The sequence below is a fragment of the Paroedura picta genome, chromosome 1, assembly GCF_049243985.1.
Source record: "Paroedura picta isolate Pp20150507F chromosome 1, Ppicta_v3.0, whole genome shotgun sequence".
Classification (NCBI taxonomy): domain Eukaryota; kingdom Metazoa; phylum Chordata; class Lepidosauria; order Squamata; family Gekkonidae; genus Paroedura; species Paroedura picta.
In genome coordinates, this window is record NC_135369.1 from 24,549,606 (window position 1) to 24,690,478 (window position 140,873).

The 140,873-nt window shown below is 47.4% G+C and overlaps 6 protein-coding genes across 17 annotated transcripts in view; 4 read left to right on the forward strand and 2 right to left on the reverse strand.

Annotated features, from left to right (window-relative positions):
• The first annotated feature begins 1,233 nt into the window (after nucleotides 1-1,233).
• FOSL1 (FOS like 1, AP-1 transcription factor subunit) lies at nucleotides 1,234-17,369 on the forward strand. Its single transcript, XM_077328415.1, has 7 exons — nucleotides 1,234-1,281; nucleotides 1,547-1,662; nucleotides 2,089-2,236; nucleotides 3,261-3,976; nucleotides 11,497-11,748; nucleotides 14,417-14,524; nucleotides 15,130-17,369. The coding sequence occupies exons 4-7, from the start codon at nucleotides 3,878-3,880 to the stop codon at nucleotides 15,616-15,618; spliced, it is 948 nt and encodes a 315-aa protein (XP_077184530.1). The 5' UTR covers nucleotides 1,234-1,281; nucleotides 1,547-1,662; nucleotides 2,089-2,236; nucleotides 3,261-3,877; the 3' UTR covers nucleotides 15,619-17,369.
• Nucleotides 17,370-21,760: 4,391 nt separating this feature from the next.
• CCDC85B (coiled-coil domain containing 85B) lies at nucleotides 21,761-24,427 on the reverse strand. The gene has a single exon (XM_077328426.1). It carries the CDS (start codon nucleotides 24,013-24,015, stop codon nucleotides 23,353-23,355), a length of 663 nt encoding a protein of 220 aa, XP_077184541.1. The 5' UTR covers nucleotides 24,016-24,427; the 3' UTR covers nucleotides 21,761-23,352.
• Nucleotides 24,428-32,414: 7,987 nt separating this feature from the next.
• On the forward strand, nucleotides 32,415-47,158 carry FIBP (FGF1 intracellular binding protein). Of its 6 annotated transcripts, XM_077328395.1 has the most exons (12): nucleotides 32,479-32,495; nucleotides 32,748-32,843; nucleotides 33,412-33,589; nucleotides 34,561-34,759; nucleotides 36,094-36,220; nucleotides 37,374-37,474; nucleotides 37,868-38,001; nucleotides 42,740-42,848; nucleotides 44,023-44,086; nucleotides 44,387-44,473; nucleotides 46,481-46,578; nucleotides 46,802-47,158. In XM_077328395.1, the coding sequence occupies exons 3-12, from the start codon at nucleotides 33,505-33,507 to the stop codon at nucleotides 46,869-46,871; spliced, it is 1,074 nt and encodes a 357-aa protein (XP_077184510.1). In that variant the 5' UTR covers nucleotides 32,479-32,495; nucleotides 32,748-32,843; nucleotides 33,412-33,504; the 3' UTR covers nucleotides 46,872-47,158. The 6 variants fall into 6 exon arrangements, with proteins under 6 accessions (XP_077184485.1, XP_077184492.1, XP_077184510.1 ...); XM_077328370.1 differs by lacking the exon at nucleotides 32,748-32,843 and having other exon boundaries at nucleotides 32,415-32,495; nucleotides 33,409-33,589; XM_077328377.1 differs by lacking the exon at nucleotides 32,748-32,843 and having other exon boundaries at nucleotides 32,425-32,495.
• Nucleotides 47,159-50,669: 3,511 nt separating this feature from the next.
• Nucleotides 50,670-89,818, forward strand: EFEMP2 (EGF-like fibulin extracellular matrix protein 2). Of its 5 annotated transcripts, none has more exons than XM_077328471.1 (12): nucleotides 50,670-50,798; nucleotides 58,188-58,279; nucleotides 59,356-59,437; nucleotides 61,424-61,660; nucleotides 75,315-75,437; nucleotides 78,272-78,388; nucleotides 80,763-80,882; nucleotides 83,259-83,378; nucleotides 85,659-85,785; nucleotides 86,322-86,517; nucleotides 87,610-87,811; nucleotides 89,442-89,818. In XM_077328471.1, the coding sequence occupies exons 2-11, from the start codon at nucleotides 58,196-58,198 to the stop codon at nucleotides 87,769-87,771; spliced, it is 1,368 nt and encodes a 455-aa protein (XP_077184586.1). In that variant the 5' UTR covers nucleotides 50,670-50,798; nucleotides 58,188-58,195; the 3' UTR covers nucleotides 87,772-87,811; nucleotides 89,442-89,818. The 5 variants fall into 5 exon arrangements, with proteins under 5 accessions (XP_077184586.1, XP_077184575.1, XP_077184595.1 ...); XM_077328460.1 differs by lacking the exon at nucleotides 50,670-50,798 and adding an exon at nucleotides 52,837-52,999; XM_077328480.1 differs by lacking the exon at nucleotides 50,670-50,798 and adding an exon at nucleotides 52,838-52,999 and having other exon boundaries at nucleotides 59,356-59,404.
• Nucleotides 89,819-92,989: 3,171 nt separating this feature from the next.
• On the reverse strand, nucleotides 92,990-107,661 carry MUS81 (MUS81 structure-specific endonuclease subunit). 3 transcript variants are annotated; one of them, XM_077328541.1, is made up of 16 exons: nucleotides 107,461-107,661; nucleotides 106,570-106,702; nucleotides 104,646-104,791; nucleotides 102,319-102,417; nucleotides 101,980-102,060; nucleotides 101,215-101,303; nucleotides 100,555-100,725; nucleotides 100,127-100,234; nucleotides 98,595-98,716; nucleotides 96,535-96,647; nucleotides 95,864-95,980; nucleotides 95,559-95,654; nucleotides 94,696-94,818; nucleotides 94,298-94,401; nucleotides 93,734-93,817; nucleotides 92,990-93,431 (listed from the first exon to the last, which is right to left on the reverse strand). In XM_077328541.1, the coding sequence occupies exons 1-16, from the start codon at nucleotides 107,644-107,646 to the stop codon at nucleotides 93,365-93,367; spliced, it is 1,839 nt and encodes a 612-aa protein (XP_077184656.1). In that variant the 5' UTR covers nucleotides 107,647-107,661; the 3' UTR covers nucleotides 92,990-93,364. The 3 variants fall into 3 exon arrangements, with proteins under 3 accessions (XP_077184656.1, XP_077184665.1, XP_077184674.1); XM_077328550.1 differs by lacking the exon at nucleotides 102,319-102,417; XM_077328559.1 differs by lacking the exon at nucleotides 100,555-100,725.
• Nucleotides 107,662-140,538: 32,877 nt separating this feature from the next.
• Nucleotides 140,539-140,873, forward strand: part of CFL1 (cofilin 1) — a 5,963-nt gene continuing 5,628 nt past the window's right edge. Inside the window, exon 1 of the mRNA XM_077328492.1 lies at nucleotides 140,539-140,752. Coding sequence (XP_077184607.1) covers nucleotides 140,750-140,752 — 3 coding nt within the window. The 5' untranslated portion in view covers nucleotides 140,539-140,749. The remainder of the gene's footprint in view (nucleotides 140,753-140,873) is intronic.

Here is a 140,873-nt window from a genome sequence, read left to right on the forward strand (position 1 = left end):
TGGACTCCATAACATTCTACTCAATTGAAGTCCTTTCCTGCTCCAAATCCCACTCATTTCCAGTTCCACCTCCAAAGTCTCCAGGTATCTCCCATCCTTGAGCTGGTAACCTTATTTGTTCTGCTCCTCCAGACCAACAAGGCCACCCCCTTAGATCTGGTACTGGGAGTTCCCTCTCCATGAGATTCCCATTCCTGTTGCATGATAGATTTCCAGCTGAGAATATCATATATCCCAGGGGGTGGTTATTTTACACGCAGACACACGTTTCTATATTCTAAGGGATCATGACCTTGTCATAGTTTTTGTCATTTTCTGGACGACCACCTTCCTTCCTTTCCTTTCCTTTCCCCCACCCAATCTTAAGGCATGTAGTGCTACCCTCTTGCTAAAGCGAAACTGTATTTTGCTGAGGCCCGGGGGGGGGGGGGAGTAGTCTTTTGCCAAGGGATGCCTGAGCCCCTGCTCCGTTTGCTTTCCCGCCGGCACCCCTGACTTCCCGCCATCCACTGCGGGGCGCTGCCAGCAGCAGCTGCGCAGTGCCACGCCAAGGGGGAGCCCAGCCATGGCAGCCGCTGGAGAGCACCAAAGGTGAGCCGGCGGCAGAGTGGCAGGGCAGCCCCCGAGGCAGCAGCTGGGAAGGAGGACGAGGAGGAGCCCGGTACCAATTGATCCACGGACCGGTACTGGTTGGGGACAGCTGCCTTAGAAGGTATAGGTGTCTCCAAGAGTAGTGCAGGATTTGGGGACAAGCTACGGCCAGGCAGGCTTAACCCCCCTTTCCTCCAAAGTGAGTCACCAGAATCTTTTTTGTGTGTCTCACATCCTGCCGGATCTTGGATGCTTATTAACCCCTGACATTCCAAAAGAATTTTAGGGAGTTCCCTCTACCCTACCCTGGGGATTTTCAGAGAAATTCAGTCCATAATAATTATGAGGGGCAACGTTAAACAGTATTCTTGGCTTCTACTTCTTTTTTTTTGGGGGGGGGGTATATTAGGCTTTCATAATGGTTATAACTGGCACAGGTGTTGGGTGGGATTATAATCACTCTATTGGCGTCTCTCCATTTCTTCTTACCCTCAGTCAGCCTGTTTCCCCAGTCTGTAAAATGGGAATAAGGGTAGCATGCCTTTCAGACCAGGCAAAATTGCTGAGAATGTTATGCAAGCAGTAAGAATTGTTGTACATTGTGATTAAGTTCTACAACGGAGGTTCTGAGAATCAGGGATTTCTGAGAAACCTGCACTCTGGGCCAGAAGACCCCTATGCCCCATGATGGTAAGCTATAATTATTCAGGGATGTGAGAAAGGCTCTCCACACATGCTCAGAAGTATTCTTTTCCTCTTTGGTAGATATTTTCTAGGCATGGGAAAGCAGTTTGAAGGAACTGACTCTCAGCAGCCTTCATTAAACAGGAGGCATTTCTTTCATGCACATTTGCAGGATGCTGTGTTGACTTTCTCTGATCTTGCTGTGTTGACTTTCTCTGAACAGAGAACAATCGGTTTCCTTTTGAATCACTTTCTGTTCCTGATTCTTCAGGCCAAAGGACAAGAAAAAGAAAATAAAATCCTGAAACCTGACAGCCATCCACCTCTCTATGCTTTTTCCTTCAAGACGTTCGGAGGATAAATGAAACATGACATTTGTCACACAGGGTAAGAAAGTAAGAATTGCACTCTTGTGAACTCTGTAGGTCAGGGGTAGTCAAACTGCGGCCCTCCAGATGTCCATGGACTATAATTCCCAGGAGCCCCTGCCAGCATTCGCTGGCAGGGGCTCCTGGGAATTGTAGTCCACGGACATCTGGAGGGCCGCAGTTTGACTACCCCTGCTGTAGGTGGTCTCAAAAACACCCGTGGCCCTCAACCTTGGCCCCCACCCCCACCTGCAACATGGGGAACATCCTCCTGGCCTACCTTATAAGATCCTTGTAAGGTTTACTGAGAACATACGTGAAATGCTTTGAACCTTGTTAGGCATTAAAACAATCATTAAGGTTTTAAATTTCCCTGTCACATTTTCTCATTGCTTAGTGCTGTCATTGGCTCGTCACTTTCAGATTTGTCTGGCTCTGCATTCAGGTTAGACTTTTCCCCAGAGATGGAGAAGATACCCAGATTTCCAGCCCCCCTCCCTCCTCCATTGGTGGCAAACACTGACTTTCCCCATAGGAAGTAGGAAACTGGACTCCAGCAGCTCCCAACTCAACAAACCCCCACCCCCAAAAAGGTAAAGGGTTTTGCCAACTTTATTTTACCACTCTTGCGTTTATTTTATGCCAGTCTCAGACACAGACTTAGCCCATGAAGGTTTTTCACACCACAACCATACTAGGAAAAGCTTCACCTGTTGAACTGCTGGTCGGTCGTTGTTTGTTGAAGATTTAGGAGCTGAGCTAAAGGAATGATGAAGAGCTAGGGGTCTTCTTACCTCATTTATCCCTACCCAAAGAAGTCCCAGAGTGGTTTACCCTGATGGGGCTTACAAACACTTTTCCCTTCTCCTCACAACAGACACCCCGTGAGGTAGGCGAGTGTCTTGCATTACATGGGGAGTGGGGGGTGGACTAGATGACCCAGGAGGTGCCTTCCAACTCTATGATTCTATGATTCTAGGTGGGGCTGAGAGAGCTCTGTGAGAACTGCTCCAAGTGAACCATGACTGGCTCAAGGTCACCCAGCTGGCTCCATCTAGAGGAGTGGGGAATCAAACCCCATTCTCCTCTACACCAAGCAGGCAGCAACCCTCCCGAAGAACTTGGGGGCTCCCCCCTACAATCACCAGAGGAAACCACTTTGCATTTGGTGATCCCAAAGGATTTGGTTCATAGCTATCCTATTGAACCCCCCCCCCCCCCTCTTCATCAGACAGGGCAAGGGACACAGGAATCCGGATTCTCCTTTCGGGTGTTTAATAGACCTCAGGAACGGAGCTTCACCCCTTTGCAGCTTTGGGAAATGACACCCCCGGCCCACTGGCATCAGGCCAGGAACGTGGCTCTATCTAGGTTTACAACTGGGGAACAGTCGGGGATTTCCCTGCTTCTGGCCACGAGAGCGTGAGTCACCCCCGTGAAGAATATGGGACGCCATCTGGGCCGGTCTGAACCGGTAGAAGGAGCACGTGCTCGAGAAGTCACTCGCGGGGGGTGGGGACTATCGGTTTCCTCCTAATGCTTCCCCCCTATCTTCACCGGCTCTCTCTCTCTCTCCCCCCCCCCCGCCCGGCACCTGTTTTTCAACATCCCTACAAGCGCTCCAGAGCATGTGCAGAGTGCCTTGTCCTCGACGCCGCAGAGGAAGCGCACCAAGCCCCGCCCCGGAGGAAGGTCTTCGGAGAAGCAGAGAGTCCTGGTCAAAAGTCCCCTCGACACCTTTTTGTTACCGCCGTTTTATTCCCAGCCGCTTTCGGGGTGGAAATCGGGTTTCTATCACGCAGGCGAAACCCTAAAGCGGACGGGGAATCCTCCTCTCGGCGGCGCGAACGGGAATCAGTCATGCCATTTAAGGGCATCTACGTCATAGCCCCGTGACTCAGCCGGGGACTGGACCAAGCGCGGCTTGCGTGGGGGAAGTCAGCGGCTCCTATGAGCGCGGCGTCCTGCTTAAAAGCTCCGCGGGTGCTTCTATGTCTGTGGGCGGGGGGGGGCATATTTTATAGGCCAGCTTGCGCGACGGAGTCTTGGGGGCGGGGTTTCCCATTCAAAGCCGCTCGCTGAGTGGCAGCGTGGAAAAAGCTCCCCCCCCCGTTTCCCTGAAGCAAAAGTCCTAGCCAACGTGCTTGGGAGTTCCCATTCATAAACTCGAGGCACACCGAAAGCGCCGCTCCAGACCGCGGGGAGGCAGCTGTCGGGGCTGAGCCCGGGCAGAGATGTTCAAGGAGTACGGAGTGGGAAGGCCACCCGCTCCCGGAGCCCCTCGGCCGCACTTGCAGAACCCCGCACCCGCCTTCCGCCCCGCGTCGCAGCAGGTAAACGTCCCGCTTTCTCTCCCCCCCCCCCCAAGAAGAGGTGCTGAAGATCAAAGGCTGCTTAGGAGCCCAGTCCGCCCCGCCGGGCTGCTTTTTCCTCAGCCGCTCTCTGCACATGCTCAGGCTCGCTGTCGTCTGCCTCCTCTTTACGCATGACCCCCCCCCGCGTGTTCTCCCGAGATGCTAGCTGTGGTGCTGAATAGACGTCCTTGGGGGTGCTGCCGCTTCGACCCCGCTCTGCTCCTTTTTCGAATGAAGGTTGACAGTGGAATAAATGAGTATTCCCACAGTTAGGTATCTAAGGTGTTTTTTTTTAAATCTCAGAGGGACTGGTTAACTTTTAAACAGGTTTTTGGGGCTAACTGGAAGCCCCATAATTTCCTCTAAGTGCCCTTCTCTCTACGTGGAGGTCGGGGGTGGGGAGGGGGAGAATGAATCAGCAGGGTAGGAAATGTGTAATCTATTTACAACTGAATTTTAAACGAGGCTGCTGTTGAATGCCATCTGGATTTCTGTAAAACTCTATGACTCTACATGTCTGTGATACGCACTGACCTATCTAGGCATGCCAGGCACCCCGTGTCCCTGTTCTGTCTTTTATTGACCTGCCCTTTTACATCATTACCTCTCAGTACAGAGACACTTTTGGATTACAGTACAGCAGCACTGAAAAATATTCTGTACATGCTCAGAGGCTGTGTGCCCTGGTTTTGGAAAGAGGTTTCCCCTGCCAGACTAAATGGAGGCAGGGGAAGCTACACAGTGACTAAAACCAGGCTATAGTGGGGGCCTATAGCGCACTTTGCAGGTAGAAAGTTTTTCCTTGGGAGGCAAGCTATTATAACAATTCCAGTGCTGGCCAGTAGGAGGCAACAATATTCCAGGTCTGACTTGTGTAGGTGTGCACCAGTGAAGGTAGAAAGTTTGGAGCCCTAGTGCACAGCTGGACACTGGACTGTGAGCCCTGGGAAGGGGGCAAAGTGCAGGGATGGACAAACTGTGGCCCACCAGATGTCCATGGACTACAATTCCCATAAGCCCCTGCCAGCAAATGCTGGGAGGGGCTCCTGGGAATTGTAGTCCATGGACATCTGGAGGGCCACAGTTTGCCCACCCCTGGTCTAATGGTTAGAAGCCATGTGTGTTCTTTGGTAGCCATCCCACCAAAATCCTTTGGAAGTGGAGGCATGGGGGAAGTGTCAAGAGAGCTCGCATCCGTTTGCCCCTGATTATAAACCCACTTGAATATGTAATGTTATGTCTCACCTAGTGCACTGAGGCAGAAGAGAGATGTCAATGTGCTCAGTTAACTCTAGGGTGTTTTCAGATATGTGTAAAAAAAACCCAAGAGGCTCCGGATTCAAGAAGAAGGGAATTAGTGGCAGGAGAATCAGGGCAGCTGGGCTCTCTGGAGGCTGACTCCCCCTGGTTTTTTAATAAGGGGGAGGAGCTGGAGGACCCTCTAGACCAGGGGTAGTCAACCTGTGGTCCTCCAGATGTTCATGGACGACAATTCCCATGAGCCCCTGCCAGCATTTTCTGGCAGGGGCTCATGGGAATTGTAGTCCATGGACATCTGGAGGACCACAGGTTGACTCCCCCTGCTCTAGAGCTGCCCTTTACTTCTCCAGGGAAGGGGTGTCTAGTTGTTTCGTCTCAGTGGTGAAAACCAGAATCTCTGTACACAGGCTGGTATTGGAAGGGGTCTTGGTCAATGTATGGTATAAGTGAATGGGATGTTTGACCCAAGCTGTGGGAGAGATTACATCAGCCAGAACACCCTGCCCCTGCTTCTTTGTACCCCTGGAGTGATCTTGCAGCAGGACAAATGGGGAGCATTTGGGGATCTTCTGGCTGCCAGAGCTGTTTAAGCTGCTCACCCCATCAAGAAGACAAAATGCTAGATTACTCCCAGTGGCCGTTAAAGTGGCTCATGGCGAACAAGAATCAAAGGTAGACTTTTTCCTTGTGAGACAAGCTATTAGAATAATACCAATGTTGGCCAGTAGGAGGCAATAGCTTGTTGTAATGGTGGCAGCCTCCAGTCTGGTGAACTGGGTTTGATTCCTCCACGTGCTGCCAGCTGGGAGACCTTGGGCCAGGCACAGTTCTCTCTGAGCTCTCTCTGTACCACCTACCTCACAAGACATCTGTTGTGGGAGGGAGGACAGGTCAACAACTTTGGGTAGTAAAAAGTGGAGTGCAAAAAATCCTGATTCTTCTTGAACTTATGGAGTCAGCTGGTGGCCAGCAAGTTCAAGGCTCCCCTTGAAAGTATGCCTGAGATCTTATGCATATATAATAAGGGTACCTATAGAAATAAAATTGGCTTGTCTGGGGTGCTGCTTTCATGTTGTGATGTTTAAAATGTGTCACTTGGAGAACAGTTGGTGGCGTTGTGTATTTGCTGGTGGGTGGAAGTGGGTTAAAAGGTGAAGCACCTCCGTTCTAACTGCTATGCAACATTACGATTCGGTTCTTTCTCCTCTCAAAAGCTATATAGAATATTGAAGGCCTGGAGATACTACAGGCATAGAAAGACAGGTGTGTTTTTCTCTCTCCAGTTTGGTGTAGTGGTTAGGAGTGCGGACCTCTAATATGGCGAGCCGGGTTCGATTCTGCACTCCCCCCACATGCAGCCAGCTGGGTGACCTTGGGCTCGCCATGGCACTGATAAAACTGTTCTGACCAGGCAGTGATATCAGGGCTCCCTCAGCCTCACCCACCTCACAGGGGGTCTGTTGTGGTGAAACAAAAGGGAAGGCGAATGAAAGCCACTTTGAGACTCCTTCGGGTAGAGAAAAGTGGCATATAAGAACCAACTCTTCTTCTTCTCCTTCTCCTTCTCCTTCTCCCCCTCCCTCTGAAGAATTAAGAACCAGAAGAGCCCTGCTGGAATAAAGCCATGGTGCCACTAGTCCAGCGTGTTCTTATCATTGGTGGTCAGCCAGATGCTTCTGGGAAACCCCCCCCCCCTTGTGTGGTGTCTCTGACCATGGGGGTTCCATTTTGATGTGATAGATAATAGCTGTTCCTCAATGAATGCTGTCCAATCTCATTTTTTAAAAGGTCTAAACCAGTGGCTAACTCACCTTGTGGCAGTGAGTTCCATAAGTTACCTGAACATCCAGAAATAAACTTGGTTGCTACAGAAGACCATGTGCTGGTGGGAGGAGAGGGCCCTTTGGGACTTTCTGCCTGAATAGGGGGTGGGGGAAAAATAAAACTGGCTCATATGCTCTGCTTCTTATCTTCTCAACCCCCCCCCCCAAAAAAAAATCAGTTTTATCTGGGTGACTGGAATTTTAAAAATAGACTTGGGCATGTTTCCATTTTCTGTGCCTTTTCAGTTGCAGCAATTTTTTCAAGAAACAAACTTACCCCTCCATTCGTTTTTTCCAAGAGACGGTCCCATAATCTGTCAAAACTCCATATGAAGGGGGGAGAATTCCCTGCTGTGTGAACCCCCCCCCCCCTTTTCACCTGGGTCATCTGCTGGGGCAGGATGGGAGGGGCTATGACTTTTGTGCTGTGTCACCTTCTGCTGTGTCATAACAAGGTGAGTCATCAGAACAGTCGTCAGTCCGAAGAAGAGAGTCACGCTCTCCGCAGACAGAGAGGGCGCGGTGCCCCTCCCCTTCCCCACAGATTCAGTTTCTATGCCAGCTTGGATTTCTCATCCTCCGTCTTCCTGTGAAGCAACCCTGGGAACCCAGCCTTACCCTGCAGGGCTGTTGTGAGAATGAATGAGATGCATGTCAAGTGCTTTGAATACTTAATAATGATAAAGACTTGGCACTTAAAAGGCGGGTTTCAAATATTCAAAGTATTTCCGTTCTTGCAACAGACCAGTAAGGGAGGCTTCCGTATTGTTATGGGGTGGGCAAATCAATCCTTAATGGCCCTCTATGAAATTCATGGATGAGATTAGAATTAAACCTGGGTCTTATTTGCTCAACCACCAGATTACACTCCCTGTACTGGCATTATACTTTTTGCTTCCCCTACAGAAACCTGCATTATACTTTTTGCTTCCCCTATAAGCCTGGGTCAAGCCTTCAGAACAGCAGAACTACTAAATTCTACGCAGAATTTCCTGCATTCTGCAGGGGGTTGGACTAGATGACCCTGGAGATCCCTTCGAATTCTTTGATACTATGATTCAGTGCTGGATCAGGGTTACCTTGTCTGACTGGGCACGGCTTGAAATGCCCATGCAAGTCTATGGGCAGCGGCCATCTCCCCGTCATGCCCCCAGACAAGGCAGAGGGGTCTTCAAGTCGCTTCATGGCTTATGGGGGTAGTAGAAGGCCACTCAGGTCACAGCTGACCTTTGGCGACCTCTCATGGGGTTTCTAAGACAAGGGAGGACCTAAGGGGGTTTGCTGTGGCCAACCTTGGGCTTCTTCAGTGGTCTCCCTTCCATGTAAAAACCAGGGCTGACCCTGCTTAGTTTCTGAGGTCTGCCAAGATCGGTGTCTAAGCTCAAAGCCAACCCTCCCCCTCTTGGGGCAAGGAATCCTGTTTGTGGAGGAGACGCTTCACAAAATCGTACTACTGAAAAAGAGTCCTGAGAACCACTGAGAATACTCTCCATTCCATTCACTCTTCCCAGACCCTTCCTAATTGAACGTGGATCTCGGTCAGCTATTGAGCCTAGAGCCCTGCCTCACCCCCAAATAAACTTTCCCGGAGAAGCTCGTGTCGCCTGCATGGGAACCTGGGTTGGCTGGGTGGCAATTCTGACTATTTCCCTCTCCCCCGTGGCTCCATGCTAGATCCCACATGCTCTGGAGCAGCGGGATCTGCCAACCTGCTCTAATCTCTGTGTTGCCCTGGCATGAGAGCCCAGGGGTTTGAGTTGCCATTCCACCTCAGTCCATGCTGGACAGTGCAAAGGGCTGGAATGGGTGTGTGTGTGTGATTGGAGCTGCCTCCCTCCTACCTGGCCGGGGGCATCTGTAAATCTCTCCCAGGCAGCCGGTCAATTCTGTGCTTGTTTGAACGCCTCGCCCAGCGGGTAGGTTAGTGACGCAAGTGCCCACGCAGCTGGCAGCTGGGTGTGACTCTCCCCAGGTGTGCCAGGATGCTCGGGGCAAGGCAGAGGCTACCAGAGAATTAGGTCAAGGGTGCAAAGAGGGCACTGAGTGTGTAACACAGCCAGGCAGCTGCTTTTCATCTCTCCTGTGAGCGACAGCTTCAGCTCTGGGTTGAGCCACGGAGGAAAGGTGGGGTAGAAAGGTTTGAATAAGCCCATTATCCAGTGTGCTGAGTTCATTGCCAGATCTCTGCCCCAGAACTGACGGTGTTTCTGAGGATGTCAAGAGTGTTCTTTCCGACCACAGGCAGGCTTGGTCCAAGACAGATTTGGTGCTTGAGATGGAAAATCTAAACGACCCCTTCCTCTTTCACCCATCAGTGTAGGTCCCAGTGCACAAAGCTCTCGTGCTCAAGCCTTATTGAAATGGCTGATGGCTAAGTGGAACCTCCAAGTACAGAAGCAGTGTACCATGAATACAGATGTTGGAGTGGGAAGCAACAGGAGATGGCTTGTGCCTCCTTGCCCCAAGGGTGGGCTCCCAAATACAGGAGACTGGATTGGGCAGACCTATGGTTTCATCTAAGACAGCTTTTTGGAGGTTCTGAAACGTATGGGAGGGGCGTAGCAGATTTCCCACAGTATTGCATAGCTCTCCTGCATTTGAATGTCACTTTCTCAGGGGAATTTCCCATGACAATTTGAAGGGTGGAGTATGCAGAAAATTGCAGGTTCAGTCCTTGGCATCTCCAGCTATAACTATCAAGTTTTTTGGGGGAAGACCTCACCCCTGCCCAGGCTGCCTGAGGAGCCACTGCCCTTCAGAGGGGAAGATGCTGAGCTCAAGGGACCCAGGCTCTGACTCTGTTCAAAGCAGCTTCCCGTTCAGTTCATGGGTCACTTCCATTTGGTGGCCCCTGGGCGGCATCTGCAGGCAAGGCCACTGCTGGGGCTTCCAGGCTCCAGGATTTAGTCTCAGGGTGTGGGCGGAGGGGGTCAGCAAAGAGGGACTCAGTGCAAGGAGCCAGCCCTGTTACCTGTCTGCTTCTTGAGATGATCAACCTGCCTCCAAACTGGGCAGGATTTTTCCTTCACACAAGGGGAAGCTCCCCATGTGTAGAAGCTTAGCATGCCATTGGCCAGTTCCAATTTGAATGCCTGTTTTTTACCTACAAGGAACTGGTTTGTGTGTGCATGTGTTTGTGTATATGTGTGTATATATATATATATATATATATATATATATATATATATATATATATATATATATTTTAAAAGAACCAGTGTGATGTAGTGCTTAAGAGTGCCAGACTAGGATGGTTCAGGTTCCAATCCCCAAAGTGGGAGCTACTTTGAGACTCCTTTGGGTAGTAAAAAGCAGAGTATAAATACCAATTATTCTAAAAGAATTAAATCAGGCTTTAGCAACCATGGTTTTGTGAAACTCTGGGATTTCCTGATGGCTCTGGAAGGGATTCCCGAATGGATTGGAGTTAATTAATTTTTAATATATATTTTAAATTTGTTAAACATTTATCAGGTGATATGACCACATATGGCCATGTTGACCTGCCCCCCCTCCCAAAACAGCCAATGATGGGCCTGGAGGGGACGAGAAGGGGAGGGGTCCCGGGTGGGCCTGCACACAGCCATGGTTCCCAACCATATTCTGCACGGTTGTGCCACTTCTGGGGTTTCTCAAAGCCTGAAAAATGTGTCAGAGGTTTCTCAATGGTAAAAAAAAAAACTGAGAAAGGCTGAATTCAATAAATTAAGATGAATGAATAAATAAAATGTGCCCCCCCTGGTTGAAGTGGTACAATTCAGCCACAGGTCAATTTAGGCAGTGATTATGGCCCCCCACCAGTTGTGCTTAAATGTTGCCTTTTTGCAACCATCAGAAGATCAAATATTCCTTGGAGGGGTGCTGGGGAAACCTGAGAGTCAGGGTGCTTCAGCAAAACTGTTTCAAAGACTGCTTTGATGAAAGAAGTGTGAAGTAATCTGGAGATGCTCTGTGCTCCTCCAGCCTCCCAGGCCTTGGCACTCCTGGTGCAGAATTGGCCAAAGCTGCTGCATTATTTCCTGGAGCAATTCTGGAGAATCCGCCCTGGTGTTTTTCATTCTGTCTTCCTCAGAAGAAACCTGTTAATTTCCTTCCTTTATACCCCACCTTTCCACTCACTGGGGACCCAAAGTAGCTTTCCAACCTTCATTTGTCTCTCCATTTTATCCACAGAGGCAAGGCCTCTTCCTTTAAGTAAAAGCATGAGAGTTCAAAAATCCAGGGAGGAGCTAAGAATATTGACCAGGGAGCAGCCTTACTCATTGCAACCCTGGTTAAGAGAACATGTCAAGAGTCCCTTTTTCTTGACCCAGGCAGGGATTAGGAGTCTTGGCTTCCAGGCAGCCCTAGATGTTTGCATGGTCTCTGCTCGGACACAAGAACACTGCTGCTCACTCTCTGCCTCTCCTCCTGCAGAAGTACCCATCCGATCCAGGGGCAGGACCCAGTAGCAGCAGTGGCTTGGTCCCGAGCCTCAACACGGTCACCACCAGCCACGATCTCCAGTGGATGATCCAGCCCACACTGATGGGTGCCTCTCCGGGAATCCCCCCCTACCCACGGCCCTACCGTTGTGCACGTAACTTTGCTGCTTTGGCTGGAATTCGGCCTGGCGTGATCCGTACCGCAGGCCCCATCTTAACACCCCGGAGGCGACATTCGGAGTATGTAAGTATCTGGGGAGAAGGAAGGGAATTATTTCACTCCAGGGAAGGCTCTTGAAGAATGTTTATTTTCTTTCTGTGCACGTGTTTTGTTTTTCAAAGGTTACTACTTTTTTTCTGCTGCTCAGGCAGATAAAATTTCAGCCAGTGTAGTGTAATGGTTAAGAGCGGCAGCTTCTAATCTGGCGAGCCAGTTTTGATTCCCCACTCCTCCTCCGCATGCAGCCAGCTGGGTGACCTTGGGCTCGCCACGACACTGATAAAGCTGTTCTGACCGAGCAGTAATCACAGGGCTCTCTCAGCCTCACCCATCTCTCAAGGTGTCTGTTGCAGGGAGAGGAAAGGGAAGGCAATTGGAAGCCGCTTTGAGACTCCTTATGGTAGAGAAAAGTGGCATATAAGAACTTTCTTCTAATAAATACAAGCATACAAAATACAGAATATGGTGATAAGAAAATGTTCCCAATCCTCCATATCATGTAGAATATTTAAAATATTTACTACAAAAACAATACATATAGGTGCAAAAATTTGCCACTTTTCTCATTGTATGAAAGTCTTCAAATGATAACATTTGTTCTAAAGCTGATCAAAAGTAATTGTTAATATGCAGTGCTTTGCTTCACCTGTTTTTGGATCTCTCATTGGTTTCATATTTCTAGAAGTCTAATCCATTGTCTATTGGATGTCCCACTCTGTTGATTGTGTTGACTTATTTTGCACAAGCCGCTTTGAATCCCAGTGGGAAAGGCAGACTATAAATATAGCCTTTGTCTGAGCCAGGCCTCCAAATCTCTGAAATGTGCAGAGCAATGAGGAGAGACTCTGAGCATGCACAGAGTTTCTTTGCAGTACCATTGCAATCAAGAGTGATTTCTGAAGTGATTTGGCGTGCCAGAGGAACTATACCGCCTTGGATGTAGCAGTTGCCAACTTTCTTGCTAGCAAGTTGGGCTGTCTGAAAAAGACTCCTCTTTTTGGTGGCACGGAGATGGCAGCATTTGAAAAGCAATGCTTGCACTGCAGGTAATTGTGCTGTTAAAAGTATCAGAGCTCTGCCAGGAGAACAAGCAGCCGCCAGAATAGAAGTCTGTTTGGATCCCCCCCACCTGCCCTCCAGCCTTCCCAAACCTGTTTTCAGTTCAAATGAGTAGTCATGTTGTTCTGAAACAGCAGAAGAATGTTGGAGTCCCAAGACCAATACAATTTTGTTCAAGTTATAGGCCATTGTGTGCATGCCTTATATATCTTTCTGTGGACATGTGCATGGACACAAAAGCTTATCCCTTAGAAAACTTTTAACTTAGCTGTTTTCTGTTGAGAGGCTCTTCTGTGTGGTAACGGCACCCTCTAGTGTCCATCAGCGACATTGTTTGGTCCTCCAGCACCAGGCAGGTGGCTTCTCGGATAAAATACAATAGACTGCTTTAGAACTACTAGCGCCAGCTTTGCAATTAGGCCTACACTCCTAAAATGGAAAGCATTCTGCCTCAAAGACCTCTTGGGAGAAACTAAGAATGTAAGGACTGTTGCTGTAGTGGTTCGGCACTTGTATTTAACTCCAGAATGCGCACTGGGCAGGACATAAAGGAAAGAGCCCTCCCCTTATTTATTCCCTCGCAAATGGTATTCTGAAGTAGATTGCTTCTGGACTTGGAGGTTCCATGTAGCTGTGGGTGAACCTGTCATCCTTAAGTCTGAGCTTTAAAAACAAATCTCAGTTCAGTTTGGGTGGGTAGCTGTGTTTGTCTGCAATAGAAGAACGCAATCCGAGTCCAGGAGCACCATGAAAACCAGAGAGATTTCCAGGATGTAATCTTTAGAGGGCCAAAGTTCCTCTTCTCATATATTTCACATATTTGACAAGGGGAGCATTGACTTATCTCCCGTATCTCACATATTGTTGGCCTTTAAGGTGCTCCAGGACTTGAATCTAAGCCAGTGTCCCATACTACAAGGGGCCAGTGAGTTCCACAGATTAACTGTGCATTGTAAAAAATATTGAGATCTGTACCTACTGAAGTCATACCTTCAGACCTAGAATCTCAGGCCTAAAGGCTCTGCCATCTATTCCCTAAAAGGATGCTGCTGACATGCTTTTGCATTGCTATATCTTTGAACACCGGGCTCTGGCCTTGAAAGAGGAGTCAAACTCTGGCTCCCAGAAGACCTTCCTTTTTTTTTTTTTAATTATTATTATAATTCGATTTATTGCCCGCCACTCCCTTGCGGCTCGTGGCGGGTTACAACATTTTAAACCCCAATAAAATCCATTAAAATCCACTAAACGCAACTACAGTTCAACATTATTAGTTAGCAAGCTAACATGGCAAGATCGGCTAATCGACTTCCCCCTCCTCCTACTAGCAGGTGGAGAGGGGATACTGATGGTACCAATCCCCAATCCTAATCCCAGGTCCCGGGGGGCATAGCCTTGGCCTCAACCATAAACCTGGCGGAAGAGCTCCGTCTTGCAGGCCCTGTGGAACGATGGAAGATCTCGCTTGGTACCCTCTACACCCCAGTTCCCATCTCAGGCTCCTCTTCTGAGCTCAAAATATTCCCCTGAGTCCCATGGAAAGGGCCTTGAATCTCACGCTGAGAGGGCCAAGGGGTGCAGAGAATACTGCTTTGAGCCATCTTGGCTGACTGATGCTCTTGTCTCTTTCTAGCTGACACCGGAAGAGGAAGAGCGCCGTCGATTGCGGCGGGAGAGGAACAAGCTGGCAGCTGCCAAATGCCGGAACCGCCGGAAAGAGCTGACGGACTCCTTGCAAGCAGTAAGTGATTATCTGGAACTCGCAGGGCAGCAGAGGACACCACCAGTGGCCATGATCCGTGTCACACAGGCAGGGCCTCGGACAATGCTCAGGGCACCCTGGGGACATCAGGCGGAAAGTCTGGTCTCTGCCCCACAAAGCTTACAGTGCACATCGTTTTGACAGAGGAGTCTGGGCAGGAGCAGAGCCAAAGGCTCAGTGGAAGAAAAGGATGGGGGAGAGTATCTGTGGCAATGCTCTTCCATGCTCCTGCTTTTGCGTTTGCAATATTAATAGAAAGCCCACATCGCAGTCTGCACTGCATTTTTCTTGTTTCGCACATGGCCTCCATAGCTTTCTTAAAAAAATAAATCAATAATTGGTTACCACTCCAGCACTAGGTCAACTGCCAGTTTGTGAAAAGCACAGATCAACCAGTAGGTTCACTAAAGAGGCAGATTTATTTCAATTGAAGGTGTATCCCCCCCCCCAAAAAAAATAGAAGTCCTTCAGCCAGTGAATATCTTAACAGCCCCTAGAACCCAGGCTCCTAAGCTAAGCGCTGGGCTCCCCGCTCTCCAGCCATTAATCCGAATGTCCCGTTTTTTCTATCCCTTTCTCCAAAGGAGACAGACCAGCTGGAGTCGGAGCAGTCCGGGCTGCGGAAGGAAATAGCGGAGCTGCAGAAGCAAAAGGAGCGCCTGGAGCTGGTCCTGGAGGCCCACCGCCCTGTCTGCAAAGTCCCGGAGGAGTCCTCAAGGGACGATGAAGAGGGGAGAAGCCAGCCAGCTGCCTCTGCCCCCCTCCCGGCCAAGCCAGAGCCCCCGCCGGGCCCCAGCCCGCCCCGGCGAGCTGCACCAGTGCCCCCCTGCATCACTTTGCCCCCCACAGGTATCCTGGAACCAGAGGCCCTGCACACCCCCACCCTGATAGCCACGCCTTCTCTCACCCCCTTCACCCCCAGCCTGGTCTTCACCTACCCCGCTCCGGGGGACCTTGATGCGCCTTCCAGCTCTGGCTTCTCTCAGGAGGCCTGTTCGTCCGCCCACCGACGCAGCAGCAGTGGGGAGCACTCCTCTGACTCACTCAATTCCCCAACCTTGCTGGCGCTCTGAGGGACTAGGCCCACCTCCCTTCCTCCTCGGGGTCTGGGTTGCTCCTCTTCTGCTCTGGATGGCTTCTGCTGGGTTCCAGCGTTCCTCTGGCTGCCCACACCCTACTTCAAGGCCTTCCCGGCCAATTCCAGGCCTCGGCCGGCTTCTTGCATCCTGTTCTACATATAGGCAGTAGACAAGTTGCCTGACCCCAGGACTGACCAGGCCGCTGCTTACGTTGAAGAGGGGAAAGCATTCTGTCCAGAGCAGAACTCTTATCACACATTCACTTTTTGATGCATTTTGTCACCCCTTGCCTTCGGAAACCACCATTTCAAAGCAGATCCCATGAGATCACTCCTCTTCCCTCACCAGCCTAGCCCCTCCACCTCTGACTGCTCTGTTCAGAGTTTCACAGCCAAAATTGCCTGCGGCGTCCCGGATGACGTGGAATATCTGTTACTTGTCAAGAACTTCTCCGACGTGTGGAGCTCGTTGAATGTAGAGGAATATTTTTTTATTGTAAACTTTTAATTTTTTTTTATTGTCAATGATTGTAAAACACCCATCCCCCTCACCATCTTATTTCTTGTGGAAATAATTATATGACGAGTTACCTCCTCACGTGCTGTTGCGGGTCTTCTGCGGATCTGAAAGAGCATGGTCGCCATTTTGAGTGGGCAGCATGCAGGCCTTTGTTGACAAAGCTACCCGAGAAATGGGTTAATAAAAATAGCACACTGAAGACAGAAACTTTGTTCTCAAAAATCCAACCCCTGTCAGGGTCTCAAACAGCTGTGGAACAGCTGTTAATTGTGTGGGAGGGGAAAAGGTTAGAAGAGGGATCTTCTGAATTTGTAAACCTTGTTGAATTGCTCGAATGAAGGAGGATCGCTCAGAACTAACACTAGCAACATGAATTTTATGGAAGAGATCATCACATGGGGGAGGAGAAAATGCCATTTATGTGAAAAACTGAATACTTTTTTAGAGCTTAGCTATCTAAAATAAAAATCTTGGTTTTCATTTAACAAAATTAAGTATATAATCTAACTATAAATAAATGACTGGGGGATGGAAGGGTGGGTCAGACTGTGGGGAAAAGCTCTGGGACATGGCAGGAAGATTTCCTTGAGAATGGTCCAAAAGCTAGGGTTGGTGCAGAATGCAGATTGGAGTTGGTCACAGTGAAACTGTCACTCCTGTCTTGTTCCATACACACCAGCTCCCAGTTTGCTTCTGGGCCAATTCAATGTGCTGATATTGGCCTTTAAAGCCCTATGTGGCTTGAGAGCCAGCTTGGTGTGGTGGTGAATGGTGGTGGCCTCTGATCTGGAGAGCTGGGTCTGATTCCCCACTCCTCCATCCAGCCAGCTGAGCGACCTTGGGCCAGTCACAGTTCTCCCAGAACTCTCTCAGCCTCACCTACCTGACAGGGTGTCTGTTATGGGGAGAGGAAGGGAAAGCGATTGTAAGCTGCTTTAAGACTTTTGGGGAGTAAAAAGTGGGGTACAAACACCTTCTCAGTTGTGGCACCAAAACTTTACCTGCCCCATCAGTGTCTTCTGTTAGCAGCTGAAGACTTTGTTTTGTTTGGCATATCCCCAGTAACTGTTCTTGCCCTCCTCTCTGGTTTTGATATTTTATTTGTGTGTTTATGTGTTTTTACATATATTTTTTTATTTTAAATGCTGGAATGTTTCAATGTTTGCACCTCGGGGACCCTATTTGGGTAGAAAAATGGCAGAGAAATGTTTAAAATAAATAATAGTTGTGTAGCCCAAACTATTCTCCATGCTTCAGTACATTAGAATCATAGAATCGTAGAGATGGAAGGGATCTCCAGGGTCATGTTGTCTAACCTCCTGCACAATGCAGGAACTCACAGCTACCTGCCCATCCATAATAAAATCAGCATTTCTGCCAGACGGCTAACTAGCACCTGCTTAAAAACTTCCAAAGGAGAACTCACCACCTCCCGAGGAAGCCTGTTCCACTGAGGAACTGCTCTGTCAGGAAATTCTTCTGGATGTTTAGCCGAAAATTCTTTTGAATTAATTGGTTCTGGTCTGACCCTTTAGGGCAACAGAAAACAACTCTGCTCCTTCTTCTATAAGACAGCCCTTCAAGTATTTGAAGATGTTTATCATATCACATCTTAGTTGACTGCTCTCCAGGCTAAACAGACCAAGCTCCCGCTCCCTCAACCTTTCTTCATACGACTTGGTCTCCAAACCTCTCACCATGTTTGTAGCCCTCCTCTGGACACCCTCGTGTTTCTCTACATCTTTCTTCAGTTGTAGTACCCAAAACTGAATACAATACCCCAAGTGAGGTCTAACCAGAATGGAATAAAATGTTAACATCACCTTGCGTGATCTGGACACTATACTTCTTTTAATACAGCCCAGAATCCCGTTTGCCTTTTTAGCCACCGAATCACACTGCTGACTCACATTCAATGTATGGTCTACCAAGGCCCCCAGATCCTTTTCACACATGCTACTGCCAAGACAGGTCTCACCCATCCTATAGTAATGCATTTGATTTTTCCAACCTAAATGCAGAACTTTACATTTATCACTATTGAAATTCATTTTATTCATTTTATTCATTTTAGCCCAGTTTTCCAGCCTGTCAAGATCATCCTGAATCCTGAATCTGTCTTCCTGTGTGTTTGCTACTCCTCCCAGTTTAGTGTCATCTGAAAATTTAATAAGCGCCCCCTGTATTCCTTCATCCAAATCATTTATGAATATGTTGACCAACACATGGATCAGGACAGATCCCTGAGGCACCCCATTCATCACTCCTCTCCAAGATGACAAACCATTCACAAGCACCCTTTGGGAGGGTTGCTCTATACAACCAATTCCCAATCTATCTATCTACCATTGGGTGCATCCCAATCTACCTATCAGTAATAGGATCCATGCCACATTTTACTAACTTGCCAATAAGAATATCATGCAGAAACTTATCAAAAGCTTTATGGAAATCAAGGTAAACAATGTCCACAGCATTCCAGCAAGGTAGTAACTTTCTAAAAAAAGAGATAAGGTTAGAGAGCCAGCTTGGTGTACTGATTTGGAGCGCCGACTTCTAATCTGGAAAGCCGAGTTTGATTCCTCGCTCCTCCCTCACATGCAGCTTGCCGCATCACTGATAAAGTTGTTCTGATCAAGCAGGAATATCAGGGCTCTCTCAGCCTCACCTACCTCACAGGGTGTCTGTTGTGGGGAGAGGGAAGGAAAAGAGAATGTAAGCCACTTTGAGACTCCTTTGGGGAGAGAAAAGCAGCATATAAGAACTAAGTCTTCTTCTTAGTCTAACATGGTTTGTTCTTGAGAAAGCCATGCTGATTCTTAGTAATTACAGCCATCCGCTCTAGCTGCTCAAGGACTGACTGATGATTTGTTAAATTTATTTTACTTTATTCATTCCCCGCCTTCCTCCACGATGGGGACCTCAAGTAGCTTAACGTCTTTCTCCTCTTCTGTTTTATCCTCACAACAACTCTGTGATATAATTTAAGCTGAGAATAGGTGACTGGCCTACGATCACCCAGCAGCTTCCATGGCAGAGTGGGGATTTGAACCTAGATCTCTCATATCCTTCTCCAACATTCTGAGGTGTGGGCCAGGGTATTTCTCAGAGGAGCAGGCTGTTTTTAAGACTTGACTCTAAAATATGGAAGTGTCTTGAGCATGTATAGAGCAACCCTTCCTTGCTATCAACAGAAATCAAGCTGGACATAATGGCCACCTCCTCCCAGTTTTAGATCATCAGTAGTCCTTCCCAGGGCAATGGCAAACTAGTCAGAGCTCCAAAGCTAAGCAGGCTTGGCCCTGGTTACTACATGGTTGGGGGACCACCAAGGAAGTCCATAGGAAACCACCGCTGCTCACCTCTTCCTTAGAAAACTCCTGTGGGGGTGCAACTTGGCAGCACTCTATTAATGACTGCAAAGCAGGAAAACTCTGGATTATGGGTCACTATGACCCCCCCACACACACACTTCCTTTTCAGTCATGGGGAGGCCAGCTTCTAGTAAGCCAGGGTAGAGAGCTCACGGCCAGGTTTTGTTGATTTTGGCTGCCTCTTATCAGGGAACCTGGATCCGGACACCTGCTTCCTGGCCTGGAGCCCTTTTGTCTGCAATTTGGCTAGGGCCGGAAGAAGCCCGAGAGGCTTGCCTTACACTCGATTTTGCCGTAGGTTCTACATTCCGGTTCTCAGCTGGGCACGCTGGTAGGAATGAAGAGGGGCCCGCTGGCCAAGTCGGAAGCTGCGGTTTTGCCACGGCAAATCTGCTCCAATCCACACAACCACTGAGCTATCAGTAAGACCTGCCCTTTAAGCCGTACTTTCCCCTACTCACACACAGAACACCCTCAAAACAGTTCCAATTTGGGTGCTATATTTGAACACAACTCTTTGTTTGCTGAGGGCCTACACTTGATTTGCAAGGATGCCTGCCTAGCAGTTCCCAGCTCACAACCGGTGACATATGAGTAGAAAAGTTTTTACATTGCAGGTTCTATGTATCTTTACTTCAGTGTAAGGCCTACGGAACTCAGCACGCTAAGGGACCCTGAATAAGGCTGTGAAGTCCATGTTTTTTAATCCATTTTATCTGCATACAGGCAAGACAAGAATTAGGGAGAGGGCGAAGCTTTTGACAATGATGCATGGGGGGAGGGGGGCTGCACAGGGTGTATTCCATCGATTTAATTTACAATTTATTTGGGCAAATAGTTATATATATAATTTTTAAAAATCTGCTGCCTAATTTTAACAGCATGGGGAATTCACCTCATATAATCAGCAAAAGTTATTCTCACATAAATTGCATTGGAAGAATGGAGCAAAAAACGACACCTTTTTATCTCCCTCATCCTGTACCCCACCCCATCTGGCTGCCTCTTCACCTCAATGTCAATATAAGTTTAGAATAGGAATAAAAAGAGTCTCAGCATCCATTTCTTTCCTTGTCCCTCCCTGAGTAACTGCAAGAATATGAATTCCGCAGTTGATAAAAAAAAATATGTAATTTTTCCTTCTCTAGGACATTTCTCAACATTTAAACGGATTAATCACATGGAATTCTTCCCACCACTGTTCTTCAAACCAAAGAAAAACTACTTTTAGGTTTTGCAACAGTGCCCCTGAGCATATACAGAATGCACAATCCCCACAGAGCAAGCTCAGTATGCCCAGTTTCCAGTCCCTGCACTTCCCAGTTTGGAAATGAATGATCACCTAGTGCTAAAGTGTTAATCAGATTGGAGAAAATGGAGGGTAAATAAGAAGCTTGCTGATAACTGTAGAGGTTAAGGCACCTACCCACTCCAGAAGCAAAACATTTTCCTGATAAGATGAAAGTGATCCCTCCCAAACACAATTTAAAACATTTATCAGAGTCCCAAAGAGGTTTCTTGAACCTACACTTCTTGGGGACTGTTTGCGACCCTTCTGGTTTTGGAGCAGCAAACATCAATAGAGTCAGGCACTGCAGCCCCCAACATGCAAGTCGACAGGATATTGCCTTTGCCCCAGATCTGGCTGTATCCTGGAAGAAAGATCTTGGAGTCCTTGAGGGGGGGAGAGGAAGCCGGTTGCCAGGCCTCCATTTCCTGCTATCCAAGGCTGTCTCTAGAAAACAATGCAATGACTGAGTCACTGGACTTCCAAGCATGTTTCATTAACCACAAGAAGGGTTCAGTGCAGGCCAAAATCTTACTACTTTCACCAACAGCAGTCTATCTGATAAAAGGCATCCTTCCACCAGTTTGCATCCTCTGTGTATGTGACTGATGCAGGAACCTCCCAAGATCATCAATTTTATACTTTATAAGTACACAAATTCAGTTCTGGCAAATATCCAACCATATACCCTGCAGTTCAAGTAAACAGGGAGGAGGAGGTTCCTAGGAATGCCATCTTTGACAATCTCAGTCCAAACAGAACTGTTGGACAGCTGCTGTTAACCTGAGCAGCAGGGAGAAAGTTGTCTGGTCTCTGTATTGCAGAGTTGGGGGGGGGAATTCAGAAGAGGGCAGCCAGGTTTATATAATTATGCATGGGATCAAGAGCACCTTTCCTCCCTCACCGATAACAACAGGCTGTGGGGGCACTCAATAATGGACAGCAGATTCAGGGCTGACAACAGAGAGCATTTCTTTACTTAACAAGTAATTAAACTGTGGAATTCACTGCCAGGGGATACAGTGAGGGCCAGGAGCACAGATGGCTTTGAGAGAGTCATGAGGAGAGATCTCTCAATGGCTGCAAGCCAAGGTGAGCAATAAACATCTGAAACCCAGAGCTAGGAGGTAACATAAGAGGGGGAAGGCCCTGGACTCTCTAGTGATGGACAACCACTCCAGCAGGGTTCTTCTTATGTTTGCTTCCACTTATTCGTTACGGGGGAGGAGGAGGAGGAGGAGTAATGGGGGACCATTCTTCTGGAGGTCCATACACCATACAAGCTCCTTCAAGAATGGTCAGAGGGGCAGTGGTTGCATCTAGGTGTCTCTACTCACAGGAGATTTTGCAAGCCGTTTGGCTGCAGCTATTTGACAGCAACCTGTCTGGATCTCCCATCCCATCCATGCATCTTTTGTCCCTAGGTAAGGCTCCATCCAGGGTGGGTGGGGGGTCTTTCTACGTGGTATAAAAACCAGAGCATGGGTAGGAAAAAAGAGCACAACTGAGGTCTGAAAGAAGCTCTCTATGCAGTCAAGTCTCTTGTCCCCTCCCCAAATCCAGTTGAAAATCAACAGCAAAAATCAGCCCCCGGCATAGTATCAATCATACAAGATTCAAAATTCCTGCTTTTTCTTTACTCGGTACTCCGACGGATATATAATTGCTTCCCAAACAGCTGTAGTCATGGATGCTGCTTTCCCCACCCCTCTTCCCTCCCACAATCCAGGGCATTAAAAAAAAGAATCTTGTGGTACCTTAAAGGCCTGCAGATTTATTACAGCAGAAACTTTTTGTAAGTCTTTAAGATGGCCAAAGACACTTTTTTTTTTTTTGGACCCTTAACAGAATAACACTGCCACCCCTCCGTAATCGGTGTGGGGAATGTTCAGTCTTTTTGTGGTGGGGGGAGAACTGCACTCCCTTTGGGAGCCTTCATCACTGAAGTCAGCAAGGGGGAGTTCTGGTCCCAAGGGTTCCCGAAGTCTAGCCATGGCAACTGCACTGGCAGAGAAGACCTCTGTGAAATCCCAAAGCTTGCTACCTTAAACGATAGACATTTGCTGCTGCAAAAATGCCTCTCTCCGATTCTGGAGGACATTCCCGAAATATCTGAATATGCCAGAGGCATTATGGGGCAAGTTCCCCTTCCCATTAGAATGGCTGGGCAGAAATGCCCCTAGTCCAAAGCTTGGGAGCAGCTGAAGATCAAGAAGCATCTTCCATTTTGATCCACAGGAATGTCCCACAGGGCCCCCTGCCACGTCTCTGTTACCTTATCAGCACTTTGCTTCCCACGCTGCATTATGGCTTTACAAAACGAGCTCAATGGAAAGTCAAAGGCTTGCTGCATTGGGCAGACCACGGTTCGTGTGGCCCTGTGTCCCATTGCCGACAACACTGTCCTTGGACGGGGGGAGTGGGGGGCTTTCGGGAAGACGGCGGCGGAGAGAGGGTCCGGGGTCCGCTTTCCCGGGCGAGGCTGGGCCAGCCCGCGCCTCCCCCTGGGGCCTCCCGCGGCCGCCGCTGGGGCGGGGAGGCTGCCCCTCAGTCGTCGGGGGAGCAGGCGGGGTGCAGCTGGTCCGGGCTGCCGACGCTGCCGGTGCTGGAGCTGCCGTCGCCCAGGTCGCGGGGCCCGCAGGGCAGGCTGAGCTCCGAAGAGCCGCCGCCGGGGCTGGGGGTGGCGTCGGGCCGGGCGGAGGCGCACTCCTCCTCGAGGGCCAGGCAGAGCTCCTTGAGCTCCAGGTTGTCCTTGGCCAGGCGCTCCTGCAGGCCCTCCAGGCCGGCCAACTTGCGCAGGCAGGCGGCCACCTCGTCGCGCAGCACCTGCGCCGCGTGGTGGCCGAAGAGCTGCCAGTGGCGCGCCAGCCGCTTGGCCTTGAGGCGGTCCTCGTCGAGGAAGCAGCACAGGTCGCGCAGCTCGCGGTTCTCGGCCTGCAGCCGCCCGTTGACGGCCTTCAGCTCGCGGATCTCGCGGAGGTGCTCCTGGAGCTGCCGGTTGACGCCCTGGATGAGGCGGCCGCGCTGCACCAGCGCCGCCAGCTTCTCGGCCTCCTCGTGGCGCAGGCGGCGCACCAGCTCCTCTTTGCTGCAGCCGCCCAGCTCGGCGTCGCTCAGCTCGGCCGCGGGCGCCGGCGCGGGCGGCGGCGGAGGGGCCTCCGGGCTCGGCGGGGCTCCCCCCGGCTGCGCGGCCTCGCGGGCCGGGAACATCGCCGGGGCGCACGGAGGGGCGCGCGCTCACCTCCAGCCGGGCCGCCGCGGCATCTCCGCCTCGCCTCTCTCAGCCGCCGCCGCCGCAGCCGCAGGACATCCTGCCGCGGGATAACGGGACTGGCGGCTCCGCAGAGCGAGGCGAGCGCGCCGGCCGCTGCAAATGCGCGGGCGAGACGGTAGGGGAGCAGGTGCAGACTCGCAGAGGGCGCCTGCGCCGAAGGAGAGAGCGAGCGAGAGAGCGGGGGCGACGGGGAAAGCGCCCGAGCCCCCCGCCCCGAGGGAAGGCTGCGAGAGGCGCGGCGGGCGCGGGGCGAGCGAAGCTGTGCGCGGAAGACATGGGTGGGTGGAGGGAAGGGGAAAGAAGAGAGGTTGCCAAGGGCTGCAGGCGCCTCGGGGAGCGGCCGTGGCGGCGGCTTGAACGCCGTCCAGTGTGCGATTAGGAGAGCCGCCCGCTGCGGGCAAAATGAGAATTTAATCCGGATCAATGAAAATGCACTAAACGCTGATTCTTTTACTCTTTTTGGTTGGTTGGTTTGTTTTAAACACCCTAGGGTTAAGGAAGGCAACCCGAAATCATAGGAATCGCAGCAGTATTTCTCTTTTACTTCCAGGGAGAATAAACGCAGGCCTGCTGGTGCAAGGACTCGGGGAGTGCAATCCCAGGCAAAATCCCCCCGGTTTAATACCGCCGCTTTCAGAGGCCTGAGACGTGGATAGGTAGGCATGGGATTGCGCCCTGTTGTTTATTTTCAATGATGGAATCCTCGCAGCCCCCTCCAGGACATTTAAGAGGCTGAGGTTACTGAAAGGTCAGTAGAAGAAAAATAGGTATTGCAACAGGAGAATTCTCAAGGACTTTCTGTGTTTCCAGGGAGCTAAAGGGTAGACATGCAACCCCACCCTATGTGCTCTGCTTTATTTCACTACGAACGACTAACACGGCTTGCTTGAGTAATAACCCAAGACTCAGAATCCAGGGCCCAGGACACACTGGGCTGCTTCTGCCCATGAGCTATCAGAACACCCCTCCCCTCCCAGGCCCCCTTCTGCAGTCATCTGTCTGGATGCTCATAATGCTCTGTGGGACCTGCAGATCTGACAACTACAAGAGGTTGCAGAGCTATCTGACAGATGATGAGGGAACAGAAAGGAACCGGAAATCTTTTAACAATTCCAAATACTTCATTGTTGACCTTAAAGTTGCATAATTCCCCAGTAGTCATTCGGAGCCCCTATTTTGCATCCCACACTTTTTCCCCATTAAAATTTTTAAAGTGTTCTGCCACTTATAGCCACAAACAGAAGCAGAATTGTTCTTTATCATAAACCTTAAAATGGTGTAAATCCACCATCCATCATCTTGATGTTCAGCTGTAATCCATGGAGCAGAATTGTTCTCTCTTGCCCCAGAGGGACTGACCAGAACAAATGGGATGAAATTAATTCAAAGGAAATTCTGTCTAAACATCCAGAAGAAGTTCCTGACAGTGAGAGCAGTTTCTCAGTGGAACAGGCTTCCTCAGGAGGTGGTGGGTTCTCCATCTTTGGGAATTTTTAAACAGAGGCTGGATAGCCATCTGACAGAGAGCCTGATTCTGTGAAGGCTCAAGGGGGTGGCAGGTTACAGTGGATGAGTCATATAGTCTGTTGTGAGTGTCCTGCATGGTGCGGGGGGGTTGGAGTAGATGACCCATCAGGTCCCTTCCAACTCTATTTTTCTATGATTCTATGAAACAAAACCCTGTGTAACCTTATCACCCACCCTCTTCCCCAGTATTGCCCATCGAAAGAATTGTACACACAGGCAGCTAAGAGGATTTTCTTAAAGGAGACTGAGAATTCGGAGGAGCACTTTGTTGTTGTTATGTACGAAGTCGTGTCCGACCCATCGCGACCCCATGGACAATGATCCTCCAGGCCTTCCTGTCCTCTACCATTCCCCGGAGTCCATTTAAGTTTGCACCTACTGCTTCAGTGACTCCATCCATCCACCTCATGCTCTGTCATCCCCTTCTTCTTTTGCCCTTGATCGTTCCTAGCATTAGGCTCTTCTCCAGGGAGTCCTTCCTTCTCATGAGGTGGCCAAAGTATTTGAGTTTCATCTTCAGGATCTGGCCTTCTAAAGAGCAGTCAGGGCTAATCTCCTCTAGGACTGACCGGTTTGTTCGCCTTGCAGTCCAAGGGACTCGCAGGAGTCTTCTCCAGCACCAGAGTTCAAAAGCCTAAATTCTTTGACGCTCGGCCTTCCTTATGGTCCAACTTTCGCAGCCATACATTGCAACTGGGAAGACCATAGCCTTGACTAAACGCACTTTTGTTGGCAGGGTGATGTCTCTGCTTTTTAGGATGCTGTCTAGATTTGCCATAGCTTTCCTCCCCAGGAGCAAGCGTTTTTTAATTTCTTTACTGCAGTCCCCATCTGCAGTGATCTTGGAGCCCAGGAAAATAAAATCTGTCACTAGGGAGGAGCACTAAGAGGCCATAATATGACTCCAGCTGAACAAGGAATGGAGAAGGTGAAGCATCACTGCTCAAAGAGATACAAGACGTCTTGGAGTGAAAATGATTGGAAGGACCATTAACAATTTGAGATAGGCAGATGATACCACATTTCTTAGAAAATAATGAAGACTTGAAATGATTCATGCCGAAAGTTAATGCAGAAAGTGTCAAAGCAGGATTACAGCTGAACATCAAGATGATGGATGGTGGATTTACACCATTTTAAGGTTTATGATAAAGAAATTTATTTTATTTTCCTTGATGCCATTATCAACTCAGTAGGGGACTGTACTCAGAAGGAGATTGAGATTGAGGAGGGCAGCCAGGAAGGAGCTAGGAAAGATTCTTAAGTGTAGCAATGTGCCTCTGATGACCAAGAGTGGGTTAATTCATGCCATGGTGTTGATCATACTGTGTATGGGCTTGAAAGCTGTCAGGAAGAAAGTAGATTGATTTGAAGTATGGTGCTGAAGGAGAGTTTTGTGGATAGTATGGACTGGCAAAAGATAAATAAGTGGTCAAGCCTAAACTCACCCTAGAAGTGAAAATTACTAAAATTAGGCTATCATAGAGCCTCTTGTGGCGCAGAGTGGTAAGGCAGCAGACATGCAGTCTGAAGCTCTGCCGATGAGGCTGGGAGTTCAATCCCAGCAGCCGGCTCATGGTTGACTCAGCCTTCCATCCTTCCGAGGTCGGTAAAATGAGTACCCAGCTAGCTGGGGGGTAAACGATAATGACTGGGGAAGGCACTGGCAAACCACCCCGTTTTGAGTCTGCCATGAAAACGCTGGAGGGCGTCACCCCAAGGGTCAGACAAGGCCTGGTGCTTGCACAGGGGATACCTTTACCTTTAGGCCATCATACTTCAGTTATATTCTGAGAAGATGAGTCACTGGAAAAGACAATAGTGCTGGGAAAAGTTGAAAGCAGCAGGAAAAGAGGAAGACCCAAGATAAAATGGATTGACTCAATCCAGGAAGCCACATCAGTTTCTGAGACCTGAGTAAGACTGTTAATGATATGATATTTTGGAATCTGCAGTGCATAGATTCTGATTTTTATGTTTTAATGCTGTTTTTAATCTCAATATGAACTAAATGATATTTATATCCTAATTGTAATATGTTTCTGACTTTTCTCGGGTTAGATTTTTGTTCCCTTATTGTTTTGCAGGATATTTTGGAGAACATTAATTCATAGGGCCACCATGGATTGGGAGAAAGTTGATGGCATTTCACACATAAGAAGTGCTTGACGTCGTATGGATTGGAGCAGCAGCCTGGTTATCAGGGCTGGGGGGGGGGGGGCACAGTCTGGGCCTAGCACTCCTAGCCTAAACAGGTCTACTCAGAATCCTGTTATTCACTCAAGTGAGCCTTGTTCTCATCAAAATGGATCATACGGAATGGGAAGGGGAGGGGTCCCGGGTCGGCATGTACACAGCTATGCTTCCCAACCATATTTTGAATGATCACACCACTTCTCGGGTTTCTTGAAGCCTGTGGAATGTTTCAGGGGTTTCTCAACAATAAACAAAAGTTGAGAAAGGCTGCCATAATGTAACTATTGATGCCTTATTCTGTATTTAGTGGGGGTATCTGATGTGGACGGGTTCCCAGCTATACCACTTTTTGTTTTTTGGCTAAAGTCTCATGGCATGTCAAATTTGAACCCAGCAGCACCTGAAGACTAACATTTCCCAAGACATAAGTTTTTACGAGTCAAGGCTCACTTTGTTAGACACCTACCTTTTTTGACTCACAAAAATTTGGTGGTGGTGGAAAGTGTTGTCAAGTTAACAGCCAACCTATGGTGACCCCATGGGGTTTTCAAGGCATGAGATGTTCAAGGATGATTTACCATTGCCTGCCTCTGTGTATTCTGGTATTCATTGGTGGTCTCCTGTCCAAATACTAGCCAGGATAACCCTTCCTTAGCTTCCAAGATCTCACAAGACTGGAATCTTTCTTTCTTTGTTTGTTTATTAGATATATTTCCCAACACTTCCAGACTAGTTGGCTCCTGGCGGGTTACAGAATAAAAAAACCCACAATAAAATCCTAATTAAAACCCTCCTTTACACTCCCCTGACAGTGAATCAACTAAAACTCCCAGCCCCTTCCCCTCCCATGGGAATTAACCTGAACTATCCATATCAGGACCATATAAACATACACCTTGGAGTATTTTGTTGGCCTATAGGTGGTAAAAAAAGGTAAAGGTATTCCCTGTACAAGCACCGAATCATGTCTGACCCTTGGGGTGATGCCATCCAGCGTTTTCATGGCAAACTCAATACAGGGTGGCCTTGCCAGTGCCTTCCCCAGTTGCACAAATCTTGCTTTAACCATTAAAGGTAAAGGTAAAGGTATCCCCTGTGCAAGCACCAAGTCATGTCTGACCCTTGGGGTGATGACGCTTTTCATGGCAGACTCAATGTGGGGTGGTTGCCAGTGCCTTCCCCAGTCATTACCGTTTACCCCCCAGCAAGCAAGCTGGGTACTCATTTTACCGACCTCAGAAGGATGGAAGGCTGAGTCAACCTTGAATCAGCTGCTGGGATTGAACTCCCAGCCTCATGGGCAGAACTTTCAGACTGCATGTCTGCTGCCTTACCACTCTGCGCCACAAGAGGCTCTTACCTATAGGTGGTAAAGGTAAAGGTAAGGTATACCCTGTGCAAGCACCGGGTCATGTCTGACCCTTGGGGTGACGCCCTCTAGCGTTTTCTTGGCAGACTCCATACAGGGTGGTTTGCCAGTGCCTTCCCCAGTCACTACCATTTACCCCCCAGCAAGCTGGGTACTCATAGGTGGTACTGGACCTATAGGTGGTACTGGACTTTAAATTTCTTCTCAGAGTTGTGCCTGGACCAGCATCTCAGGTGTAGAGGAACATATTTTTTGCAGATTACACACACAAGTGTTAAACCTGCCTGTTAGAAGAATCCATCATTAATCAGAGTAATGCCCTCAGTAATGCCCACTGCAGTTCCCTTTGCATGATCTTGAGCATATCCTCTTTCAAGGGCATTTAGATAGTCTCAAGCCAGAAACATCTGCTGGTGTTTTATGGGGATAAGGGAATGCATTGTTACAACATTCCAAAAGTATCACTAAGAGGCTTAGGACATCTTAAACATGAACACATTTATTGTGGTATTAGGTTTTGTGAGCCAGGTCCATTTCACCAAATTCATAAACTATTAGTTGGCCATACATGAATGTCCACGGACACACACAGGGATATCAGCAGAAGGACTGTTTAAAATGTTTGCATTGGCAGAGGCGGATCCTAAGATCTTCTGCAAAGCAGAAACGCAACCTCTGAACCTTAGCCCTTCCCTGTTCTTGGCTCAAGGAGTACGCTGAGTTCAGATTGCTCTGAAAATATTTTGGCTGGTCAGTCATTCTTCAGAGGACAATATAGGCAATTATTTAACTTCCGTAAGTATCGGGAGTAGAATCTGATCCATACACAGTCTCTCAGGGCATGGCTAGCTTGTATAAAGAAAAACTGCTTTTGGGGAAGAGGGTGGGGGGAGTTTGGTATAGAAGCATGATGCGAATCCCTGTATAGATGAGACCTAAACTGCACAGGACTGATAGCTGTGGAAAGAACATGTTTAGGTTTCTATAGCATAATCTGTAGCCAGCTACCTATACTAGACAGACAAGAGAACATTTGGGCATGGTTTTCTCTTCTCTGGGTGCCTGCAGAATATATACCTTTCAACCCAACTACAAAAACGGCATGAAAGCACTGCAGCTTTTGGAAGAGAGGACAACATTGTATGCCACCCGAAACGTCCTGGAAGAAAAATGGGACAGCAGCCATTAACACTTGTGCCTCAGAGGACAGACCCAGGCAGGAAATTAAATGAGGTTTAACGGAGGTTTCACCAGTTAACTTTGAGCCCTGCTGAGTGGCTATCACAGATAGAAATCCTGGTGGGAGAGTTGATCCAAGCCTCTGACGTGGCTGGGTGGGTGGGATGAAAACAAGCCTTTGTCGTGGCACTGGGAGAGGAGCCATAAAGGCTGGCAAGGGGGTGTGTGGGCCCCTGGGCCATAATGGGTTGGTTGTCATTTGCCTCAGCAAGCCGTACGTTATGCCACAACACTACAGAAGCTTCTGGAACAGGAAAGCACCCTTCTCGATTTTGGCCAAGAGCCAGGAAAGGAACAGCCAAGCAAGCTCTGTGGAGAAAAAGTTATGAAGCCGCTCTTGAGGGGCTGTGGTGGCCATTTGGAGAGCTGTTGAGGCCCATGGAGCAGGAGACAAGACCTGTTCGGAAGGTCTCATTTTTGGTGAGGCTTGTTGCAGGCATACTTTCCAACAGATTGTGCCCCATGTCAATGAGAAAGTGTGTATGGAAGTCAGGATTTATTTATACCTAGCCTTTCTTCCCACTGGGCCCCAAAAGTAGCTTACAGCATCCTTCCCCATGCTTCCATTTTGTCCACACGACAAGCCTGTGAGGTAGGTTGGGCTGAGAGTGCGGGACTGGCCCAAGATCACTCAGCGAGTTTCCATGGCAGAGTGGGGATGCAGATCTGGGTCTCCGAGATTCCAGTCAGACACTGTTGCTAGTCCACTACACATGTGTATTTGCTCTTTGTATCCAAATGATGGGTGTCTTTTTAGACATCAGAATCCAGTAGCTTAGATATGTCCTTGCTTTCCTTGAATTTCTCACTGGACATCTCCCCTGTGCTTTTAGCCAAGTAGCTTCACAAGCCCAACTGGGCAAAGAAATCTGCATAAGGAAATGTCTTGGACCTGTGTAGGAGGATACCCCTGTTGTTGCTAAGCAACAACTGATACCTGTCTTCTCTGCCCCTTCCCATGGTCCAACCAGTACAACCCACTCCTTCCTTTCCATTTGCTGGTGACAGAATCTCGGGAGGCCTTAGCATCTGAGGGTGCAATCCCTTATACACTTATCTGGCAATAAACACCACTGAATGCAATAGTGCGTCAAAGTAAATGTTGGCTTGAGCTATTGGTAACCACTGCATCCTAGCCTTCTCTGCTGTTCAGTAACCATAGATACTGCAGGACAAATAAATGACATGAGGCTTGAAAACCATGGGATACTGCATTATGTTACAGTACCTAGTATTATCAATACAACTCAGCTAAAGTTTCTGCCTCTTTGATTTCAAAGTCTATATTTTTCTCTCTCCCCCCCCCCTGGAATCAGTGGTGATAAAAAGTCCCTGTATTGATCTACCTCAATTAGCAAAAACACCTTTCCTGTTCAGTAACTGAAGGGTCAGGAAGAACCAATTTCTCCTGAATTTATTAAAAATTGGTAAAATGAGAGGAATCAAAGAGTAAGAATAAATGGGCAATTCTTGCAATTGAGAGAATTAAGCAGTGGGTTCCCATAATTACACTAAAATAGATTGCAAGATTTGTCCATTTATTCCTTTTATCACATTATAACTAAGCACGTGCCCACTGAGTTACCTCTCCTCAATTATTTTTTATTTATTTAAATAGCTATATCCTGGTTTTCTCCCCAGTGAGGACCGAAAGCAGTTTACAACACTGTTCTTCCCACTGAAGTCTCTCCCCTCCCAAACCCTTTCCTTTCTCTGGCTCCCCTCCCCCAAATCTCCAGGTGTTTTCCGACCCCGAGCTGGCCACTCGACCCACACACCTTTCTCCTCCCTTGGACCGATGCAGTTAAAGAATGACTAGGAAGAATTGCACAAGCCCTTCGGGGGTACAGACGTAATTCATGAGCACTAGGAGATCCCACCCTATAAGCCCAGGCTTCTAAGCAGCGCGTCTCAAGGACTCCTCGGTTTCTCCGGCCAGCTCGCTTTGCCAGCATCAGGCATGGCGTACAGGCACCCGCCTATTGGCATGCGCACATCCTCGGCGCAGAGTTACCCGGAAGTTGATGGCTGCGAGAGGTCACGTGAAAAGGCTCTATTCAAGTCCACGGCCATCAGGAAGGAGGGGTGAGGGCTGGGATGCCTGGGTTCTCTGCAAGGGGAAGGGGGTAGCTGGAACCAAGATTCCTGGCTTTTCTGGGGTGGGAATTGGAGGTCTGGCGTGCCCTGATTGAAGCCTCGGGCACGGGAGTGTCTGGAGAAGCAGGGATCGGGGTCCTGCCTCTTTGCCAGACGCTTAAGGGGTTGTTGTTTACCAGGTGATGTTATTTATCTCTGTGATATGAAAAATCTCAGCTGCCCGTTAAACTTCTGTTGCAGAGGCAAGGCATACTTTCCTCCAGGTTATTGGCCACCCTCCGTGGGTTGGGATGGAGAGACTGGAATGTTAGAAGGCAGATAGGTTTTGTTGATGGGGTAAGATTGTCTTTTCGTGTTCCCAGCGATATTTGTTCCTCGTGTTGAGGTCCCTGAACATGTGCAGAGTGCCCCTTTGAACAGAATGTCTTCTCTTTTGAAAAGGGCAAAGTGCATCTGAGCCTGCACAGAGAGCTTTCGCCTTGTGTGAAAATTGGCATACGGAGTATATTCCTTAAGAGATTCCTTAAGCCCCCCTCCCACCCATGCACCAACTTTTAACATCTTCCTGATTTGAAAATGGGTAGGGGGATGGATTTATTTCAAATGTCAGATGTGTTAGAGCTGGGGGATAGGGTAGAATGAGAGAGGAAGCCAAGGTACTTAGATTTTAGGGTTGAAAGACTTGTGCTGAGGATCTAGCCCTGTAAGCAAGGTATAATAGGCCTGCTTTGGGGAAAGAGCTCTGGGAAATTTGTGAAGCCCACATCCCCTGACAATGAAATGGAATGAATACCCTTCCCCTCAGAGACTGGAATGAGATATAAGACCCAAAAAGCAAGTCTATTTAGTGGTTGTGAAAATTGTATTTTGGGACAAAGCCGTCTCTTTCCTTTGTTGTTAGCAGCTGCCTGATTCATCTGAGGTCTGTAGGAGGGGTTGCTGGGGACTGAGGAGCCGGTGGCGAAGTCCAGGCCAGGGAGACCTGCCTTTGTGGGTCATGACTAACAATCTGGACATCTTTGTGGGGAACACCACTCTGATTGATGAAGAAGTCTATCAGCTCTGGCTGGATGGGTACTCGGGTAAGGCCTGCATTCCATTCTCTTTTTTGGGGGGGGGCGGGGTTTATGTTAGTGTAATGGTTAGAGCCTCTTTTGGCGTAGAGGGGTAAGGCAGCAGAAATGCAGTCTGAAAGCTCTGCCCATGAGGCTGGGAGTTCAGTCCCAGCAGCCGGCTCAAGGTTGACTCAACCTTCCATCCTTCCGAGGTCGGTAAAATGAGTACCCAGCTTGCTGGGGGGTAAACGGTAATGACTGGGGAAGGCACTGGCAAACCACCCCGCATTGAGTCTGCCAAGAAAACGCTGGAGGGCGTCACCCCAAGGATCAGACATGATTCGGTGCTTGCACAGGGGATACCTTTACCTTTAATGGTTAAAGCAAGATTTGTGCAAGTGGGGAATCTAAATGCATCACTATAGAATGGGCGAGACTTGCCTTGGCAGTAGTATGTACAACAAGGATCTAGGGGTCATAGTAGGCCATACACTGAACATGAGTCAGCAGTGTGACTCCGTGACTAAAAAGGCAAATGGGATTTTGGGCTGTATCAAAAGAAGTATAGTGTCTAGATCACGTGAAGTGATGGCACTGCTCTTGTTTTCATTGTCTGTATTTACTGGCGTTTTTGTTGACTTCATTTGGCTTATTTATGTTGCCAACTCAAATTGCTTTACTGCTATGATTTATTTTTATTGTTGTCGGTTTGCTTGGCTTTATTTTATTGTGGTGAGCCGCCTGGAATGAGACCAGCATACAGATGTTTTAAATAAACTCAAATTGACAGGTTCAGTCAGAAATCTTACAGCAAAGGAGGAACCTGAGGTGGGATTGAAAGAAAGGAAGAAGGCCATACGCCAAAGGCATTCTGGGAGGAAGTTTTGAGCACATGAGATAATGGGCAGTTATCTTACCTTTGTAGTCCTGCTACTCCTTGTTGAGGCTGCCCTGTGTGCAGATGAGTTCAGCCTTTGTTCTCCTTTGCTCTTCTGTAGTGAACGATGCCGTGACGCTCCGCCTGCGCAGTGGAATCTTGGAGCAAACAGGGGCTACAGTGGATGTGCTCCAGAGTGACACCATGGATCACTACCGGACCTTCTACATGCTGGAACGCCTCCTTCATTCGCCCCCCAAGCTGTTGAACCAACTGCTCTTCCAGATACCCCCTTGTCGCCAGACCATGTTGATTGAAAGGTGGAGTGAGATGCGGGTTGGGGCAAGGGTCTTTGAGGTGGGGTCTCCTGGAGGAAAGGCTTAGGTTGGCAGATGTGGTGGGGGAGTATGCAGTCTACTGAACATCACAGAACTTTTAATCAGGAAAATTGTGAAATCATAGGATCTCAGAAGGGTGTGTATGTGTGTGGTGGTAGCTAGGTTGTTTTTTTATTTAGTTAGATATTTATATCGTGCTTTTTTCGTCATTATATGTCTACTAGGGGCCAAGCCCATTGCATTCAGGAAGGCAACGGGTGCTAGATTAGGGGGTGGTAGTGGTGGAAGAACTCTGTAGAGGGCCTCTCCCTCCCCCCAGGACCTGGAAAGGCTGCAGGCTGGAGGCCCCTGGGAAGGGCACTCACCAGCAGGAGCAGCTCTCGTGCAGCAGGGATCTGTAGCCTCGGAGGGAAGTGGAAAGAGCAGGTTATAGTCAGGGGTGCGGGATGGAAGGTGATTGGCTGGCTGCTGGACAGACAGGCAAGCCGGTTGGAGGAGGTGTCACTCAAAGAAGGGACAACCTCTCTGAGTGGGTGTTAAGCACTGAGTAGCACTTAAGCCTAAGATTCCCTAGAAGATGGTTACCTTGTTGGACCTTTGATATTAGTAGACCCAAGATACATGTCTTAAAATATAAGGTTGCATGTTGAAGACTAACTAACGAAAACAAGGCTGTTATACCTAGGAATTAGTTCTGCTTATAACGTTTCATATTGTTTGAATAAAGTATTTGCCATCGCCAGCTTGAAAACTACTTTTTTCTTGTTTACACATCGGCTGACGGTCGTCTCTGCTTGAGACTCCTTCAAGCAGTGAAAAGTAGGGTATAAAAACCAACCTTCTTAAGTTGATACGCTAAAAGAGAAGAAGAAGAAGAGTTGGTTCTTATATGCCGCTTTTCCCTACCCGAAGGAGGCTCAAAGCGGCTTACAGTCGCCTTCCCATTCCTCTCCCCACAACAGACACCCTGTGGGGTGGGTGAGGCTGAGAGAGCGCTGATATCACTGCCCGGTCAGAACAGCTTTATCAGTGCCGTGGCGAGCCCAAGGTCACCCAGTTGGTTGCATGTGGAGGAGTGCAGAATCAAACCTGGCATGCCAGATTAGAAGTCCGCACTCCTAACCACTACACCAAACTGGAGCCAAAGATCTCCTATTTGTTGGGGACTATTCAGTGCTAAAGACTGTTTTGTTCCATAAGCCACCTTGGAGATCTGGCCCAGCCTCCATGCAGGTGATGTTGACTACAAATGCACATGAATCCTAGATCCCTTTCTAAAGTATCCCTCTGACCTTTATGTTGACTTTTCACACCAGGTATTATGCCTTTGATGAAGCTTTTGTGCGGGAAGTGCTGGGCAAGAAGCTCTCCAAGGGCACCAAGAAAGACCTGGACGACATCAGTGTTAAGACAGGAGTGACACTCAAGAGTTGCCGCCGACAGGTGCCTTCTGTTCTCGGCCTCCCTTGCATCCTCTCCTGCCCCATCTCATCAGTGTTTGGGACATTCAGTCCATGTGGAGGGCTGCTGGGATTACCTCTGCTCCCCCCCCCTTGTTCATTGATATGGAGGAGCATGGAAGGTGGATATCCCAGGTTGAGACAGGAGTTTGCATATTTGATCCCTTGCCTATGGGCTCTTCTGCTTTCTCATTTCCTTGCTTGTGTGTCTCTGCTGTGTTGTGTTTTCTTCTTTTCTGTGTTGGTTTAGCTAGTCGTTGAGTCAATATTTCTTAGCTCTACTTATTTATTTATGTAGCTATTTTTATTCCACCCCTCTTGGCCATTGCCACCTTGGGGCGGTGGACAACAGTTTGGTTAAAACGGTAAACAAGCAATAGATGATTAAACTTCTACATACAATTAAAACAATCCAATATCTATAACATCACAGTTACAATTAAGCCTGTAATTAGATTTAAGGAGGGGTTGGGGGGAAAGGGAGGAAGGGGGGGACAGGAAGAGAGACTGGACATTTTGATATGGAAGTTTTTCTAACTAGCCGTAACCATATGTCTGGCGAAAGAGCTCCATCTTACGTGCCCTGCGGAACTCGGCAAGCGTAAAACCCTGCTGGCAAAAAACCTGCTTTGGCATTATGATCTCTCTGGCATAAAACCCAGCAGTTTAAATCTGCAAGTTTTTATTCTGGGCATACAGGGATATCGAACAGACTAGGAAGTAAAACTTGTAGGAGAGGTGGGGGGGAATCCAAACCAATGTTCATGTTAAGTCATTTCCAACTTAATCAAGTTGCTTCCAACTTAGGGGCGTGCAAATGAGGGAAATGAGAAAGCAGAAGAGCTCTATGATACATTGATTTAATCCTGTCTCCTTTTGCAGTGAGGTGATCTTCTTATCTTTGTATGATGAAAGCGTATCTTCAATAGACCTTTATATATGCCAGTTTCATTTGAACTTAATTTTTATGGCTTCCTGCCCAGCCAACTGAGGAATTGTAGTGTGAAGGTGCTGTTTGTTACAAATCCCTCATCGTGGAACTACAGTTCCCAGGATTCCCTGAGGAGAGATGCTGGCTGTTACATGAGGTGCTTTCTTGGCGTGGATGGGGCCCCGACAACTGCCTTGTTTTTCAGTTTGACAATTTCAAGCGGGTCTTCAAGGCGGTCGAAGAGCTCCGAGGGTCTCTGGTAGAAAATATTCAGCAGCACTTCCTGCTTTCTGACCGGCTAGCCAGGTAAGGGGCAGGAATCATAGAGTTGGAAGGGGCCATACAGGCCATCTAGTCCAACCCCCTGCTCAACGCAGGATTAGCCCTAAGCATCCTAAAGCATCCAAGAAAAGTGTGTATCCAACCTTTGCTTGAAGACTGCCAGTGAGGGGGAGCTCACCACCTCCTTAGGCAGCCTATTCCACTGCTGAACTGAGGAAGAAAGAGGTCAGCATGGAACACCATGGGGTAAATGTTATTTTACTCTTCTCCCTGGTCTTCTTGTCCACCCAGGGAAGGAGGCTAATCTTGTAGTCCTTTGGCTCGATGGGACACCAATGGGTAGCGGGGACAGGAGAGAGGAGGCCACGATCCATAGTCATGCTCCTCTTACCTGGCAACATTGCCCCTCTTTTTCAGGGATTACGCAGCCATCGTCTTCTTTGCCAACAGTCGCTTTGAGACGGGGAAGAAGAAGCTGCAGTACTTGACGTTTGAAGATTTCGCATACTGTGCTGAGCAGATGATTCAGAACTGGACTTTGGGAGCAGTGGGTGAGTGTGGGGCCCTCAAAAAGGGTTCTGGCCCACAGTGTGGTTTTGGAGGCTAGCTCCCCCCCCCCCCCCGGCAAGTGCTTTATATTTGCCCTTTCTGAAGATCTTTTTAACAATAAGGAGCACCCTAGAAGCCAGTGGTTCATGGAAAATATAAACAGCCTATAGAAATTAAAATGTCCCAGCTGTGATTCAGGGGTTTGTTGGGATGAGAGCCTGGAGACCTAGAGTCATCCTGACGTGGAGAGCCCAGGCTAGCCCCATCTCATCAAATCTTGCAGCGTCATCCTCCGTCACTGTTATTCCTTGATTAGGCTTCCATACCGCTCTCCTAGCAAGCCAGCTCAGGGCAGTGTACGTCATGTTAAAAGCACCACGCTAAACACCATAAAACAATGAACAGTTAAATGGAATCTCTAAAAGTTTAACATTTAGACAGAGAAGGCGACTAGGATGGTTGCGGGGTTGGAATCCAGGCCTTACGAAGAAAGGCTGAGAGGCGTATGTGTGGCTTGGAGAAGAGGAGGGCCAGGCGTGATGGGATAGCTGCCTTTAACCACGTAAAAGGTAGACATGTTGAAGAGGGGGCCAACTTGTTTACTGCAGCTTTAGAGACTAGGATTAGTAGGAGCAATGGGTTCAAATTATGGGAAAGGAGGTTCCACTTAAATTTTGGAAAGCATTTTCTGATGGTGAGGTCTGTTCGTAGAAGGAGTCTGCTGTCTCAGAGGGTGGTGGAGTCTCCTCTTTGGGAAGTTTATAGGAGAAGTGCTATCCTGACTGGGGTAGAGTTTGGGACCCATCACACAATATTTATTATTATGTTTATTAGATCTGTAGGCCACTGCTCTTGGCCCAATCAAAAATAATACGGTATTAAAAACATAACGAGAATGAAAGACTAACCATCCAATCCCCCCTCCCATCCACCATTGTTTCCAGGCAGTGAGGTTACTCTTTTAGAAGAGAGGCTGGGGTTTTTGTAGCCCACTTTGCACTTCCCAAAGGAGTCACAAAGCGGCTTACACCCTGTGAGGTAGGTGAGGCTGAGAGAGCTCTGAGAGAACTGCAAGTGGTCCAAGGTCACCCAGCTGGCTGCATGTGGAGGAGGAATCAAACATGGCTCTCCAGATTCGAGGCCGCTGCTCTTAACCACTTCACCAAGCTGGGTCTCGAGCATATACTAATGAACATGGTCTTAATCAGCAGGCAGGTATATATGGGTTTAGGTGTTCCTTCAGGTGCCACAGTTCCTCATGTCGAAGAGTTTTAATAGTAACCAGCAGCCAGTGTTGAGCTTTGGAAAACAAAAGAACAAAGTGTAATTTGCACCAGTGACCTTCTGAACAGTCTTCAAAGGCAGCTCCACATAGAGTGCATTGCAGTAGTCCAACCTGCCTGTAATTATGGCATTAGTAAATGCAGCTGAATCCTGACTTGGTTGGCCAGCACTTTGCAGGAAGCAGTGAGGAAAGACTTCTCTCTCCACTGGGGCACAGGAATTGCCTTGCTGGATCATACCGAAGGTTCCTGCCATCTAATCCAGCGTTCCATTTCCTACTGTAGCCCAACCAGATACTTTTGGGAGGCCTAGTAGCAAGGCTTGAAGATCACAGCCTCCTGCTGTTGTTTGTCCCCAGCACTGGAGATTGAGAGATATACGGCTTCTTTATGAGGAGGTTTTGCTTGGTTAAGTCTTTGAAAATGTCTATTTGTCACCTCTGCACACATCCTTTCTAGCCTTTAACTCATTCTGAGAAACAACACTGGCTGGGCTACGAATAATGACCTTTCTCTGACCCTGGTGTTGTATAATGCCAGGTCTTAATGAGACTGCTGCTCTTCAGAGCTTTTTTTCATGGAGGCCCTGGCATGCAGGACTGAGATCTGGGTTCAGGAAGGCACCCAAAAGAGATGGCCCCACTTGGGTTCTTGGTCCTCCACCAATCCCAGACTAAGTGGGGGGACGGGACAGTTTGTGATACTAGTCTGAGAATCTTTTTCCCTTCAGAGCACTCCTTCCACCAATGATCCCAGAAATTGAATGTGTGGGTCCGGTGTGGGATACAGTGGAGAGTTGGACCATCTGTCTGGTGTACCAACCACCTAAAGTTTGGACAGAAACCCTGGCAAATTTTCTGGAGCTGGTAGCTGCATGGGCCTTGCCATTCCCCAGACTGATTATTCTGGGGTACTTTAGTGTTCATGCAGAGAAGACCAGTTCCATGCAGCATCTTATAAGTTGCTTATGAAATGGCAGTAAAGGCCACCAAAAGAGAATATTCTGCGGCCTCCACAAGTTCTTGCCCAACACAATTATTCAAGACAAATTCGGTTGCTTGCATTCTTAACTAAAGGATCACACACAATTACTCCATCAGCTATTAGCTGTGAGGCTTTTGCAAGCTTTTTTGCAGAGAAAATCCTGTCACTCCACCAGAATTTGCCTGCCAGCTTTGATACAGTCAGGGAACTGGAAGCTCCTTGTCTATCTCTAGATCCTGTTTTGGACCGCTTCAGTCGGCTCTCCTTAGCCAATGTGGACAGGAGTCTGGCAGCTCTTCAGGCAGCCTTGTGTCCCCTTGACCCATGTCCCTCGTGGCTAGTGAAAGCTGGTGGTGAGGAGTTTTCACACACATCCTGGGAGACTATTTTAGCTTTAGGGACCTTCGCGGAGAGGTGGCCACAGTTAGGCCACATGAAAAAACTGGGACTGGTGATTGAGTGAGCATTTGCAGAACAGGTCGAGAGTTTCACGGACGAAACATTGGTTCTTGACCTATTCCAATCCAGCCTCCGACCTGACCAGTGTAGAGACAGTTCTAGTTGCCCTTAAGGATGATCTCCAGAGGCAGCTGAATCAAGGTGGCTTGGTGCTGCTGTTCTTGCTAGATTTGAGAACAGTGTTCGACACTGAGTCTAGCTAATATGGGGATTTGGTGTACAGCCTTTAAATGGCTACAGTCCTTTCTCCAAGGCTGGGAAGATGGCACCAGGGGAAAGAACTTCCCCATGGCTTGCCCTGGAATGTGGGATCCCTCAGGGAACAGTTATCTCCCCAGTGCTATTTAACAGCTGTGTGCACCCCTCATCCAACCCGTCCAGAGTTTCAGGCTGGGTTCTCATCAGTATGTTGATGACACCCAGCTATTTCTGTTGATGAGCAACCATCCATTGACACCCCTAGATTCTTTGGCCAAATGCCTGGAGGCTGTAGTGAACTGGCTCAAGTGGAGTCAGCTGAAGTGAAGTCCTGCTAAGATGGAGTTCCTCTGGCTGAGCCAGTTAGCTGAAGATGAGAGAGTGCGACTTCCAGCTCTTGATGGGGTCCAGCTGACATCTTTGGTCACAGTCATGAGCCTGGATGCCTCCCTACCCATGGAGGCCCAAGTCACCAATGTTGCCCACTTGGCATTTCCTCATCTTCACTAAGCAGAATAGCTGGCCCCTTACCTGTTGGTGCCTGATCTAGCCACCACAATGTGTGCAATGGCCTCGACCAGGGCCAGGGCCTTTTCGGTCCTGGCCCCTACCTGGTGGAATGAGCTCCCGGGAGAGCTGCGGGCCCTGCAAGATCTTCCATCATTCCGCAGGGCCTGCAAGACGGAGCTCTTCCGCCAGGTTTACGGTTGAGGACGAGGCTAACATCTATGCCCCCCCCAGGGACCCGGGACCCAGGACCTGGGATTGAGATTGGGGATTAGTACCATCAGTATCCCCTCTCCACCTGCTTGTAGTAGGAGGGGGAGGTTGATTAGCCTATCTTGCCAGGTTAGCTTGCTAACCGATAATGTTTTATTGTAATTGTTGCTGAGGGTTTTTAATGGATTTTATTGGGGGTTTTAAAATGTTGTAACCCGCCACGAGCCGTAAGGGAGTGGCGGGCAATAAATCGAAAGATAATAATAATAATAATAATAATAATAATCTCCAGACTAGACAACTGCAACCCACTCTAGGCAGGTCTACCCTTGAAACTGCTCCAGAAACACCAGCTGGTCCAGAATGTGGCAACATACATCCTTAGCCGATGTGGACAGGAGTCTGGCAGCCCTTCAGCCAGCCATGTGTCCTTACTAAGACCCAGTGGAGAGCTCATAAAACACCAATGCTCTTCCAGCTGCACTGGTTCCAGATTGGACACCAGATCATGTTCAGGGTTTTGACTCTCACCTTTAAAACCCAACAGACTTTTGTATCTTCAGGACCACCTCTTCCACAATGTCCCTCAGATAGCGCTACGGCTGAGCAACCAGAACGTACTCAAGGTCTCCACACTTAAAGAAATAAAACTAGCCTTGACCAGGGCTTTTTCTACCTAGTGAGATCAGGGCCTGCAGGATTTAAAACAGTTCCACAGGGCCTGTGAGTCTGAGCTGTTCCGCCAGGCCTACGGTGGAGACCAGGAAAATGACGTCTAAAATATTGTGATGTCTAAAATATCCACCCCACTAAACCCTAATGAGAGGCAGTTTTTAAAAAAATTAATAATCTGTTGAATGAACCTTTTATCATATATATTAATGGATTGCTTCGTGTTATCAGCCTTCCCTGAGCCAGACAGGGAATGGCAGCATAAAGAACAAAGATGATGATGATGATGATTTATTTCCTTTCTGCCACTATTTCCTGATCAAACACATTTTTTGAGAGTAGCCAGTCTAGGGCGGGGGACGGGGGTGATTGAACATGCTCAGACCCGGCCTTGGTCATATCCCCGTCTGTTTTTCTTTGGCAGATGCCAAAGTGGATGACATGGATGTCGACCTTGACAAGGAATTCTTGCAGGGGCTGAAGGAGCTAAAGATTCTGATTACAGACAAAGACTTGTTGGATCTGCACAAAAGGTATCTCTGCTGGGATGAGGAGACTGTGCCGGTGAGGGGAGTGCTGGCGTTTTCTGTGAGAGGAGTGGGGTCTAGAGTGCAGGATGGGTGCCTTTCTGAGTCTCACTACGGACTTCTTGTATTTTACACCGATGCCCATACGTTCATCCAGGCAAATAGTTGATCTGTTCCAGAATACCCTGGAACTTCCTAATAGGATAGCCCAATGGTTGAGAGAGAAAATTCCCAGGCAGATGGAGTCTGTAAGGCAGGGGTAGTCAACCTGTGGTCCTCCAGATGTTCATGGACTACAATTCCCATGAGCCCCTGCCAGCGTTTGCACGAGAGGGTTTTCACCAGGGCAAATTCTGCCTTTCTAAGACCATTGGATCTTTGGATCTTAAGGGTGTAATTGCTTAGGATTGCACCTTAATCCTTGCTAGGAAACCATGAAAGCTAGCAGTGTTTTTTTTTTTTTTTAAGGTGAATGCTGAGTCCTAGGATGCCAAACTCAGCCTAGGGTAGATTCAAATGGGGTAGCCGTGTTGATCTGAAGTAGCACAATAAAATCAGAGTCCAGTAGCACCTTTAAGACCAACAAAGATTTATTCGGGGTGTGAGCTTTCGAGTGCAAGCACACTTCCTCAGACTTCCTCCTTACATGACACGGAATATATAGCAAAAATCAGTTCTGTTACATCAGTAGACTCACACAACCAAATGCAACTTTCTACTCCCAGAAAATTTTTGCAGCAATCATTCTTTATGTGGTTGTGTGACACAGTCTACTGATATAACATAATTGATTTTCTTCAGCCTAGGGTGTCACATTTTACCCTTGCCATGTCCACAGGCAGTCCTGAGTCTGCTTCCATGTGGGGGAGGTGTTGGGAATTTGGAACATTGGATACATGGGGGGCAGGGGTCATGAGCAACCCCCAGAGGCCTTAAATGTTCTCCCGTGCTCTTTGGACAGCTGGCCTCCTGCATTAGGAGATGCAGGTTGATTTCTGAAGAGATGGATACTGGAGCTCTGCCTTCCCTAGAAATCCTGCCTCATTCAGATAGCATGTTCTCCGCGCATGCTCAGAGGTGCTTCCACCTTTTCCAGGCTGGATGCTGTAAAATCAGTTTGGGGGCTTAGAATTCCAGCCCTCCTCATTCCTGACCTTCCTCCATATTGCTTCCTACACAGCCTGGTGTGTACATCCTTGAGAGGGAAGATTTCTGTGTTCAACGAGATGGAAGCCAGTTTCAAGGTGCGCTGTGGAAAACAGGAGATGGCTGCATTGTGACACAGTTTCTTAGGGTCAAGAGATCGTGAGCTCCCCTCCACCTGCAGCCCCCCTCCTCCCCCCAGGCCTATTTTCACCTCCCACTAGTGGCTGAGGCCTGCACCACCACTCTCATCATAAATCTGTGTATGACCCAAGGCTGTCATCTCTCCATTGGCCAGCAGAGAGCGGTGTTGTGCTTTAGACTGTACAGACCAGCAAGAGAGGGATAAGCTTCACCCTGTAGGCATGGGACTTCTGTGACCCTCCTGTGTCCCTTTGCAGAATCTCTCCCGGGCACTGATTAACATTGCTTCGAAGCTCACCCACAGCAAAGACGTGCGAGACTTTTTTGTCGATCTGGTGGAGAAGGTAAGCAGTGCCCATGACCCCTGCTTTAGATCTTCCCTCTGCATATCAATTGGAAGAGCTGTGCATGCAGGTATACTCTCAGAAACCAAGCAGATTCTTCCATATTGGTTTCTAGGGGTCCTAGATGCTGTGAGCCCCTGTAGCCATAGCCTGCCTCTCCGAATTGGATGGTCACTAGCTGGAATGTCCACCTTTTATCCTAGAGCAGCCTTTTTCAGCCCTTTGACCATGGAGGAGCCCTTGAAATAATTCTTCAGGCTTCGGAGAGTCCCAAAAGTGATGTCAGCTGGCCGCACCTCCCTGCCACGCCCTCCGAAAGGGCTGTCCCCAGAAGTGACATCACCACCAGTATCAACAGGCAGGCTCAAGGAGAACTGAGAGGGTGGGGAGAACCACAGGAGGCAGTTTAAGGTGGGAGTAGGTGTGCAGGCTCTGCCCTGTCCCAGGCACAGAAACCACAAGAGAACTCACTCATGCTCAGAAGGGGAGCAATGGAAGCGGCTGGCTCCCTAGCTTGTGGCCAATCAATTAAAGCAGGGGGGGGGAAAGGCCACAATCCTCCCCCCTCGTTGGGAATCTCTGCCTTAGAGGCGCCTGCCTTGTTGTGGGCATTAGCAAGATCAGGGCCCATATTGATGTGCTGTGTGCATCCTCAGAGGTACCTTCTTGCTTCCACACAGTCCCAAAGTAGAGCTCCTTTGAAAACTGTTCCTGGTTCAAATGAACCCTTGGCTGGCCTTTGGTGATGCCTTCTTTTGTTGTCTCTTAAAAGGGAAGAGACATCCCTGCCTCTCCCACATCACAGTTGGCTGTAGTCAGTCATCCCCATTTCCTCAGTTTTAGATCTTGTGGAGTATGAGGATCCTAAGTTTCCAGGCCTGTTTCTTTCTCATAAGAAAAAGAGCATCACAAGGCATGAAATTGTAGCTCTTTGCTGCTTAACATACTTGCATGTCCTTGTGGATGGCAAGAGAGGCACCACTAAGGACGGAGCACATGTCGTTATTCACACTGGACTAGTGCGTCACTCGGGCCGCGCAGGCAGGTTCCATGGACAGTTTTTCAACAGTTGCTTGTACACGTTGAATGTGGCCCATGTAGGAACTGATAAACAAGGACCAAGTTTCCTTGTTGGTCTCCCAGAAACCAAATAGAAATGGGGATCAAGGACCAAACTACCAGCTTGTAGGGGCTTAATTTACCTCAGGATTTTCTTCCTTCCAGTCAGGCCCAGCCTAGGATCTAGGAGTCTTAGTAGACCATACATTGAACATGAGTCAGCAGTGTGACTCAGTGGCTAAAAAGGCAAATGGGATTTTGGGTTGTATCAAACGGAGTATCGTGTCCAGATCACGGGAGGTGATGGTACCGCTTTACTCTGCTCTGGTTCGGCCTCACTTGGAGTACTGTGTTCAGTTTTGGGCACCCCAGTTGAAGAGGGATGTTGACAAACTGAAGCGTGTCCAGAGGAGGGCAACAAAGATGGTGAGGGGTTTGGAGACCAAGACATATAAAGAAAGGTTGGGGGAGCTTGGTCTGTTTAGAGGGGATCTGATAACCATCTTCAAGTATTTAAAAGGGCAGAATAGAAATCAAAACAGACATTTACACAAAAAAAAAATCAAAATTGAACCATAAACTGCCCCACGTTCAAATCTCTCGGCTGTTTTGGCCACCAAGTGACTTTGGGCCGGGGGGATTATGATGATAAAAACAGAAGACAAAAGAACCCCATCGGCTACCCTGGGCTGCTTGTAGGGAAGGGCAGGATTAGAATGCAGTACAGAGACCCTTTTGTGGCTGCAGACTGCTTCCACTACGGAAATGTTAAAGATATATCATTCATAGGTAATAGAGGCTCCTTAGAGCAAGGACCCCCTGTTTCCCTGCTCTGTCATCCTGCTCAGGAATGGGGGGGAGGTGTTGCAAAGTTTCTGGTTCCCCCCCCCCCAATTAACACACAGTACATCCCCCTCTTCTCGCATCACTGGTTGATTTCTTTTGCAGTTTGTGGAGCCCTTTCGGTCAGACAAGTGGAGCCCTAACGATGTGCGCCTCTTCCTGACGCAGTACACAGTTTGTGCTCACACGCTGGACGCTTTCAGGTTTGCCGACTCTCCCGGCCCCAGATGGCTTCCCTCTGCCACCCTTGCCTGGCCTCCCTTGTCTGCAGGGGCATTGAGAGGTGCTGGTGAAATCTTGAGTTGTTTAGAAGGAAGGCCCGTGTGGGGGATGGGGGTGGTGCATTTTGATCTTGCAAAGCTAAAGCCCTCCTCCTCAATTTCAGAAGCTTACCACTTTGTGACGTCCCCTTTCCTTTCCTCGCAGGCACCAAGTTCTTTGGGAGAGATACATGGGCACGCTCAAAGCCTGCCTTCTGAAGATGTACCACGACTGACCGACCAGCCAGCTGTGCCTGGCTTTTGTTTGCATTTCCCCCCTTGGGGAAGAGATGAGTTCTTGGCCAAAGAGTCTACAAGCCCAGCTGGAATGGGTCTCTTCGCTGGTCAGATCTCTCTCTTTCTCTCTCCACCCCCCCGCAGTCTTCAGAGGCAGGGGGCTGGCTAAAACCAATTTGTATTAAATAAAGGACTCGTTCTTTGACACCCTCTTGCCTGATAGTGAACCCAGTTGAAGAGCATTATGCTCCACCTGCAGTACTCATTAAATGGCAAAAATGTTCCATATGTTCTCTCTTCATTTAGTTTTTACTTCCCTCTTCTATCAGCATTAAATGTTTCAGGGTCCCCCCTCTGTCTTGTTCAGCTTAGTATTCATTCCTTTAAATAGGATTCCCAGACTTACATATGTATGGTAAGGAGGCACTCTGTACATGCACTGGACATTTTTTTTCCTTTCTCCTAGCACTGCCTAGTATTGAAGCTCCAAACCTCAAATTTCAGCACTGCACTTGGCCTGAGGCCATTCAGTTTGCTCAGAGATGAGGCAGGATTTTAACTGAGGCTTCTCAAATCAAGGAAGTAGTCTTTATTTGACTTTATTTTTTGCTGAAAAGATTTATATCCTGCTCTTTTATAAAACGATCGGGGCAGCTAACATGGGGAAAAAACTTGTCACATCTGCAATAAAGCAATTTAAAACCTCATTTTCACCAACCACCACAGTGTATGGACTTTCTTGCTCAATTACAATTACACCCCAGTATCCATTCACTGTCCAAGAATTGTCAACAAAAGACTTCCTAGCAGTGTGGTGTAGTGGTGAAGAGTAACGGCTCCTAACCTGGCAAGCCGGGTTTGATTCCCCACTCCTCCTCCACATGCAGCCAGCTGGGTGACCTTGGGCTCGCCAGGGCACTGATAAAACTGTTCTGACCGAGCGGTGATATCAGGGTTCTCTCAGCCTCACCCACCTCACAGGGTGTCTGTTGTGGGGAGAGGAAAGGGAAGGCGACTATAAGCCGCTTTGAGACTCCTTCGGGTAGAGAAAAGTGGCATATAAGAAACAACTCTTCTTCAGTGAAAAGCAGGGTTTAAAAACCAACTCTTCATAACCATATCTTATAAAATTTTCTAAAGGCCAAGAAGCTGGGGATTGAGCATATTCTTTAGGGATGGTTTCTGTCAAGGGGGAGGGGGCTACAAAAGATGCTTGGGGTCTCTGAGGCTAATTGCATGGCCTAGGATGGGATAGCCAAGGAGGGGGTGGTTGAGCTGATTTCTGAGTGTGTGAAGACTTCTGTAGCAGGAGGTAATCCGGCAGATGTAATTGGCCCTGGACTGTAAAGGGATTTAATGGAAATAGCCAGCACTTTGAAGTGAATCTGGGGCCAAACTGGAAGCAGTAGTGTTCTAGAATGCAGCAAGCAGGGCACGTGCCCTGAATGCCGCACAGAGGGGGGTGCCGCTGGGCCCTTCACAGCCCCTGAGGACAGTGGTCCATCTTAGCCGAGTAGAGGCCGGGCACAGAGGATGTGGTAGTGGGCCCGCAGGTAGGGGAAGGATGAGGGGGCAGGCAGCAGTGCTCTGTCTGCATGTGTGCAGGTGTGTCCCCCTGGGTAGTGGGAGGACCTCTACTGGCACCAAACCCTGCTATTGGGGCAGCTGCCTCTTCCTCGACTAGGGCTCCCCTTCACCACGTCCTCCATCACTCAGAGGACCATCCCCAACTTCCTGGGGCAGCTGAGTCCTGGCAGAGGTGTGGAGGGCCAGAAAAGCAGGCTTGCCAGGTGTGTACAAAGGCACTGCACGTGAAGGAAGGATGGCCTTGGCCAAGCTGGAAGACCGGGTACACCTCTTAAGCCAGGCCAAAGCAAGCCTGCTCAATCATCCATCTGTGGGCGCCTCTCAACCCCCCCCCACCCCTGCCCATTCCCACTGTCCTGCCCACGGAGAGAATGAATGAGAAGACAAAGCAGTGTGCCAGGGAAGGAGCCCGAGGGGAGATTGGAGGGTCCTCAGATCCCCTGCCATCAAGTTGCCACCAAGCTCCGCCCCCTCTCCTGCCTCAAGCGCCTGATAGGCTAGGTATGCTTGTAAGTAGAAGCACCTGATAGCTTTGAAATCGATGCTACATGCTCAAATCTCCATACTCTTTTAATTGGGTGAGCAGCTGCATTATGCACTGGCTAAAATTCCTGACAGACCTTCTAGGAGAGCCCCGGGTAAAGCACAATACGATAGCATGGCCAGATGGGCTAGTTGTAGATAGGTAAAGGTAAAAAGCACCAGGTCATGTCTGACCCTTGGGGTGACACCCTCTAGCGTTTTCATGGCAGACTCAATACAGGGTGGTTTGCCAGTGCCTTCCCCAGTCATTACCGTTTACCCCCCAGCAGCAAGCTGGGTACTCATTTTACCGACCTCAGAAGGATGGAACGCTGAGTCAACCTTGAGCCGGCGGCTGGGATCGAACTCCCAGCCTCATGGACATAGCATGGACATAGCTTACCACTCTGTGCCACAAGAGTGAGAATGTCTTAATTGCGTACTGAATAAAAGTACTTTTTACCTGCACCTGTTCATTAAAGAGTCTTTGCCGGTCTGGCAATTTTAAGCCATCCATGTGGTTTTCTTATAACCTGTAGCAACCCGCATCGCTTTACTCTCTCCTGGATTCTTTTCAGCTTGTTCCGCATTCGTATCCAGAACTGGTTTAGGACAGGCAGATGCATCAGGGTGCAACTAACAAAACGGAGCAGAGGGTTGCCAGCATGCAAATTGCCTCAAAGCTTCACATGGTCTGAGTAGCCTGATGTCAATGCCAAACAACCTGGAGGCAAGGATGGAGCCTGGAGGGGCACCCCAATTCCCGGGGTTAGGAGTCTGCCTCTCCAATGGCAGCTCTGTGTTTTATTGGATGGAGAAGACCAACGCCATCTGTGTTCCATGCCTGGAATCCATCTCCTATCAATGCAAAAGGCTGGAAGTAGGCCACAGATAGATTTAACAGGATTTCCAGAGGATAGACCCTTAATCCAACTGAAGTTGGAGATTATCTGCGATTAATGTTCCCTCTGCCTCATAACGTAGCCAGGGGCATTGCTCAGATTCAACCTCTCTGCCACCACCCTCTCAAGACTCGTGCCTACAAACAGCAACTCTGAAACACCCTTGCCATTGGCCTCCTCTGCAGGAGAAACCTTTAAAAAGGGAGCTTCATTCCCATGGCCCTTGTGACAGGGTTTAGTGAAACATCTTTTCCTTCAAGGGCATATTAGCAATCCTGGTCAAAGGAATTTTGATTTTGGCTTGGCAGGATTCAAATCATGTTTCAGCCTTCTTTCCAAACTACTGGGCTCTTCCTCGCTTGGCTGAGCCAGAGAAGGGCCTTTGTTTGCATCTGCCTTTTCAGCCTGCATTAATCCCTCCTGTATCCTGGGGTATACTGTGAGCGTCGTACCAACATTACTACTGTACTTGCCTGGTCTAGGTAGACTGTGCTTCTGCAACATACACACCCCTCCGGTCTGCTACACCACCTTCTTTACCGCACACCTGCTTGCTGGAGAGTCTATGGGAATGTTATGTGTGGGTTAATCGTGCCCCGGGGCTAGCTGTCTCCCCCTCCCCACACCCCATTCCTTCACAGGAACTCTGCAGCAGGAGGAATTTGCCCTCCCACTACCCCTCCATCTCCTTTTCCCCTCCTGGTGAATTGCACCTGGCTGGGGGCTTCCAGGCCCCCCCTGCACCAGAGGGGAAACCTGGATTCTAACTTTGCTTCTGGAAATGGAAGACCTCACCCTTCCCAGCTCACTCTGGGTGCACACAGCAGAACCTGAGCCCAGAACTATCGTTTAAGGCCGACGTTCAGGAGGCCAGATTGACCCGGTCGATGAGGAGGAAGGATTTCTTTTGAGAAGGTATCCGTGCTGAAAGGGAACGTGGGGTTGGGATGTGTCTCTAGTGTGGCTTTGACGTTTGCAGGTTTGCAGGTTTCCAGGAATCTGGGGGAATCTTCTGCTTTGCATACGGGAAGGTCAGGGCAACGCAGAAGATTCCATGTTAAGTCCTTGGAACCTCGCTTTAAAGGACTGCAGGTGCTGATGAAAGGTTTCTCTCTGTTTGAGTTCCTGGAGGGCCACCTTGAGCAGTTGAGTAGCAGAACAGCTGCATGGCACACACAAGGCCCCAGGCTGAGTTCCAGGTAGGCCATCCATTTAAAGCAGGGATGGTCAAACTGCAGCTCTCTAGCTGTCCATGGACTACAATTCTCATGAGCCCCTGCCAGCAAATGCTGGCAGGGGCTCATGGGAATTGTAGTCCATGGGCATCTGGAAGACCACAGGTTGACTACCTCTGCCCTATGCTGTGCATCAGAAAAAACACTGGGCTACAGAGTGGGGCTTAGACTAGGGTTATCTTTTTATGTTCTGAACTCTATACATTCCCCAGATGTCAATCTCCGCCCTGCCCCCTTCCCTGCCTCCTGACAGGAGGATAATAATGGTCACCTGCCTTTCAAGACTGTTGTGCGAAAAGCACAAGGTGCAACACATTTAGATCAAGATTACGGTCTGTAAGGCGCCAGATAGTCATTTTTATTTAGTTTGTTCATTTGCCTCCTGCCTTTCTCCCCAATGGGGACGTAAAGCAGCTTACGTTACTTTCCTCTCATCTGTTTTATCTGCACAACAACCCTGTGAAGTAGGTTGGCTGAGAGAATGTGGGTGGCCCCATATACCCAGCAAGCTCCCACAGCACAAATGGGGATTTGAAATCATACGAGTCTGACGCTCTTAACCACTCTTAACCACAACCCCATCCCCCCTTGCTGCTATTCTTTAAATTCCCGTGCCAGTTTTCTCATTTTTACTGTGGTTTCAGTCTTCTAATGTCTTCATCTTTTTAAAGTGAAGATTTTTCTTGTTTTCAGACCCCTTTTCTATTTTTAAGGTGCTCTAATTTGATTGGTGTTGGTATTTTTTAGGGATTGGAATTGATCTTTCAGTTACTCTGTTGTGAGACAGCTTTTTGGAAGGGGGCAGAGACATAAATATTTAAGCAAACCGCTGCAGCCACGGACATTCTGCGAGTAAGCGAATGTTCATCTATGCGCAGCTTCTGCTTTTCAGGTGCTGGGAAAACCAGGCTGGGGTTTGGGATTCCTGCTTCTTCCCCCTTCTGCCTTTGATGTTTACAACCTTGCCTGTACACTTTGAAGCCCATTTGCTGCCCCTTTAAGGGCTTTTGAAAAACAAAAAGGAAGCCGAGATGTGCAGGATTTAGAAGCCTGCAGTGCCCACGTATTCATTCCTGTGCGCATGGGGCAGCGTGGAATGTGCTGTGGAACCTCCAGGTCTCTCTCAGTGGTCGCTATCAATGCCCCCAGGAGCGGTTTAAGGATTTACAGGCCTGTAGCACCAAAGCCAGTTTAAGGATTTGCGGGACCCTAGCAGAGTCCCACTGTGGCGGGAGCTGCCAGACTGGGGTGGAGCCCCCCACACACACACAGTGGAAAGGGGTGTCACTCTGAGTGTCCTTAAAGAGGGAAGAGGGGGGAGGAGAGAGGCTACGGACCTGATCTATGGGGGGCGGGGGAGGCATCACATGGGTCCCCTGGAAGTGTGGGGCCCCTAGCACGTGCTACATGGATAAACCGGCCCTGGATGCCCCTCCAGTGAAAAATGCCCACTGTCTCCGGACTGCGTTCCCATGAAACGAATGAACATGTGCGCTGTTGGACACGGCGCTCTTTCTGCTGGGCGCAGCATAGGTGGGGTTAAATGTTCCTCTTGCTTGTGAGGCTGCATGTGTGTGTCGGGGTGGGGTGGGGTGGGGGGGGGTGATGGCTGAGAACAGCTGGCCAGGAAAGGGTGTTTGCTGGAAGCTAAGTGGAACCAGATGTTGGGTGGAATCCTTTGGCACTCCTGCTGCTTGGCTGGTGGCCAGGAATTCGGCGTGGGGGGCTGAAGGGGGGGGGAACCAGCACGCACTCTCCCAGGGAGCGCCCGCCCGCCCGCCACTTCTCGCTCCGCACCCAGCCGGAACTGAGGGTGTTGGAGCTAAGTGTCCCGGACAAGGCAAGCAGGGTGCCAGTCTGTGCCAGGCAGCTGTCAGAGTGGTGAGTGATGCCTTTTCTGGAAGGGGGGGGAGGAGGGCAGGGCTCGGGACCCGATAAAAAGAGGGACCAAGAGAAATCTTTTGGTGCATTCAGTAAAGTTGGTGCTCTTGTATTGGGGGCAGGGGACACACCAAGTGGGCGAACCTCACCACAAGGTGGTTGTGGGACAGGCGTGGGGGAGAATGACCCCTGTGACCCCATAGTGGGGTGGGTTCCACTGTTCTGTGTTTAGGGCTTTCCCATGTGGGCTCAGAGTATTTAAGTGTTAGCTTCAGTCTTTGGGGATTCACTGAAGGATTTTAGCTTCTCTACTGTCCTGACTTCCTCTCTCCCCTTCTCTGAAGGATGCAGCTCCGTCTCTCAGCCTGTTTTGCCCTCTGGGGTTGCCGCAGAAGCGTCCCTCTGGCCTTGTTCCTGGGCAAGATGGGATGAAGGCAGGCTAGTCTAGATAGGAGAACTCAGGGCTTCGTAGGGGCCGACAGGAAGCTCTGGAGCTCTGGGAGTAGAGAGTAAAACTCCAAAATGTCTGGCAAAATTTGTACATGGGGGGGGGGGTCCCCTCTCTCTGATCTCTAGGACCTGCCACCAATTCTCCCACTGCCATGATTTCTTTTTTATTTCTGGGATTACTGTTTTTTAACTCACATGGCCTCAAGAGTCGGGTAGGTGCTGTAACCTAATGTAGGCTTAATGTGTAAAGTGCAAAATGATTGATCATTAATACTTCAGGAACCACAACCTGGGACCTCCCCCCATCCCAATCCAGATTTACTTGGGGTTGCTGTCAGTGTACGCTGGCCTCGACAAAACGCTTTCCTTTCCTGTTCTGTATCTCAGTTGTCACTTTTTAAAAAAGTTTTCAAACTTTCACAATGGAGTTTTAGGTACAGAAAGAAGAGTTCTGTGTAGCATAGAAACTTACATTTTATGTTGTGCTATTAACTGATCGGGGTGTTATTTATGCACACACGTCCTCCCCCCTCACATATTCTACAGTTTCTTAGAATACCCTCTTCTCACAGGGGGAAAACACCCCAAAGTATAATCTGTAAAACAGTCAACGGTACAAACCCACAGTCTGTACAATGTACCCCGTTGTTCCCTTTTGGTACACAAATCAGACTGCAGGGGAATGTTGCTGCCCTCCATTTTATATTGGTCCCAGGAGGTGCAGAAGTTTGTCTTAATTAAAATATTTATATTCTACCTTTCCTTATGGCTCAATGCAGTTAGAGCAAGTTGCAGATTCAGGAACAAAACTTGCGATGCTTTCAAGTGTTCAACTTGGCGGTGACCCCATCCATCCCCTATTTGCCTGTCCTAATCTGCCCTTAATACTTCCCTTCCTTGACTCCTCAGTATTCCAAGAGCTACTCCTTGTGGGCAAGCTGAAGTTGGATCCCTTAAAGGTCCAGTGGTTGATTCAGCTTCTTCCCTCTAGATCAAAACACTTGGCACTTGGAGATGTTTGAACGGGGTTAAGAAGGGCGCTTGGACCAGTTCTCTGGTTATGTTATATAAGTTATATGTATACATTAGCTTAAACAAGGGCTATATTTAGCCTTAGCTGGGAGAAATGCTTACACATGGGTTCTTTTCATCTCTTGAAAGGGGGTAGATTCTTTACATCAAAGCTTGCACCCACCCATTACCAGACCTGAATTTATTTTTAACTATTGCTTGGTCTTAAATAAATTCCAGGATTCCGCAGAGGCTCTTATTTTAGTCATCTGGTACCCCTTATTCTTCCCCTACAGTTGTGGAGTTCAGGGGCAGGACACAAGACTGAATTTTTCTGGTGGAGGGAGGGGCTGGGCCTCAGAGCTGTTTAAATATTATACTCTCCAGCCATCTCTGGGAGTGTAGAGGCTCTCTGTAGTTACTTATTAGTAATAGAAATGCATTCTGCACCTGCTCTGGAGAACTGGGGCCGATTTTTCATTTTAAAAATTGAATGTAAAGTTTTTACACCCTGATTTGTTTGATTATCCAAATAGGTGAAGACCAGTTTTAAAGAACCCCACCAAAATAGAGACAAGCTAATCTTCAAATCAGGAAATAAATACAGTAATATTAAATGCCATATTTGATTTGAATTTGAATCAGCCTCAAACCACTGCACGACTTTGGTGCTGCCACTGAAAAGTCCCTGTTGTGTGTTACTGCCCCCTATGCCTCTGCCAAAGGGGGCACACCTTGGAAGAGGATCTGAGTGGGCAGGACTGACTGAAGGGCCCCACTACAGCCCCAGCAGATTAGCTGCAGAAGAGCTTTGTCAAAATGCTGTGCAGGAGATTTGCAGGGTGGGTGGAAGATATATTTTAAACATCTCTCTAAACTTTCAGGCTGAGAACCAGCCTAAAGCTATGGCTGCCAACCTCCAAGTGAAGTCTAGAGAGCTGCTGGAATTACAGTTCACCTCCAGACTACAGAGATCACTTCCCCTGGAAGAAACAGCTTCTAGGAGAGTAGACTCTCTGAGGTGCCTCCCCTTCCCAGGCGCCATCTCCCAACATCTCCAGCAATTTCCTAATCCCGAGTTGGTAACCCGAAGGATTGGGAGGTGATTTTGGCAGCTTCCCACCACTACCCCCTTTCATATTTCCGGCCTTTTTTTTGCTTGGAGGCTGAGGCAGGGGCCCCATTGCTCAGCTGTGGCCTGCCTCTCTAAAACTCTGTCCTTAAGACTTGGGGAGTGGGAAGGGGAGCAGGAGCAAAGGACTGCTGCCTCAAGGATCAGGTGACACAGCCAGCAGGGGGGGGGCACCTGATGGGCCAGGTGGAGTAGCCTGGTTCTAGATGGTTGGGGGAGGATACGCATAGGGGTAAAGCCTGCAGCAAAAAGAGAATAAGAAGAATCCTTCAGCCTTTCCCCTGATGACCTTTCTTGTACCTTCGTCACTGCTAACTAGAGTTGCCAACCTGCAGGTGGATCCTGGAGAGCTCCAGGAATTGCAGTGATCTCCAGCCTGCAGAATTGCGTTCCCCTGAAGAAAATGGCTGTTTGAGAGGGTGGACTCTATGTAGGAAGACCAGCTCTCCTGCCTGACCAGGAGGCCTCCCCATCTCTCATTGTTCAATGGTCCATTAAGTGTCAGCTGGAGGACATTTTTAATGGTACCAATATGGTACCATTGGTGCAGTATCATTTCCATGAATATTTGGAATTGACATTGATACAACACTCTAGTACTTGGACAAAATTCTGACTGTAATATAGTCTTGTCCAAATCCTGGAGCATCAGATTGATGTCATGCCAGCAACATGACCTCACTTCCAGAAAATGTAAGAAGTGAGATCACATAATTGGTTCGGTGTCATTTCCTCTTTCAATGCCCTCCCCTCCAAAAAAAAACTGTTTGGCAGCCCTAACTCTATGGCATCATACCCGGCTTTCCCCAAACCCCATGTTCCCCAGGCTCCATCCCTAAATCTCCAGGAATTTCCAAGACCAGAGTTGGCGACCTTGGCACTGATACAATATCCTGTCCTTTTTGAAATGGAGGTGGCAAACTATACCCAGGAGTCCAGATTAGATCATGCCATGCAAGGACATTCCAGAACATGCCAGCTTCTGCAACTCAGGCTACTGTTAACAGCACAGGGACACACCAGGCTGTTTTTTCCTGGTCAGTTGGTAACTATACGTCAGCGGTTGGCCACAAACAATAAATTATTTCTAGCCTATTAAACTCTGCCTACTTTGGAATTTTAAAGTGAAATAGCAAAGACCCGATACTGAAATCAAGCACCATTGAATTAGAATGCTGACATCAAATTAGTGGACTACCTTGTGAAAATTCAATAGCAAGAGAAGATAATTTCGTTAAGAGCTTGGTCCTGAAATTTCCTTTCACTCCTGTCTTCCTGCCTTTCTTGTCTTCTATCTTCTCGACCTATATCCCACCACCCATGACAAGCCATCTTGTGATGGGTTACATGATAAACCCGCATAAAATCAATCCCCATTAAAAAAAAAATTAAAACTATCAAATTTACGAGAAGCATGGAGGTAACGGACACCCTCTCTCCCAACAGGTGTGGCTACTTGGGTTGCCAGGGGATACTAAAGCCAACTAATCTAAAAAAAACGTGGTGGCAGCGTATTCCTGGGGGGTCGTCCAGTCTTCCACTCCCTGGCCTCAGGCATATACCTGGCGGAAGAGCTCCGTCTTACAGGCCTTGTGGAATGCCAAAAGGTGACCATTGATTAGCTTTACCCTTATGTTGGATAATACACTTTCAATGCACTTTAGAAGCAAATTTTCCTGGTCTCATTCTGCACATGCTAGATAATGCAATTTCAATGCACTTTAGAAGCAGATTTTCTGGAGTAGTTGTGAGCGTGTCAGCCTAGGATCTGGGAGGTCTGGCTTCATCCTGTCATGAGGCTTTCTGGGTGACCTTGGTCCAGTTACAGGCTCTCAAAGTAACCTATAGTGCAGGGATGTGGGGCTAAAATGGAGTGGGAGAGAAGGGTGTTCCCCATTTTAAACTCTTCAGTGGAAGGGTTTGAATGCTGAATAGCATTCAATAAATGGCTATAAATCGCTACTAGCCATGGTGATTAAAGGGAACTTCCATGTTCACAGGCAGTCAAACACTGAATACCAGACCCAGGAGATATCATGAGGGGAAGGCAGGGCCAGTTCCAGATTTGTGGGATGGGGGACAGGTTGTCCCCAGAGGCCCACTTCCCACCCACTCACCCATATGTCTCACTACCTGCCTGGGTGTGCATCCTTCTTTGCCCTGCCCACAAGCTCTCCCACTGCCTGTGCTCACAGCCATCTGCACCACCCGCATCCATTTCCTTGGTGGCACTGGGCAATGTGCTGCTCCCTTTCTGTCCCGGTGATAAGAACTCTGTGGAATTCAAAAGCTTACACACTGTCCAATTAACCTAAATTAAAAGCATAATGCTGCTACCTGGCCATAATTTCACAATCTGGGCTTTTTAGGCTCACCGAGTTCTATGGTTAAACGTCTTCTCAGACAGGAAAAGGGCACATGTCCAGACGCACCCTGCCCTTGGTGTCAAAAATTGGGAAATCAAAAACTGGCATTCTTATCAAGGCATGAAAAGGTAGTCCTTTTACCCACTTTAGTGTCTCCCAGCCTTGAATACAGGCAACCCACTGTATGCTGCGAATACACTACACCTCTAACTGGCCTCCTTTTCCCCAGGCATAAGGATGAAAACTGTTTCATGTCTGCTCCTGGCAACGCTCCTGAGAGCTGCAATTTCACAAGAACCGGAGGAACCCGACACCTACACGGTAAATGGCCTGGCTCCAGCCCTGCAGTCTCTCACCCAGAAGAGGGAGTACTGTGGGGAGGGAGAGCACTGAGCAGTCACATGCAGTTTCCAGCAGATAGTTCCATCAAAGGCTATTAGCCATGTTGGCTAAATGGAACCTCCATGTTCTGGGGCACTATACCAGTTGCTGAGAAGGTTGGTTTGGCCACTGTAGCCTTCATTTTGGGCCTTTCAGGTTATCTGGTTGACCGCTGTAGAGGACAGGATGCTGGGGTAGCTGGACCATTGGTCTGATCTCACCCACCTCATCCAGAAGGTGCGTAAAATGGTTTCTGATGGTCCTGAGAATTATCTTCTTCTGGCATTCAGAGCAGCTGGCTAAAACTGAGAAAGGGAGGGTACAAAGCTCTTAAGGCAAGACAACACTCAAGCAGCTCTTACAACACACATCTCTTTTCACAGCAGAAGCAACAAAGAAAAAAGGTTATGTCACCGAGCAAGCATAAGGTGCTTTCAACCCTGACGAGATCTAGGATTAAGAGCAGAGGACAGAGCTTCCCAGTCAGAGATATCCTCGTCTCGTATTGGTTTGCAACTTAAAAATGGCAGGCCCATGGGGCCCCTGAGCATGTGCAGGGTACCCTTCAGAATCACAACCAGTCACAATGCATGGGCAGGATTCCATGCTGGCCTGAACTCTAGCACCTCTCTCTTTAGAATTTAGCCACAGGTCGAAGAAGAAGAAGAGTTGGTTCTTATATGCCACTTTTCCCTACCTGAAGGAGGCTCAAAGCGGCTTACAGTCGCCTTCCCTTTCCTCTCCCCACAACAGACACCCTGTGAGGTGGGTGAGGCTGAGAGAGCCCTGATATCACTGCCCGGTCAGAACAGTTTTATCAGAGCCGTGGCGAGCCCAAGGTCACCCAGCTGGTTGCATGTGGGGGAGCGCAGAATCGAACCTGGCATGCCAGATTAGAAGTCCACACTCCTAACCACTACACCAAACTGGCTCTCAACACCAACAGGACAGTAATCCCAAATTCACAGATGTTAATAGCTCCTTTAAAATCTTTGCTTCTGTCCTTTCTGTGCTAGGAATGCACCGATGGCTACCAGTGGGACTCCGAGACGCAGCATTGCAAAGGTACCAATCCCAGAAAGCCACACAGGGGCGAAGGTGAGGGCGGGAGAGGGCTTCTGTGGTAAACAGAGGATAATCCTGTCTACCTTGACACTGGCAATATTGCATTCAGACATTCAGACATTGCAATAAACCTTCCCAATTAGCTGCAGCATCTGAATGCAGATGATTGAATAAGATCAAGTTTGTCGACCCACGCCAAACCTGGATTTCAATTTCTAGGCCTATTCCACACAGGTTTGTTGTAGCAGGAGTGTGGCAAATTGTAATCGCTACTAAAGTGCAGTTATGCACAACGTCGTACACAATCTGCCACACTCCTGAAACCGATCAGCAAAAAGCGCTTCGTTGTAGCGCTTCCAGGGAAATCCCAAAAAGTGGATTCACCCTCTGGAAAGTGCTACACTCTTGCAATCAATCTGCAACACTAGCAAAAAAGTTCTGTGCGTTACCATTGTTGCGGTTTCAACAAAGTCCCTCCCCCTGGCTCTCTCCTCTGATCTTCCGGCGAAGCGATCGCCATTTTTTTTTCTCGGAGCAAGTGGAGAGCAACGAACCGGCGAGCCTTCATTCACCCAGCGAGGCTTCTCCGGCTGCAGTCCCTCCACAGAGCTGCTTTAAAGCTTGGCTCAAGTCACCAAGCACAACACAGCCCCGTTTGCAAGTTCCCTTTATTTTCGGCTGAAAATCAGGCCCGTGCACGGAGGGGGGGGATTTTTTTTGTCACTCGGGGGAGCATGCCAACGATGAATCGCCAGCTCATACACCACCTGCCAGCTAGATGGGTCTCTCCGTTGCAACGAATCAACGCAGATTCGTTGCAACGTGTGTGTTTTTTTTTAAACCTGTCTTAAAGGGAAAGGGGCTTTTCGGGAGCATGATAACGCCCGCCCATTGGCTGTTCGTTTGAGTGATGGCCAGGGGCGGGACAAAGCACAGAAAAAATCGCTTCCTGGATAGCGATTTTTGGCGAGACCGGAAACCTGTGGGTAACGATTGCAACGCTACTGAATTCAACTACAAAGGCAGGTATGCATAACGCCGAATTCCACTATTTTAAATTCCGGAATTGCTTACTGTAAACAATTGGCCACATTGATTCTTGTGCTGAATGGGCCCTAGTTTGCTGCTGGTTTATTAACGGAAGCTTGTATTAGTGGTGGTTTGTAGTGGTGTCTGAATTCACAAAGCGCCATTTGTTGAGCAGCTCTGCCCTTTGCAGTCCCCTGGCCACAGAGATGGAAGGAAGGTAACTTCCCTTCTGAGAGCCAAAGTTTACTCACAGAACCAAGATGGTGAGTTTTAAGCCACAAAGTAACTGGCCATGGTTTAAACAAACCAAGTTGGCTGAAGGCAACTTTTCCAAATAACTGAGCAGGAAACCAGGTTAACACCATTCCAGAGACAGCTCTATAACTATACCCATTATGGAGTCACGAGAAAATGAACAGGTGAAGCTTCAAATTTTGCATTGGGGGGCCTTGGTGGGGCAGGGTCACGATCTGGGGGGGTAGACTATGACATTATACCCCACCCTCCCCAGGCTCTGCTTCCAAATTTGCAGGCACATCCTAGACTGCACTTGACATCTTCAGTGGGAAGAGCTTCTTCCGGAGCTACGTCTTGCTGTTCAATGCACAAAGCTTCTACCCACCAAACAGACAGCAATCTGGCAGATATGTGAAAGGCCTGCAGGCTCTGGAGATAACAATTGTAAAGGGATGGGGTTTTATCATATTTTTTGGGGGGTTATACTGTACCCCACCACAAGCAAATGAATAAATAAATAAACAGATTTGCCTCTAGAAACGGCTGCAGTTCCAAGTTTTGACCACAGGTGAATGGCGGTACGCAAGGTAAATCCATGCCTGCCATTTTGGAAGCCTTTCAGGATACCCACTCAAGGTCCTGGGATAGGAAAGACCAACCTGCCAACAGAGAAGCGATATCCAATGTGTGTGAAGCTACAAGAGGAGGGAGTGTATGGGAAACTCACCTGACTCTGTTTTCTTCTTTCCTCAGATGTGAACGAGTGTGAGACAATCCCCAACGCCTGCAAAGGGGAAATGAAATGTATCAACCATTACGGCGGGTACCTCTGCCTCCCTCGCTTAGCCACAGTTATCAACGACGTGAATTCTGAAAGGCCCGCCCCTCCCAACCCGCCCCGGCCGAGGCCCCCCTGGCCCCCGCAGCCCGCCTTCCGACAGAACTCTTGCCCCCAGGGCTACGAGCCAGATGGTCATGGATCCTGTGTGGGTGAGTGGAAAGTGGAGGGAGGCAACTGCTTGTCACCGGGGGGGGGGGCGTGTTGAAAGGTGGGGGAGTAGGGTTGCCAGCTCTGGCTCTGGAAATTTCTGGAGATTTGAGGGGTTTGTGGGGTTTGTGGAGGGATCTCAGTGGGTATAATGCCATAGAGTTCACTTTCTAAAGCAGCCATTTTCTCTGTATACTGTTGACCAGGGCCTAGTCTGCACACATGAGATAATGCACTTTCAGTGCACTTTAGAAGTAGGTTTTCCTGTTCTGCACAGGAAAATCCAGCCACGAAAGCACATTGAAAGTGCATTATCTATTGTATGCAGAATAGGCCCTGCTGTAACGCTGTAAGATTTCCAGCCACCACCAGGCAGCTGGCAACTCTACAGGGGATAGAAAGGGGGATTTGACTTAACTGGAAGGTGCCACTAAAACCTAAATGCCTAGAAGGGGGTGGCCTGCTCTGGGTTCCAGGGGGCCTGTTGATCAATAGAATCAATTCCGGTCAGGTGTTCTGTAGACCTGCTGTACAAATGCAGAAGGCTTCTGTTGACATCCTCGTGACGTTTCCTAATTTTTTAATCCATTTTTTTTTACATTGTTCATCTTGTCTCTTGCGCTGCTTTTACTGCACTGTTTGTTATGCGGTTTGTATTGCATTGTCTTCTCGTGCTGTAAACAGCCTTGAGTCTCAATAGGAAAGATCTAACAAATAATGAAATAAATAAACACGTCATTCCCAAAGTTGGGGAGAGGGGGGGAATGTTTGATTAGGTTAGTTTGAAAGGCTAGACAAGAAGCTTGTGTGAACAACTGGATGTTTTGTGATCTTATTAAGCTTCATGGACTTCAGGTGATAATTTAAAAAAATAACCATAATAAAAATAATTAACTTTTATATAGGGCTTTCAAATGTTGAAAGTAGGGTTGACGGGTCTCCCCTGGCCACTGGGGGGGGGGGGGAGACAGAGGGAGGGGAGAGTAAGGCTCCTGGAGATGTGGGGATGGAGCCAAGGAAGAAGAAGAGTTGGTTCTTATATGCCGCTTTTCTCTACCCGAAGGAGTCTCAAAGCGGCTTACAGTCGCCTTCCCTTTCCTCTCCCCACAACAGACACCCTGTGAGGTGGGTGAGGCTGAGAGACCCCTGATATTATTGAAGAAGTAATATCACCCACAGTGACCCCAATTTCATGCCTCAGTGATCTCCCCCTCCCCCACCAAAAATTCTCCAGAATCCAGCCTGACCTGGAGGAAATTCACCTACCATCCCACAGTGGTGATCAGCAATTTCCTGGGTGTGCAAGGAAGGGCCAAAAAAAGAGGCAAAGACATCTCTTCCTTCCCACCCACTCACAACCTGCCTAAATTCATAAAATCAGCATTCCTGTCAGATGACTATCTAGCCTCTGCTTAAAAATTTCCAAAGAACCTCCTGAGGAAGACTGTTCCACTGAGGAAACACTCTGTCAGGAACTTCTTCCAGTCCCTTCGCAGTCTGGGATTGTCCTATGCCCCCACCCCCCACAGGGCTTTGCACTCTGCGGATACCAACTTGCTGGTCATTCCCGGCCCTAGGGAGTTTCGCTTGTCCTCGGCCAGGGCCTTTTCGGTCCTGGTCCCTACCTGGTGGAATGAGATCCCGGGAGATCTATGGGCCCTGCAGGGATTTATCAGCTTTCCGCAGGGCCTGTAAAACGGAGCTCTTCCACCAGGTTTACGGTTGAGGCTAGTGTAGGAGGAAGATCTTCCATGAGGAAGTATGCCATCAAGATGTGTGCCACCGTTGACTATCTTGGGTAATTATTTTTTTTTACATAGCTCTCTGCTGCCTGGGTGGCAGGCGTTCCATGGGGAGTAGGATTATTTTTCTGCCATATTGTGGGTTTTGTGTATTTTTCTGTGTGGTTTTAATGGGGTTTTCACTGGAGTTATTGTTGTGGGACTTTTTGCATTGTTACCCGCCATGAGCCGGTACGACGAGAGTGATGGGTAAGAAATAATAATAATGTTTAGCCCCAAATTATTTTGAATTAATTTCAACCCACTGGCTCTGGTCCTTACCTCTGGGGCAATAGAAAACTGCTCCATCTTCTCTATGACAGCCCTGCCTTTAGGTATTTGAAGATGGCTATCATCTCACCTCTTAGTGGTTATCAAGAGTTTTGCTTCTTTTTAATTGTAGAAAAACTGTTAATAAATCTTTTCCTTGATTACAAAAACTGAGGGGTCTTCCGCACTCGTTCAAAATAGCACAATGGTTACAAATTGAAATCGCTACTGTTTTGCTGTTATGCACAATGTCGATGACAATCTGCAACACTCCTGAAACCGATCCGCAAAAAGCGCTTCGTTGTAGCGCTTTCAGGGAAATCCCAAAAAGTGGATTCACCCTCCGGAAAGCGTTACGCTCTTGCAACCAATCTGCAACACTAGCGGGAAAGGAGCAAAGAAAGGAGCAAAGAACAGACATGTCAACTTCATAAGCAGTTCCTAAACTATAATCTATAAGTCTGTGTTTGCTGTCTTTAATCACAAAAGCCACAAGCCATCCAATCATTTTTTCCTCTTTCCTCCAAGAAGTCAATAAGAGGTTTCCAGTTAACCATAGAGGAAGTTACTGTCTTCTCTCTGATAAGTGATTACATCATTGTTAGATTTCTGAAATATGCTCTGTGTTCAAAACCTTCCGTTGATACACAATGCAGCTGTCGGGAGGGATACACCCTGTGCCTTGGCTGCCCACACCTGTCTGTTTCTGGGTACAATTAAAAGGGCTCCTAGGTGGCCTGGGACCGGGATTAGGGTTGCCAGCTCTGGGTTGGGAAATACCTTGAGATTTTGGGGTGGAGCCGGGAGTGGGCAGGATTTGGGTCAATGTTATGGAGTCCACCCTCCAAAGCAACCATTTTTTTCTAGGGGAACTGAACTCTTTAGTCTGGAGATGACCTATAATTCTGAGGGATCCCTGGTCCCACCTGGGGACTGGCATCCCTAGAGGGTACGTGAAAGGCTGCCTACTCCCATGCTGTCTGTAGTGTCTGTGGACACAAAGAGACTTGAGTTTGGGAGCAGAGACTGGGCTGAACCCATGCGGAGGTTTCACTGGCTCCAGGTTTTCAACCGCTCATTGGTCAGAAGCATGGATCAATCACGGGCCTCTGTTAACAGCCAATGGCATGTCGAGGCTCGGTAAGTTAACAGTTCTGGTTATCTGTGTTCAGTACTTCTTGTTCTAGTAATGTTGGAGCTGAGTGTCTGTGTCTTACTGTGTCTTACTGAACCCACGGATTTAATACTGTCCATCCTACCAGATAGAAGGCCCTCGTCCCCAGCCCTTCTCAGTCTGCCCGACCCTCCTTCATGACTGTTTTAGTGGTGGCACCTTGCCTCTGGCATATCGTTTCCCTTGAGGGCCACTTGACTGCCAACTTTACTCTTGTGTGTCTACTCAGACTTTTAATGAGGGACTGCTTTTTTAAAAAAACAACAACAACACTGTCTTGTGGTCTGTTTTTAGCCTGATAAAGGGATAAGACCTGTTTTAAACTGCTTCATATTTTATGCTCTGGCTGTATTACTGAATGCTGTCTTTTAGTAACTTTTCAAGAGTTGTTTTTATCGTGCTTTGTTTTGTAAGCTTCCTCAGGCAGTTTCCCTGGAGAGGCCGCACTGAGATTTCCCAAATGATAAATACATGTGATGGTTACTTTGCAGTTTCACTGTAGTGAGAATTAAACAAGAAAATATAATGATGAGCAGAGTCACCTGCCAAGTAAAAAGCGATACTTAAGCCTTGCAATCAGATCTTGCTGGTGGGGGATGGATTTTTATGGGGTTATATAACCACTATATTAAGGGTTATGTGGAACTCACCTTTTAATTCTTCTTGCAAATGAATGTGGAAAAGGGATATCCATCAGCATTATAGAAAGGTTGTAGCGCAGGGTCATTCCAAAGGAGAGTGAAGTACATGAGAATTAAGTCCTGTTTGCTTGTTTGGTATCAGGTTCAATTCCCTGCTCCTCCACATGTAGCTAGCTAGATGACCTTGGGCTAGTTCTCACAGCTCTCTCAGCCTCACCTACCACCCAGGTTGTTTGCTGTGGGAAGAGGAAAGGTAGGCAATTGTAGGCCACTTTGAGATTCCTTCAGGTAGTAAAAAGGGGGTGTGTGTATAAAAAACAGATTTTCTTCTTCTACTGCTATTACTACTGTAGCTGCTGTTGGTATAATTCACTTGCTATCATTTGGAAGCAAAAAAAAGTGTATATTATAACAGGGCAGAAGGATTCAAATGGGTAGCCGTGTTGGTCTGAAGTAGCACCTTTAAGACCAACAAAGATTTATTCCAGGCATGAGCTTTCGAGTAGCCTGGAATTAATCTTTGTTGGTCTTAAAGGTGCTACTGGATTCTGATTTTACAGAGCATAAGGAATTATTCTTTCATAGTAATAGTCCGTCTGAACAAACAGGTGGACAATTTCACCCATGGCGCAAATGCACAGGCAGTAATTGGAAGTAATTTTTCACTATCTGCAGACTAAAATATTAGAAGGCCTTACCTAGGAGCTAAATAGAATGAATATACTTCACAGAATGAATCTATACCAAGAAGAAAGAGCTTCCAACCCTATACTGGTATTTAAATAAAGTGTACCACAGTACTAAATAAAAGAGCCAGCTTGCATCAGATAGGTGCATTCAGATGTCTTGATAAACTGTGGTTTATTTAGACAGAGGATGGATTATGCAACAAAATCTGGTTAGTCTACTAGAGTTAAGTAATAAATCCCAGGACTCAAATAGATGTGCAATTATGTGGCCTCCATTTGTGGTTTTAGCGCTTCAACCTCAGCTCAATTTCACTAATTGAAATTGACTTCCTCAATTTCCTATGAGTAGTAATAAAAATGTCTTTTAACAGCCCTTCCTCTTTTTTCCTCATGAAATGCTAATGCCAAAGCAGGGAGCTCCATTTCAATTAGGGAAACCAAAGGTCAGGCAGATTCAGGTATCTGATGAAGGGAGCCATGACTCTGGAGAGCGCATACCCCAAATATCTTTTGTGTCCTCAAAGTACTCAGGTTTGTGCCTGTTTCTACAAGCAGGGGAAATGTTCTCCACCTGTTGCAGTCTCTGTGCAGTCTCCACCTGCTGCAGTCTCATTCTTCTCATAAATGATGAATTCAGCCATCATATCAAACCACCTACAAACTATAGTTAATAAACCAGCTACAAATTGTCATTTAAAATAGTGAGGTTGATTCCGCACAGCGTTGATGTTGCTGAAGTCTTACTGTTGTGTAATACTATTTTTTTAACGTTATGCACAATGCTGTACACAATCTGCAACACTCCTGCAACACTCCCGCAAAAAGCTCTTCGATATAGCGCTTTTCGGGGAATTGTCAAAAGTGGATTCCCCCTTTAAAAAAAATGCTTGACTCCTGAGAACAACCTGCAACACATCCGAAAAAGACATGTGCATTCTCAAAATAGTGCTAGCTCTCGCCCCCAAGCTTCCAGAGACGCGATCGCCATTTCCCCCCCCTTAAACCAGTGAAAGCAATGAATAAGCGAGGCTTCTCCGGCTGAAGTCCCTCCACAAGCAATTCAGAAGTGCTTAACAGTAAAACAAAGCTCCCTTCTGCAATTGTCTTTAAAGTTCCCGAGCACAAGACAGCCTCCAGTTTGACACTGTCCGTAATTTTGGCCAGAAATTGCACCCATGGGGGGGATTTTTTTTTACTTGAAGAGCGTGTAAACGATTAAGCGCCAGCTCCTATGCCAGCGAAAAAGGTCTTGAGACATCGAATGAATAAAGATTTGTTGCTACTGGTGTTTTCGGGTATTTAAAAATCAGTTTTTAAAGGGAAAGGGACTTTTCGGGAGCACAAACACAACATTTAATTGGCTATTCTGTTTGATTGACAGCTGAGGGTGGGAAGAAGCACGGAAAAATATTTCCTCCTTTGTTGCGATTCTGGCAAGACCGGAAACTTGTAGGTAACGAAAACAGCGCTGGTGAGAGAGCCCTTTTTTCAGTAGGAACGGCTGTGTGCGTTATCAAGACCTGCCGCTATTAATTCTAGCGCTTTACAATAGCGCTTACATTTGGCTACATAGGTGGTTGTGCGGAATGGACATGAGATGGTGCCAACTAGGGTTAGTTGGACTATTTGACTTCAGGTTCAGACATCAAACCTAACCAGAATTTGATCAAAGCTTGGTTTATTGTGATGTCTGAATGTAACCACTGTGTAAATTGTTTTCTAAAAAATCTGCCTAACTGCAGGTGATTTGGTAACACGAAGGCATCTTCCACACTGGCCTAATAGTCTGGTTTCATTTCCCTTGGTTACCCATTCCCCCACAGCATCACTTCCCCACAGCTTCCTTGATGATCCCTTGGTGTCTCAGCTTTTCTCCTCCCTGCCCCCTTCATTTAAAAAAATCTGTGTTCTATATTTCACCCCAAAATGATTTTGTTTGTTTTTTGCCAGCCTGCAAGGCTTGTGCCATTTCACATTTATCTATCTACCTCACCACTTTCTTTTGGTGGGCAGTCATCACTAAAAAATAAATCTACGTGCTAGTGATATATCCCTCTATGAGCTAAATGAAATGGTGTAGCCATCAGAAACAAGCAGCCAGTGCTCTTCCTGCTGCCATCCAGAACATCTATATGCCATTAGCCACCTGTTCACAATCTGTGGATAACTAAATCTGTGGATCAGGGACACAAGATATTTTTGGCACACTGGAGGGGGGTCTCCCCTGGTGTGCAGAAAAATCTGAAATTTAAAAACGGGAGAGTGTTAAATCCCCTGAATGTGAAGAGAACTGTATTTTCTTAACTTTTTTGGAGACCATTTAGGAGGTGCTCAGGGCTCTGCTAAGCAGATGCCAGGAAATGTTATGGGCCCTGCTGCCACCATGGCAGATGCTGGGAGCCGCTTAGGGCTCAGCCACTGTGGCAGCAGACACCAGGAGCTGCTTCAGGCCCTGCTGTGGTGGTGGCGGCAGATGCCAGTAGCTTCTGTGTGCTTTGTGGTGGCAGATACTGGGAGCCAGGCTCAACAGCAGCAAGCACTGAACACAACTCTGGGTTCAGAATGGCTCCCAGCACTGCTGCTTCCAGGATTCAAGGTGGGTGACTGCGATTCCCCCCCACACACACACACGAGTTTTATGGGCCTCCACTTGTTCCCTTTAAAATCAGACCTGGGCACCTTTCACACTGTGTGCACTTCACGCTAAGTCACATTTTAATGAGTCTTGGTTTATATTCCAGGAGATGCGTCTCACTCTTAAATGCAAAACAGATTGTGAGAATCAGGAATCACTTGCTCAAATGTCTGGATGTGCTCAGATAAGGAAACAGCCCCCAGCCCCCTCCCCTTTTCATTTAAAACATGCTTAGTCAATTATGGGCTGTGTTTCAAAAAGAAAAAAGGAAGAAACATGTTGCTTCACACACACACACACCCTTTGAAAATGTAGGGTTATAGTGTGCATCTTACAAGGCCAACTGTGGTTTAAACTTTCACTAAATTTTAAATGTAACATGAACTGCTGATCTCACACACACACACACAGTGTACCAAATGGGTTGTTGTCCAGTTCTGGCTTGAGTTTGCTGCATAGCCAACGAAAACAACAAATCAAATGTGGGAAAGCAGCTAGCCACTCAAAGGCCAGGCATGTATGAAAGGGCTTTTGGGAGGGTTAACTGCGAACGCAAGTATTTGATGGCGTACGTACACCATTGCAAGTTTGCAATAGAACAGCCAGAAAACAGCACCACAAAAGCTGCCAACCTCCTTTTCAGACTCAAGGAAGGTAGGAAATACACAGGGAATTTCTGCCCAAACCCTGCACAGTAGAACAATTATTTTGAACATGCTGTGATCAAAGGCACCACAGAGGCAAGGAAAAATCAAACTGAGGCTGCTGTCTGTCAGACTCCTAAAACAACTAAAAGTCAGATTTCTAAATCGCTGAGGCCAATTGGTGGTACCAGTGGAAAGTTAAGTTAGATGAGATCAGTTGAATCTGCTCCAAAAGACATATTTTTGGCAGTGAATAATCAGGCGCAGAGAATAGTCTGACCCCACAGTTGAAAAGATAGGAGTGAACTATTGTTTACACTGGTAAACCCCAACTTCCTTAAGAAAACACAGACATGGAGTAGTTGCCAACATGGATCTAAGAATGTTGCTTTATAAGTGTTCGGTCTAAAGATCCATAACAGTATTTCTGCTGAATTTAGTAACTTGGACTGCTTTTTTAAAGTTTTAATTTAAATCACATGTACAAAACCAATTATAGTAGCTTCCTTTATTTAAAAAAATTAAACTGAACCAACAGCATTCAAGTTACCAGGATTGTAAAAAAAAAATGCAAAATACTTTTAACATTAAAACATTCAAATAGATTGAAATGCTAAAATACATATGTAAAAATTGAGGCAAATAAGGAATGTTTTTAACGTAAGGATGAATAACTGGATTGCATTAAAAGACAATGAACAAAATCCTATATCTGGAAATTTGTTCATTATTTATTTGGGGTGTTTTTATCCTGCTGTCCAAGAAGCTCAGGGCCATGGGCACGGTTCTTGCTTCCTCCATATCTTCACAATGACCCTGTGACGCAAGTTAGGCTGGGAGAGAATGGCTGGCCAATTGAGTTTCATGTTAATTTCTACTAAGAAATCTCTTTCCTGAAGTTTTAAAGACCTGTCTGCACAACTGAACATATATTTTGTTTATATTTATACAAACTTACCTCATTCCTGTTGCCTGTTCACCTTCTAAATCATAAATCTGATACCTGACTGACCATAAGTAAAATAAAAGTTTTTGTTTTGAATTACCATCAGCCTCTTGTGTGCCATTCTCAAACAAAATCCAAATAAGGATTTAGTTGGTCCCTCAGATCCCAAGACTTGTCAGCATAAATTCATATACATTAGAACAACTGAACAGGACAGACAGAAAAAGAAAGAAGAAAGAAAAGGGACTATCCAGCCAAGAAGAATATAAAGGGATCTTGGGAAGAACTGTCATATTTGAATCCAAACTCTTACTTTTTCTTTGAAAGGAAAATAATTAGAGGGTTGCTCATCTCTCATGTTTGAGTAAACCACTCAGTCCTTCATAAATCTGTGGACATAAATAAATTATCCCAGGCTGATCTTGGACCCCAAAGTCTCTATAAGCTCCTTCAAAAGTCTCTATAAGCTCCTTCAAAACTGACAAACACCGTCTCTACATTATCCCCTTTTTTCTATCGCAGAAACTTTATATGTGTTTTTCTACTCCTTTGAGGAAGTGGTAATTCTGTCCTCAGCTGCATTGCCTTCATCACATATGTTTCTTTCTCATGTTCTCTCTCAGCTTCCCTCTCTGGCCTTTAAATCTGCTGCCTCAAGATAAGCTTTTTCATTTACCGATATAAGAACAGAAGGCTGCCATCTGCTGATATGATTTGCCCAGTTCAGTTTCATGGGTATCAAATTACAAGATATGCTGGGCAAGTTTTTGACTGAGTGCTTTAAATGTGTTCTACTAAATGGTCAATCAATTTTGCTTGCAGTAGGTAACAGCGACCCAAGCAAACTGTCATATTTGGATGAAAGAAACAACTGCATCTTTTGCACCAATAGATATTTTATTATTTCCCGGAGTGGGGAAGGGGGGGGGAATTACCTCTGCCAAGCTCACATATGCCACTAATTACTAAAAAATAAATAGTAAAGGAGGGTTAATGGGAAAGGGGCTGTGACTCAATGATAGAATATCTGCTTGGCATGCAGAAGATCCTGGGTTCAATTCCTGACATCCCTGGTTGAAAAGACAAGGTAGCTGGTATTCTGAAAGACCTCAATTGGAGGCCATAGAGAGAGAGCTGCTACTTGTGTTGTTCAACGTATTCATAAATGATTTTAATGAATGAATAGCGTGGATACCTATTAAATGTGCAGATGACACTAAACTGGAAGGGGTAGCAAGACAGAATCAGAATACAGGATGATCTTGACAGGCTAGAAATCTGGGCTTGAAATGTATAAAATGAATTTCAGTAGTGATAAATGTAAATTTCTTCATTTAGGTAAGAAAAACCACATGGGTCACTATAGGTGGGTAAGACTTGTCTTGGCAGTAGTTCATGTGAAAAGGATCTGGGAGACTTAATAGACCAAAGACTGAACATGAGTCAGCAGTGTGACTCGGTGGCTAAACAGGCAAATGGGATTTGGGGCTGTATTAAAAGAAGCATAGTGTCCAGATCATGTGAGGTGATGTTATCGCTTTACTCCGCTGTGGTTAGAGCTCACTTGGGAGTTCTGTGTTCAGTTTTGGGCACCACAACTGAAGAAAGATGTAGAGAAACTGGAGCATGTCCAGAGGAGGGCTACGAACATGGTGAGGGGTTTAGAGACCAAGTCATATGAGGAAAGGTTGAGGGAGCTTGGTCTGTTTAGCCTGGAGAGAAGACAACTAAGAGGCGATATGATAACCATCTCCAAATACTTTAAGAACTGTCATTGAGAAGATGGAGCAGAGTTGTTTTCTGTTGCCCCAGAGGTAAGGACCTGAACCAACGGGTTGAAATTAATTCAAAAGTATTTTCAGCTAAACATCCGGAAGAAATTCCTGGCAGAGCAGTTCCTCAATGGGACAGGCTTCCTCAGGAGGTTGTGGGTTCTCCTTCTTTGGAAGTTTTTAAGCAGAGGCTAGATTGTCATCTGACAGAAATGCTGATTTGATGAATTTAGGCAGATTGTGAGTGAATGGGCAGGAAGGTATGTGCCAGTTTTTGTCCCTTGCATACCCAGGGACTTGCTAATTGCTGCTGTGGGATGGTAGGTAAATTTCCGCCAGGCTGGGCTGGATTCCGGAGATTTTTGGTGTGTGGGGGATCACTTGGGCATGAAAGTGGGGTCACTGTGGGTGGGCAGGTAGTTGTGAGTGTCCTGCATACTGCAGGAGGTTGGACTAGATGACCCTGGAGGTCCCTTCCAACTCTTATGATTCTATGATTTTTTTAACCTGTCAGAGTAAACAGTGCTGACCTTGATGGGCCAATGCTGTGATTTGGTATAAGGCAGCTTAATGTGTGGCTCAACAATGTGTTTGGGGAGATGCTGTGGCTCAATGAAAGAGGCTGTTGTGCTTCTCATGCAGAAACTCCTGGGTTCAGTCTTGGGCATCTCCAAGAAAAAAGACCAGGTGACGTGAATGACCTCCACCTGAGAACCTGGAGAGCCACTGTCAGTCTGAGTACACAATACTGACCTTGATGGACCGATGGTTTGATTCGGAGTACATCTTGGTTAAAAGTCCAATCACTATCTTAAGCAGTACAATCTTTAAAAGTACTATCTTGAACAGAGTTAATACCCTTCTAAGTGTATTGAACAGTCTCAGAAGGATGTAACTTTGCTTAGGACTGCACTTGTAAAAAGCAGTCTTCGTTTTCAGCAGTGTATTTATTTAGATATTTATTGGTTTTAGAGGCTGCACCTTCCCTGTGAGCAGACTCATGGCTATTTTGAATAAGGTGGTTGGGAAAAGCCCAGAGACTTTAGGGGTGGAGTCTGCTGAGGGTGGGGTTTAGGGAGGGGAGGGAAGGGACTTGTGGGGCATAATGCAATACACCCCACCCTTCTAAGCAGCCATTTTATCTAGGAGGACTGATCTCTGGTGCCTGGAGATGAGCTGTAAATAATTCTGGGGGAGCCCCAGGTCCCACCTGAAGGCTGCCATCCCTGGTTCTGAAATAAAAGCTTGGTAGCAAGAAGAATATGCCATGCCCAAGAGAGGTGCCACATTGATAATCTGAAAAGCAGAAGGGGGGCAAACGGGCAACTTTTCTGCCCAGTCACCTGTTTCTGAATTATATGTTCCAGTACAACATGCGGCTGTAGCTGAATGACTACTTCTAAATCCATGCTGTCTGAAAATTTCTGGTGCTGTCCAACCCTTCGGTCTTTGAAATAGGCATGTAGCATATAATTAGGCCAGCATGTCAATTCAACTAATGGGTCTATAATCCGAAGGATGATTTCTGTCCCTCTTAAAAATAGGAACAGTTGCATTCCACCCATTAGGTCAGTAGTCTTATCCCTGTATTGCAGGCAGGATGGCATTGGGGGCTGGTTCACACTTAGATTCTTGCCTGAATATGTTCCAGGAGTTCCGTGATGGGAACTTGATTCCCAGGTCTATGGAAGCCTAATTTTGATCAGGAATGCAGCACAGGGGAGAGGGATCTGGAGCCTCTCTCTCCCTTCCAGAGCCATTTCCCTGACCCAAAACAAGCTTGGCAGGGGGGGAGCACTGTTTGCCTTACTGGAGAAACATACAAGTACGAAGGCCGTCAAGTAGGGATGCCAACCTCCTGGTCATCCCTTGGAATTACAGCTCATTTCCAGAATGCAGAGATCAGTTCCCCTGGAGAAAATGGATGCTTTGGAGCATTTGCTGGCAGGGGCTCATGGGAATTGTAGTCCATGGACATCTGGAGGGCTGCAGTTTTGACTACCCCTGCTTTGGAGGGTGGTACTTTGCACCACCATTGTACCCTTCTGAAGAACTCCCCAGGATCCATTCCTGAATCTCCAGGAGTTTCTCAGCCTGGATCTGGTACCCTTACTCCTCATCCCCTGCCAGGGGCCAGGCTGGTGACCCCACCACCAAGTATGTTTGTGACAGGGGTGACATTTGAACAAGGAGCCTCCTCTGCTTCACTGCCCAGTCTCTAGGCCACTCTACCACACCAAACATTTTATTCGCCCCAATCTGCAGTGTGGTGGAAACAACACTGGTCTGTTTTACTGGGCTGTTGTGAGGATTACAACAAATAATAAATATCATTATGGTTAACTTTGAAAGGAAGCAGCACATGGTGCACCTCAGCCACCTCCAAGCAAAGAATTCCCAATTTATACGCATTTGGGCCATGGCTCAGGGGTGGAGCATCTCCTTTTCATGCAGAAGGACTCAAAATTCAGTCCATGGCATCTCCAGTTCAAATGATCAGGATAGTAGTCGATGGAAAGGACTCCACCTGAGAGAGATACAACAGGTCAGAGTAGACAGTACTTATTTTGTTTATTACATTTATAGATAGTCTCTCTCTGTGAACAGGCTTGGGGTGGTTGACAACATATTAAAGTTCAGTTTAAAGTACAATAAAACAATATATACCCCCATGCTCCGTGTTCTCACTTCTTCTCTATGTATTCAGTGTGTTCTGGAGGGAGGCCTATATGATTTTACTTACTTGTTCTGGCCTCAACCATAAGCTTGATGGAACTGTGTCGTTCCGTCAGGGTCCGGATCTCAGCCAACAACTGAGTCCACCAGGTTGGAGCAGGGGCCAAAAAGGCCCTGCCTCCTCTGGTCGAGGCCAGACGCACTTCTTTCAGGTCAGGGCCCCCCAGCATGTTGGTATTCAAAGATCGTAGAGTTCTTCTGGGGGCATATCCAGAATCAGCTTGATGAATGATCATAGTAGATGTGCACGTGACCTTTCCTGACTAACCCCTGCGAAGTCTGATCGGAGTGGCTGTCCTGCTCACCTCGTACCTGCCTGTCTGCTCCTCCTTCTCACCCTGAGCTCAGTGCATTTTCCTTCTGTACAGACACAGACGAATGTGAATACGATTTGCACGACTGCCAGCCCAGCCAGCAGTGCATCAATACACCGGGAGGCTTCCACTGCCAGTGCCCCGATGGCTACCGGAAGATCAGCACAGAGTGTGTGGGTGAGTCGGTCGGCCTACTAGAGTTCCCTCTCTAGAAGCTGAGCGGTTTCGGGAAAGCAGTGTCAGGCCCGAGCCTTCTCAGGAGCCGTGTCCTCTGACCTGAAAGCTGCGTCTGCAAAGCCTAGGTTAGGGCTTTCTCAACCAAGGCTGAGCCCTCGGGGAGAGGTGGGCAATACATTTAAATAATTAATAAATAAGGTTTTGTGAAATCCTGAGGATTCTTGACAGCTCTGGAAGGGTTTCCTGACTGGGTGGGAATTAATTAATGTGTTTGTTTCTTTTTTTAATTTGTTAAACATTTATTGGGTGATATGACATGACCCAGTGCTTGCACAGGGGATACCTTTACCTATGACCTTATATGGTCATGTTGATGTACCCACCTCTCCCAAAATGGCCAATTATGGGCCTGGGAGGGACCCCGGGTGAATGTATACACAACTATGATTTCCAACCATGTTCTACATACACAATTGTGCCACTTCTGGGGTTTCTCGGCACCTGAAGAATGTTTCAGAGGTTTCTCAATGGTAAAAAAGTTGAGAAAGGCTGGTGTAGATCCTACAAGCATTGTAATTAATTGGCTGTTCAAACATCTCACCTGCCCCACTTCTTTGGGGCTGCCTTTTGAGACTGTGTTTGGCTGTACATTAAAAACTGATCTTTGCATTGCCGCCTGCCAGGAAATTGCAGTGCCCCAGAGGGCTCTCTGACACCCCTTTTCCCCTTCAGTCCACAAGGATTGCACATTCCAGCCCCGTTAATCAGATTGTGGGCTAGAGATTCATGCGATGAAACCTCAGTCAACAGCCATAAGTACATTCAGGGACGGGGGAAATGAAAAGGACTCCAGCCCAGGAAGCTTAGCCTGCAATACTTTTGTTTACTTTTAAGGTGTCACAAGACACACGTTTGTTTTAATCCAGCATTTTAAAAAGGGATAATTTAAATAAATTTATTTAATGTCTCTGCCTTTACCAGTAGTCATCCATTCAACCCCAGAGAGCCAGCTTGGTGTAGTGGTTAAGAGTGACCGCTTCTAATCTGGCCAACTGGTCCTTCACAAGCACCCTGCTAGGTGACCTTGGGCTCATCACTGTTCTTATAGAGCTGTTCTCAGATGGTTCTGTCAAAGCTCTCACAGCCCCACCTACCTCACAGGATGTCTCTTGTGGGGAGAGAACAAGAATGCAAACTGTTTGAGAATCCTTTGGGCAGTGGAAAGTGGGGTATAAAAACCTACTCTTCTTTGGCTTGCATTTAAAGTCAATTTCACCATTGGCTGGTCCAAAAATGGTTAATTACGCTAAAACCAGCCCCCAGTCTCAATTGGCCAAGAGTCTAATGATGCATCTTGACTCATATCCTGTTTTGCAGAATAGCCAACCAGATACTTCCAGGAGGCCCACGGAAACAGAAGCTAACCAGGAGTCTCCAATGTGGTGCCCACCAGCCTTTCTTGGCACCTGCCATGTGGGGAGGATCTGGTGGGGCCCCCATCCAGCAGGTTTTCTGATTGACCACTGGAGATCTGATTAGCCATGCTGATTAAAATATGTCAGTTGCCACCACAGGGTGTTATTCTCCTCTATGTGTGCGATTGTCTCCGAATCTCATGATGACCGTGTAGTGGTTGTGCCCACCACTGCATATCAGAATTCCAAAGGATCAAAAAGTTTGGTGACGGCTGTGCTAAACCTTCCCCATTACTGCCCAGCAGCAACTGGCTTTCAGCAGTACACTTCCTCTAAACAGGGAGGTCCCATCTAGGTTCATTACCAATAGCCATAGATGAAGCTATCCTCTAAAAGGTAAAGGTAAAGGTATCACCTGTACAAGCACCGAGTCATGTCTGACCCTTGGGGTGACACCCTCCAGCGTTTTCGTGGCAGACTCAATACGGGGTGGTTTGCCAATGCCTTCCCCAGTCATTACCATTTACCCCCCAGCAAGCTGGGTACTCATTTTACCGACCTCGGAAGGATGGAAGGATGAGTCAACCTTGAGCCGGCTGCTGGAATTGAACTCCCAGCCTCATGAGCAGAGCTTCAGACTGCATGTCTGCTGCCTTACCACTCTGCGCCACAAGAGGCTCTATTTAGGTATAGTCCCATCTTTTAACTTTCTTCTTTTAGTCTCTTTATCAGGGTCTTCAGATCATGCTCTGACACCTTAGTATAGCAACCACTAAATTAGATGTTCAAGGTGCTGATAGAGGAGGATTTTGCTCTTTGACTTCAGATCAATGTGGCTGCCCACCTGAAATGGATTATTTCTGAATTTGTATGAACTGAAGTTCAACAATATTCCAACCTTATGAGAGTCAAAGCTCCCTTCTGGTCTTGCTCGTGGTCTAAGATGCCATTGGAATCAAACCTCATAGATAGCGCACAGTTTCAGCAATATATGTGGGGACATTTTACTTATATGGGTCTCCCCTCTCTCATTTTATCCTCACAGCAGCCTAGATGATAGATAAATGAGGTTGAAGGACAGTGATTGGCTCAAGATCACCCACTGAGCTTCAAGGCCAAGCAGCGCTTTGAACTCAGGTCTCCCCAATCCTGGTTGGACAGTCTAAACCTCATTGGCCCACACTCTTTCTAGCCTAAGCCTCTTTTCTAGCTCTGGCATCACAACTGCAATCGCGTAACACCCTTGCATTACTAATGGTTATCAACTTCCATTGCTGGGAGGACAAACCGAGCCCCACATGGGCATGGTTGTCTGTTTCCTTTCAGGAGAAACTTCATCTAACTCCCAGGATAATGCAGTTTCTCACCGAGGAGTGAAAGAACTCTGTGCATGCCTGAACCTTTCCTTCCCCCTTGCAGATATTGATGAATGTCGATATCGCTATTGCCAGCACCGCTGCGTCAACTCCCCTGGCTCTTTCTCCTGCCAGTGCGAACCTGGCTTCCAGCTGGCCAGCAACAACCGTTCATGTGTTGGTAAGGGGCTCTTCTTCACTTCTCCCTTCAGGGCTTCTCCGTTCAGAGCATAGACCTTCAACACGGTGTCCATGGGTCACCATGGGCAACCACCATTTCTTGGTGCCTTCCAGTGAGGCTTTTGCTCTGGCAGGGCTTCTGATTGGCTGTGTAGGTTTTTTTTAAAGTTGATTTGGCAGCAGCTGCTCTCACAGCACAAGGGTCTTCACTGCATTACTGAGGGTAAGCTGTGTGTATGCAAGAAAATACCTTTGAACAATATGTTAATTTTCAACAGCATCTTGTTACAGAGCTTCTAGCTGAAATGCCGGAGTTTTGCATGACCTCACTCCCTGATGTTTTGTGGTTAGCTCTTTCCTGGTGCAGCTATTTTGAGGAAGTGCCCACATCCTTGTGTCAGAATTACCAAGATGTCCATGTGCTCAAAAATGGTTGGGTACCCCTGCTCTAGAGCACTGCTGTTCCTTACAAGGATGCAGAACTGACATAAGTTTGTTCCTGGAAATTCTCTCCTGTGCATCATTTATGTCATCTGTTTGCTGGATGTTATCTAAGTGCTGAGCAAATATTCGACATCAGTATTTGCTATCTGATTTCAGATACTGACATATTTAACATTTGTAAACCTAAGAGATGTCCTTATTTAACGCCTGTCAAAGGCTTAGATCCACGGGGGGGGGGGTGTTTTAGAAGGATTTCCACTCATGGTCATTTTCTGCTTCTTGGAGACAAGGTTCAATTAGAAACGGTGCTGGGAGGAGCATTTTGGTCTGCAGTGGGATGGGGAAGGGGGAAATGTTGTGCTGCAAAGGTAGGAATGTTTTCATCTGCGGAAATGCTCTGATGGACCCAAACCACAGTTTTAAAAAAGAAAGAATGTCATAAGAAGAATATGGAAAAATTGAAGAGCCCTGCTGGATCAGACCAGTGGTCCACCTAGTCCAGCATTCTGTCTCACACAGTGGCCAAGCAGATTGTTTGGAGGCCTGCGACAGGGCAGAGAGGCCGAGGCCTTCCCTCGATGTGGCCTCCTGCATCTATATCTATATCAATGTCTGAGACACTTTTCATGCTTCAAGCCAATGTTTCCCATATCTGAAATCTTGAGAACATTTAACTAGTGAAATTTAAAAGTTCTGTGAATGTTTAATTCCTGTGAAATTTGATCAAAATTCTAAAGTTATGTTAAAAAGTTTTACCTTGTACTGCCGATTCCAGCCATAAACTGAGGAATCCTTTGAAGACACACAAATACATTCAGTTCATTTAGGCCAACTAAGGCATGGTTGACCTGTAATGGTGTTCCCCCACCACGCACCATTGTATCAATACACAGAGCCATCTTCCCCAGGCTGGTTCCAAGCATTTTATTATCCCAAGAAAGATACTTCCCCCGGATTCATCCTTCTTCCCATGCTTCTGTTGGCCAGAAGAGAGCCAATTCTCTCCCATGCATGGGCACCCTCCCTGTGTTGGAAGGAAGGAAGGAAGGAAGGAAGGAAGGAAGGAAGGAAGGAAGGAAGGAAGGAAGGAAGGAAGGAAGGAAGGAAGGAAGGAAGGAAGGAAGGAAGGCAGGCAGGCAGGCCTGGTTTTTAACCACTATAACAGGGTGGCTCTCAAGAGGACCATCACCCCTCATATTATATTTCTGACTTTAGTGGAGCCCCCACTCAACCCATTTGTTGTTCCAAGTCGTGATAAAATATATGGTGGTGGTTGTGTGTTTCTTCAAGAGATAAAAGAACATTTCAAGGAAGGAGGAAGGACAATGGAATTTGTGGAGATCCTACAGGAGGGAAAGTTAAGCCTTCTTCCCTTGTTCCACTCTGAATCTTTCCCCAGCTGCTATTTGTACTTTAAAAACTGTAAGATCCCTGTTGACAGATGCCCCGTTTCAAGACTAGCTTAACCCCAAGTCACACTTCTGTATGTATGAAACCTCAAAAAGCAAATTGTATTGGAAGTTGTCATCCATGTGGATGAAGAGATTTAGAAGAAATAGTGAGGGATGAGAGAGATCCTTCGGGGAACTGGGTTGCCAACCTCCAGGTGATGCCTGGCCATATCCCAGAATCAGGTGACAGATCAGTTCCCCCAGAGAAAATGGCTGTTTTGGAAGACGGACTCAGCAGCATTATACCCTGTGGAGGTCCCTCCCATAAGCTCCATCCCCAAGTCTCCACGGATTTCCCAGCTGAGGGTTGGCACCCCTATTCTGGAAGGAAACTGTGAACAGGTACAAGCTTTAAGATGGTCAGGCAGCTGACGCTGGCTGTAGATGGCTCATGCCAGTAAGGAAGGGCCCTGATTTAACTGTGCCCAGCTTCCAGGACTCCACCGCCTTGAAAGTCACATCCTCTGCCACTTTCCCCAGATGTGAACGAATGCGAGATGGGTGCCCCTTGCGAGCAGCGCTGCTTCAATACTTACGGCACGTTCATTTGCCGGTGTAACCAGGGCTACGAACTGGACCATGATGGCTTTACCTGCAAAGGTAAGTAGGCGGGTCTCCCCACACACACCCCTCCTCAGCTCCTGCTCCTGAGCTCTGCCCTTCAGTGACCTCCCCTTTGTACTTCTCTTGAAATTTGTTCTTATTTTACGTGACCTCCTGTTCTGTACTTCTTGCATTTCACGGCCCTTTGACCCTGGTGTTTCTAATTCCCCCCCTCCATTCATATAACCTTGTATATATCTGTCTGCCTACTGAGGTCCGCTGATGAAGCGGGTTCTAATCCTCAGGAACGTATTCTGGAATAAAATCTGGTTTGTCTTCAATTCAGCACTGGATTCCGGCTTATTTTTTGTTGCAATGAACTCCCATGCCTACGCCTCTGGAATGACTCCTCTGTATTTCTCCTGGTCCTGCCACCCCACCCTCCCAAGCCTGCCCCATGTTAGCATTCAAGGAGGGCACCAGGCCCAGGATGCTTTCCCGGCACATTCCACAAGGCTTCCCATTTCAGTGTGTAGAGTCTGGGTTCAGATCCTGGCTCTATCATGACATGGTGGCAGCTTTGTCAGCCTGCCTTACCAGTGAGTTCTGTGTTCCACACTGTGGAGGCTCCTTGCTGATCTAGTGCTATGACACTAGTTCACTTCTCCTGTGAACACTTTCTGAGGGCCACAGGAGACATGATGGTGACTCCCTGTCCTCCATGGAAACGCCAGAGCCATTTAAAAACCTATAGTGATGGAGACTGTTGGCCTTTAATCTGGAAAGCCGGGTTGGTTTCCCTACCCCGTCACCACATGCAGTCAGCTGGGTGACCTTGGATCGGTCACAGTTCTCTCAGAGCTCTTTCAGCCCCACCTACCTTACAAGGTTACTGTTGCGGGGAGAGAAAGGGAAAGTTGCTTGTAAGCTGCTTTGGTGCTCCTTCGGGTAGTGAAAAGTGGGATATAAAAAAGCTCTTGTCTTCTAAAATGGAAGGTCTAAAAATATAGCATGGTGGGATGAGTCATTCTTTTTGCCCACCCCCTCACCCTGGTGACTTTTGATGTTGAAACAGCCACTGGGAGGTGGGGGTGGAGATGTTTGCTACTATTTGGGCACTCTAAAAGGTTTGTAGGTGGGGAGAGAGAACATATTTTTATTTATTCAGTTATTTATTCAGTTTATATACTGCCCTCCTTACAGGCTGGCTCAGGCAGTATACATCATACAATTAGAAGAATTGGTTTTTATATGCTGCTTTTCTTTACCCGAAGGAGTCTCAAAGCGGCTTACAATCACCTTCTCTTCCCTCTCCCCACAACAGACGCCCTGTGAGGGAGGTGCAGCTGAGAGAGCCCTGAGAGTACTGCTCGGTCAGAACAGCCCTATCAGGACTGTGACTAGCCCAAGCTCACCCAGCTGGCTCCATGACGGGGAGGAGCGGGGAATCAAACCCGTCTTGCCACATTATAATCCGTTGCTCTTAGCCACTGCACCACGCCAGCTCTCTAAGGGAGTCAGATTTAAATTGTAATTTTGCTTTCTTTGCTAGTTGCTATACCAGTTCCCGGTGTATCATGCGCAAAGCATGCTTTCACTTTCCTGCAACCACTGCTGCTAGGTATCCTCTTCATAGATATCTCCTCTCCCAAATTCTTTCTCCCCTCTCCTCATATAATACCTTACTGGCTGGTTGGACTGTGATGACAGGAGGTAGAACATTATTGGAATTTTATTTTATTTTACTGTGTTTCTAAAGTATTTTATTGTCTTTTGATTAAGTGATGCCTTTTAACAATGTTTGTGAACCACCCTGAGCCTGTTTTTGCAGGAACGGGCAGCCTTAAATAAATAAATAGGTAAATAAATAAAACTTCAGAGGGTTTGTAACTTGTGTTACAAGTTACATCTCTCTTTCAGTTAATATAGAAAACACAAAGCGCACTTTTTGGAATGTATGTTTTATGTTTATGTACTGCTTCCACTGTATTTATGCTGTTTTGAATCCATCTAGCTTACGTACCTATGCTTGGTTTTATTATGGGTTTGATGTAACCTCATTTATTTTATGTGAAATCTCTTTTCTCTTATGGCATGCCAATAAAGGTTTTACGTATCTATGCTGCTCTTTCTGTTGCTTGCCTTCTGTGTTTTTAAATGTTGTTTCCACAGCTTTTGTGAGCTACCTTGACTTTCGGAGGAGACAGAATCTAAATATGTACCCAAAGGGGGAAAAAAAAGTCTTTATGGAACAACTGGCCACAATGCCGTCATTGCATGCCTGATTTCCAAGTCCCACATCCAGACAGCTGTTATTATCCCTGAGTTGAGACTCTTTTGATTTGAGGGGCTGGGATATATACAATCCAGTGTCTGAGTGACTCAGTAGGACAATCCAGAGGCCTGACTGCAAATGTTTTCTTTGCTTTCCAGACATCGATGAATGCAGCTATTCCACCTACCTGTGTCAATACCAGTGTGTGAACGAGCCAGGGCATTTTTCATGCGCCTGCCCACAAGGCTACCAGCAACTGAGCACCCGCCTATGCCAAGGTAATCCACTATGTAGGCTGCCTTGTGACTGAGGGGCACAGGTACTAGAGCTAGCCAAGGGGCATCCTAAGAGTCCTTGAGTGTGCTTATTAAGGTCATTTTCTCACCTGCTTTCTAGTGACCAGGTCACTTTCACGGTGAGGAAGGTTAACAAATAGATTTCACCCCCTTGTCTTCCCAAAGCTGAGAAAGCCCTAATATTACCGCTCGGTCAAAACAGCTTTATCAGGACAATGCAAGCCCAAGGTTCACCCAGCAGGTTGCATGTGGAGGAGAAATGGGGAATCAAACCCGGCTAGCCAGATTCGAAGTCTGCGCTCCTAAGCACTACGCCTAGCTGGCTTTCCTGATCCTTTCGACTGGAGGTGCTGGGGATTGAACCTGATACCTTCTGAATATGAAGCAAATGATCTACCACTAAGCCACAGCCCTCTGATACAGGGATGTTCCAAAATGCAGCATGGTCAAAACCATAGATTTGGAGTCCCACCATCAAGGCTTCAGGTAATGAAGCAAGGCTGGCATGTGATTGGCAGGTGAATCATAGAATCATAGAGTTGGAAGGGGCCATACAGGCCATCTAGTCCAACCCCCTGCTCAACGCAGGATCAGCCCTAAGCATCCTAAAGCATCCAAGAAAAGTGTGTATCCAACCTTTGCTTGAAGACTTCCAGTGACGGGGAGCTCACCACCTCTTTAGGCAGCCTATTCCACTGCTGAACTACTCTGATTGTGAAAAACTTTTTCCTGATATCTAGCCTATATCGTTGTACTTGAAGTTTAAACCCATTACTGCATGTCCTCTCCTCTGCAGCCAGCAGAAACAGCATCCTGCCCTCCTCCAAGTGACAAGAGGGCTATCATGTCCTCTATCAACCTCCTTTTCTCCAGGCTGAACATTCCCAAGTCCCTCAACCTATCTTCATAGGGCTTGGTCCCTTGGCCCCAGATCATCTCCGTCGCTCTCCTCTGTACCTTTTCAATTTTATCGATTGAAACTAATGAAGAACAGTTAGTTTTTATACCCCACTTTTCACCGAGACCGTTTCTGCACTGGGAACTTCACTAGCTGTCAAGCAGAAGCACAAATCTGGGGCAGATGAGGTGCACCAGACCAAATGCTCCCCCGTGCAGTAGCAGGAAGAGGTGAGGCAACCTGTCCTGGCTCAAACTCCAGCCTGCAGACTGGTGCAAAGCCTCTGATGTGGAAATGGTCTTCAGGAGTCTCAAAGATGCTTAGAATCACCTTCCCTTCTGTTCCCCACAACAGACACCCTGTCAGGTAGGTGAGGCTGAGAGCCCTGAGAGAAACTGCTCTGTGAGAACAGCGCTAACAGGACGGTGACTAGGTCACCAAGCTGGCCACATGTGGTAGAACAGGGAATCAAACTCAGCCAGATTGATTCCTTTGGCCATCGGCACTGGTGAGCCAGAGTGCAGCAGAGAACGTCAACAGCTCCCTCATCTTGCAAGTGGCTGCACATTGCAGGGCGCCCCGGTCTCTATTTATTCATTTATACCATGTATTTCTCCCCAATGGGGACCTTCTCTCCTCACAACCACTCTGTGCTCACTGCCTGACTGGCCCAAGGTCTTCCAGTGAGCTTCCATGGTAGAGATTCAAGCTCCTAATCTGACAGTCTAACCCAGACTTGTTCAACCTTTTTGACCATGGAGGAGCCCCTGAAATACTTTTCAAGTTTCAAGGAACCCCAGAAATAGTGACATGCCCCTTCAGTGAAGAGCCGGGTAGTGGTTACGAAGGGCAGCTTCTAATCTGGCAAGCCGAGTTTGATTCCTCACTCCTCCACATGCACTCCTACTTGGGCCAGTCACAGCCCTGATAGTTCTGTTCACGGAGCAGTCCTGTCAGAGCTCGCTCTCTGTTAGAGCCTCACCTACCTTGCGGAGTGTCTGTTGTAGGGAGAGGAAGGAGATTGTAAGACGCTTTGAGACTTCATCAGGTAGTAAAAAGCAGTGTATAAAACCCAACTCTTCTTCTCTTCTGGGCGTGGAAGTAAGATGCAGGAGCCAATCAATCAATCAATCAATCAATAAATCAATCATTTACCGTGTCCGTTGTGAAGAGACTAGGCCAGTAGAGTTCCAGTGACTTCTAGTGACATCAGCAACCATCTGAACTTCTGGGAAATGCCGCGTAATCCCTGGGGAGCTCTGTTCTAACCAAAGGCCCCACTTAGAGACCAGCCGTTCACCTATCCAGCCGAACACCTGAGCTGGTAAAACCAGCCACTTTCCTAATTTCTCCTGCTTTCCCAGATATTAACGAGTGTGAAACGGGGGCCCACCAATGCACAGATTCCCAGAACTGCGTCAACTTCCACGGTGGCTATCGCTGCGTTGAGAAGAACCGCTGCCAGGAGCCATACGTGCAGGTCTCTGAAAAGTGAGTCTGTGAACCCGGCTGAGGGAGTTGTGGAGGGGTCCTGTTGCATCTGAGCGTGTTATTAACCTGTGGAACTCACTCTCACAAGATTTCATAGAATCATAGAGTTGGAAGGAGCCTCATGGGTCATCTAGTCCAACCCCCTGTACTATGCAGGACACTCACAACCATTTCTAGCTTTAAAAAAGAAAAGAAAAAGTCTGACAATGGCTATAAGCCAAGAAAAGGGCGCCTCCGTGGCTGGAGGTAGCATAGCTCGGAATATGAGATGCAGAAGAGTCGAAGGACAAGGGCAGATTGTTGCCCTCAATGTCTTACTTGTGAGCTTCTTGCAAGCGTCCAGATGGCTACAGTTAGAAACCGAATGAATGGGCTTTTGTTCCTAAGTACAGTCAGGCAATTTTTACATTCTTCGCTTCTGTATGAACAGAGCAGGGTGAAAGGTGTATCACTGGACTGTGCTACTTGATTACATGTCTTTAAGGTAGATGTTAAGATGTATCCCTCCCAAACTCAACACTTCATTCCCACCACAGTCGCTGCCTCTGCCCGGCCACAAACCTCCTCTGTCGAGATAAGCCAACATCGATCGTCCACCGATATATGAGCATCACAGCTGACCGAACGGTGCCCTCTGACATCTTCCAGATCCAAGCCACTACTGTCTACCCTGGGGCTTACAACACGTTCCAGATTCGCTCAGGAAACGACCAAGGAGAGTTCTACATCCGAGTGAGTCAGCTTCTTGGTGATTGCCAATTGGAGAGGCCGCTGCTACGGCTGCCACCTCTCATAGAATCATGAAGAGACCTCCAGGGTCATCTAGTCCAGCCCTCCTGCACAATGAAGGAACTCACAACTACCTGCCCACCCACAGGGCCCCCAATTTCACACCCCAGTGATCCCCCCACCCCCTCCACCAAAAATCTCCAGAATCAAACCTGGCCTGGAGAAAATTCACCTACTATCGAACAGTTGTGAATAGCAAACCCCTGGGAGTGCAAGGAAGGGCCACAAGGGACAAACCCTGGCACATCCCTTCCTGCCAACCCACTGCCTGAGTTCATAAAATAAGAATTTCTGTCAGATGGCTATCTAGCCTCTGCTTAAAAACTTCCAAAGGAGAGCTCACCACCTCCCGAGGAAGCCTGTTCTACCAAGGAACCACTTTAATTATAGGGGAATTCCTTCTGGATGTTTAACCAAAAATTCTTTTGAATTAATTTCAACCCATTGGTTCTGGTCTGATCCTCTGGGGTAACAGAAAGCAATTCAAGTATTTGAAGATGGTTATCATATCACCTCTTAGTCATCTTCTCTCCAGGCTATACAGACCAAGCTCCCTCAACCTTTCCTCATACAACTTGGTCTCCAAACCCTTAACCATCTTTGTGGCCCTCCTCTGGAGCCACAGAGTGGAGTAAAGCAGTAACATCACCTCACATGATCTGGACACTGTGCTTCTTTTAATACAGCCCCAAATCCCATTTGCCTGTTTAGCCACCGAGTCACACTGCTGACTCATATTCAGTCTTTGGTCTACTAAGACTTCCAGATCCCTTTCACATGAACTACTGCCAAGACAAGTCTCACCCATCCTATGATGTTTAGCAGAAGGTTGGGTAACTAGCAACAAATTGAATTCATGTTTGTTGCAAATCTTGTAGATCTGCATCTCGGGGGCTAGTCCACACAAAAGTCACCTGCAGCCTGCTTGGCCTATGTGGACATACCCTGCAGGGAAATACTTTTCCAGCTCCCTTTTTGGCTCTCTAACCAGGAGGAAAGGACCAAACTGATGGTGTCTCCTTTTGCTCCCTGCAGCAAATCAACAACGTAAGTGCGATGCTGGTCTTGGCCCGTCCCGTGACAGGACCCCGGGAGTTTGTGCTGGATTTGGAGATGGTCACCATGAACACCCTGATGAGCTACCGGTCCAGCTCAGTGCTACGCCTCACCGTCTTCGTGGGAGCCCACTCCTTCTAATCAAGTAGAAGCCTCCCCTCGCCTGGCGGGGAGGGGAAGGGTAAGCCTTGGAGACCACTCTGCCTAGTCTGTCCTCTCCACTCAACAACAGGTTGGCCTCAGTTCTTTTCTGCTCATTTCATAGAATCATAGAATAATAGAGTTGGAAGGGACCTCATGGGTCATCTAGTCCAACCCACTGCACTGTGCAGGACACCCACAACCCTATTGCTCATCCATTGTAACCTGCCACCCCCTTGAGCCTTCAAAGAATCAGTCTCTCTGTCAGGTGGCTATCCAGCCTCTGTTTACAAATTTCCAGAGATGGAAAACCCACCACCTCCTGAGGAAGCCTGTTCCACTGAGGAACCACTCTGTCAGGAACTTCCTGGATGTTTAGACAAAATTTCCTTTGGATTAATTTCAACCCATTGGTTCTGGTCCGTCCCTCTGGAGCAAGAGAGAACAGCTCTGTTCCATCCTCTATATGGCAGCCTTTTAAATACTTGAAGATGTTTATCAGATCCCCTCTCAGTTGTCTCCTCTCTAGGCTAAACAGACCAAGCTCCCCCAACCTTTCTTCATACGTCTTGGTCTCCAAACCCCTCACCATCTTTGTTGCCCTCCTCTGGACGCGTTCCAGTTTGTCAACATCCCTCTTCAATTGGGGTGCCCAAAACTGAACACGGTACTCCAAGTGAGGCTGAACCAGAGCAGAGTAAAGCGGTACCATCACCTCCCGTGATCTGGACATGATACTCCTTTTGATACAGCCCAAAATCCCATTTGCCTTTTTAGCCATTGAGTCACACTGCTGACTCATGTTCAATGTATGGTCTACTATTTGGTTTAACAATCTGCAAATGGGCACATTCAGCCACGTCTGTATTGTGCCCCCCCCCCCCAATCTTGTGACAGGCTCTGCCTGAGCCAGTTGGGAGGGTGCCCTCCTCCTCTCCCAGCCGTACACAAACTGTGCAAAAGTAAATTATTCCAAAAGGCTTTTCTAGAGACAACAGCTAAGCTGCCACAGTCAAGTTGGTAGTCGTTCCTCATGGCTTCCCTCCAGTTTATTTCTAGCTTGCCCCACTTTGAAGGATTCTGGAGTAAAGAACAGGGAACTGTTCAGTATTTTTCTTACATTTGAAGGGTACCGTGGCATCTAACAGCAGAGGCTGCACTCCCTGGCCTCAGGATGAAGTGGTGTGGCTCACAAGAATTCAGGGGATCGCAAAAAGCACTCTGCACATTCCCAGAGCTCTCCTGTCATTTTTTGCTTTGCATTCCAGGCTTAGCCCTTCAGTTCAGACTAACATAAATAAATGCACAAATGAGTCACAGAGGGGAAAATGCACAGACGGGGAACAAGTAGTTCTGGGACTGAATCCAGAGTGAAAGCTGAATTTTCAGCTCTGTGGCTTAATCCCCGATAGGTATGCTTTTTCCTCCCTGTGATAATTGGGGGGGGGGGGGGAGGTGGTTCCCATGCAAAGCTATTCTGCTGAGGTTCAAAGACACATTCCCTTGTTAACTACTTTGTTAATCCCAGGCCTCAGACGGGGTTCTGCGGCTGAGCTGTACCAACGCCTGGATGCCTCTCTCTTTCCTAACAGCAAATCTTCAAGGTGAATTTAATGTGTTCTCTTTAGCATCACTTCTTCCTGCCCTTTCTTCTCCACACCCCCTTGCAGAAGCACCTGCCTGGGCAGAAAAGAAAACGGAGAGACCAGAAGGGGACGACCCAACAGCCAGGGAGGGATGCCACAGCCTTGCTTCCTTCCCAGCACCATCGATAGCCACGCCTGGATGAGGCCCCCCAGCAGCCAGCGGTGTGGCTTACAGACCGGTTGCTCACCCTGGGACATGGCCACTCTTTGAGCCACAACGGTGCCAGCAATGAACCTCTGCCTCCGGCTCCCGGGGAGGGGTGGCGGGGAGAAGAGAGAACCTGCCCCCTGCATATTGGAGCCAGGAAAAGGACTTTGGACCCTGTTGCAAATCTTCATTTCTGTTTTCTGGTTAAAAAGAAAAAGACGTACAAAAATTAGTAAAAGTTTTGAAAAGGAAAGACCTCGGAGAGACGTTCTGTGCCGATGCATGCCCGATCCGAATTGCTCCATGCAAGGGTCAGTTTTTACTCTCTCTTTCGATAAAGGTTTCCTTGTTTCAGTTGGGAAAAAGGGCCATAAGAAAAAGGCAATCCCTTCCGTCCAGCCCTGCTTGTTTTTTGGAGGTCCTGCAAAAAATCCCCCCCCCCACACACACACTAGCTTTTGGATACAAATTACCTGCCCCAGCATGGGCAGGTTCACACACGCAGTTGACCCTGGTACTGCACAGCACCAAGAGATGATTTGCATGTGTGCATATAAAGCCATTGTGCCCTAACCCGGGGGTAAGCCTAGGTTTACTCAATCTTTCAGATATTGGAAAGTACAGATCTTTCAGATCTGGTCAGCCCTGGCCAGTATTTGGATGGGAGACCTCCAAGCAACACCAGGCTTGCTGCAGAGAAAGCCAGGCAATGGCAAAGCACCTCTGAATGCCTTTTGCCTTGAAACCCCCAGGGGGTTGCCGTCAGCCAGCTGTGATTGGACAGCAATTTCCGCCAATAGACAAGCCATTCTAGCAGGGCTAGAACATTCATATCAGGCACCCCAGTTTCCACCTTGGGACAATTCCTGCGGATTCCAGTTTCGAGTTGTGATGGTTATACACAGCTATGTGAACCACCACAGTTGCCTTGAGGGACTGAAAACCATCCCCCCCCAAAAAAAAATAAAATTAGGCCAGCATGGGGTTGCTAGAAGCCACCATCCAAATGACCCAGCCTGATAAATTCATAAAGTAGGAGCTGATCCTGGGTAGAGTAACAAAGATGTAGCCGGATTGGATGGCAATTCTAGCAAAAGAGGTAGGCAGCTGGGCCTTTCCACGTACCCAGAGGGAAAGCTGCTTCTGCAGGCAACTCACCCTTGTTAAGGATTGGGACAGTTGCATCCAATGGCCACTAACAGCCTCTTCCTTCAGTGCGTTCGGAAAAGCCACTCACCATAAAGACGGAGCAGGGCCCTCCAATAGGGTGCCTGTGGGTATCATGGAGCCTGCTGAGTGTTTTCCAGAAGTGGGCAGGGTCAGATAGGGTTTTTGCTCTGCTAGGCTTTTGCTGGACCAGTGGAGATTTGATTGGCTGTGCAGATTTTTAAAAAATATTGCTTAGGCAGCAGCTGCCACCACAGCACAAAGATCTATACTGTGTTGCCGCACTTAAGCTGCTGCAAATCGCTTTGTGGCTGGCTCCGTCTCCTGCGACAGGCTTTTTATTGCTGCCCTCACCACGCCGTGTCGGAACGCAAATGTGCCTGCCAGTTCAAAAAGGCTAGAGACCTGTGTGTAGTGCAACTTCCTTGCCCAACAGCCCCTCCTTTCTCGGCAGTTTAAACATTAGATAAGTCGTCCAAGCATGTATTTTTGGAGAATTGTGTGCAAATTATTTATGCCATCCCAAATCCTTAATTGCTTGGGGGGAGGTAGAAAAAAAACCAGAAGGGACACACCAATAGCCACTCGGTGCTGTCTTGGTGGGGAGGAGAAACAGCAGCGGAGGGATTGGGTCAAAACAGGTTAAAACAATCGCTTGCATTCTGCACACTTATGAAAGTACCAATTTTTGAAAAAACACTTTAGTCATGGGTTGGGACACAAATGATACTTAGCATTAAAGGCAGGCAGAGCAGTGACCGCATGCTAAGAAGCAGTCGAAATTCAGCACAGCTCTGAATAAGCCATCAGTAACTCCAGCAGGCAGGGAGAGGCCACCAGGAGGCCTGGCCTGGAAAGGGCAGTCTGAAAAGCGAACAAGGTGAGACGCTGAAATTTGGACAGAGAGACAGTCATAATATTTGTCTTCAAATATTGCAAATTCTTCCAGTGACCACGCTGAAAGTATTTTAATGCTTCCTTTCCCTCTTGCCATTTAAAGCCATCAGGAACACAGAAGGAAGAAGCTGGCCTGAAAGGCTGGCCTTTCCTTCCTGACCTCTTCACCTTTAAGGCCTTATTCACACAAAACAGCTGCACTACATTTCCCCCCACATCTTGTTAAGGGAATAGAGCCCTGGTGCCGCAGGTTGGTCCATCAGACTCAGCGCTGTCTAATCAGATTGAAGAAGGTTGGTTCTTATATGCCACTTTTCTCTACCCGGAGTCTCTAAGTGGCTTACAATTGCCTTCCCTTTCCTCTCCCCACATCCTGTGAGGTGGGTGAGGCTGTGAGAGCCCTGATATCACTGCTCGGTCAGAATAGCTTTATCAGTGCTGTGGCGAGCGCAAGGTCACCCAGCTGGCTGCATGTGGGGGTGTGAACAACCTGACTGAAGTCCGCACTCCTAACCACTACACCAAGCTGGCTCTCTGGCAGCATCTTTCCAAAGTCTCAGGTACAGTTCTTTCTCATCACCTGATCCTCTGAACTAGAGGTGGTGGGGGTGGAACCCGGCACCTCCTGCATGCCAAGCTGCATGTTCTACCTCTGAGCTCCAGCAAACTCCTCCTTAGGAACACAAGCCCCATCAAAAAGAGGAGTCATATTCTTGTGCAATCTCCCTCTCTCGCCTGAACAGGGAGAACTTCCTCCCTAGGCCAGGCATGTGAGCAGCAGAGGCTGGTGGGAGGCTGGCTTTGCAGCTGATTTTTCAGTAACAATGATGGGAGAGAAGAAGAAGAAGAGCTGGTTTCACTACCTGAAGGAGACTTAAAGTGGCTTACAAACTCTTCTCCCTACCCTGTGAGGTTGCTGAGAGCTCTGACAGAACTGCTCTGTGAGAACAGCCATAGAAGAAGAAGAAGAGTTGGTTCTTATATGCCGCTTTTCCCTACCCGAAGGAGGCTCAAAGCGGCTTACAGTCGCCTTCCCATTTCTCCTCCCACAACAGACACCCTGTGGGGTGGGTGAGGCTGAGAGAGCCCTGATATCACTGCCCGGTCAGAACAGTTTTATCAGTGCCGTGGCGAGCCCAAGGTCACCCAGCTGGTTGCATGTGGGGGAGCGCAGAATCGAACCTGGCATGCCAGATTACAAGTCCGCACTCCTAACCACTACACCAAACTGGCTAGGAACTGTGACTAGCCCAGCTGGCTGCACGTAGTGGAGCGAGGATTCAGAGATGGTTCTCCAGATTACAGTTCGCTGCTTTTAACCATTACATCATGCTGGCTCTCTTCAAGTAGCCCTCTGAGATACAAGACTAGCATGTAACTTTATTAGAACACAGACGACGCAAGAGATTTAAAAAAAAGTCACAGAGATGGGGTCGGGGAAAGTATGGATCTTCAGGAAAAATATGCTTTAGCACTAAAGTGTCTCATCAGAAGCTCTTTCCTCATCTGGTATCCTTGTGAGCCTGTAGTGAAGAAGCAGGCCTTGGCCTAATGAACATCCACAATGTGCTCGTGTGCCAACAGACCAGCCACCCAGCTACCCAGTTTGTCACGTTGGCTTGGGCTGGACTTGTGTTAGCTGAGGACCACTAGAGCAATTTTGGTCACTGTGACCCAGCTTGCACGTTGCTGAGACAAGATCAGGACTGCCTCTGTCCACAACCTTCCCAAGGGTTCAAGGCAGGGGCCCTGGAGTACAGTACAACTGTGCCAAGGTTTTGCTCAGAGCAGGACCCAAGTTCCTAGAGGAGGAAAGAAGAGGAGACATTAGGGAGTGAGGGTGGGCCCCACCAACTTCTTTCCCCTCCCTTAGGACACAGAACCGTCCCCAACAAACGGCAGAGGTGCAAGCCAGAGAGAGCAGGGAGTGGTGCGCAGGCCCTTGTCCAGCTTTCTCATGGCCAGGCCCACTTCGACCTCTTGTGGCACCGGAAACCCCACTGCCTTTGAGCAAGAGGAGACTTCCTGCTGTATTGCGCCTGCAGAGAAATGCACAAAAATGGGCACTGGGGAAGGGAAAAGACCATAAAGTGCCACCCCTCACCTCCGTAGCTTGCCGCATCGGATACCGCTGAGCAGCTGCTCTTTCTCCGAGGCCGTTTGGCAGGCAGCGTAGGCGGCCAGGAGGCTGCAGGGAGAGGGAGAAAACGCACCGCTTTTGGTTCACCTGCATCTGCAAGCCCCTTTGCATTCTTTTCAGCCCCAAAGGACTCCAGAGGGGCATATGGCAAAGTTTAAACTGCTTGGGGGAGGAAGGGGGGACTAGGTTTTTACGGGTGGGGAAAAGATGGTACTTGTTGTATGGAATTACCTTCATGGGAGATAATGTTCAGAAGGAATGGAAACTTTCCCTGGTTGTTTTCTTTGCATGTTTGCTTGTTTTGTTACCCCTGTGCCTCAAAAAAGCTGCCTTTCTGGATCAACCTAAAAGATCCATCCATCTCAGCAGCACTCCCCACGTCCTCTGGGTAAAAGTCTAGGACTGGCCTCTGAGTCAGGTCAGTCTCATTTGTGGGTGATTATGGCTGCCTTGTTCTGTGCAGTATCCATGAACACCTGCCTGAAAAGGTAACAGCAAGTAGAGTTCCACCCACCCACATAGAGGTACCTGGCTGGTGTCTTGTATTGCTCCAGGATGGCGGCTGCTTTCTCTCCACTGATGCCACTGATCTGCATGAGCTGACGAGCAAAGACCTCACTCACTGTCTGAGGCTGGAGGTGGGGGGAGAGGAGTGGCAGGTGTAAGACTAGGCAGATAGAACCCTCCCACTGAAATCCCTGCTTCTCCTTCCAGACTACGATGGGAAAAAGAGACTTGCCCACCGAGGTTGCTGGGATAGAGTCTTTTGCAATCTGGAATTATAAACAGATGCAGTGTGCATTTGGGGCAGGGGAGAACAGAACGTGGATCCTTGCTTATTTTCAGTATTTATGAGGTCACTGTTTTGGCCGAGAGATGTTCTGCATCCCTTTGGAATGCGTGGGCCTTCCTGTGGTCTCCACTACCTTGTTCTTCATGGCTCCCTCGTTAAATTCAGCAAAGGTCAGGAGCATGCAGGAGTCATTCCTGGGCTGCAGGGGACGCTCACGCTCCAGCTCTTCCCTGGCACAACTCAGAAGGGTTTTGTCCTGGGAGAAAGAGAAGGAGCAATCTCAGCCCTGGGTTTGGAATCACAGCATCTCCCCCCCCCCCAAGCCCCAGTTCCCTGATGCTCCCCATCTTTTTTAGCATGATGCACATACTCTATGGGTTTGAGCAACTCAAAAAGTGGCATTCCTTGCTGAGGGAGAGAGAAGAAAAGCCTCTCCCAGGACAGTGTGTGCCACGTGTGGATTTTGACAACTCCTGTACTAAAAATGTGAGGAAAGAAAAAATTCATGGGCCACTCACTGAAGGCTCCTGTTTAAGGCACTCAAACCTTTGATCAATAGAACATTGCAGAGCTATTATCAGCATGAAAAATGGTGAAGAGCCTGTCTTGAGAGCCTTACAAGGACCACTGAATAATCCCCACCAGCCCAAAGCATCTTGAATCCAGGAAAGGAAGCAGGGTTAGAACATAAAAGTTGCCCTGGGGGGCTAGATGAAAGAGCTGAGTGTTCTTGTATCCTGTTTCCAACAGAGATCAGCTCAACACCTCTGAACTTCAAAACTGGAGACAAAAGCCCTCCTCCACTGCTGATCTTTTCTGATACTCAGAGGTATACTACCTCAGGACATGAAGGCTTCATCACAGATGTGGCTTCCGGGCATTGTTCACATCACTTCATTTAAAAAACTTGAAAATCAAGAAACATCATCTATGACGTCTTAAGTATCCCACAGTTCTGGGTTGTGAGGCCCCTCTACAGCCCTGCTGAGAACTCACCCCGTATAACTTAGACAGGTGTCGCGTCATAATAGTCAGATATGCAGCCGATTCCCGAATATCACGGGTGCGTTTGACAAAGAAGCCATCCACCACCTTGGAGAAATGGGAGCTGTCAGATCAGTAAGATGTAGGTAACTCCCACCCACAGGTTCCAGCAACTCCCAAGCAGGTGAGGGCAGCTGAGGCTGCTTTGGAAAGGAGGTGGGACCCCGAAGCTGCTGTGGATCCTGGGCCACGTCTCCAGAGCACAGCAAGGATATCCTGCTCTTACATGAGACGCCTGGGCAGAGGAGGGTCGGTACCTGAGTGTTAGTGATGGCTTGCTGGAGAGTCTTTTCGGGGAGGCTGAGGTGTTGCACAGAGCCTGAGTCTTCCACCAGGTAGATGGGGTGGGAAAGGCCACACTGCCGCAGACGAAACTGAGGGAGGGTGAGAAAGAAAGAGGTGGGCTGGATTATAACATGCCCGGGGGCGGGTTACTAGTATGCAATCCAAGCACTATTCTAACTCTCTCTAGCAGCCTCTGAAAAAACAGCAAAACTCCCCCCCCCCCCAGGAATCCAGGAGCACCTTGGAGCGTAAGATCATTAATTCCAGGGAGAAGGCACAAGTGTGGTGGTCAGAGAATCACCTGGGGATGAGAGGGCGTGACTCTCTACTCCTGCCATGGAAGCTTGCCAGGAGACCATAGACCAGCTGCATTGTGCTAGGCTCTAAGGGGCTAATGAACTAGTTGGTCCACACAAGTAGACATGAAACTTCAAATCCAAGCTTCACAGAGAGATTTGATCTAGTCGTGAATGCCTCCCTTCTTTCCACTGATGGGATCATAGACTCCGTAGCTGCCAGCTGGCTAGCGGAGGTGACTGCAGCACATGCTGACCGGCTCTGATCTTGGGTTCAATCCTCCCAATCTCAGATCCCACCTAGCTCCTTAAAAGGCCCGCTGGCCAATCTCCTGGCAACTCAGCACCTTCTGCTCACGAAAGCGGCCATCGATGATACTGCCACACAAATCCGGCATCCGTTTCCGTTCCACTACGTAGTCCAGCACCAGCTCCTGAGCTGTAGGTGATGGTGGCTGCCCTGAAAGACAAGGAGCAGGTTAGGATGGAGACACACCCACCTCCGGAGAGACAGCCGCCTGACTACGCCAGATGCCTGGAAGCAGTCATGCAGAATTGCCTGAAACTCAACACTTCAGGGATGGAGGTCCTGTGGCTAGATAGGATGGGGTTCAACTATCAGTTACTTCCTCAGCCAAGAATTTGGGTGTGAGCTTTGATGCCTCCGTATCCATGGAGGCGCAGGTCTCAAGAAAAGCACAGCTGGCATCCTTCTACCTTTGCCAAGTCAAGCTACTAGCACGCTACTTGACCATGGAACACCTGGCCACAGTCATCCATGCAACAACCACCTCTAGACTGGACTTCTGTAAATTGCTCTAAGCAGACCCACCCTTATCCTTGCTCCAGAAACTGCAATAGGTCCAGAATGTGGCAGCCAGAGTTCTTACAAGAACACCTTGGAGGGCACGTATTTGACCAGTGATCCAACAGCTGCATTGGCTCCCAGTTGAATTCCAGATCATGTTCACGGTATTGGTACTTCTCCATAACGCTATTCAGAGTGCGGGTCTGGCATATCTGAGAGACTGCCTCTATCTCTACTCCACCGAAGAGTACTGCGCTCTGCTAATACCAACCTGCTGGTGGCCCCAAGGAGATATGTCTGGCCTCAATCGGGGCCAGAACATTTACATCCTGACTCCCACCTGGTGGAATGAGCTCCCAGAACATATCCGGGCCCTGTCGGAGCTGGCACGGTTCTGCAGGGCCTGCAAGAGGGAGCTCTTCCACCAGGCTTTTAGTTGGGGCTGATGAGACGCTTAACATCTAACATCCAATAGGCCCCACCTAGCCATCATTCGCCACCTACTATAAGATACCCAGATTGTAGTCTGGTCTGGGCAAAATCAGAAGAGGTTCTAGTCAACGGGCTGCTGAGACTGACATATTTTAACTTTAATGCTGCTAAATTGTTTTAATTTGATTTTAAATTTTAATCTGTTTACTTATTGTATATTTGTACATGACACTGTACACCACCCTGAGCCGGTTTACTAGGGAGGGTGGTATTCAAATAAACAAATAAAATAAAGCCAGCTGTGCACATCCCAACAGGGGCTCTTTGCCATGCCCCCCACCAGGTCACAGTGGGGAGAGCGTTCTCTTTTTCAGCAGCTGCTCCCTCTCCTCTGGAAAGGCGTACTGGGAAAAATTCATTGAACTCCCCCCAATACCAATTTTGAAGCTTTGAGTGGATTGCTGATCGAGTGAAAAATAACAGCAGTGCGATTATTTTAAGGCTTAATTTTTCTCGTCATTGTTACCATGCCTTATTTTATGTTGAGAACGGCTTTGAAATTCAAAGAATACCATTAAATGCCAACAATACCCCTCAGTTCTCTACGCAGGGCACACAGGTCAAACCCTACGCCAAAGGATAAATGGACATCACGAATCATGAGAAACCTGTAGGAGACCACTTCAGCCTCCCAGGACATTCAAAGGGGGACCTCAAAGTGATTGCTTTATTACAAAGGAATTCCAGAAACAGGCTAGAAGGGGAGATTGCTAAATTACAGCACTCGGGACAATGGAGCCACAGTCCCTAATAACTTGCCCAAGTAACTTTGTGAATAACTTTGTATAGCACAATAGCCTGCATAGAAAACGCCTTCCTGAATAACTCAGTTTTGCATTGTTTGTGGAAAGCCCGGAGAAGGGGAGCCTTCTTGACCTCCATACGGTGGGGGCCACAACAGAGAAGGCACATGTGACTTAAGCAGGTCTGGGAACATTCTGCCCTGGTTGGGTGCACTGCAGGTCATGCAGCTGCTAGAAGTTGGAAGTAAAAGAGCCGCAAGCAGAGTTCCAGCCCGTGGTAGTGAAAGCATCCTCTAGAAGGAAATGGCTCCGGTTCTCTGCCAACTTGGGAATGGGTGGGATCCAAACACCTCCCCATCCGCACCTGGAGAGTGCCTCTCCCTGGCAACCCAGAGGAAATCTCCAACATGAAGCTTCCGGATGCTGAAAGGCACACCGTTCCGCTCCAGCTCCTTGACCAGGTCTCGTTTGCGGGACGTGGGGCCCCTGAAAGGGAAAGGGAGGCCGCTGTTTAGAGCTTGGTGATGTGGTCAAGAATCTGCAAATGTTTCTCCCAAGGTTACTATCCTGAAATAACTTTCCCAGCCTCCACAGGAAGGGAGTTCCAGGTTGTTCCACCCGCATCCATTCACGGAAGCCGTTGGTGCCCTGGACCTTGCAGTGGTTTTCACACCAGGATCATTTCACAATGGTCAGGTGTTCCTTCTCAGCAGTCAACTCGCCATAGAATTAAAAAGGGGGTGCCACACTGTACCTTTTCCCATTAAAAGTGGCCAATGTCTTTAACTACTGACAAAATTCCACCACTGTTTACTCAAAAGTAAGCCATATTAAGCAAAGCTTGCTCTTCTTCTCGCAACTATCCTTTAAAGCAGGGGTAGTCAAACTGCGGGCCTCCAGATGTCCATGGACTACAATTCCCATGATCAAATGCTGGCAGGGGCTCATGGGAATTGTAGTCCATTGACATCTGGAGGCCCGCAGTTTGACTACCCCTGCTTTAAAGTGTTTTTCCTTTGCTATACAGTGACTTCCCTTATCTGCTTAATGAGCTACTTCTTGTTCTCCCTTACTGATCATGAGTAATTCTTAAGCTTAAGTTTACTAGGAGAAGCAGCAGAAGAAAATTTGAGACCAATGGCCCCTTTAAGACCAACAAAATTTTATTCCAGGTGTGAGCGTTCATGGTGCATGCACACTTCCTCAGACAGTGGGATTTTATTCCTCAGCCATTGCCTGAGGAAGTGTGCCTGCACACTCCGGCAATGGAAAAACTTTGTAATTTTCATGAACTCCTAACCCGTCATTTTCACCCCCTCTTGAGGTTCACTTCATTGCTTTGTGCTCCCACTGTGTTGCGTGGCACCTTCCTGGGCCCTCTCGAGAGCGCCCCTCCTATCCCCTGCTTGCATTTCAAAGTCTCATCCCCTGTTCACGTCCTTATCTTTTCTCACAAGGCTGCTCTCACTGGGAGTTCAGTCTAAATACCAGATGGCTGGATGGGTTGTTTTGGTACCTTGTAGATCAGAGGAAACTGTATTGCACTTTGTGTGAATCAGAGTTCCTGCCAAATGCTGCCCCTATGCCCTGCTTCCCTAGCTAAGTTATATATGCTTTGCAGCGTCTCTGTCAAGATCCCTATCTTAGAGCTTATGTGATGTGCTGATCTTTGTCCTGATTCTCCAAATAAAGACTTCTACTTAAAGCTTCATCCTGAAGCCAGAGAGTGATGTCTGTCGTGCGAATCGGCCGGGTCTCAACCGCTTGGTTCCTGACAGGAATGCAAGGCGTGACAAAATCCACAACACATCCCAGTGTGGTCCTACAGAAATGCCCTGCATCTCACCACTGCTTTCCCCAGACAGCCGTCCCCTCTTCATCGCAGCAGCTGCTCACCCTGTGGTTTCAATGAAATCCACGCACAGAATAACGTCAAATTGTCCTGGGTGGAACGTAAACTGGGGCTTAAATGCCTCTGCTCTTGCCTCTTCTGCTCTTGACTCCCTGGGAGGAAAAGAAAAATCCTGACAGTTCACCTGGAGGAGTGAACATCTCCCACTCTACAGATCCCATCATCTTGCAAGGAGATCTTAATATAGCGTTTCTCCTTCTATCCACACACATTGGGTTTCTAAGGTGCAACAAGGGAGTGCAGTCAGCATAAATCATGGCCAACTCAAGGAACTTCTCAGGAACCAGGAGGCGGCAAGCTATTGCTTGACTATGGCCAGCCACCCTCTGGCAACTGCACCACCTCTGCCCCTCAATGGAACCCGAGGAGAAGAACAGCTGCCTGCCACTTCGGGGCCAGGTAGGCCACTCACTCGGGAGAAGCATCTTGGTCTGAGCACTGCCCATCATCTCCTTCCAAATCCACCAAGAGCTCTTTCGTTCCAGCAGCTGGGAGCTCGAGGTCATCATCTTGTGAAAGAGGTGGCTTGCCCAAAGCCAGCAATTCCTTGGCCAAGGCTAGCCCAGTGTCTGTCAGAGAATACCTGCCAAAGCAGAGCAAAACAGTCACAGCTGCCTCCACTCAGGCCCAGCAAGACTCTCCATCTCATCATGCTTTTCACCAGCTCTCTTGCACCTTGTCTTCACCGCTGGTTCCCACCCTCCCCAGTCCCAGGCACCAAATTCCATTACGACATGCCACATGGCAGAGTTCACGAGGGACAGGGGCATACACACCAAAATGGCTTCCCCTAGACAGAAAAGGTGGGTCAGCCTTCCCCACAGCTTAACTGTACACATAGGCTCCATTGATCCCTCTGGACATGATGACAGGCAAGGACTTCTGGGAATGCCAGAGTCCTTCTAGAATCCAGAGAACGTCATGCATTTTATTTTAAGCAAATTTCAAGGACACGTGAATTTAACTTGGGAACACATTAACGAATTATTCAAGAAGCTCATAAATCAACTCAGGGTACAGGCTACCTATAGCTTTTGGCTCACTGCAAATGTCTGTAGTAGGATACCCTCACCTAGCTGGGATATTGGTCTTGAGGACAAGCTCCTTGCGAATCAGAGTGCTGACTGCAGACCAGGCGGTGGTCTTACTCCCAGGACCAGCCTACAAGTATGGAGGAAAAAATTAACATGAGCACCAAAGCTCTAAGGAATGTTGTCTGGCCCTGGATAGTCCTATCTTGATAGATCTCAGAACTAAGCAGGGTCAGCCCTGGTCAGTATTTGGGTGGGAGGCTAATAAGGAATGCCAGGGTTGCAATTCAGAGGCAGGCAAGGGCAAGCCACCTCTGAACAGCGCCAGCCTTGAAAACCCTAGAAGAAGAAGAAGAAGAGTTGTTTCTTATATGCCGCTTTTCCCTACCCGAAGGAGGCTCAAAGCGGCTTACAGTCGCCTTCCCATTCCTCTCCCCACAACAGTCACCCTGTGGGGTGGGTGAGGCTGAGAGAGCACTGATATCACTGCTCGGTCAGAACAGTTTTATCAGTGCCGTGGCGAGCACAAGGTCACCCAGCTGGATGCATGTGGGGGAGTGCAGAATCGAACCCGGCATGCCAGATTAGAAGTCCGCACTCCTAACCACTACACCAAACTGGCTCTACCAGGCCACTATAAATTGGCTGCAACTTGACAGCAAAACAACAGATATTATCCTCTTTCAAAGGTGAACTGAGAAAATCAGAGAAGAAGAAGGCTGGCAAAGTAAGCTAGACGGGGGTCACATTGCAAGGGGAACCAAAGATGCTTTGCAAGAGGGTTATAAAGATTGGTCGAGACTCACCAGAAAAAACGATTTGTCGCACAGGGGCTGGGCCGCTCGCTGCAGCTCTGACTTGGTCAGATATCCACGAGTGTGAGGTCTCTGGGGAAGGCACCAAAATGACAGTACAGATTTCTTTTTTGCTTTCTTTTGCGGAGTTCTCTTGTCTCAGGCCTCTGTCCCCCCAAACGCCACAGTCCTCTAAGCCCTGGGAAACCCAGAAGTTCAAAACTCAGAGTCCTCCGAAATCTGACTATGGTGTGATTACTGTGGACAGAACAAAGTGTGGAAAATAGGACTACCCTCCACCCTCCGATATCCATATGCCTTTCTTGAGACTCTGAGCTGTCCGCATCTTACACTGCTGTCCTGGTAGAGAGCCACCAACACGGCATAGGCCCCAGACCGCTGAGCAGGGAAGTATCTACGGGCACGTCGGTGTGATGCAGGCTTGGTTTTCTAAAAGGAGAAAGAAGAATTAAGTGTGCCTACCCTCAGGGACTCCCTCTCACCACTCCACAAAATCCTCCCTTGTGACGTTTACTTGGCAATCATCACCTGTGCCTAGGGTTGCTGGCTGAGACAGGCTGAGCCTTAGAAGTGATCTACAGTACTGGTCCATGAAAGTTGATCATAGCTAAGAAACTGCTCTGAGGCTATGGATGGCCACACCAAGGTCTGGGATTAGGAGAAAGGGCTTCCAAGTCACAGTTTGCGGTCCTTCATTTCAAGGACTGCCACCATACCCCACCCCCAAAAAAGATGCCCACTGCAGAAAAAGGACACCATATTTGTTCTCTAAATCAGGGGTAGTCAACCTGCGGTCCTCCAGATGTTCATGGACTACAATTCCCATGAGGCCCTGCAAGCATTTGCTGGCAGGGGCTCATGGAAATTGTAGTCCATGAACATCTGGAGGACCACAGGTTGACTACCCCTGCTCTAAATATTAAAAATCAGCTCATGCCAAGCTAGTAATTTAAAGGAAGACAGTAGCAATAATCAGTGGCAAAACAGACTTAGAGAATAGTTTAAACCCAGAATAGAAACTGGATCAACTGCGTAGGGGTCGGTCATTAAGGAAGAATAATATTAACATGGAATAGCAGTTACATAAACAATGCACAGAGTCAAAAGTGCTTCACCACAAAGAACCAGTGTGGTGTAGTAGTTAAGAATGGCAGCTTCTAATCCAGAGAGCCAGATTTGGTTCTCCACTCCTCCTCAACATGAGTTCTGCTGGGTCCTCTGCAGACTGTCTCAGCCCTACCTACCTCACAAGGTGCCTGCTGTGGGAAGATGAAAGGAATGTGATTGTAAGACTCCTTAAGGTAGAAAGAAGCAAAGTATAAAACTCTCCTCATCATCTTCCCCACGTTATAAAAGCCCTGGCTATAGGGGGCTGAGATTGAGAAAACCTAGTGGCATGCCTAAAGTCACCTAAGCAGAGTTATACCCGTCTAAGTCAACTGATGCTTAGAAAGATGTAACACTGTTCAGGATCACACAGCCAGTCAATCTGCAGCAGAGGTTAGATGTCAGCCTAGCACTTCCTGGTTCCTAGCCACTATGCAATGCTAGTATGTTCCACATAATATATTTCTGGAAAGGGCCTTGTCTCATGGCTTAAGTTTCACTCAGCACTTAATGCCCACTCAGGGCTGCTGCCTCATCCGAGTGCCTCCTCCTCCAACCGGCCTGTCTGTCCAGCAGCCAGCCTTATTGTACCCCCCCCCCATCCTTCCACTTCCCTCTGAGGCTCAGAGGCTGCAGATCCCAGCTGCATGAGAGCAGCCCCGGCCCAGGGGCCTCCAGCTTGCAGCCTTTGCAGGTCCTGGGGGAGGGAGAGGCCATCCACAGAGTTCTTACACACACACACACACACACACACACACAATCTAGCGCCAGTTGTATTCTTGAATGCAATGGGCTTGGCATCTAGTACTTAAATAAAGGCCATGGAGTTAGAAGGGAAATCAGGAAAAATCCGAGGCTAAAGCAACTAAATACATCTTATATTTCCTGGAATAAACAATTCCTGACAACTTTTTTTCTAGCTTCCGCACAAACCACAATTGAAACATCTTTTGAAATGCAAGGAAATTCATCCAAGAAGGCTTGTGGTGACTGGGAACCTCATGGACATTTCTGCACAGGGACAGACACTTCAGTTTCTCAAAATCCATGGGAGAAATTCTAATGTACAATCCCCACTGACATGAATGAGAGCTCCTTTTCACTTAGGCTCTGGACAGCAGAAGGTTGTAAGTGATGAAGCCCTTGCATTGAGAGTGCAGCGTAATGGACTAAGATCCAGGTTCGAATCCTCAATCTGCCACAGTAGTTGCTGAGCAACTTTGTGCTAGTCACTCTCTCAGCCTCAACTGCCTTAACTGGGTTGTTGCCACGAGGACAGAATGGAGGAAGGGAAGAGACTGTCGTAAACCACTTTGGGTAAGGCAATAGTTTCTGTCTGCATTAAATGCACAACATAAGCTTTTGGGTTATGCAACACTCTATTACACTCTACATTTTCAAAATTTGAGTGTTTTGTTCTAGTAGTTAGTGGTAGATTTTCACCTGGGAAGAAAGCTGGTGTTGATTCATTGCACAACTACTAAAAAGTCTTGGTAAATCTAAATAAAAATGACCATGAAGGACCCTGTGAAAACGCATCATGTTTTTACCTTTATGTGCTCTCCTTGACGCTGGTCTGGCTTGGCAGAACATGGGGCAGGCAGAAGTTCTGGGATGTCACTGCCAAGTGCACCTTTACTTCCGGGAGGCTCACCATCTCCTTGCCCACTCCAAGAGGAAGTTGAGGTCACCTGGTCTGAAATTCACAGCCCATTATTAACTCCAAGCGCTACCACAGAACACCAATAGCATCCTCAAAATTTGGTGGGAAAGAAAAATAGAGCTGGGCACCACCCACATACCAGAGGCCTTCTGAAGAGCTCCCTCAGTGGCTTCACGCAGACAGTACATAGCATGGGGGAGAAGACTGAGCCTTGCAGAATCCCATAGGCCAACCGCCAAGGGGCAGAGCAGGAGTCCCCCAACACTACCTTCTGGGACTGATTCCCCCAGATAGGACTTGGACTACTGAGAGGTGGCTCAATATGGTATTATGACTGGTAGTATTGAAGCTGCTGAGAGATCCAGCAATACTAACATGGTCACAGTCCCCCTGTCTAGTTTTCAACAGAGGCCATAATCCAAGGTGACCAAAGCAGTCTCACTTCACAGAGTTCTCCTGTTGCAATCCTTACAACAATCTCACAAGGCTAGGCTCATTACCCCAAACACAGCAAATGGGAGACTAAGACTGAAAGGGTCACCCAAGGTCATCTGTTGAGCTCACAGCAGGGATGAGATCTAATACATTGTAGCTCTGTCCCCAAACCATTATGGGAATCTCTAACTGAAGCAGTAGGTGATGTCAGTGGCTCTCCATCAGAATCCCTGGAGAGCTGCTGCCAGTCTGAGTAGGCAATACTGACCTTGACTTACTTAACTTCTGAGTCAGTATAAGGCAGCTTCACTTGTTCACTACACTAGTCCAAAACCAGTCCAAGTCTGGGCTGTCTAAACAGGGTCATGTATACTGCCCACTAAGCAAACTGTGCAGTCCTTGTATTACTATTCCATTCCTCTCTTTCCCCACTTGTTCTTGATGAGGGCTACATGAACTAAAAGACCAGGCCCTCTCACTTCAAATATAGAGGTCTTGTCTTAGTTTTATCCATTTTCTTCTTTAATTTCACAGCCATAGGGTCAAGACCATCATTTTCTGTAAACTGCCTTGAGCTGCAAGGGGAGGGCAGAATATAAATATAAATATAAATATAAATATAAATATAAATATAAATATAAATATAAATATAAATATAAATATAAATATAAATATAAATATAAATATAAATATAAATATAAATATAAATATAAATATAAATATAAATATAAATATAAATATAAATATAAATATAAATATAAATATAAATATAAATATAAATATAAATATAAATATAAATATAAATATAAATATAAATGAAAGGTTAGTCTTGCAGACTTGAGATTTGACTGCAACAGTTGCATTTGTTTATACATGACCAGGGCAGATTTGCGAGTGAAGTGCTTGCTTGTGAATTTGATTTCAGCATCATGCTGAAGTATTGGTGAGATTAAAGGAACTCTTCAAATACAGTAGGATTATGAGAGTGACTGAGTGCTAGCAAAGGAGTCTGCCACATGCAGAAGACCCCAGATTCAAATTACTGGGTATTTTCTAGTTAAAAGAATTTCAGACTTTTCTGTGCTCAAGAACCTGAAGGGCAACTGCCAGTTGTAGACGCCAATACTGAGTTAAATGGGGCAGCAGTTTCCACATATGTCAATTTCATATGTCAATTTTCTCTTACATAAATGTCCCTTTGTATGTTAAAATCAGGCTCAGCACAAAGAACACACAAACCTAGCTCAGGCAATCACCACCAGTTTATCACATACCAAATTCTTGGGGGAGGTGAAGCAGAAAAGTGAAATAACCACACCTCTTTGTATACACCTGATGCCACATGCTTTCATAATCCACACCTGCCGATGACATACCCTCCTGTGTGTGGCGATGCTTCTCCAGTTGCTCATCTAACTGGCGGCAAATGTGCTCCCCAAAGTACTGAAGAATCCGAGCCTCACGCCCACTGTTCAGAGGGAGTGGATACTTGTGGAGAGAGCTCAAAGCCTGTGGGCAAGAAGCAGGATAAACTGCATGGTGGAAAAGGAAACCTGACCTACCTACTCCCTGTTTTCCAGCTTCTTTGTCAATAGGTAAAGAGGGAAGGGAGCAGAATCGGTAGCATCTCCTCCAATCAACACTAGGGCTGCAAGAGTAACTGACACCCTGTAATCAAACTACTCCGGGTCATGTCTGCCAATTCTATTACTTTCCTGTTGTGCAGTTGTATTGGACCTTTGGAAAACAACAGCAGCAGCCAGAAAGGTGTCAGATTAAGTCTGCTGTGATTGGACCAATCTCTGCTCTGGCTCTGCCACACCACAGAGATCTGTTTCACCTGCAAGACTCCTCTGCTCCCCAAGAAGAGCAGAACCACAGGAAAATGGGTCAAGGTCAGGGGAGATCCCCAGCTCCTAAAAACGTCAGAGTGTGGCTGTGCTGGTCTGCATTAGAACAGTTAGATTCGACCCCAGCAGCACCATAGAAGCTAGCAAGATTTACTTTGGAGTCAAAGCCTGCTGTCCGATGCAGAGACCCTCAAAAAAGTTTATACCTGTAAATCTTGTTGGTCTCTAGGGTGCTTCTGGATTCGACTCTAACACTTCTAAAATTCACTCATGAGGATAACGAACACACCCAATTTATTTCATGAGGCGCAACGCCCACGGTGGGGCTGACCGTGCGTTAGGCAAGGTAAGGAGGGCGCGAACAGGCACGGCCGCCCATCGAGGGGCGAGGGTTGCAGGCAAAGAGGCGCGGCCTACCCTTTCATAAGCCCGCTGGAGCCTGAAGCGCCCGCGCTCGGCGGCCTCATCGCGCCACTCTTGCAGCCAGCGCTCGAATAAAGGATTGGGGCTTTCTTGGCGAGGCTTCGGCATGTTCCGAAGGCGGAGCCACCCTTCTTCCGCCCTGCCGCCTATAACCTGGAACTCATCGAACGGCCCGACCATAGAGTCCCCCGTTGCTGGGCTGCGACCATCATAGGGTAGAGCGGGCCACGGGTTTGGGGCATACGCGCTGCACCCCCTAGTGGCTGGCGGACGCCACCGCTCATAGTGAGCACGGGCGGCTTCCCACGCCTTTCTCTGGCGCGGAGTCCCGCCCCCAAGGTCACATGTCCAAGGAGGGGGAAGGATTAGGCGTGGTTTTTCCTCATAGACCCCTTTCATTCCGGCCCTTTAAGGAAGAAAAAAGCAAACATCCTGAGTTAAACAATCGGGTTTTAATACGAGCTTTGTCGAAATATATGTAGATTGAACACTGTCCATTCACTGGCGAATTTTTGTAGAGATAAAGGCAGAACAAAATTATTGTCAAGGGAAACCTTAAAGACCCTCAACATTTTCCTGTTTGTCAATTTTTTGAGAGTCAAAGCTCACTTTAACAAGACAGGAATGGGAATAACGATCCATCGCCCTTATACCGAGATCAGAAGGGTGGCCGAAGGCAGGATAGAGTTGCCAACTCTGGCTTGGGAAAGAACAGGAGACTTTGAGAGTGGAGCCTGCAGAGCGAGGTTTGGGGAGGGGAGAAACTTCAGTGGGGTATAATGCCATACAACCTACCTCTCCAGGGGAACTGGTCTCTGTTACTTGGAGATGAGCTGTAATTCTGGGGGATACTGAGGTCCCACCTGGAAACTGACATCCCTACAACAGGAAGTTCCATCTTTTGCACTGTACCTCTGCAGCCTGACTCCAGCTATCCTTTAAAGACACACATCCTGTTGGTCTTCAAGATGGTACTGGACTTGAGTTTTGTTCTACTACTACATTCTTGCACACAATCTCACATGCAACTCATTTAAATATGTGTGAAGTACCATCAAGTTCCTTCCAATTTATGGTGACCCTATGAATTCATGCCTTCCTAAATGTCCTATTGTTACCAGTCTTGTTCAGGGCTTGAAAGAAATGAGGGCTGTGGCTTCCTTTATAGAGTCAATTCATCTCATGTTTGGTCTTCCTTTTTTCTTGCTGCCTCCAATTGTCCCTAGCTTTATTATCTTTTCCAGTGAATCTTCTCATAATTCAACCAAAATAAGATAGCTTCAGTTTCATCATTTTAGCTCAGCCTTTCTCAACTTTTTTACTGTTGAGAAACCACTGAAACATTATTCAGGCTTTGCAATTGTGTAGGATATGGTTGGTAAGCATAGCTGTGTATATGCCCACCCCTCACCTTCCCACCCTCTCCAGGCCCATCATTGGCCATGGAGGGGTTTTGACATGACCATATATGATCATAAAGGTAAGCACTGGGTCATGTCTGACCCTTGGGGTGATGCCCTCCAGCATTTTCATGGCAGACTCAATTTGGGGTGGTTTGCCAGTGCCTTCCCCAGTCATTACCATTTACCCCCCCCCCCCAGCAAGCTGGGTACTCATTTTACCTCGGAAGGATGGAAGCCTTAGTCAACCTTGAGCTGGCTGCTGGGATTGAACTCCCAGCCTCATGGGCAGAGCTTCAGACTGCATGTTGGCTACCTTACCACTCTGCGCTACAAGAGGCTCTTATATGATCATATCACCTGATAAATGTCTAATAAATTTAAAAAATATATTAAAAGTGCATCAACTCCCACTCATTTGGAAAACTCAGGGCTGTCAAGAAACCCTGGTTGAGAAAGCTTGTTTTAGCTTCTAGGGCAGTAGTTCTCAACCTGGGGGTCAGGACCCCTTTGGAGGTCGAACGACCCTTTCACAGGAGTTGCGGCAGAGCAAGCATATGCCACAAGTATAATATATGGCTAGATGGAAGAATATATAAGTAATTTATCAATGCCCTGACTAGATGGCTCAAGGCAGCTTTATCTCATAAGATCTTGAAGGCAAAGGAAGGCAGATGGACAGACAGACAGACAGACAGGTGATTGTTCACTCAACCTCTTCCACAGACCACTCACATGCCAAAGATGTGGTTACATATTACTCTAGAATTTTGTTTGATTTTTGCTGTCAAGCCGCAGCTGACTTCGCGTGACCCCATGGGGTGTTTAAGGCAAGGGACATTCAGAGCTGGTTTGCCCTTGCCTGCCTCTGCATTGCAATTATGGATTTCCTTGAGGTCTCTCATCCAAATATGAACCAGGGCCAGCCCTGCCTAGGTTCTGAGAGCTGATGAAATCCAGCTAGCCTGGTCAGGGTCAATCAATCCAGTAACAGCCCCACAATGGTGAGCATTGCTTTCAGAACAGTTAATGTGTCACAAGTCAAAATACACAAGGCACCTACTTGCGGTAGGTTGCCGTCAGTTTGTCAGGGTTGCCAAGAAGAATCTTCATGAACAGATGCCAGCCTGGAGCCGTGCAGCTCTGTTACACCCAAACAGTACCACAAGCTTCCAAAATGCTACAAGCCCTTCCTCCACAAAAAAGGGAGAGCACTCTATCATTCATTCAGCCTTTTCCACAGAGTCTAACAGCTAGGATACAGCAGTTTGAGTCACTTCTGACCACATCCAACCATACATGATTTACTGCCTACTGAGTTTTGGTTAGGGAGTTAATGGAAACTCTTACCTCAGCTTAATAAAACACTTTGATCTAATTAAACTAATTCTTCAATAACAGGGAGAGAGGGTACAGAGAAAGGCATATGCACTCCACAGATTCTTAAAATGGTTTAACAAGGTCCTTTGATTGATTGATTGATTGATTGATTGATTTATAGCCTGCCACTCCATGAAACTCTGTCTTGTGGCAGGTGACATCCTAAAAACCCCACAATAAAATCCCAGTAAAACAAATAAAAAGTTATCCCTCCCCCCTGTTAAAACACTGTAAGTGGTCTGTAGATACTTTGATGCTGGTCAATGACCGTAATAAATAATCATCAAACTCCCCCCCCCCCCGCCAAAGTACTACCATTAATCTTGTGTTTCGGGGGAACAGTTGGAAAAGGGGTGGGCAGGTGTTCTGGCCCCTTAAGGGGGAGAAGATCTTAACTGCCCTGTTCCCCAACCAAGGACATGGCGGAAGAGCTCCATTTTGCAGGTCCTACAGAACTAAGAAAACTTTCTTCCTATAGAACCATGGAAACAGTAGTTCTATAATTGAGGGCATAGGATTCCGGTGCTTTTGATAGTTCATGTTGATACCCAGAATTATGTAAAGGGAAGCTGTAATCTTTGGAGGTAGAGGTATGCCAGCCTTCTCGTGGGATTTGGGGATTTCCCCGAATTACAACTCCTCTCCAGACTACAGAGATCAGTTCCAATGGAGAAAATGAATGCTTTGAAGATTGCACTCTATGACATAGTAGCTCACTCAGGTCGCTGGTTTCACCAGCATCTATAACCAATTCTCCAGGAGTTTCCCTTCCTGGAGCTGGCAACCCTACCCCCTAGCCTCCTGCTTGTAGCCAGTGGGGATCTGGTGTTGGATTTTTTGTTTGTACATCCTTGCATGCACACTCACAATTACTGAAGTGTTGCATCATGGGAGAATTCCATTTCTGTTAGCTTTGACAGCTAGTGACTGTTTCGTATGTTGAGAGTGAGAGTTAAAATAAGTCTCTCTGTTCATGTTTATAAGTCAGTCAGAAAATGTAAAAGAATATCTGCTTCTATGTTGTGAATGTCAAAAAGGAAACAGTATAACAGATCCAAACTTTAACTTGATGTAAACAGAAAAGTAAAGAAAAAATGTGTCTCTGAAGCCAGTTTTACCTCAGAAGAAAGTTACTTTTGAACGTTTTGCTAGTGTGTAAGTAAATCCTACATAGAAGAGTGGATAATACACAGGAGTATGGATTTGTCTTTAAAAAAATATATCTACTTTGAACAATTTGTGTAAATGTTACTGGAGCTTAGATTGTTCTGCCAACCGAAGGGCTGTTTCCTGTTCTGAAAACAAAGGAAAGGAAAATTCCAGGAGATTTTCCCATAACATGATTCAGGGTTAAAAAAATAAATAAATCTTCAGCCATGCAGATTGGAATCCTAACTAGGTCAGATCAGTAAACAAAGTCTAATTTCACCTACCTAACTGAATCCTTCTCTAGCTTCCACTCAATTATCACCCTGCTCTCTATTCTAATGCCCCCTTTCCAATACTCGGTTTCCACAAAAAAAGAGTGCATTTTCTCAAAACTGTCTTTCCCTTTAATTTTATTTATGTTTAATTTATTTAAAACATTTTGATGACGCCTTTCCACCCAGTCAGAATCTTCAAGATGGCAAACATGAAAATGCATTAAAACATTTGAAGAATTAAAATACATTTTAAAGAATTTTAAAAATGCAGGAACAAACAGCATCAGGAAAGCCAATTACAATTCTTGGGAGCATGCCTAAGGAAACAAAAAAATTTTCCACATGCCGACGAAGAACATCGATTGAGAGAGATAGAAGAATCTTCCTGGAAAAGGAGTTCCAAAACCTGAGGAGATTGCATTCTGCACATGCCCCTAGATGCTCTTTGCTCTCCCAAACAACTGACTTGCTTTCTGCAATGTGTTTAATCTTACACAAACTCCATAATCCCTGGAGATTGAGAATTTCCTCTGAATCATTTCACTTTGTTTTCAACAGCAAGCAGCATGAAGGCACGGGATTGCCAACCTCTAGGTGGAGCCTGGAGATCTCCCTGATATAACTGATCTCTAGACAATAGAGTTCAGTTCCCCCAGAGAAAATGGCCACTTTAAAGGATGGAGTCTATGGCATTGTACACTGCTGAGGTCCCTCCCCTCCGCAGGCTCCGTCCCCCAAATCTCCAGGTATTACCAAACCCAGAGCTGGCACCTCCCTAGCGTGCAATATTCAGAGGTAGCTGCCTCTGAACAGAGAGGTTCCATTAGCTATTACAGCTAAGAACCATGCACAGTCTGACTTCCATGGATTTGTCTGACTTGTATTAATAGCCATCTGAGCTACTGGCCATCACCCGTGACACTAAGAAACTTTAGTTAATTATGGTATTGTGCAAGGAAGTACTTCCTTCCATTTGTCTGTATCTACTGTAAAGAAAAAAAAAGGCTTTAGGGGAATTGCCTGCTCACGAGGCTGGCAGTTATGGTGCTGTCCTGGTGCAAATATCCCCTAATTTGTTGAGCCTCTGGGCACTCTTGGAATTTTGAGAACAAGTAGTGGGCGCCATCAGAAAATGGCTGCTTTGTGGTAGGAAATAACAAAATGGCCGCCATTGGCTGTATCCAATCATAAAATAATGGAAACATCCCAAGAAGGCTGGGGGGGGGGATTCTGAACCAAGCATGCTCCTATGATGGGGGTACCTGTTTCCAAATGGGTAATTCCAGCAGACACAAAGGTGATATCTCCTGGGCCCTTCTGACACACCTCCAACTCCAGTGAGGAAAAGCAGGGGATGTGTCACAAGGCATGGAAGCTCTGTCTCCTCCCAGGTACAGAAGCCATGAGAGAATTCACGCTCAGGTGGGCTGAGGGTGATCAATGAAACCGGCCAGTTCCCTAGCCAAGTCTACGAAGGCAGGAGGGGAAATGACGTGGACCCCCTCTGGAACTCCAATGGACACCTGGGGGTCCATGGACCTCTGACTGGGAATCCCTGTCCCTAGGTCAACTAGACAGAAGAAGGGAAGAGAGCTGTGTCACTTAAACAAAGTGGAGTGGCAGTCGACACTCAACAGATGAGACAAGGCAACAACAAGGGGAGAAGCAACAGGGTCCAGTCTCTCCCAAAGGAAGCAAGCTGCAAGATTTATAGAGAAATGGAGGGCAACTGGCCTATTGGTCTAGGTAAGGACAGCAAAGGGGATGAAGGCATCCAGGAACTATCCTTTTTCTCTGGCCTGGCAGCTGTTCAGAGGCCACAAGTGCAGACAGTAGTGGCCAGATTTGCCCAAGTTTTAACAAGGAAACCTACCAAGGAAGAGTGGCTTCCTTTGACGGGGCACAAGCACTCCCATCTCCTCAGCGCTCTACAGAGGCACAGAAATGCAGGCTCCATGTAGAGCAAGAAATAAAAGAGATGCTGGAATTGGGGCAAGATCAGCCCTTCCAGTCACACAAGGGTCACCCCAATCATCAGGCAAAAAGCCAGATAACACCTTGCATTTTTGTGTAGACTATTGCAAGCCAAATGCTCAGGCAAATGGGTATCCCGTGCCCTGCATGGATGAACTGTTAGATATGGTGGAGGAAGCTGAGTTCCTCAGTACTTTTCATCTTTCAAGAGGGTTCTGACAGACTGATTTGGAAGAGGAGGAAGAGGAGGAGTTGGTTTTTATATGCTGCTCTTCTCTACCTGCAGGAGTCTCAAAGTGAGTGGGGAAGGGAAGGGCTGAGTGGCAGGTGGGTGTACGAGTGGGGTGGGGGGGGAGAAAAGGAGCAGAAGGGACAGCGGTAATGCCTCCCTCACCGTGCCCTCTGCTGGCTGGCCATGTTTTGTTTTTTTGATGCTTTATCTTCCATGGCAATGCATATGCATAGCAGCCAGTGTGCACTGCTACGTGTTTTTTAAAAAAAATTTAAAAAATTCGCTAGACCTACAAACCTCTGATTGGTTGGCCTCCATGGATTGACAGGCCGAGGAGAGGTGACTTTTTCACCGCTAGTGAGGAGGGGAAAATGCGAGACGGGGAGGCAGAGTGCGAAGGAGAAAAATAGTGCAATTTACAATCCCGCAATTGCGGATAAGAGACATCACGTGATTTGGCCCTACGTGTGGAAAAGGGGAATATGTCCATGGAAAAGAGCTGGCAAACAACAGATCCTGACAACCTAGTCTAGCATCCTGCCTCACATAATGGCCAACCAATTCTTTTGGATGGCCAACAACAGGGCATAGAGGTTGAGTCCTTCTTCTGATGTTGCCTCCTGGCTCTGGGATTCAGAGAATTAGTGCCTCTGAATCTAGAGGTTCTTCTCAGCCACCATGGCTAGTAGCTGCTTATAGATTTATTCTCCATGAATCTAGCAAGTCTTCCAGGCTGGAACCAGGGACTCAGTCCAAATGAACATTTTCCCCCCAGGGCTATTTGAATACACAGTTTTGCCCTTTTAGCTGAAAAGTGTTCCAGTGACTTTTCAGTGCCTAATTAACTGTTCCAAGGGATAAAGTCAGCTGTGGCATGTCCAGATAATATTTCAGGATTCTTTAGATCCTGGGCAGAATACCTGGAGCATGTGCAGGCTGTCCTGAAATGCCTGCAGGATGCAGAGTTCACACTGAAAGCTCACAAGTGCCAGGCTGTTTAACCCAAAGTTATCTGTTTGGGATACAGAGTGAGGCAGAAAAGATACAGCCAAAGTAGAAGTGGTTGAACAATTGGGTTAAATGTTTTTTTAAAAATCATTTGACTTGGGAGCAAAGAAGCTTTATGCCGTATCCCTGATCCTGCGCATTTCCCACTTAAGCAAAAAACACCTTTCAAACAAATTACAAAGATGATCTGACTCCAATGGTAACAAGAGAAAGTAATTTTACTTACAGAATAACAATACATCTTACATGGCATATTCATATAGGTACATTTCACTTATAATGAACAGGTTAATTTGCTAGCAAGGGCCAAAGACAATCAATGAGAGGGTGGGGCCAATTGCCAAGTTTACCCTAGTGAGAGAATTTTCTTAACCCTTTCCCTCCCAGATCTTCTTGCACGCAGTGTTAAAATATCCAAAGAAAATTGGCCCACACCATACACCAAGGAACAAGTGGGATATTACAGACATTTTGTGAAGCAGCACAGTGACTTTGCTGCCCCTTTAACTGAACTATGTTCAAAGGCTTTTGAGACTCCCAAAGCCAAGCTCTGTCCTGCAGGCACCTGATTTCCAAAAACTCTTTATCCTGATGACCAGTGCATCAGAGAGAGACCTGGGGCACAGTGCTCATGGAAATAGGAGGAGTTGAGTTATCTCATCCTCTAGCATTTCTAACTAGGAAGCAGCTGCAATGAGAACAAAATTTCTCAACAGAGAATGAATGCTTTGCAACTAACAGATCATTTCCATCTGGTACACTGCAACGCCCCAGAACAAGAACCAGAAGCTAATATTCTATTCAAAAGCCTTCTTGGAATTCAAGACACAGCAGGGAGACTGTGACAGCTGACTGCTGTCAAGAGAAGTACCTGAGTCTATGTAAGGTTTGCTGTATTAACCCTGTAACCGCTTGGATTCAAAAATTACTTTGCAGCGAGCTGTTTCCTTGCAAGTTGGAATATGCCTTTGTACTTTGCTCAGGAACCCCCTTCACTCTATGCATATTTTGCCCTTAGGGAACTTTAGGATGGGAACTGTTTAGATTAAGGTGACCAGATTGTCCCACTTTTGGAGGCAAATTGTTGTTGTTGTTAGTTGCGAAGTCGTGTCCGACCCATCGCGACCCCATGGACAATGATCCTTCAGGCCTTCCTGTCCTCTACCATTCCCCGGAGTCCATTTAAGTTTGCACCTACTGCTTCAGTCACTCCATCCAGCCGCCTCATTCTCTGTCGTCCCATTTTTCTTTTGCCCTCAATCGCTCCCAGCATTAGGCTCTTCTCCAGGGAGTCCTTCCTTTTCATGAGGTGGCCAAAGTATTTGAGTTTCGTCTTCAGGATCTGGCCTTCTAAGGAGCAGGCAGGATTCCTCTAGGACTGACCGGTTTATTCGCCTTGCAGTCCAAGGGACTCGCAAGAGTCTTCTCCAGCACCAGAATTCAAAAGCCTCAATTCTTTGACACTCGGCCTTCCTTATGGTCCAACTTTCACAGCCATACATTGCAACTGGGAATACCATAGCCTTGACTAAATGCACTTTTGTTGGCAGGGTGATGTCTCTGCTTTTTAGGATGCTGTCTAGATATGCCATAGCTTTCCTCCCCAGGAGCAAGCGTCTTTTAATTTCTTTGCTGCAGTCCCCATCTGCAGTGATCTTGGAACCCAGGAAAATAAAATCTGTCACTATCTCCATTTCTTCCCCATCTATTTGCCAGGAATTGAGAGGGCTGGATGCCATGATCTTTGTTTTCTTGATGTTGAGTTTCAAGCCAACTTTTGCACTCTCCTCCTTCACCCGCATCAACAGGCTCTTTAGTTCCTCTTCACTTTCTGCCATTAGAGTGGTATCATCTGCATATCTGTTATTTCTCCCTGCAATCCTGATCCCAATTTGTGACTCCTCTAATCCCGCCTTTCCCATGATGTGTTCCGCATACAAGTTAAATAGGCAAAGCGACAGTATACAGTCTTGCCAAATTCCATTCTCAATTTTGAACCAATCAGTGATTCCATGTTCAGTTCTCACTGTTGCTTCTTGACCTGTATATAAGTTTCTCAAGAGACAAATAAGATGCTCTGGTATTCCCATCTCTTTAAGAACTTGCCACAATTTGTTGTGCTCCACACAATCAAAGGCTTTAGCATAGTCAATGAAGCAGAAGTAGATGTTCTTCTGGAACTCCCTAGCTTTCTCCATGATCCACCGTATGTTGGCAATTTGATCTCTAGTTCTTCTGCAAATTGTACTTATGTTGAAATTAAAATATATATATTACAAGACTATTTTTGTGTTCTATGAAACTTTCTGTTGCTCCATATAGACCAAATTTTTAATCAAGAACCCCCCCAGTCAGTGGTGTCCCACTTTACCAATGTTAAAATCTGGTCACCTTAGTTTAGATTGTTTTGTATTGCAAGCCACCCTGTCAATTTAGGGAGAAGCTGAAATGGCAAAACCAGAGTCAAAAGATAAGAGAGACCCTATGACTTATCTAAAAAGGGGTTTTGTGACAGCACAGTTCAAGATACTTTTGAGTTCTACCCAGATTTCAGACTCAGGGGCTGCTAAATTACTGGCTGAGATGGATTTCCCACCTCAGAATGAAGGGGCATGATGGATGACTATTTGGTTAACCTGTGTTGAACCATAAAGGATCAAGACTTCCACTCTTAAGTTGTTTGGAGTGAAGATGGTAGAGTGAAACACATGGAATTGCATCCTGATCTTGTGACGGGTTGAAGGAAAACCCATCCACTTGGGGCAGGAAGGGTTAAAAGATTTGGAGACCCTGTCAGAAGTGTTCAAGCTAGGACCAGGAACAAGGAAAGGTACAAAATGGCATCTGCTCTGGCCAGCCTGTTCCATAAATTCCAGCAGGTTTGTGTCTATTCTAAGATAACATCTGTGACCCTATAACTTAGAATAATCGCATATGTTTTACTTCCACTAATACTGTGATACACTTTTCCCTAAGCACTTGTGCTCTGGAGTGCTATAGTTCTGTTATAGCGAATGAAAATGTAAACTTGATGGAATTAGCAGCGGTGGCCAAGCTCACTTCTTTTATTAAAGAATAACAGGCAGACTGACCATTTAGAGTGATAGGTAGGAAAATGGAGCATCACAAGGTTTAATTCATTGATTTAACTGTAATTTTAATAGTATGATGTATGTATGATATTAGCTGCCTGAGCCTGCTTGCAGGAGGGTGCAGCATGCTGGCAGAGGCTCATGGGAATTGTAGTTCATGGATACTTGGAGAGCCACAGTGTGGCTACCGGTGCTATATAGCAGCAGTCCGCAACCTTTTTCTGGTTGCGGCCCGTTGCCAAGGGGTGGGGGGAGAGGGCAATCCTGGGGCGCCACTCATGCACAAACATGCACGCGCAGCAGTTTTGCTCATGCACGGAGCTACCGCACATGCGCGTTTGCGCTCCTGGTAGGGGTGCAAACACGTGTGCATGTGGGCGCTCTGCATATGCGCGTTTGCACCCACCGGCGGCCACACTTCCCTCTCCTGCCCCCGCTTCGGTGGCCGATTTGCTTGTGGCCTAGCGAGCTTCTTACTGCGGGGGAGTGGGCAGGGAGAGGGAGCAGCGGCCCGCTGCCGAGGCTCTTGTGGCCCGGCAGTGGGCTGCGGACTGGGGATTGATGACCCCCACTATATAGGAAGGCCAATAAAACAAATCTGTTTTATTTCTGATGTAAGACACCCCAAGACTATTTTGGAGAGGGGTGGCCTAAAAATACAATACAGAAATGAATCATCACAGAATCTATGACCAACGCAAGCATATCTGGGTTTTTCTAGAAGGTTCTTGGTTAGGTGCCCTTTTAAATTATTCTTGCAGAATTTGTAATATTCCCTGTTGGTTAATCGGTAATGAAAACAGTATTACAGATGAGTAATCACAGTGAACCTTTTAGTATTTGAAAACCGCAAAGGACCAAGGGTTCTTAAGAGCTGTCAGCCTTCTTTCTGACAATGCTTTTGTGTTCTCAAGGCCATGTGAGAAGCAGAAATTCAGCAGGTGAGGCTGCTTCCATTTCTGCATTGTTGGCATGCTGACAAAGGCAGACCTTGCAAAATTTCAGCTTGTTAAAGAAACAGAAGCCTTGCTGGGGGGGGGGGGGAATAACCTTGGCAACCCTAAGAATGCCTTGGAAATTAAGAGAGCTTTCTAAACCGTACAATCAGGAAGGTGCTATCAGATTGACAGGACAGGGAACGGGATGCTTGGGACGGGACTTTATACATTTACAATATTTATTTATTCATTTGTATTTGTTGACCGCCACTCCTGGACCCAGCCAGCTTGTGGCGGTTTACAATAAAACCTTAAAAACCCGTATAAAACGCAATACATACACAAATCAATATTGGGGCAAAAAAACAAACTGCAGTACTCCCCTTCCCATCCATCCATCCATCATCCATCCATCCATCCATCCATCCATACCCTACCACAACAGTTACCACCGCCCCAGGGGGGCATCTAGTGGCGATGTCCAGCCCATGGGCCTATGGAAGGAGTATCTTGGTCTTCCTAGCCCGGCCTCAACCAAACACCTGGCAGATGAGCTCCATCTTGCAGGCTCTGCAGAATGCTGACAGTTCCATCAGGGGCCTCGGCTCTTATGGAAGCTCATTCTACCACGTCAGGGACAGGACCAAAAAGGCCCTGGCCCTGGTCAAGGCCAAGTGGGCCTCCCAGGGGCTGGGAACAACAATCAAATCCATAGCCACAAAGCGAAGAGCCCTGCAAGGGGTATAAGGAGGCAAATGGTCCCTTAGATAAGTGGGACCCAGGCTGCAGATGGCCTTGAAGGTAAGAAACACATCAAATGTGCATATCAAATATTCCATTGAGCATGGAGAGAAGCAATACAGGGTGCAAAGCACAAAACAATAACAAACAATTAAAAGAGAGCCAGGATGGCGTTTTAGTTAGGACACTGCCCAAGGAGCTGGCAGACCCAGGTTTGAATTCCTACTCTGTCATGGAAGCTTGCTGAATGACGTTGGGCTAGTCACACATATTCTGCCTAATCTATTTTGCAGGGTTGCTGTGAAGTTAACATTTTATGCCACCCTTCCACCCTTGGAGAAGGGGAGAATGATATAAGCCATGTTGGGTCTTTGTTAGAGAGAAACTTCTGGAAGCAGAACAGCTAGTAAGTTATGGACCAGGTCTGAAAGACATGGATTCAAATTCCCACACTACCAGGGAGCTTGCTGGTGTCCCCAGGCCAGTCACATTCTCCCAACCCAATCTCCCTTACAGGTTGGTTGTGATGATAAAATGGCAGGAAAAACAGGAATGCCACCCTAATCTCCTTATGAAAAGGTGGGACCAAAACATGTTGATGATTATATGCAACTTCTGAAACACTGGTGAGCTAAGGGTGGGTTTCAAAGCTTTATGGGTAATGGGTTTCAGAGGTGAGAAGATGTAACCCATTGTACTCCTGGGCTTGTTCTTTCTCTAGTACTGGAGGGGAGTGGTTTAGGCCTGTGGTGGGTGAAAACCTTTTGGGGTGACTAGGCTCTGCCTGCAGGCGCCACATTAGCCAAGCATCACCCTTTAGTTACCAGGGTCTGTCCACAGAGAGACCTTAACAGTGCCTAGGTGTTTTTTATGACATATGTTATGATTTTAATCTTTGTATAAATTAATTTTATGTTGTCAGCCACCCCAAGCCTGCTTTGCAGGGAGGGCACAGTATATAAAATAAATAAATAAATCTAAATAAATAAATCTAAGTAAATAAATAAATAATCTCAGGGATCCCAACAGGTAGTTTGTGAGCTCCCAGCATTTCTGGTGTTCTCCATGTACCATTTTTAGGACTTCATAAACATGGTAAAATGCAGGGTGGGATGAATAGCTAAGGATGTCTTTCATTATTCAGCAACAGCCCTCATTAAGCGTTGGCAAGCAGTGCTTTAATTATAGCCCACAATAAATTAACAACTGCATGCCACCGAGTTACAGCAAACTTACAACGATCCCCAGACCACAACATTTTCCAGGCAAGAGCTAAGCAGAGACGGTTTGCCACTGGATTCCTTCCTCAGAGGCCTTTCTTCCAAGCATTGACCATGACTAACCCTGGATCCAACAGGAAGGCCTGGAGGATCATTGTCCATGGGGTCGCGATGGGTTGGACACGACTTCGCACCTACCAACAACAACAACAACAACCCCTGGATCCAATCACGCAAATCTGAGCGATTAAGGTTGCTACGTAGGGCATCCAGTGGTTCTCGGCACTTATGAAGCAGCACCTTCTAAATTTACTGTAGGGATCTGCTTTTACTTCACATGACTTTACCCCTCCACAGGTTAAAACACAGGAACCTCACCTCAATTAACACTTGAAAGAGTTGTTTTTAGCTGAACGTTTATAAATAAGCAGGATGGCTGAGCAACAAGCTGCATTTCTCTGCTACTGCAGGATATTCTGCAAAGACAAACTCCATTTGGTATCCAGGCTCTCTCTCCCAGCAGCACACCCAGTTCCCCCTGCCTCCAAGAGGGCTACAACTACAGTCAGCAATCTCCTGGCAGGTCCTGGGATTCCCCCAGCATCATAACAAATCTCTAGACAATAAAGATCTGTTCCTTGGACAGTGGAATCCATGGCATCATGGATTTTACTGTGGGGTTTGTACCATTGTTACCTGCCACGAGCCTGCTACGGGAATGGTGGCCTATAAATTTAATCAAAAAGAAACAAGCATCCTTGATTGGCTACATGAAGCTGCCTTTTACATTATCTACTCAGACTGCAAGCTGCTCACCCCCTACTTGATCCTTTTTTAAACTGGAGATGCCAGGGATCGGATCTGGGACCTTCTACATGCAAAGCAGATGCTCTGCCACAGCCCGAGCTCTCCCCTGAATTCTTCCCTCTGGGCCACAACCCAGAGTCTGAGAACCACTGTGACAACAACGGGCATTGTGTACAACTGGGGGGTGGGCATCCTAAGTATATGACACAGAGGCGCTAATATGACAGCAAAGAGGGGCCACCACAAAGTAGGTCAGTGGCTCATCCCGAAGAGAGCGAGCTCCTAGCCATGCTCCACCGCCATGCAGGAACAAAGAGGGTACAGAATTCGAAAGGCATCACACTCGGTGAGCTGCACAATTCCTAACTGTTGAGGTGTCACCCGTGCCCAACGCAGCTGACGCTGGTGAGTAACCCGCCTGCCGCCTCCGCATGACTTTGCAGTTAGGAAGGTAAATCTGGGCAGCGCCAGGCTCCCCCCCCCCCCCCCCGGTCTCTCTTTGTGTTTCTCCCAGCGCAAGCCTCTGCTGCACTACCCGGCCACGGCAGCAGGGGGGCGCCCGTGAGCCAAGCGCGGCGCCGGGCTCTGTCCCCTCTGGAAATGCCCAAATAAGGCGAAACGAGGCTGCGAGAGGGGAGGCGCTCCGGAGCTCGGCTCGCTCGACGCCTTATTTGGAAGCGAGCGGAGAGGAAAAAGCGGCCGGGGGCCGGGGGCGGAGGCTGCAATGTTCGTGTGTGTCACCGAAGGGGAGGGGGAGTTGCGCGGCTGTGTCTACACAATCTGCCTTTGTCTCTCCGGGTGCATCTTGCTCAGGCGGAATGGATGCAGGCATGCATCAAAAGCAGCTGAAATCTGCTTCTCCCCCCCCACACACACACACACAATATTCCCCTGCGAATGCACGCGGTGGCCTAGACGCTGGGAAAGAACAGAGCTGCCTAGCCCGGTGCAGCCCTCCCGCCGCCACCTGTTCGGTGTCTTTGCAAAATGCCGCAGCGAGGCACCCTCGAAAGGGCTCCTTTGTCCCGCCGCCCGCCCACCCCCCTCCCTTCTCCGCTTCCCGCCGATTAGGAAAAGAGGGACCCGCCAGCCGATTTCGGGCGAGCAGAAGGAGCGCTGCGAAAGGCAGGGCGCGGATCCGGCCAGCGCCGCATTAAGCGGTATTTACGCCGGAGTTGAACTAGCCAGGGGGACCCGTGGAAAGCGCTCAAGCAGGACAAAAGTGGGCTGTTCTCGGTGGTTGGCTGCCCCTGGACCGGGAGAACACCCCAGATGGGTTGGCTGTGTTGGTTTCTAGGCTAAGAAGACTGGGCCAGATGAATCAGACAGCTAGTCTGGCATCTGGTTTTACACAGGGCCGACCAGAACAAAATCTGCGTCCAGTGGTGCTCTTAAGAACAACGAAGTTTAGTCCTGGGCATGAGCTCACTTATTCAAGTACACACAGTGGCCAACCGGTTCCTCTGCACAGCCTACAACCGGGCATAGAGGCCAAGGCCTTCCCTGTTGTTGCCTCCTGGTTCAGATTCAGAGGTTAAGTGCCTTTGAATGTGGAGGTTCCCCACAGCCTCCATGGCTAGTAGCCATTGGTAGACATATGCTCCATTAAATTATCGAATCCCCTTCCTTATTCTTAATGGCCATTGCTATATGCTGAGGCAGCAAATTCCACATTTAAATCACTCTCGGTAACTTGTATTCCCTTTTGTTTGTTCTGAACCTACTGCCCATCAGCTTCATTGGATGCCCTTGAGTTCTAGCATTTTGGGAGAGGGAGACAAACATCCTCTTTGTCAACTCCCTCCACCCCATGCACCATCTTACAAACCTCTATCATGCCCCCCCCCCCTCTTTAGTTGTCTCTTTTCTACTCTGAAAAGTCCCAGGTTCTTCAGCCTTTCCTCACAGGGAAGGATCTCCAACCCCCTAATCATCTTGGTTGTCCTCTGTACCTTTTCCAGCTCTGCCATGTCCTTTTGGAGATGCAGTGACCATAACTGTATTTTGTATTATTGGATTTATAGGACTGCCCCTCTCAGCTTGGGTGGTGTACAACCATTTAAAACCAACAATGTAATCAAAACAAGATAATCGCTTTAAACCATCAAAAGCAACAATCATCGTCCTTTGCTCCCAAGCCCCGTCTAATTACTCGCCATATCCGGAGCGTTAGGGGGGGGGCTTTAATGTTTCTGGATGCCTGGCTTCAACTGCATGCCTAGCGGAATAATTCCATTTTGCAGGCTCTGCAGGACTCAAGGAGTTCTGACAAGGCCCACATCTCCGCTGGGAGCGAATTCCACCAGTTGGGGGCTAGGACCAAAAACGCCCTGGCCTTCATCAACGGCAGGCGAACCTCTCTTGCACCAGGGACCACAGCCTGTTGGAACTGGCAGAATGTAATACTCTTTGGGGGACATATTCGGAGAGGCAGTCCCTCAGGTATGCTGGGCCCAGACAAAGGATGACCTTAAAGGTCAAAACTAGCACTTTGAACCTAATTTGGTATTCCACTGGGAGCTAATGCAGAGGGCATATATGAGCTGGTGAAATTTTGGAACAAATCATCAAACAGTTGGTCCTTGAGCAGCTGGAACAGAGAGCTCTGTGATTTCGAAGATTCAGCATGGGTTTCACAAGAATAAGTCATGTCAGACCAACCTTATCTCTATTTTCGAGAAAGTGACTACCTTGCTGGCTCTGGGGAATGCTGTGGACATAGTTTATCCGGATTTCAGATAAGGTTCCACATGATATTCTTGTAGACAGCTGGTAAAATGCAGTATGGATCCTAATTCTGTCAGGTGGATCGATAACTGGCTGACAGATTGTACCCAAAGGGTACTTGTTAAGGGTTCGGCATCCTCTTGGAGAAGAGTGACAAGTGGAGTGCCCCAGAGATCTGTCTTGGGGCCTGTGTTGTTCAACATATCCTTATCCATCCATGGTGCCTATATATATATTTGTAAAACGCCCTGATGGGTGGAGCGTGTCCAACAAGCTGAAACTGCCTGGACTTATAACATTCCTCATTTTGAAATCAAATACGACATTGAAATCAAATACGACATTAGGGGCAACTTTCCACTGACCAGAATGCTGAACTTAATAGCATTGTGGTCACTGTTCCTAACTGGTGCAATGACCTCTACATCTCTCACCGGGTCATGAAACCCGCTTAGAACAAGTCCAAGATACCTCCCCCTCTGGTTGGCTCTGTAACCAACTGTTCCAGTGCACAGTCATTTATGATGTCTAATTATCTAATTTCTACAGCATGACTCGAGCACACAGTCAATATGAGATTAGTTGAAGTCTCCCAGTAGAACATCAGCTTTAGCCATCTCCCTTATTTCTTTTTCCATCTCAAAACAAGCCCCAAGATTTTGATCAGATTATAGTGCACCCCCACTTTTAAATAACCCTTCGGCCCCAGTATTTCCACTCATATAATTTCTGTTGGGAAGTTAATTCCCCTGTTGTTTTCTAACTTATTTGAGTCTATACCCTCTTTGATGTACAATGCAACACCAACAACAACCCCATTCCCTCCCTGTCCGTATAGTGCAGGGGCGGCCAAACAGTGGTTCTCCAGATGTCCATGGACTACAGTTCCCATGAGTCCCTGCCAGCACGTGCTAGCATGGCTCAAGGGAACTGTAGTCCATGGACATCTGGAGAGCCACAGTTTGGCCACTCCTGGCAAGCAAGTAAAACAGGAGTCCAGTAGCACTTAAGCAAAAATTTGTATGATTGGATCTAATTTGGAACTCGCTTTTCTTTGTAATATGTTTCCCTTCCTCACACATGCCTTTCTGAGCCTTCTGAGCATACACTTCATGCATCTAATGTCATGACGGCTGACTCACAAAAATGGGTACTGGAACAAATTTTGTCAGTCACTGGAATACAGCTGTTTGTTTTAACTTGGAGACTCCATCTAGCTTCCTTGGCTGTGAACCTTTCAACAACTCTGCACAATCCTTTTAATAAAAAAGGGACATAAACTTATGACCACAGTATTGCAAGGCGGTAAAATGAATGATGTATTGTGCACAGATTTTTTTTTCCTGACTTGGAGACACTCCCAAAGCATTGCTATGCATCAAAATGATTCATTCGTACTAAACAGACTGCCCTTTTCACATGGCCAATGAAAAGTTTTGCATTAAAAAAATACCTTACATATACATTCAGTCCAACAAATGCATCTTTGTATAATATTTTCCTGTCGTACCATTGAAACAGCCCTGATCTGGAGAGGCCTGGCTAGACTGATCTGAGATCTGAAAAGCCCAGCAGGGTCAAGCCTGATTAGTATTTGGGTAGAAGACCATCATGCCCATAAGAAGAGCCTAATTGAGAGCCACAAATCAGCAAGGGTAATTTAGTTCGTTACCATAGTAAACATTGTGACCTGCTAATGTATGTACATCCTGTTGCCATGAAAAGCACAGGAGCAAGGAAAACAACCCACACAACTTATTTATTGAATTGTGTTTTGCCATCAAGATGCAGCCAATTTATGGCGGCCCTCTAGGTTTCCAAGGCACAGAATCATTCAGAGTTGGGTTTGGCATTGCCTTCATAGCAACCCATTTCCTTTCTTAGCTTTTGATATTAAACTAGCCATCAAAGGGCACATAACAGAATGCAAACTTAAGGTCTCCAGGCTGGATGGTACAGATTTTTTTTAAAAAGGAAAAGGAAGAAGCATCAGGACATGATGGAAAATCCTGCTATAGTCTGCTGTGTTGAGCAAGGGCCAGTAAAAATAAACTTGCAAGGTTACCCAGGCAGCCTCTATGATTTACACTGTATGACTATATCTTAACAAGAATCTTAATTGCATTTCCTTATCTTGGGGCAATCTGTGTACCTGAGCCTTTTCTTAATAGGGACTGAGAAAGATGATTCCCTAGATGCAATGTTATTTTACCAACTAATGAATTATTCTCTTGTTAATATAAATCCTTCTTGTAACTTTTAACAGCAGTGTGCCAGGCAGACACTCAACAGATACAGCTTCTCTTGGCACAGATGTGACAATGCGGGGGGGATTCTCTGTTAAACTTGTGCCTATGATATAGCTGCTAAAAATACAGGAGCCACATCATAAAATCTTAGCAACCATTCACAACCAATTTGATGTTGATTAAGTCTTTTGTCATGGGTTTCTGAGCTGGGAACCAGTTCAGCACAAAGAAATAGGAATTTGGTACTGGTGTGAGTTTTGTTCTGGAGCTCAGTTTAGTGTAAAAAGGTAAAGGTATCCCCTGTGCAATCATGGAGTCATAACTGACCCTTGGGGTGACGCCCTCTAGCGTTTTCTTGGCAGACTCAATACGGGGTAGTTTGCCAGTGCCTTCCCCAGTCATTACCGAAGGCTGAGTCAACCTTGAGCCGGCTGCTGGGATCGAACTCCCAGCCTCATGGTCAGAGCTTCAGACAGCATGTCAGTTGCCTTACCACCCTGCGCCACAAGAGGCTTTGTGTGCCTTAAATGAAACTGGGCCTGCTGTTCTGTCAGTAATTTTATTTCCTTCATAGGTACTCTTTTTTCTCTCTCCAACAGTAGCCCAAAGCATATTGGGTTAATTGTATTGTTCCCATTTCATGAGCCTTTGGTGAGGGTGGTATATAAATAAAATAAATAACAAATATAACATTCTTCTCTTATCTTCACAACAACCCTGTGCGGTAGTTTAGTCAGACAGAGAGAGATTGGTCCAAGATCATGCAGCCAGCTTCCAGTGGGAATTTAAATCTAGCCCTCTCAGATCCCTGTCTGACATTTTAATTAGAGCATTCCACTATTCATAATATAGAGGCTGCCTTATTTTAATTGAGATTATATCCCTTATCAAAAGCCACATATCCAAATGAGAAAGGCACTTCAAAGATACTGCCTTTTCATACAAACTGTATTCTACCACTCTGTTGCTTTCCTACTTCCATATGAAGAAACTATAAAGCAATGTTTAGGGACTGTTTGGGGTTATATTCCAAATCAGATAGGTACACTGCACATGCATAGAAGCACCCAGCTCAAAATATCAGATTTTAATTTCAAAATGAAAGACATTCATTTTCTTCATGATTGTACTGTGTATTTGTCCTACACAATTTTCATGGCACCTTAAGGGAGACATTCAAGGCTTAGGGTTTGCTCGCTCAGTTATTACATGGACTACATTTCCCATGAACACCTCAATCCAATCTGCCTGCTTGTCAATCAGACTTTCTGCCCTGGCCTACCTTCTGCTTGGTGCCCCAGAAAGAGTCCCTACTCATCACTCTTTTATCACCTTTGTGCTCTGGTTCCCTCGATCTCCACCAGATTGGTTCAGAAATGAGGATGTCATATACACAGCCCAATCAGAATCTTTCTCTGGACCATTTCTGCCTCCCCTCCCCCCAGCCAGTTATAAGCATCAGAAAGTCATGCCTGTGTTAACCGTAGAAGGGGAAGCTAAACAACAAAGCTGCTTTTTGAAAACCAAAAAAGGAGCCATGTATCTAAAATATGCATGAAATAATACATACATAATATTGAAAATATTTAATCTTCAACATATTTCTGTCAAAAATAGAGTTGGTTTAGGAAAGAAGAAAAGAGGATCTCTGCCATAGAAAAGAGGCCATAGAAAAGAGGATCTCTGAATAAAGCACAACTTTTCCTTTTCCCTGGCAGTGCTCCAGTGTTTTTAACAATTCAACAGGTGAATCTTGTTCAAAATATTTTTTCCCTGGTGGACTGACATTAATTTCCATGGCCTAGTTAAAGCCACAAAAGTGCTTCCCTCACTATAAATTGGCTTACTGCTTGACTTCGTGCTAGTCACTTAGCCTAGCCTACCACATATAGTGGTTGTTGGGAGGTTAAAATGGCGGAGATAATTACATTGTAATCTACTCTGGGTCTCCACTGAGGAAAATTACAGGATATAAATAGCTAAAGGGCCACAATTGTTTTTCAGAGAAGACTTAATTGCATTAGGGAGCCAGTTTGGTGTAGTGGTTACGAGCGGTGGTTTGTAATCTGGACAGCTGGATTTGATTCCCCATTCCTCCACATGCAGCTAGCCAGGTGACGGGCTCCTCACAGCCCTGATAGAGCTGTTCTGACCAAGCAGTAATATCAGGGCTCTTTCAGCCTCACAGGGTGTCTGTTGTGGGGAGATGAAAGGAAAGGCAATTGTAAGCCGCTTTGAGACTCTTGCTAGAGAAAAGCGGGGCATAACAACCAACTCTTCATTATTATTTTCTAGTGGTTAACAAGTATTTCTGCATGTCCCTTTAGATTAATATCCTTCCTCCAGAAGGACACATGGGGGACTTTGAAGAATGAGATGGGTGATAGTCCAGAGTCACTGCACAGAGGCAGGCAATGGGAAGTCACTTGCCTTTAAGACAAAATGGGGTCTCCATCAGTTTCGGTTCGACAGCATACTCCATCACCAGAGGAAGGCAGTCGTCCTAAGCAGACTTATCAAGCACTTGGTTGTACTTGAATTAGCACTTTAATGCTCGTTGCCAATCATTGCAGAGCTGGCTAAAAAACATTAAGAAGTGAACTATTTCCTGGAATTGAGATTTGTTCCCACACATACTTTTGTACATTGCTGTGCCTGGCCAACATCCAGGTGGGCAGGTAGTTGTGAGTTCCTGCATTGTGCAGGGGGTTGGACTTGATGACCGTAGAGATCCCTTCCAACTCTTATGGTTCTATGATTTCCCTCATCATCAGTGTCCAGAATTAAAGGGGCAGATTATTTTGCTTTGAGAAGTTCTGCATTCTGCCACAAACCAGTTTCCCCCACAAAATCTCCTCTACCTTCACTAGGCTCTGCCCCCTGATCTGAGGTTTTACTGTTCCTCAGCTTTGCTCCCCAAGGTTCTGCCTCAAGCTGTGCTGAGATTAGCTAAAACTGAGCCTTCCAACCCCTTTGATAGTATAAAATCAGCCTGCCTTGCTGGGGTACCACTTTTATTTTATTTTATTTCTATACCGCCCTTCCATATGGCTCAGGGCGGTTTACATACAACATGGGGGATACATGGAACGAATTAATACATAACATAAACAAATACAACAACAACAATCCAATAACGCAATTTTAGTGATCATAAACAATACAACAGGAACGGAACCCAGCCAAGGCCCCCAGAGAGGACAGGCTGGTTCAGGCCATGGAAGGACGTCTGAGGGGAGACCTGTTGACGGTCTCAGGCAAATGCCTGGTGGAGGAGCTCCCTTCTGCAGGCCCTGCAGAATTTTGGGAGTTTGGACAGGGCCCTGATCTCTTCAGGGAGCTCGTTCCACCAGGTGGGGGCCAGGACAGAAAGAGTTACAGAGGTATAGCATCAGCAGGGTACAATGCCACAGAGACTGACTCCGAGAGCAATCATTTTTTCCAAGGGAACTGATCTCTGCTGGCTAGTGACGACTTGTAATTCTGGGAAACCTCCAGCCACCACAGGGAGGTGTGCTAGGTACAAAGGTGAGGTATTAGACAGGTAATACTGAAGGAAGGGAGAAATCAGGGATTGATAAGAAACTGGGACAGGCATGCCAGATGGGAACAGGAAGGCTAGTAAGAGAAAAGGGGGGTTCTTCATGCAGTTCTCGACAAGCGAGTTGTGAGAAGTCATAGGAACAGAAGATTGCAGCAGCTTGAAGAACTGCCACCGGCAGGCAGAGAAGAAGAAAGTGAAGCAGGCTTACAAGTAGTGGCCTGTTTAGTCGCTGTGGCAAGCTCTGATTAAGTAGGAGCGTCCCTGCTGGGATGCAGGAGTAGCCGCTCACTGCCTCCTGTAATAGCAGGTCACTGGCTTCCTCAAATACACCGGAGACAGAGGGAACCCAAAGCACAACATTGCAAGCGGGATCAAGGGCCGAGGCCGGAAGCCTTCATAGAAAGCCTGAGAAGTTTCCAAAATTCCAAGGGGGTCTGAGCACAAGATAGACTCACTCTTCTTCCCCTCCAGACCTCAGAGCTGCCCTTTCAGTACTGGGGCTATTAATGTGTAACTTGCATTTCTGAAAAGGGGAGAGAGCCAAGACACTGTAGTGTCAAAGGTGGACATTGTAAAAGAAAGCATATGTAAAGCTGCCCCATGTAGGGACAAATGTTGGCCCATATAGCCCAGCCTGGCAATTTGGTAGTCAGCTCTTTCCTGGGGGTTTGGGGAGGGTGGAGTTTGGGAGGGGACAGCACCCAGCATACATGTGATGCCATAAAGTTTGCCCTCCAAAACTGCAACTTCATCCAGGGGAACTAATCTCTGGTCTGGAGGCCAATTGTAAGTCTGAGAGAATGTGAGACCCCACCTGGAGGTTGGTGACCCTAGCCTTTGGGTGGTATCCATACACGTCAATTCCTATCATTAGAATAGGTAAAGGTAAAGGTATCCCCTGTGCAAGCATGCAGTCATGTCTGGCCCTTGGGGTGACGCCCTCTAGCGTTTTCATGGCAGACTCAATATGGGGTGGTTTGCTATTCCCTTCCCCAGTCATTACTGTTTACCCCCCCAGCAAGCTCAGTACTCATTTTACCGACCTCAGAAGGATGGAAGGCTGAGTCAACCTTGAGCCGGCTGCTGGGACCGAACTCCCAGCCTCATGATCAGAGCTTCAAACAGCATGTCAGCTGCCTTACCACCCTGTGCCACAAGAAGCTCTTATCATTAGAATAGCTTAGCACATATCTAGCATGCAAGAGTGTTTCACCACGTCAACGATGTGGTGGAAAATCATACAACAACCCTGCAAGGCAGGTCAATACTATCATGTGGCATAGACCGGAGGAGGGGGAACCTTGTGTGAGTTTACTGTAGGAAGGGCAGGATAAAAATATGAAAAGAATGGTAGAAATATTAAAGAGTTAAGTGACTCTGGTTCCAAGGTTAACCGCATAGCCACTGTGATCTGAGTTTGCTGCTTTTTCTCTTTCTCTCTACAGGACCTGTGCTAATGATTGGGTTCAGAAGAAACTTCCAGTTGAGAAATCTGTTGGGTTGTATGGAAGTGTCCATCATTTCCCATTTTGTGTTGGACGAAATGTAACTGTTCAAGTCAGATGCAAAGTCCTACCTTGATCTCCCAAGAAGAATATCAGACAATTACAAATTCTACCTTAGATGACTTGTTTAAAAAAAAATTAAAGACTGGGAGAAGAGTAGCGAGTCATATGGAAACTTGTAAAATGATGCAATGGGCAGAGAAAGCATTTAGTCACAGATCAGCTCACCTGCTGAGGAAATCCTGCACATCTGCCATGGAACTGCAAGGCATTCTGGGAAGTGTATCTTCAGGAAATGGTCAAGTCTCTTTAGTTCTCTCCTCACACCACGTAGTCGTTTAGCACAGGAAAATTCCTATTACTATACACAGATAGGATCCTCAGAGACACCTATTGACCATTTACAACTTTTTGTCATTGAGATATACTCCTCAGGTATCTTGAGGTTTCAGGATAGGAGCCTCCGGGTGGTACCTGTGGATCTCTTGGAATTACAGCTGATGTCCAGACTACAGAGAACTGCTCCTCTGGAGAAAAAAAAGTCTGTTTTGGAGGTTGAACTCTGTACCATACTGAGGTCCCTGTCCTCTCCTGGGCCCATTCCACACACAAAGGATAATGCACTTTCAGTGTGCTTTTGCAGCTGGATTTTTCTGTGCAGAACAGGAAAATCTACTTCGAAAGTGCATTGAAAGCACATTATCTGGCGTGTGCAGAATGGGCCCAGGTCTCATCTCCAAATCTCCAGGAGTTTCCCAACTTGGATCTGGCAACCCTACCACACTGGGGGGAGGCTGCAACACAGTTTGAAAGCCACTGGCCTAACCCCTCCGTTTTTGGAATCCCAGAGATGTTGATAATACTCAAGTTAGGCTTCCCTTCCATACAGAGCAGCCACACGGTGTTGCCTTCTGTTGATAACTGTTCTGTGTGTTTCTTGTAAATCTCTGTAGGGCTTTCGTGTGTACTGGCAGCAACCAATATGGGAGGAGCTGGAAAACATCCACAGCTTGGCAAAGAAATAGAGTGAGAGTTCCATAGACAAGCTGGGGGGCAAAAACTTGAGAGGCCTCAGCCATCTTAAAGAGCTGAGTGATGTATAGGTCTTGTGGCTAGCCCTCCTTCCTTTTACGCCTTCTGCCTGCCTCCCATGCTCATCTCCTCCCTAACAGCCCCCTCTTCCCTTGCAGTTGCTGCAGCTCCTTCCTAAACCAGACAGACCTTCTCATTCCAGTTCAACCTCTTGACTGAACACTATTCCGCAGATCTTTCCCTGTTCTTAGGCTTCTCTCCCCAGTCCAGTTATGGAAACGTTCACGGTGAAGGCCTTTGCCAAGTGTCCCACAGTCTAATTCTCTCAGAGTTTGCTTTTTTGTTGGAGAACATATATGGAAGGTTAGCCATAATTCTCATGCTCCCCCCCCGCCCACATTTAGGTCAACCCCCTCATAGCACACACCACCCCTAAGATTTAATTGAAAGGTCTTAACTATTACTGGTCATACCTCTTTTGCTGCCAGCAAGGCCATGCACAAGTTTTTTTTTTTGCGGGGGGGGGGGGAGGTTAACCCACTCACAAACGATTAAATAAAAGAAATAATACAAAAAGCGACTCATTGAATCAATGAAAACCTATTACCAATGGTATGAGAGAAAAATAAAAGAAGCGTTTAAAAATATGAATAAAAAGTGAGCAAGTTCTAATTAAGAATTCAGGAAGGCTCGCGTCTAGGATGTATTGTCCCACCCTGTTAAAAATCCTGTGTATGGGCCTGCCATTATAGGTTCTGGTCTCACCTCATACAGAATTTGTGTCCGGACTCTTTCTGAAGATGTTGGATGCTGCCTCTGGTAGAGTATTATCCTTATCCATTGTTGTTCCTCTATATATTTATGAAACGGCCTAGGGGTGGGACGTGTCCGGTTGTCCAAGTTGGAATAGGGCCAATCAGGGTGCAGCTGGTACCCTGATTGGCCTTGCCCCTGCAGCTTCTGCCCTCCGTCCCTGGACTTTAGCCTCTTTGCTCTCAGACACCTCAGTGCCTGGAGCCAGCAGCAGGTAAGGGGAAAGGCCCTGGGCAAAGGATTGTGGTGGAGGGCCTCCTAGCGAGGGTCTCTTGGCCTGCTGACGAGGGCCTCCCGGCCTGCTGACTGCTCCTTACGGACTGATAAGGAGTTGACTAGCTGACTGCTAAGTAGCTCTGTACCGGCCCTGCTAACGAGCTGCCCTGCCCCCACCCACCCCACTTGATCTGGCTGCTGCCACCCAAGGCCACCTTAAGCTGCCTGGCCAGGAGCCAGGGTAGGAGACCCTTTCAAGGCCCATTCTTAGGAACGGGCTTTGATGCTAGTTAAAGAATATATGATTTTTGCACCCCTCCTTTGCATAAAAGGTTTTTTTGGGGGGTGGGGAGGTTTTGGTTGGCTTGCATTTTGAAAAACTGTTATTTTTGGAAAGCAGCTCCACATTTTTGGAAAATAAAAAAGCACGTTCGTATTCAGATAAATATGTATATTGCACTGTGGTAGAAAGTCAGAACACTTTCCTCAGATTTGGGGTGAGATCTCCATTTTGTCCAAATTTATATGAATCTCCCCAAATTGCACATGGGATTTTTTTTCTAACTTCAGCTAATGGGGGGGGATGACTCTTTCCCATATGAAATTTAATCAACACCTGTTGATTATAATATTACAAAACATGTAATATTACTACTGATCCGTTCTTTATCGTTCTGGAATTTTGTAGAGCCAAATGATGCCTTAGATTTTGAATGTTAGAAAGACGGATTCAAACCACTGTTCAGCTTCATACACAGGAGTCTGGTGTGAGACCTCCCATTTATTCTGTCATAACCTTTTTGTGAGTCAGAGTTAACTTCCTCAGATGCTCTATTTTGAAGCTCGCTGAGTAGTGAAGCATGGATTGGGACTATGTATGGTGCTTGCCCCTCTAAACTCCGGCATTGTCAAACAGGTTCTCCTTGAACAGGCAGTCCACAGCCTACACAAAATCTAAACTATCACCAGTTGGCTATTTTGGACAATCAGTACAGCTTTATTTTTTAAAATCTGTCTATAAAAGGAGAAAAAGAAACCTGGTATTCGCTGTGCTGCAAACCTTGTAACCAAGCTAGAGTGGCAAAAGGCAAAATAAAAACGGAAAGCATACAAACAATTCTACATGGCTAGTGCCAGATATAAATCCAGGCAGGACCAATGCTTATTTACAGACACGATCTTGGAACACTTTCAATATGTATGCTTCCCAACAAAGGAGATGCAGGAGATGCAGGCCCTGTTGACTGAGCTCTCTGAACAGCTCAGTTTTAAAAAGGTCTATAAACATTATCTTTCTCCAGCAAAGAAAAGAACCAAATCTATTTAACATTCCAGGTGGACTGAACAATTATGATTGGGTGGCAAGAATCTCCTTTTAGCCAATGGGAAAAGGAATAAAATGGACAAGCGATAAGCCAAAAATATAAAGGAACGTAATTTAGTGCTTTGGAATGGAGCACTTTGACAGAGACAAGCTTATTGACACCTAATAATTGTCTGGCAGGAAATGGAAGACCTTCAACAGAACATTTAAATTATAAAAAGGCATTCTGGGTTACAGCTGAAAGGAGAGTTGATATGAAACTAAAACTCTGACCTCCCTGGGGGAAGATTAGAATGCAAATTAATTTAATAATCATGATCTTTCCCAGTCAAACCTGCAGAGAAACATGCGCAATTCCATCCAAAGGGTATTTACTCAGAAATAAGTCCCAATGAGATGAGTGGGTCTTCTTCCCTAGCAATTTTTATTTTGTTTATTTAACTTAATTAGTCATCCAGCTTTCTCTCTCCACATAGGTGACACAATTATAAAACAATTATATATACACACACACACATCAATGCAATAAAACTGGATTACACAATAGGAGAATAATGAAATAAAGCTTCCAATTATCAACACAGAGGAAGGGGAAACTATATAGGATTGTAAAAAATAGACAATTAACAGCAAGTGTATTTAGGACTGCAGGCTTGATGTGCTGAATGGGTTGCCAGATCTGGGGTATAATGGGGTATAATGCCAAAAAGTCCACCTTGCAAAGTGGCCATTTTTTCCAGGTGAATTGATCTCTTTCACCATTTGAACCACTATGGGTTTATGGAGCTCTATTTGGATTTAGACTTGGGTTGCCAGCTTTGGGTAGGAAAAAGTGCTGGAGAGTTGGGATTGGAGCCTCAGAAAGGCAGGCTTCAGGGAGGTCAGGGATCTCAAAGGAGGATAATCCATAGAGTCCCCCCTCCCAAAGTACTAATTTTCTCCAGGGCTGCCAGATCTCCCCTGTCGACTGCCAAATCCCTGTCGACTGCCATTGCACCATTTTTGTTCTAACCTAAAAGGGTCTTAGGAGGTAACTATTAGATCATTGACATAGATAGCATAGATAGCCAGATCCCCATGTCAGGTGAATATACAAACAGCTTGGAATTTGTCCATCTTACAGTGCATTTTAAAGACCACTGGGAGCATCAGTCACTGAACTCCCAGAATCTCTTCTGGGTTGGCCCTTAGTGTACCATGTGTTTAAATGCCAGGTGGGTTGTGGTGCTTCCCTAGAGGGCCCAGTTAAGCTGCAGAGAGCAAGTGTGATTAAGAGTCACAGCCTCTCATCTGGAGAACAAGGGTTTGATCAGAAATGGTTTAAGGATTTCTGGGGCCCTAGCAGAGTTGTGGTGGGAGCAGCCAGACTGGAAAGAGGTGTAACTCTGTGTCCTTAAAGAGGGGGAAAGGGGGGAGGAGAGAGGCTAAAGCTCTGATCCATGGGGGGAAGGCCCTATGGGGGGCCCAGGAAGCGTGGGGCCCATAGCACATGTTACATCTGCTACATGGATAAACCAGCTCTGGGTTTGAGTCCTCCATCCTCAACACGCAGCCAGCTGAGTGATCTTGAACTAGTCACTAGTCACAGTCCTATTAAAGCTGTTCATGTAGAGCAGTTTCTCTCTGCAGTTCCTTTCTATGCAGAGCTGGACAAACATATGGTAAAACCATCTGGGGTGAAGTGGATGCTGCTATGTCCATCAGGCCTCTATTCCACCCTCCTTCATCTGCACTATTTTCCTGAGGGCAGTACAGACACACACACCCCGCCAAAAAAAAAAACGGTTTTCCTAAAATGGGAATATGGTTTAGGAGTGCCTACTCTGTGTCATTGGCGATCCTTGTAACCCAAGAATTCTGAGTCTTATAATGCCAGGGCCAAGTCCCCCCAAATTCCCATTCCCCCCCTCCCTACTCTGCCACGAGAAGTTTAAAAGGAAGGAAAAACAAAACAGGAATGCATTTCTTGGTGCCCTTTTAACATTTTTAATTCACTCTCCCTGTGGTTAGGAAGAAACTCTGCTTTGGTGGGAGTCTAGTTCTACACATTCTCCTGTTGTCAAGCCAACTGAATGTAGGAGTCCAGATCCTTATAAACATACATACCACCTGATCGCAGAGCAGCCAAGGATCTGTTGGAGGAGGGTTGGCATATTTGGAGCCCAAAAGGTGACATTTGGTACCCAGATTCATTATGGGAAAGAATTTTGGCAGGTGCGACTTCTCCTAGCATTTGTAGCAGCAGAAGATGCGTTGGAAGAAATTTTCCTTTACTACATTCAGTGATGTCGGGTTCACATGCAGGGGAAAGGGATGTGGGCCTTAGGTGGCAGAATGCTGAAGTGTTAAAAAGGGCTGTGCCATTTAGGAAAATTTTCCCCTCCTACTGAGAGGGCCAGCGTGGTGTGGTGGTTAAGAGCAGCAGGCTCTAATCTGGAGAACTGGGTATGATCCCCTGCTCCAACACATGCAACCAGCTGGGTGACCTGGGGCCAATCACAGTTCTCTCAGAGCTCTCTCAGTCCCACTATCTCAAGGGTGTCTGTTGTGGGGAAAGGAAAGGTGTTTGTAAGTCACTTTGGGCTCCGTTGGGTAGTGAAAAACAGGGTATAAAACCCCCAGCTCTTCTACTGCAGATCCCCATTATGCAGTTCTAGAGGGCCACTGACTCTCTGGAACAATTTGTTGCAGGGGAGGGTTGGAGACATATAGACAATGTTTGGATACAGGCCAGTACTGCCTCCTTTTCCTTTAACATTAATTAAAACATTTGGGAAATGTGTTTCCTCAAGGGTTGCCTGCTCCAGGTTGGGGAAAACCTGGAGACTCTGGGGGTAGAGCCTGTAGAAGGTGGGGTTTGGAGAGGGGAGGGACTTCAGTAGGCCATAATGTCATACAGACCACCTTCTAAGCAGCCATTTTCTCTAGGGGAATTGATCTCTGTTGCCTTGAGATGAGCTGTAATTCCAGAGGATCCCCAGGTCCCACCTGGAGGCTGCCATCCCTAGCTCTGTTAGGGATTATTAGGAAAGGTACAATAAAATGGCCAATATTATAATGCCCCTCTATACATTTTCATTGGGAATACTGCATACAGTTCTGGATACCGTATCGCCAAAAGAACATTGCAGAGCTAAGTACAGGAGGCAGCAATCGACGATTAGGGGATTGAAACACTGCTTATGAGGGAAGGCTGAAGAAGTGTCTGGGTCTTTTCAGTTTGGAAAAAAGACAACAAAGGGGGCAAATGAGAAGAGGTTTATAAAATCATGCAGGTAGTAGAAAATGCTGTGTTTTTTTCCAGCCACCTGAGTGAACTAAAGAGCCTCTTGATGCGGGTGAAGGAGGAGAGTGCAAAAGTTGGCTTGAAACTCAACATCAAGAAAACAAAGATCATGGCATCCGGCCCTCTCAATTCCTGGCAAATAGACAGGGAAAAAAAGGAGGTAGTGACAGATTTTATTTTCCTGGGTTCCAAGATCACTGCAGATGAGGACTGCAGCAAAGAAATTAAAAGATGCTTGCTCCTGGGGAGGGAAGCTATGGCAAATCTAGACAGCATCCTAAAAAGCAAAGACATCACTCTTGCCAACAAAAGTGCATTTAGTCAAGGCTATGGTCTTCCCAGTTGCAATGTATGGCTGTGAAAGTTGGACCATAAGGAGGGCCGAGCGTCAAAGAATTGAGGCTTTTGAACTCTGGTGCTGGAGAAGACTCTTGCGAGTCCCTTGGACTGCAAGGCGAACAAACCGGTCAGTCCTAGAGGAGATCAGCCCTGCCTGCTCCTTAGAAGGCCAGATCCTGAAGATGAAACTCAAATACTTTGGCCACCTCATGAGAAGGAAGGACTCCCTGGAGAAAATCCTAATGCTAGGAGCTATTGAGGGCAAAAGAAGAAGGGGATGACAGAGAATGAGGCAGCTGGATGGAGTCATTGAAGCAGTCGGTGTGAGCTTCAATGGACTCCAGGGAATGGTAGAAGATAGGAAGGCGTGGAGGATCATTGTCCATGGGTCGCGATGGGCCAGACACGACAACAATTAAACTGATGGGCAGTAGATTCAGGACAGACAAATATTCCTTGACATACAGAGTGATTAAAATGTGGAATTTGCTGCCAGAGGATGTCATGGTGGTCACAAGAATAAGCAGTTCTAAAAGGGGATTAGATTATTCATGGAGGATAAGCCTACTAGCCATGGTGACTGAGGGGAATCTCCATACTCAGAGGCACTAAACCACTGAATCCAAGGAGGCAACATCTGTAGAAGGCCTCTTTGCCCTGTTATTGTGGGTCCAGAGGAACTGGTTGGCCACTGCATGAGACAGGATGCTGGACCAGATGGACAAATTCGCCTGATTCAACTAGGCTCTTATGTTAATGTGAAAATGCCCACCAAACAGGAAAGCAGCTTATTTGGGGGAAAGGTTCTAGCTCCGTCTTTATCATTCCGTGCTAATTTCCATTTGGAGCGAATGATAAATGTAGGGGAGCTGTGAAAAATGTAACCGCTCCCCTGTAGTCTGACATATGCACTCCATTCTGCCACCACTGCAACCTTGGGCTTCTTATTCGTATAACTGTCTAAGAAGCGGTGTGTGTAGAGTTCATACAACTAGCCCCGCCCCCTTTCTTTTTTGCAATTTTAGATTTGGTCTGTTGTTACATGGCTTTCACATGTATCCCTATAGCACTCTACAATGATGGCTGTGTGATGGGGTTAGCATTGTACAAATAAATCAAATAATTTAAGAAACAAACCTTGCAGCTAACTCGTTTGCTTTTTTAATGTGGTTCACAGGCCTGAAGTCTCCTAAAACTAATTGGATGAGTGGATAAAAAGGCGAGGAGGAAGTCAAATGCTTTCTGCATATAGTCAGAGTTCCTCTAGGCACATGTGGTGGCTGGAAAAATTCATAAATATAAGCGTGAAACACTTTCCTTGCAGGGATGCCAGCTTCCAGGTGGGACACCGCCCCCCTCGAATTACAGCTCATTTCCAGAATACAGAACAAAATCTGAGTCCAATGGCACCTTTAAGACCAACAACATTTTACTCAAGGTGTGAGCTTTTCAAACAACAGAGATTGACTCCCCGAAAAAAAAATGGATCTTTTTGGGGTGCTGTGGGTGGGGATGGACTCTATGTTATTGCACTCCACTGAGGTCCCAATTCTTCCCAGGCTCCATCCCCAAATCTCCAGGAGTTTGGCAACCTGACCCGCCCGCCCATTCCGTTGCTACGAGCCAGCTAAACCCTGGCGTCCCCCCACCATCCCCTTGGAGAATGAGGCTTAGCACAAAGCCGGCGTCGGTGGCAGGCAGGCAGGTGGGCGGGCGCACGCGCAGCGGCTCCACCGGGAGCGAGGGAGGAACAGAGGCGGGCGCGCGCACCAAAGGCCGGGCGGGCGGACTCCATCCCCCCAAATACCCTTCGCGACGGGACCGGAAGCGGCTCTTCCCGGAGGCGGCTTTAAAGCGGAAGCGCCGAGCCGGGGCGGGGCAGCGGTTCCTTTGAGGTCTCGCGTGACGCGCAGACCGAGTCGGAGTCACCGCGGAGGAAGCCGAGAGTGCGAAGAGCATCCCTGGAAGCCTCTCCGCCGCCTCGCGCTCCATCCTTCCTTCCTTCCTCCTTCGGCCCCTCGCCCGCAGCACCATGGTAAGGACCGGCGCCCCCTCGCCTCCCCCTCCCTCCAGGGCCGCCATCTTGTCTCCGGGCCGCCATTTTGTGGGGGGCTTCTGGGGGGTCCCTCCCCTGCCCGTGGGGATGGGCGCTTCTC

Bases quoted from the DNA above. Each gene is read 5' to 3' on its own strand.
- FOSL1 (XM_077328415.1), top strand. From the start codon at position 3,878: ATGTTCAAGGAGTACGGAGTGGGAAGGCCACCCGCTCCCGGAGCCCCT. The intron at 11,749-14,416 runs GTAAGTATCTGG...GTCTCTTTCTAG, and splicing joins GGAGGCGACATTCGGAGTAT to CTGACACCGGAAGAGGAAGA. The intron at 14,525-15,129 runs GTAAGTGATTAT...CTTTCTCCAAAG, and splicing joins TGACGGACTCCTTGCAAGCA to GAGACAGACCAGCTGGAGTC.
- CCDC85B (XM_077328426.1), bottom strand. From the start codon at position 24,015: ATGTTCCCGGCCCGCGAGGCCGCGCAGCCGGGGGGAGCCCCGCCGAGC.
- FIBP (XM_077328370.1), top strand. From the start codon at position 33,505: ATGACTAACAATCTGGACATCTTTGTGGGGAACACCACTCTGATTGAT. The intron at 44,087-44,386 runs GTGCGCTGTGGA...GTCCCTTTGCAG, and splicing joins AGATGGAAGCCAGTTTCAAG to AATCTCTCCCGGGCACTGAT. The intron at 46,579-46,801 runs GTTTGCCGACTC...CTTTCCTCGCAG, and splicing joins CACACGCTGGACGCTTTCAG to GCACCAAGTTCTTTGGGAGA.
- EFEMP2 (XM_077328440.1), top strand. The intron at 59,438-61,423 runs GTGAGGGCGGGA...TTCTTTCCTCAG, and splicing joins AAAGCCACACAGGGGCGAAG to ATGTGAACGAGTGTGAGACA. The intron at 78,389-80,762 runs GTAAGGGGCTCT...CACTTTCCCCAG, and splicing joins CAACAACCGTTCATGTGTTG to ATGTGAACGAATGCGAGATG.
- MUS81 (XM_077328541.1), bottom strand. From the start codon at position 107,646: ATGGTCGGGCCGTTCGATGAGTTCCAGGTTATAGGCGGCAGGGCGGAA. The intron at 101,304-101,979 runs GTGAGTCTCGAC...CCATACTTGTAG, and splicing joins GCGACAAATCGTTTTTTCTG to GCTGGTCCTGGGAGTAAGAC. The intron at 93,432-93,733 runs GTGAGGGGTGGC...TTCCTCCTCTAG, and splicing joins CGATGCGGCAAGCTACGGAG to GAACTTGGGTCCTGCTCTGA.